Source organism: Cupressus sempervirens, chromosome 10, assembly GCF_028749045.1.
Source record: "Cupressus sempervirens isolate cs-2001-9-10 chromosome 10, ASM2874904v1, whole genome shotgun sequence".
NCBI lineage: Eukaryota > Viridiplantae > Streptophyta > Pinopsida > Cupressales > Cupressaceae > Cupressus > Cupressus sempervirens.
In genome coordinates, this window is record NC_143127.1 from 564977824 (window position 1) to 565122002 (window position 144179).

The window sequence follows — 144179 nt, forward strand, 5'->3', positions numbered from 1 at the left end:
TTATTATATGTCTATGTTAGAGATGGTGATGGTGATATTTTGATCATGGGAGCACTATCCAATAACTATGGTGTTGGGAGAGAGACTGACATAGGCTGAGTGGGATCACATGCAATTATGTGGACTTAAGCATGTCCATGAGTGGCCCACCTGAGGGCACATTCAAGATAGTTGTCAGCACTAATAGAGTGGTGGCATACATTGACTTCTAGCTTCCATCTACCTACAAGAGAGGTGACAGTTACCTTATTAGATGTATGGAAGATTCTATGAGTGCCGATTTGTGGGTGATATCTTGAGTATGTTCTAGAGGGTATAGATCCCTATCTATGGGAGTGCTTTGGGTAGTGGTGAAAAAGGCTACTGATTCAACGATCATGGGTGATATGGAGGGAGGCATTGGACTAGAGGTTTCCATGACTTGTGCTATACTTGGCCTCACTCATATGGAGGATGGTACCAAACCATGATAGGCATGGCTTTCTGATTAGATAGATGTGAGTGTTGAGCACTCTTTTATAGGATGATGGTATAATTTTCTTATGGGGTCACACCATCTTAGCCTAGCTATATTATGATTTCCATATGTGTGCTTGCATGACACTGTAGACCATAGGTCTAGGGCTGACTCTACTGATGATATGGTCATGGCAGCATATAGGCATTACATGACCTATTACAAGATGAGAGACATGATAACCTAGTGATCCATACGCAAGTTGGTATAGGCCACCTATTCAGTACACATCTACTGAGTCAATAGGATTATGGAGGTGATGTCTAGACAAGATCATTATGTTTGATTGGACACCATATGTAGGCGGTGAGCAATGGGGAGCCATACTGCAAGAAGGGGGAGAGGATGAAATTGAGTATCATCTCTATCTATGATACATTTGGATAGATTGTTTGTTGATGGGTTAAACAATGCACATTCTCATGCAGTATATATCCTCTAGGGTGTAGCGATAGTTTAGTTAGATTCAAGATGTTGTGCCAAATAGATACCTATACCTAGTGGTATCCTAGGAGTATGATAGATTCTAGGGATACGTGACCACTTTAAGACTAGTGAGGGCTTCATGGTGTGGCATGCATCTAGTGCCATGGATACAGTGTCAGGAGTGCCTCCACTAGTAGAGTAGCCATGAGGTTGGGGAGATGGGGCTGGAGGTGGAGATGGAGGATAGGCAATAGTAGCACCACCACTAGGGAATGGATTGCAATAGGGTCCTCCAAGACATCAAGTTCATCAATGAAGAGTGTCAGAACCAACATGACCACCACTAGGGCAAGGACCATAGGTACAGGTACCATCGGGGCCACCTTAATGGGGGGGATGCAGATATAGTGAGGACTGAGCAGGATGGCCTCTAGACCAAGGTTTCCCATCTACAAGGGGAGGTAAAATTGAGAGTGCCCAATCCACAAGTGCATAGGTAGAGATTGCTGGGATATAGGCTAAGATACAAGCAGAGTGGGCTAGGATAGATAGTGCACAAGAGGCCCTGGCAGCGCTACAAGAAAGGATAGATGCTGGTGAGTTTAGTGACCTCACAATGCATGTAGATATGGTAGAGCTAGAGGAGTTAGACACTTTATGATGAGATTTGGCCTCCCTCCAAATTGATAGAGAGACTCTTCAACATTAGGTACATGGTGTAGGCTAGGGGTATGGTGACAGTGATGTAGGAGTCCTTGACTACACACCAAATTGAGGCATGAGCCCTACGAGAGGTAGGCTATTACAAGACATTGTATCATGATGTTGTGCTAGTAGATCAGTGACAACCTGAGTTCTAGGAGGCATCTAGCTCATGGGCCATAGGGGGCCATTAGAGGTCAAAGCCATTAGTGGGATAGGGTAGGCCTCCACGAGGAGAGGGGACAGGAGGGTAGAGCCCTCACAGCCAGTCACATGAGCCCTAGAGCGTTCATTTTGACATAGTGATGTAGATGTAATGAGTTTTTTATGATGCATTATGTATGATGTACTACATGATTCTTTTTGTATATGGACTGTACATGAACACTTATTCTTTTGATATAGGAGGGGGGAACAAACAAAACCCTTGTCTCAAGAAGAGTGCAATGAAATCATATACTACATGAATCCTAGCTACATGATACTGAGGGATTCAATTGTGTTTATATGGGAGAGCACACCATAGTTTGATTTTTCAAAAGGAGTTATGCATCTAATGCTATAGAAGTGTAGATGACAAGATTCCTTTGCATGGAATATACTCTAAAAAATAGAGACTTTAGGACAATATATGTAGTTTTCATAGTTATGATGGAACAAATGTCATATACACATTGGAGAGGTCTAGGCATACCCAAATTATTTTTAGGAATCTTGGAGGAAAGTGTGCTAACCCATTGCCCCTAGTGAGCAATGCATAACCACAACTCGGAACTGACATAGATGTACTAAAGAATCATGAAAATAGATTGTACCACAAACAACACGTGTAGTTAGTTGGAACCATTTAGGTGATACCAAGATATGGAAGATTGAGGCACACCATAAAAGGTCACTACTATCACACAAAGATGAAATCAACCAAAAGAAACTTCATGACCAAGTAGTCATTCGGTATACAGTTCCTGCTAGGAATGCTAGTCTAAGAGTGAAGGTTGTAGTGCCATGTGTAGGAAGAATTTATCTTGTAAAAGTTTGTTTGTCTAAGTTGTTATTGCGAGTGTTCATTGGTATTAGCTGTGACAAGAACAATTTTCTTGAATTGTTAAGTCTCAAATGGTGATTTTTTAAAGTTTTTTTGCAGTCACTATTGTGGTAAAAAGCTCTATGTAATGGGAGTAGAACAAACATTCAATGGGAAAGTTCCTTACAGACTAGAGGTCTTTTGAAAGGTGAGAGTGAATGAATGCATTGCAGACAAGAGGTCTTTTATTGGATGCATGAAAAGTGCAAGTCAGATAGGACTTCTGCACAAAGATGGGATGAAATAGAGGGAATGTGGTGAAGTGAGATGAACCTTATAGATAATGGACTTTATTAACAACAAGATTTTTTTAGGAACTCTTTTCTCTTTTTAGTCTTTTCTTTAGGATCATTTTACAAATGTTTTTGAAGTTTTTTGATTTTTGCGTAAGTTTAACAACATTATATAGGAACTGCAGAACTCAAGCATAGAATCGCTTGAGATGCTGGATATTTATAGGCTCAAGGAGTGAATATCCCTCTAAAGTGGCAATCTGATATGCCCCAGAACTACATTTGGCTATAATGATAAATAGACCAAGCCAATTAGCTTCAAATTTTCCTTTCTTTTCATGATTATGGAGATTCCTCATGCTATGCTGCAAAACTAGGTCACCCACCTCAAATTCTTGAGGTCTAACCTTTTTGTGGAACTAGAGTTGAAGGAAATTTTGACACATGTGGAGGTAGTTTAGGGAATTAAGGTGTCTCTCATCGAGGAGTTATAACTCTTGCAAATGAGCAACTCTATATTATTCTTTAGACATTAGATTCTTGAGAGAGATTTTAAGAAAAGGGAGCTCAATTTTGATGGGTAGAACAACTGCATAATCATAAACAAGGGAAAATGCGGTGGCTCCTGTGGGGGTACAAATGGAGGTGTGGTAGGCCCAAAGGGCAGGAGCAATTTGGAGGTGTTAGTCACAACCAGCTACATCAACAGGTTTCTTTAGGATTTTCAAAATAGTTTTATTTGTGGCTTTAGCTTGGCCATTGCCTTGGGGGAAGTATATGGTGGAAAAATGCTAGGTGATTTCAAATTTCTTACATAATGTGGCAACTTCCTTATTTTAAAAAGGAGTTCGATTATCATTTATTATGTCTTAAGGGATACCAAAATGACAGATAATGTAGTTCAAGATGAACTTTGAAACCTATTTTTTAATGGTGTAGGTTAAAGGGACAACCTTGACCCACTTTGTGAAATACTCAGTGGTGACAATAATATACTTGTAATCATTTGTAGAATTTGGATATATTTGACCAAAAAGATTGAATCCCTAGTAGGAAATGGGCCATGGTGTGATGGTGGGTTGAAGGTCTTGGGAGGGAGTGTGTATCAAATCTCCATGTAACTGACAAGGAACACATCATTTCACAAAATGATAGGCATCAACTTTCATAGTGGACCAATAGTAACCCATTAAGAAGATATTTTTCACTAATGTAAGGCCACTAGAATGGGCACCAAAAATTCCTTGGTGAACCTCTTCTAATGTTGTTCAGTCTTCATCTAAATTGAGACATCAGAGGAGGGTTCTATCGAAGTCCTTTTAGAAAAGTGTATCACCTGGATAGTATATCAGGTAGTACAATAGATAAAGGTTTTGCTTTGGTTCATGGAAAGGGATATGGGGCTTGTTTTGTGATGAAGGTAGGTAAAAATTTTGGAGTACCATGGAGACGTAGGACCAAAAATTTCACACACCAACTCTAATTCAAGTTTCTCGTAAGCAAGAAGAAAAAGATTCTCAACAAGATACTCACACTTAAGATTGTATTCAGTCACGGTGATCATGGAGGCAATGGTGGCCATATCATCTATTGCTTTGTTATTAGTCCTCGGTATTTGCTGAAAGAATATCTCAATGAAGCATTGTTTAAGATCTTTTACTATCTGATGATATGGCAACAATTTTCATCCTTTGTTTGGTAGTCATCTATAACTTTTCTAATGACCAATTAGGAGTCACCAAAGACAAGTAGGCTCTTGATATTCCATTAGATAGCTTGATGGAGCCCTATTATGAATCCTTCATACTCAACTATATTATTTGTGCAAGGGAATGAAATTTTATAAGACTTAGGAATAAGGTCTCCTTGCAACGTGACAAACAAAATTCCTACCCCCAATCCTTTTTGTGTGAAAGAACCATCAAAATATGGTTTCCATTGTGTACTAGGGGTAACAGTCATTATTGTGTCATCTATAAAATCTACTATGATAGGATGATCACCTTGAAGAGGAGCTTCTACAAGTTGGTCAGCAATGACATGTCCTTTAATGGCCTTGTAGTCTTTATAGACAATGTAGAATTCACTTAAAATCAAGACCCATTTTCTGGTACGACTAGTGAGAGAATATTTTGATAGAAAATACCCATTCGATAATTGCAATGGAAAAGTTGGTGGGAGGTACTTGTCACTTTATTTTGTTGGATAACTTAATGGAAGTGTCTACATGGCTTGCAACACACTGCATTTGGTGTTCAATTCTAAGATGCACTTGTTGTTAAGTGTATGGAGTTGTATGAAAAGGGTTGACTGAATGACATCAATGACCTGGTCAACATTTTGATCCAATCCTAAAGTGACATGTGGAGGCCAAACTTAGCAAAATAACTTGTCTATAATTGACATGTCAAGCTATGGAGGTGGACTAATGGAGTTGAGACACATGTCTCCTAAGGGAAAATGAATGAATGCAACGTGTTTGATTGTTTGGTTTGTTTGTTTCATAAAGAGTGTAGTATGATTAAGCATGAAATGGTGCAATTTTTGTGTGCAAAAGATTACCGATAAACAAGCTCACTCAATAGTAGTGTAGTATAACTCATATACAACTAATGTTTGACTAAGATAGTAGATAGCTTTCTCATTTCCATTGTCATCTAGGTGTGCTAAAAGAGTACCTAGGGCAATTGAAGTGGCAAAAATGTAGAGAATCAATGGTTGTCCTACGATTGGAGGGACTAGAATTGGTGGATTAGTCAAGTAGACTTTAACTTGCTCAAATGCTTTTTGACATAGGCAATCCCATTGAAACTTGGTGTCTTTTTGAAGCAATTGTTGGAAGGGATGAACTTTATCTACAAACTAAGACACAAACTATCTGATGGAGTGTAATAGCCCTTGAAAATTTTGGAGTTGTTTCAATGTATTATGTAGAGGCATTTCAATGATGGCTTTCACTTTTGAAGGGTCTACCTCAATACCTCTTCTAGACACTATGTACCCTAACAAATTTCCTAATTGGACCCCAAAAATACACTTCTTGGGATCAAGGCAAACTTTGTATTCCTCCAACCTTTCAAAGATGGTGGTAAGAACAACAATGTGGGAATCACGTCTCCCAAATTTTCTTAGAATTTCATCCACATAGTCCTCCATTATCACATGTATAAGATCATGGAAAATTGTGGTCATTGTGCATTGATAGGTGGCGCTAACATTCTTTAAGAAAAAAGGCATGACTTAATAAAAAAGTTTCCCCATGGGATAGTAAATTTCATTTTGTGTTGATCGTCTTCTACAATTTTGATCTAATTGTAACTAGAGAAACCATCAATTAAATATAATGTTTCATGTCCAAAAATCAAGTCCACTATAATGTCTATGTTGGGGAGTGGAAAATTACCCTTAGGACATGTGAGATTTAAATCTCAAAAATATGAATAAATGTGGTTGCCCCAAGAGGCTTTACCTAAAGGAAAAATGTTGGAAACCCACTCAAGATAATCAATAAGTTAGATGAATTTTCCTCTAACATTTTTTATAGTTCTGCTTTAACCAAAAGTGCTACCTTAGGATGCATCTTGTGTAACTTTTTTTTAATAGGTTTAATCTTTCAATCTATGGCTAGGTGATGCACAACTAAATTTTTCTCTAAACCAGGCATGTCTTTGTATGTCCATGCAAAATTGATTTTGCCTCTCTATAGGAATTCAGTCATCACTTTTTGTTCTTTGGGACTTAGGATAGCAATAATGTAGGCAATTTGTGGTTTATCTACCATGCCCAAGTTAACTGGAATTGTGTCTTTGTTCAATATAGATGTCTTTTTTGATAGTAAAGATCTGAATGGCAACTCAATCTCTCCCTCTTCTGGCACCTCTAGGAGGTTGTCACCAGAAGATGCATCCTTTATTTTGTCTTTGTCTTCATTGAATACTGCTCCAAAAGAGTTTTCACTAGAGGATGTTTCTTCTATTTTTTAATTTTTCTTTTCATTTTCATTTTTGCGACTAAGAGAGTTGACTTGGCTACCAAAGTAGGCTTCCTCATTGTATTGAATCTCATGTTCATAATCTTGGAGATTCTTAAGGCCAAAGAGTGTCATCACTGCTTCATCTGAGTTACAAACATCAAGAGCTAGTGTTGTGTCTTGAAAGTCCCAGTTTATCATGTTAGGGTTAGTAAGGGGTAGGTTGGTGGATGAAAGGTCAGATATGGTGATGGAATGGATGTAGTTATCTAGGTCATCTTCAATTTATTGAAAGGGGATTTTGAAGAATTCCTCCTCCTCAGACTCAGAATCAGGTTCAGCCATACAATAGTTGTCAACAAAAGACACCTTGGGTTTAATGAAGCCCAAACCACATCCTTAAGGATAGCTATTAGCCTCAAGGAGTTGTCTAATTTCATATTTTTTAGGTCCAAGGTCAGTGTCATGATAACCCATGTTCTCAATGATGGGAGGAGCCTTGACATACTTATCTTTACATAATTCCATAGGATCATCTTTTTTGTCAAAATATAGCCAATCTATGATATTAGACTCCATGTGTTCATCACTAAGTGAACCCCAATGTTCAAAGGTTTTTTTATTAACATGGATAATATCCTTATTTGTATAAGGTAGTATTTTGGAAGATTTTCCAAAGGATTGGGTGAAGAGTGGTAGTTGTTTGACACACACGACATTTTATACTCTCCCATTCCTTGATCAAAAAAGGTAACCTTATTCACTATAGTATTGACCTTAATATCTTCAACCTTCTCTTTTCCTTTACAGGAACACCAATCAATTTTGGATGACTTTGTAATTATTGTGGAAGGTGTTTCCATTATGGTGAGAGATCTAGGTATAACCTTAGAAAACTCACTGACTAGACAAAAAATTTTTGGGGCACCTTCCAATCTCTTACAAAAGGAAAAAGGTAAAGGATCACCTAGAATTTTGAGCTCTCTTCCCTGGTGGAGAAATTTCAAGCACTAATGATATGTAGAAGGCACCACTTTTAGTGTATGTATCCAGGGTTGACCAAGAAAGATGTTATATGGTAAGCCCAAATCTAGGACATGACATTCAATATTGATTACAACCAGCCCAACCTTTAGTGGTAGCATGATAACTCCTTTTGATTCCCTTTCTCTTTCATCATATGCCTTAGTGGTTATCCTTTTATTTATGTCCAGGAGATCTTCTGGGAGCCCCAAGAAGTAGATCATCTTCATTGTAAAAAGGTTTAAACTAGATTCGTTATCTATAAGGACTCATTTTATTTTGTGTCACTCTATAAGGACTTCAATGTGGAGTGAAAAATTTGGATTGTGATTAGGACTTTGGAAATCTTTGTCTGTGAAGATAAGGTGTTGTTAGGCGGCATGATTTTCATCATGGAAGTTAATTGGGATGTAATAATGTTTTCAAGAACATAAGACTTTAAAAGAGTAGTCTCAAGAATTTCTTTGTGGATAGGTGAGGTAGTGAGAAGCTTGAGAATGGATATTTGTCCTACCCTAACTAAGAGAGGACATCGTGGTGAGAAGTAGGTCTTTGTGAAGTGGATGATGCAATAGGTGCATTTGGAATTGATCGATTACTAGGATTGAGAGTGGCAGCTTGCAAAGTAATTCTTCCCTGCCTAGTGGTTGCACCACAATTAGCTACTTCTAGGATGAGGGTATTTACATGAGTGTCCACTTCTTCAATGTGGCCACACATGGAGTTAAAACCATAGATATCATTTGTTTCTATTTTACCACACAAGGAGTCAAATCCTAATATGTGGTTAGTAGAATAGTCATAAAGTAGCGCATTAGACATGGAAGCTTGGTTGACATTGTTCGTATTGTTGTTTCCATTATTGTTATTTTCATTTTGTGGTCAAGGAATGAATTTTGAAATATCTTTAGTTCAACATTTTTAGAGGGTGGTCCTCCTTCAACCTTAACTTCCTCATCATTCACAAGATTTTGGATGAAGACTTTGATTTTGATACATTTATTAGTGTCATGTCCTTTGATGTGGTGGTACTTGCAATATTCATTTTCCCTATTCCATTTAGATTTGGGTTGATTTTCATTAAAAGGTTGTGCATTGGGAAAAATCATCAAATGGTGGTCCACTAGCTTCTAGAATATGGCATCCAAGGGTTAGGAAAGCTAGTGAACTTTCTATTTTGGTCATAATCATGATTGTAGTTGTTATTGAAAGGAAAGAATTATGTTTGATTGCGAGATTGTTGGTTGTTTTGATTTCTATTTTGATTGTGGCAATTTGAATTATTGTTGTTTTAGTTGTGATAGTTGTTGTTGTTGTTGTTATTATTTCCACCTTGAAGGTTTTGTACACTTTTGACATCGGTGACACCATCGTAGGTAACACCTTTGTTTTTGGACCAAAATTTTGATTTGCTATTGTTGTTTATGTCATTGTTTGAGGATGACGAGCTATAATTTTTAATGGAACCCTTATCTAAGAGTCCATTTTCAATGTTATTGCCTTTCTTGACTAATGTGGGAAAATCTTAAGGACTAGCCATCTTCATTTAGAAAGACATCTCCAAGATCAAATTCTTGATGAATATGTCTACAAGGTGGGAATTGTCAATTTTGTATGGCATGTGATTTGCAAGATGCCACCACCATTGTAGAAAATTAGCAAATGTTTCACCATTTCTTTGTTTTAGGTTGGAAAAATCACTCAAGGAAGTGTGATGTTCAATATTGTAGGAGTATTGTGCTACCAAATTTTCCTATTAAGTCATTGAAGGAGGTGATGAAACCTTTGGGTATGTTTATTAGCCACTCAAGTTGCAGGGCCTCCAAGGTTTCTTGTGAAGAGCCTCTTAAGATAATCCTCACTATAGGCCACTTCTTGACATAAGATGAAAAATTCTTTAAGATGTGTGATGGGACATGTTTCTCCCATGTATTTGTTGAATTTAGGAATCTCAAAGCTTGGCAAAAAGGGTACCATGTTGAAAGATCTGTCAAATGGAAAAGGGAAAATTTCCTCAAAAGAGAAATCTTTCACCCCTTTATTGTTCATATTGTGGAAATTTTTTTGAAGTTCATGCAACTGTTGGGCTAGATCTTGGTTTGGTTGCATTTATGATGGTTGGGGATTGATGAACCCATCTCCAAATTTGTATGGATTTCCAAACATATTATGAGGTGGTGGAGGTGGTAGTGTGCTACATTGGCCAATGTATTAATATGCAATCATTGGAATTGGCACAAATATTTTCATCATACTTGTTGGCATTTGTAAATAAGACAAATACATTGGTTGTGTCTGGAACACCATTTTTTTTATAAGTACTTGCTCAATATTTACGCATCCTACAGCTGGACTTGTCAAGGTTGACTGCAGAATACTAGCATGTGTAGTTGTGTTGGGTATGACATTAATTATTTGTTGAATATGTTCCACACTTAATTGGAACGTGGGTTGTGTGGAAATTGATGTAGGCATGAAACTACTTCTCATTGTAGGTTCTTTTTCCTTACCAAATTTTTGGGCTATTTTTGGAGTTGGCAACATGGGAGCACCATCCTTGGTAATTTTTCTAAACAAAGTGCTCTCATCAAAACTCATAAGGACACTAACACCATCCTTGACAAGGTTTAGGAAGATCTCAGTTTTGTTTTCCCTAATAGATTTTTCCATCATTTCCAAGTTGTATGGATCTACAAGAAATTTTTGGACATCACTAGGGATGTTATTATTGTCAATGGGATCCTCATCTTGGTATACTTCATCCTAATCATGTGCATTGGCTATAGTGGTATTTCAAAAGGGATACTTTAGTTCCTGTGTGGGTGTTGAGCTAGGCATACCTAAGTTCATACTAGGGGAAATGTGTTCCCCAATGAGGTTGATCGAGAAGGAAAGGATTCTCCATCTCTTGTTGTCTTAGTGATTCCAATAAACATGACATATGATTAAATGTGAGTCTACAGGATCATGTTTGTACCATACAATTGTGACCAAATCAATAGATGGAAGATTGTGGAAGAAGGAGATGCAAGAGAGAATTTGAAATTTATATGATAAAAGGGAAAACAACCTAAATGTGAACAAAAGACCTTGTTGATTTGGTAGACCAAGTGTGATATAGGATAAAAGTATATTTCTCCTACCAAAGATGAACAAGTTATCTTTGGGAAAGATAGGACACTGAATAGAATACTCAATATTTGGAGATGGACATGTGATCCCAAATGAGTGAGTCCATAAACATTTTCTTGTGGATAAAGGTCTAGTGTTGTAATCTCAAAAGTCTTGTAACTAAGATGCTCTTAGGCCAAAGGATTAAGGTTCAAACAATCAAGCTCTCTAGAGGAAATTTTGCAAATGGAAGATTGAAAATTTCAAAAATGGATTGATGTGCAAAATTAGGGTGATGTGGTCGCTATATAGAACACTTAATCCTCTCTCACTAGAAATAAAAATCTCAGGTTTTTAAAGGGAAAAAAAACTAATTTCTAAGTTTAGCATTGTATAACTTTCTGTCATAACAATCTTGTTCAACTTCTTCCTTCTTGATGTCTTTGATAGTGAATCAGAATTGTTTATCACTATGTGTTAGGCTTTTTATTTCCTTGTGTAATGCCCCGCCAAGGGATCCAAAGAATTAACCTGGAATTTTCACTAAGTTTGGTAGCATTTTTTTTTTCCATGAAATTAAATACCACATACAACTTATGCACAATAACGGAAGCAATATCAATGTCCATCTGAAATTAAACATAACATACATAACAGATTACATTCTTTAAAATCCCTTAACATTGAATTACATACATGAATCCATCTAGTACAACATCCACATAAAATAATGATAAGTCCAATGTTTATACATTACATTTCAAATGCTCATTCATCCTCTGTACATGTCACAGGGTATGAAAAGCTCAAAGATTATACATATGTAGAATAAGGTACATCATCCTATTCTAATCCATGATACGTCAAAGTAAAGATAATCACATGGTACACATGATACATCATCATAGAAGTCATATACATCCATCATAAAGATCAAACATAATAAACTAAGTGCACGGTTCCTCCCAACCATTAATAGCATCATTAGACCATCGTGGATCCTAGCCATCCCTCCGTGTGTAACATTCCAAATCACCGAAGAGATCATCGGTACTAACATAGTAGGAATGTCACTCCTAACATACATCATATGTAGAAAGTAATCTAACATAAGACAACAACATCTAACATATGCTAATCATCAATGAAAGGATACATATCCACCATCATGAAGGACGCATCAGTCACGATGTCTCAATGAATTCTCAAAATGATAAGAGTGGAAAATACACTACCACCCGACCGTGTGGTACCAAAGTGGTCCACTCCCACCATGCTGAGGGGATAATATCAAGTCCCAAACATGCTATCTATAACACATACACAAATCTCCATAAGTCTAGGAATCCTAAAAGTATACTAACTCAAAGGTTCCTAACACAAAATCTGACATCTAATCCCAGAGGCACATAATGACATGTAGGAACCTACTATGCAAGCAGGAAAGTGTCATCGCAATTATCACATACAAGTTACCCTGGCAGTTAGCTAAACTCCACGGGTCCATACTAATTTCATGCGGCCACTAGTATCCTCTCATACTGATGAGGCATACTACGGAATGTAAGGTCGCAACCATGCATCTCACTACTCCCATCCTAGCCTGTACAAGCACTCAAGGCATGGGTGAGAAGAAAAATCTTATCTTTTTAGGTTCATTCAGTTAGTATTAGGTGTGAATATTATCACTTATTAATCCAACTTACAATGAGTTACCCTGGCAGCCTCTTAGGGCCCCGGCCCCCATTGCAAGCCACTACCCATCACTACATGCAAATATCCTACCCTAATGCTCATGGAATCATAAATCTCAAAATCACAAAAGATAATCCATAATAAAATCATCAAATATGCATAAAAACATGAAATCTCCATGAGCAAACATCCATAGAAAATCATGATCACAACAGCTCTCTATTGGCAACTGAGGTATCACTGATAATCAAAGTATCCAATGGTTCTCAATAACCAAAATATATCTCAATCAAACTGATTGAAGACTCCAAAAATGGTTGAGTCAAACATGTCACATCATGACATCATCAAGAATAAATCCACATTACAGTCCCAACATGGCGACTAGAAAATAACTAAGGATAACTAATCGATGACCAAAAATAATGGTTAAGTCAAGTGTCTCATACATAAGAATCTCAATTATAACAATTAGTAATCACAAAAAATACAAAGAGCATTCCATCACATAACCATGGTTGGGTTTATAAAGATCAAAATTTAAACATCATCATGACATCACAATCACATAACTCCCAAGCCTCTGGTAGACGTCCTATAACTAGTCAACACTAGTCAACCCAAAACCCAAAACAATAGCATAAAGGATACACAATGAAAACATATGTTTTGGTTTTGCTAAGTTTACAAATTTGAATTTAAATGCAAAAGTCTCGGTTTACGTTTTTTCCAATTTAAATATCAAGTGGAGAAATTTCACATTTAACTTAACCCATGTTTTTGTATTGGTAGATAAAAGTTTCTCCAAAAAAACCATTAGACTCAATTTTTCTAAATGTTCTATATTTCCATTTAGACCCCCATCATTTTAAAAATACTATTTGAAATTCTTTCCATATTCATCTTTCCAAATTTAAAAGATTAAATTGAACCTATATTATAAAATAATTTGTTATTTAAAGAATTACTCTTTAAATTCCAATCATCTATTAATTACTTATAATATATATACATATATATACTTATATATATAAATAAATAAATAAATAAATATATATATATATATATATATATATATAAATACATATACATATATATTTATCAATTTATAAAATAAATCATATAAAAGAAATCGAATTATCATATGACAACCGCACATCCCATAACTTAATATATAAAATTAATAACAATTGTAGATTATATACAAAAAATGCGTGGGCCTTAAAGCGACCGCACCGCAGGTACACTGCGGATCGCAGGTACACTGTGGTCTCGCAGGCCTGCGGTGGTGGGGTATGGAATACCCGTCTGCTCAATATCACAATGCATATGCATATTTTTTTAAAAACATTTTTAGCATAACATTTTTTTTTAATAACGTGTCTTAAACGAAATTACAAGTCGCAAATGCGTTTTAATGAATTTTCACTGCGATAATTTTCTCGACTTTCCAATTATATATATATATATATATATATATGCATATGTATGTATATATATATATATGCATATGTATGTATATATATATATGCATATGTATGTATATATATATATGCATATGTATGTATATATATATATGCATATGTATGTATATATATATGTATATATATGTGTGTATATATATATATATATATATATATATATATATATATATATATATATATATATATATATATATATACGCAAAATTTTATATAGTATATATTTATATGCGAAAATGCAGATCTGAATTATATATTTTTTTTTTCACAAAGAATATATATATATATATATATATATATAATTTTATGAGTTTCCTATAAATATTTACTCTCTAAATTTTCTCAATAATTTTCTAATGAATTTGGCTACAATTCAACCCTAGCCTTGTAATCTTTTCAGATCTATGCATATAAAGATTATCAAATAAATTTTAATTACTCATATTGAGCAGGCATACGATTAAAATAGGAAAAATTCTCAGAAGACATATGGAAGACACGAAGAAGACAGGGAATGCAAGATGCGAAAATAGCATAAGTAAAATCACAAGAATCTACCCAGATTCTGATGCTAATTCACTCTTCCTCAGAGAACCCGCAGATCAAGCTCCTCCCTTCTTCAGAGTTCCCGAGTCCTCCAATGCTCCAAAAGCTCTCCACACTGTCCCTAAGCTTCTAGGAATGCCTGAATATAAAGAGCTCTCAGGAAACATCTAGAATGCTTCTAGAAATAGCTGGAAGGTGTCACCAACTAAGCATGGGTCTTTTTCCAACCTTCCAGATGAGCCATTGGGTTGTAGACACCATATGCTTAATTGATGCACTAACCCCCGTGTTGTTGACACATGAGAAATAGAAAAGTGCGTTAACTCCCATGCAAGCTTATAACTCCATTTCACTTTTATATAATTTCCATTTAAATATTTATAACTTCCATTTTAATTTTTAAAATTTTTATTATTATTATTTATTTATTACTTATTATTATTATTTTATTATTATTAATTTTAATTTCTAATTTTCTTTTATTTAATTCTTTTCCTTAATCAATTTTCCATTTAATTAATTATAATCAAAATATCAAATAATATGATATTTTATAGTAATTTTCTCAAATAATTAATTTATTAATCAAATCTATTTATTAAGATTTAATTAATAGAAAATTCACCATAGACCTCCAAGAATAAAATATGAAAACCCATCGTAGAGCAATTCACACAAAATCAGTCTAAAGGGTTAAAAATCACGAATCATGTCATCCGACACATTCGGTGGGTAAAATATCTAGATACTTGTCCTACCTCACTAAGACAATTGGCTTAAGGGTTTGGGATTTGGACTTGATAATTCATCTCCCTTCTCTTATCATTGAGATAGTATAATAGGGTACACTCATCCTGGCAATTCAGGGAAGTCGATACCCGGTACCTGCAACCTACAGAAAACCATGCATGTACATACAATATATATAATGCTAAGCTAAACAGACAATGGCAGGAAGTGGTGCATCGTGTAGATCTCGACTAAGAAGGTGACTACGACTCCCTTCCTTAACCACATCAGAAATGCCATTAAATAAGAAAACACACACACCATACACATGCAAGTATGGGGTAAGTATCCATAATAAAACATATGAGATAATAAACCATCTAAATAATCATCAACAATAACTGAAAGCAATGTAATGATCATCATGTATGCATGAAACATAAAGTCTAAATGATCTCATCACATAACCTCTGAATCCATAACATAATGTTTGATAGTGTCAAAACAATACCACTAATCCATCAACATAAAACTAGTCCATCATAGTCTGATAATAATAGCAACAATATGTCAAGAAAAGATGTGAACGAGGGTAGGCACTACACCTTGTAGGAAAATGGTTTGGATAGTTTTGTCTTCTTAAGTTTGATCTTGTCAAACATGGCAGGAACAAAATAACCCCAATTAGAAGACCAAGCACAAGTTCCTTACAGAAAATATTGTGAATAACAAGACCCAATAAGTTTTAAATGCTAAACCAAGTATAACGACTCATCAAAATAACCGTAGGTCAAGAGGACCCAATTACAACCATTTTTCTCACTGAATGTTTAGTTCACCATTTCACTCATTTTTAGATCTTTTTGATGTTCGGTATTGGTTTTAGATGTTTAAACACTCAAGCACGCTGAACACATCAACAATCCTAATAAGGCTGCAACTAGGATGTTCAAAGGTCAACTAGAGGGCATCATCGATATATGCAAGGTACATGGGGCCCAAATTTGTAGATGAAAGAAAATAGTGCCACATATCTGGGAAGAGATGGTAACCTAAATCTCCACCTTCACTCCCCAAAGGTATAAATTTATTTGGAGCTTAGCCAAGAGTGACAAAATTTTACTTCCAAGAGAGGTGTTTTTCGATTCACCTTCCAATATTTATACTTCACCATAACACTAGAGTTGAGTTCATCCCAAGGGGTGATAAAATCTGCAAGCAAAGCCCCTAAAAATAAAAATAAGACAACTTATTTATCGTGCACTCAAGATCACGTGAAGGTGCAAGAGGAGAGAATATGTAAGTGGCCTTGAGATTTAAAAGACACTTGTTCTTTTCCAATGAAGCTTTAGATTTTCTATCTACTCTTGAAGACACTTGTGCTTAAGAATGCATTGTTCTTTCCAACTTGACAGCATCATAAGCATAATAAAAGGGAGGATTCATCAACAAAAGTAAATTGATTGTCGTCAACATAAGAAAATTGATGAAAGTAAAACAATTTCATTAAGTCATTCAAGATTGAGTGTATTCGTTTTAAGAACCAAATCTAAATGTTTCATAGTAATATTTTTTGTCCCTTAAGCATTCAAGATTGTATGAGCATGTTTTAAACCCAAATCAAAATATTTTAGTGCATTCTTCTTTGATCCTTAAGAATTCAAGAGTGTATTTTATATCTAACCATTCATTTGAATGAAGATCATGTCAGTTTCTTAAGGCACTCAAGATTGTATTTTGTTACTCTACACATCCATTCCAATGAATAGCTTGTTCATTCCTTAAGGCATTCAAGAGTGTGTTTGAACAACATTCATTCCAATGAAATGTGTGTAAATTCCCTTAAAATATTCAAGAGTGTATATGTAATGTTACCTCTAAATGCATTCAATAGTTTGTTTGGATTTTGGTGTTAGTTGCAACATACATTCCAAGGACAAGTGATTAATTCATACAAGTTCATTTTTCATCTAAATCCTAAAAGTGATTAAAATCACTATAAATATTCCACGTGATTAAAATCAATAAAAATACTCCAAGGTTTGTCTCCTATAATAAAAATTAGATTAGCAATCCCTATATGTCAAATAATTAGTGAGTTAGGCATCAAAAACATAACTCAATCTACAAATAATTAGAGATGACAAAACACAAGTAGAGTTGACAAACTCATAGAAGAAAGAACACAAACTAGTAAACTATACTTTTCACTTACACCTTGTAGTCGTAGATGACATAACAATATCAAAGATGCCAAAACTTAGAGATGCCAGAATATCACAGATGAAAAAATACTAAAAATATTGACTTTTCATCACCCCCAACACAGACAACAAAACACGTACAAAAAAGGTGACAATTTAATGAATAATAGGCTTAAGTCTGCCCACAATGAAGACAAAAATTTACTACTAAACTTTGGAGACAACAATTTAAGATTTTGCAGGTATTAGGAAACCCACAATAGAGATGATAGACTAGGTAAAATAGTGCAGATGATAATCAAAACTACAGAGACATCAACATGAAATGGAGATGACATAATGGGTTTAGTTTTTAATATGAAACAATTTTGAAAAGTTGTCGTGGGTAGAGACTCTAAACAATAGAGACATTGATCTGCAAAGATAACAAAGCATCTTCGTAGACAACACTATGTCCTAACAAAGTGTGCAGTTTTTACAGCAAAATCCAAGTTTTTGACCAAATTTTAAAAGTGGAAGGGGGATGTGGGTCCTACTAGGCATGCCAAAATGTATGAAAGAAAACCTAACCTATCAGGAGCATGCATAAACAAGAAAAATTTAGTTGTACATGTACATATCAAAGATCCAAAATAAATCAAAATACAACTAATGTTAGACTTGAGTTTTAAAACTATGCAATTGAAAAAATACAATCCTCATGCAACCTCAAAGTAGCTCAATGAGCATGCCCACAAGAGGCCTTGTTGGTGTGCTCAAGATGAGGGATATGGACGTGCTCTCCTCAAACACAACTATGGAATCTCATGATTTGATAAATGATATGCAATGATAAATATGTAACTGAGCTAAATGATGAAGAATGCTTCAAGAGATGGCTATGGAAGCAACCATTCTTGAAAGAACTCAATGGATAATAGAAATAGATGCAAGAAATAAAACTAAGAGTGCAATTATATCATGAACATGCAAGCACAAATGCGAGAAATCTAGCATCTATCAAAGGGTTAGTAATAATCACTAAAAAGCTCTACACTTAAACTAGCATGATAACAAGCATATGGAGGAGATGAGAAATTATTGAGACAAGGGCTCTATTTATTGGCTTGAGAGAGGCCTTGGGGAGGTGGCCTCTATGTGGTATCCACATAGGTGCCACAAGGGAGACACGTGGGCTAAGGAGACAAGCCATGCAAAAGTCAACATAAGCCTTTTTGGTGAAAGAGATGGCTCAAGGTTTGCTCATACATGTGTGAGAAACCTTGGAGAAGGAAAGAGGGACAAGTCCATAAAAGTTGTAAGAGGATTTGAATAAAATAATAAAATGGAAGCTTTCTTGGATCTTGAGTTTCTCACACATGTGTGAGCAAACACTTGGGGACTAAAAGGTGCTTAAGAAGGTGTTTAGGATTAATTAAGTGTGTTTAATTAATGGGTAGGCTTAGAAGGATGAGAGTGATGGGTGTAGACTAGGTTTTAGGATGGGATTAGGATTAAATTAAATAAGATTTAACTTAATAATAGGATTAAAGAATTTAATAAAGTGGAGGGAATTAAATAAATTGAGATTTATTTAAAAGGGGATTTTATGGAGCACTATGCATTAAATAAATTTAAAACATTAGAGGGGATGCATTTAAATTAAATTTAAATAAATTAGGAAAATGAACATATTTAATTAAATAAATTTAATTAAATAAGTAGAAGAATACGATAAATATAATTAATTAATTATAATGTCAAAGGAAATATTAAATAAATTAATATAGTGTTTGGGATGATTTTAAGCATCTACAAATACAAACCAAAGTACATATACAATAATCAATACACAAGAATAAGTCAGGAAGATAGAATGAATCTCTAAGATGAATCACAATGATACAACTACTACAAGGATCATCCAACACTGGTTAAAGAAGTCGACACATATCTCAATAGTAAAGGTGGCACTACCTCCCAGTCTCATGGAACCCAAAGAAGACCCACTCCCTTCATGTTGAGGAGATAATAACCAACTCTATATGGATATAAAACCATAAAAAAATTCTCAATAACAAAGGATAGAATCCTAAAAATCTATCTAATTTCAAGATCAATACTCAATTGAATAGGTAGTATACACTAAACCAAAGGCAATAAGACATGTAAGAAACCTAGGATGCATATTGGGAAGTGTCATCACATATTTCTAACCCTTGAGTTTCATCCTTGAAGCACTTCTCTAGACCTTTCCACTCAAGTGATCATATGTGACATTAGTAAATCGTTGATATAGATAAGGCTACTAATTATGCAAGACCTCAACCAAGCATCTTATCCCACTTCCATCCTATCCAAGACCACAATCAAGTACTCAAGCATGGATGAGGCCCATATATTATTAATTTATTTTAAAACTCCCCATTTTTGTATCATGTTACCACTTTATTAAGTTACTTACAATAAGTGATCATGGCAGCCACTTGTGAGATCTAGCACTAATTACAAGACACCTCGTACATACATCTAGATAACTTACCTTGAGCTCAACACATAGAAATAATTATCATGAATGGAATGATAATCAAGTATGGTTTTGTAAGAAGGTAAATAGAAACATACACATTGGTCCTCAAAACATAATTCTCATATACTTGGGTCCTCAAGACTACCATTCTTACAAGTTCACACTTGTTGTCAAACCACAATACATCAAATGCACATAGGTGCTCAAACCACAACATGACAAGATTGGTCCTCAACCATCACATAAAACATGAGTTTATAATATTTGGTTGGGAAATAACAATCATGATGTAGACCATTTCACATGTAAAACATCACATAATCAAATAGTTCCCAAGCCTATATGTACAACCCTATGGCGAACCTAAAAATCCCCACAACAACCCACAAACATGAATACAATAAACACAATAAACACACACATACTCTCACATAAATAGCTATTTATGAATTAAAAATCACTTATTTTCAAAGGGTTTATCTTGATTATAAATATTTCATTTTAATGTTTCATAATTGGTCCACTATTTACTAATGTGAAGTTTGAATAAATTTACTTCATATAATAAAGTACATTAATAAAACACACACACACACACACACACACACACACACACACACACACACACACACACACACACACACACACACACACACATATAGATTGGTAAAAGGCCGAAGCCATCGAGTATATATATAACAACAAAAAATAATACAATGTATTTTGCTTTGTTCAAATGGGCACTGGTAGGAAAGAACAGAGAAGAAAACCTCTAGTCTTGCCTGAGACATTAATCCTATACATAATTACATTCTAAAGGGGGCATGCCCCAGTTTGCCTAGATTAACAAGGATACTGAAATGATAAGTTACAACTTGTAGCTATAGAAATGATGATTTAATATTATTATGTCATTGTCAGCCTCTCCTCCTTCTGTTTTATGTCAAAACCTTGAAGCTTGAAAGTGTTAGTAGGGTTAAAGCCAACATTTTATGTCAAAACCTTGAAGCTCATTGAAAGTGTTAGTAGGATTAAAGCCAACATTCTTATCTTTCTCTAAAACAAAAAAAATTATTAAAAGATTTCAATATCTCAAATAATTGATGCTAAGTCTAAAAATTATAATGGTCAAGGATAACATGAGAAAGATGAAAGGATAAAAGACAAACCAATTTTAGTTTCAAAGTTTACAAGGGTGTGATTGCTCATGAGTGCAACATAAAGATAACTCCAAAAGATCAATCCCATATTTTAAATAAGAAATTAATCTATTGATGAAACTATATAGAGGGAAAAGGAGGAACCTAAAATATAATTGAAAATTGAAGCGTAGTGTTATTAACCGAATGATAGAGCTTATGTGTTTCAATATTACTAATTAATCATTTTCTTCAATTGTGTTTATGCTATGATACTATGGTTAGTCCTTAAACCTATCCATTTTGTAGTTCTAGGGTGATAATAGTTATTTATTAAGGTTGTTATTATTACAAATTTTAGAGAGTTTTAATATACATAAATAGTACTACTTGTAATATAGTTGGAACCGACTAATGCAGCGTCCTGTGATAAAAATTGAAGGGGCAAAGGATCAATAGTAAAAGAAAGAGAAGAAAGGGTCCAAACTAATGATCAACATGAAAGCCCAAAAGAAAAAATCTTCCTTGAGAAAAACCAATTTTGAAATGAGAAATGAAGCTAAACTATATTCATAAGAACATATATTAATAAAAAATTATAGTACTACAAGGGAAAATACAAAAACAAACATGAGAATATTAGCCAAGAATCTAAGAAACTATAGAACCTAATGAAAAGCTAAGAAGAAGACGCCCAAGATAGAAAGCCCCAATAGATCCAGCCATAATATATACTTAGCACCAAGAGCAGAGAGACTATGCACCACCTCAAAAGCTCCAAATAGAGGGTGAGCCAGTCCAGCAAAACCCACCCCCAAAATTAAGCAAAAATAGCTCAACAAAGTTAACCTTCCAAAATGTCCTCCATCCTAAAGTACCATTCGAAACCCCTCTAGTCAACATAGATACATGTGTTGGAGGCAGGAAGGAGGAACATCTAGTTGTGGGTAATTTGATCCATACGCTACATGAAGGCACTCTTGTCATGAAAAATCAGAATAGGAAAGACCTCAACTAGCTTGTCCTAGATATTGAACTCACTTCTTTTAGGGATGCAAAGATCATTGTCAATATTCCCTAAGACATCATCCAATTCATAGAGAAAATGAGCTTTAAAAATAGACTTACAAAAATTCTTAAGAACCATAAGGTCTCTATCCATGTGCAAGATGGTAGCTTTAAACATAGCTACAATGTTAGAGTTATGCTTAGGGCTATCAAAAAGAGAAAAAAATTCCTCACCTAGAATGATCTTGATGGCACGATGGACCAGAGGGTCCTTGGAGTTGACTATCTTGCTAATCCTAAGGATAGATATTTCCCCCCAAAATGCCATCTCTCTGAGACTACATTTCATCCTAATTGACATGTCCATCCTCAAGCTTGAGAGTAAAAATGCACAAAGACCACTGACTAATCCTAAAAACATACTAAACTTTCACTAATGAGTTCACAGATCACCCTATATGATATTTAAATAGATAGGGCCTCATCATGAAGTGATATCTACTCTTAGGGAGTTCATGTAGGAAATTCAAAAAATCTTGGAACAAGATTTCCTTAATTAATCATTGCATCGAAGCATCCTTTACCATATGTTTTGTCCATCATCCGAGAGCTAGTACGAGGTGGGGTACAAAAATATAAATAAGAAGTAATCTGGGGAGCATGTGAAAGGATAGTGATAAATTATGAAGAAGAAGTTGCAAGTTTTCATAATTAAGTGCTTCCTAACTTAAATGCCAAAGATAATAATTGAAAAGTGGTTATTCCAACTAGTTGATTAATCTATAATAATGTCTATCTAAAAGATTTTAAGAACTAGGTGAGTTTGCACATTTCTAGTTATGGCACAGGTGGTAACTCTATAAATTATTAACAGTGTAATTTTGACCAACAACACTTGAATTTTCTAGATCATCTACTATTTTATTGCCTTCCCTGTATATATGTTGAAATCTAGTCTTTGCAAATTTTTCTACCATGTTTAATACTATTTTGAATTTTGAGTTTAGACACCAATTTGGAGTGTCTTTTTTTTGGAGAGCATTAATAATGATTTGTAAATCTCCTTCTATTATTAGTTTGGTAATTTCTAATTCCAAGCTAAGTCAAAGCCCTTTTGAGAGTGCTTCAATTTCAGCCAGGTTATTAGTTAATCTCCCTAGTGGTTCAACTCATTTAAAGATCCACTTTTTCGAGAAGGTGATGTAGAAACCTAGGCTAGAAATACCTAGATTGCCCCTCAATGCACCATCAAAATTTACCTTAGCCTAGCCTATTGGTGGGGGTAGCCATTTGCATTTCTCTTAGGCTAGTTTGTTAGTTTTAGTATAAACCCTAGGGGGTTGATTATATTTTTCAAGTTCCTTTTTATTAGTGCATCACATTATTGGAACACTCCTTCCTTGGTGTGATTTCTTAGGTAATTACTCATAGCTTCTGTGATACTAGACTCTACTTTGTTTAGGAAAGAGTAAAGCTACATATCCTCATTATTGAAGATTCTCCTATTTATTTCCTTCTAGATCTCCCATAAGATGATAGATGGTGAAAATTTCCAAAAGTTGTTATAAATTTTAGATTATCCATCTTTTGGCCAGCCTTTAAGGTGTTCCTAGAGGTTGGACTGGAGAGCTGTAGACCAATTTAGTTTCTCACATAGCTAGTTCCAACATGATTTAGCAAAGCTACACTGGTAAAGAAGATGATCTACCATCTTTGAAGCCTTTTTGTAGAGGGGGCATCTCAAGGGACCTTCAAAACCCATTTTGGTGAACCAGTTGCTTGTGAGGATTCTATTTTGGGATGTTGTCCATGAGAATATCCCTATTTTTCGAAGGCATGAAGGGTCCCAACAAAGAGTAAGATGGATTTCTATTTGCTCCCATCTTTGTGAATTTATGATCACCTCGTATCCTAGTTTAACCTTGTATATTCCTTCCTTTGAGGCCCCCTATATTAATTTATCACAATGATCTATGTGTTTGATCAGTCTTTGATCAATGTATTATTCAATCTATATTTTTTTTTGATTTGTAAGTTTAGTATTTTCCACTATCTTCCATTTCCATATTTTTGTTTGAGTAATAATTTCTTTGTATTTATAGTCTTTAACAAAATTTCCCCATTGATTAATCAACTTAAGTTTAATGGTCTTAGGGAGAGAGTCAAAGCTAAGCTTGGGTAGTCCTTCCCAAGAATCTTCCCAGAATAATGTTTCTTCCCCTCTACCCATATCCCATCTTAAGAAATTAGTGATAAGAGGTCTACAGTGTAACATGAAGTTCCAGGGGTTTGATCCTTGCAGGGGATTAATCATGCAAAAAAGAGTCGTGGTGTCATTGGTGTTGAGATATTTATTATATAATATTTTTTCCCATTTATCATCTTTATTTGTATACATTCTCCATACCAATTTGGCTCTGAAGGCTTCATTCTACCAACTAAATTTTATATTTCCTAAGCCTCCTAGATTCTTAGGTTTACAAATATTGTCTCATTTGATTAATGCTTGTTTTTTCTTTTCTTCTATCCCTTTCCAAAAGAAATCCCTAAATTTCTTGTTTATTTGATTCTTGACACCATTGGAAGTGGGAGACAAAAAATGTGGTAAGAAGGAATTGTTGATAATGCAAATTTGATCTTGGTTACCCATCCAACCTTAGTGATTCATCTATTTTTCCAATTATTAGTTTTCATATCAAGTTTTTCTAAAATGGACTCCCAGGTTTTCCCATTCCTAGATCCTTTATATTTCTATATTCCTAAATACTTGCAAGGGGAGTTACCTTTCTTATATCCCATAATATGACAAATGGTATTTTCTATACTTGTTTTGGTGTTTAAGAAGAAATATTCATATTTGTCCTTATGTACCTTTTGTCCTGATGCTCTCATATATGTAGCTATTATTTCTTTATAATTTCTTGCTTCATCTAGGCTACTAACCCTATTGTTATTGTATCATCAACAAATTGTTGTTGTATGACATTGCTGACCTCTTCTGTAATAAATATTGCTTGAATCTCATTTTATGCTTGAGCCTTTTTTACGGCCCTTCAAAAGGATTTTTCCATAATGATGAAGAGAAAAAGTGAAATGGAATCTTCTTGTCTAATTCCTTTGGATGAATTGAAGAATTCCTTTGGGGTTCCATTGATAAAAATAGAAAATTTTGGCATTGATATGCAATTATAAAATAGATTAATCCATTGTCAAGAGAAACCAAAGGCTTCTAATGTTTTGCATAGAAATCTCCAATCTACTTTGTGATAGGCTTTCTGTATGTCTAACTCATGAGCATGCATACCAATTTATGGATTTGAACCAAGTGTATTAATTCTTGGATGATAATAATTCCATCCAAAATGGATCTATTAGGAATAAAGATAGTTTTCTCCTCATTGATTAATTTGGGGAGGACTTGCTTAATCCTTTGTGTTAATGTTTTGGATAAAAATTTGTAGATGGTATTACATAAAGAAAAAGGGTGAAAGTCTCTAGGTGCTAAATATTTAGATTTCTTGGGATGAGTGAAATAAAAGTATAATAGTTTCTGACAATAGAAAACTTGAGTTTCTAGTTGCTTCTATGGTAGCACATAAGTCCTCTGCTAATATATGCCATCATTTTTGAAAAAAGAGGGCTTGAAAGCTGTTGGGTCCTTGGGACTTATCAAGTTTCATACTAAATAAGTCATTTTTAATTTATTCTTTTGTAAATAATTTGTTTAACATCTTGTTTTCCTCTTCAGTAATAAGTTTTGGTATGGATTCTAACAACACCTTTTGTGCTATGAGATTTGAATGTTCATAGTTGTTTAAAATGTTAGTGTAGTAATTTACAAAGTTTTCCACTATTTGTAAAGGTTCTTCAATTATAAAACCTATACTTTACTTGCAATTCGATATTTTGTTGAAAATTCTATTACATATTGTGTTGTTATGGAAGAATTTGGTGTTACAATCTCCTTCTTGAAGCCATGTTTCTCAAGATTTTTGTCTCTAAAATATTTCTTCTTTGTTAAGAATGTCTTCGTGTTTATGTGTAAGAACTTTTTCTTTTTCAAATTTAACTTATCCATTCCTTGTTGGGTGACATCTTTATTTAGATTTTCTAATTCTTCTTTTATTTCTAATTTTTCTTTGAATATATTTTTGAAGTATTTTTTGTTCCATTTTAGGATATATTGTTTAAGAATTTTAAGTTTGGGGACAAAACATAATATTTTAGACCCTTCCACTTCTATTTCCAACCACCATTTGTTAAATGTTTTCCATGAAACTTCCATCTTTAAACCTCATTTTTTTACATTTGAATGGATTTCTATTTGGTTTAAGGGGTTCAAAGATTTCAAGGTTGACAAGGAAGTGATCAAAGTTGACATAGGGTAGAATTGAAGATTGAAAAGTTGAAGGTCTGCATGTTTCCTTTAGATATAAATCTATCCAATCTTTCTGATATCTGACAAAAGTCCTTTCTCCTATTGAACCAAGTGAACCAACCATTTGTAGGGGGGATTTCTATGAGATTATCTTGTTGAATCCATTCTTTGAAATTCAACATAGTTAGCATTATTGATTGTAAACCTCCTCTTTTCTCTTTAAGTCTAGGATGGCATTGAAACTCTTCCTACCCATATATTCTCTTCTTGAATGTGGTTGATGAAGTTGCTGATTTCATTCCATAGAAATTTCTTCTTTTTCATTTGCATCAGATCATATACATTTATGATTATGAACTATATGTTTGCTTTATGACTTTTGACTCTTCCCCCAATCCAATTTTTGTTTATTGACATTTCTTCCACTTCTATCATCCATGGATCCCAAATCAAACCTATTCCCCCTAAGGCTCCCTTTGATTCTTTTAGTGGAGTCTTCCAACAACTAAGTTTTTTGTTTATTTTTTCACCTTCTTGCTTGGTCAGTTTGGTTTCATGTATCATTAGTAGATCTGAATTAAAGAAGGTGAGATTGCACTGTAGTAAGTGCTTCTCGTTAATGATGTTTAGTCCCCTAACATTCCATGTTGTTATCTTCATTTTTTATTGGGAAGGGTCTTCCCCTTCCCACCTTTCAATGTATCCTATATTTTTCTCTGGTTTTTTTGCTTTCCCAATTTCTACCCTTAATGTTGCTAGAGATTTTCTGACTCTTTTTTTTTTTTCTGGTTCCCCACATCTTGGTTCAGAGTCCCATCTATAGTTTGCACTATTGCTAGTTTTCCTTTATTTTTTTATGCTTGTAAACTTGCATTTCCACCTATTTCTTCCTTATTTTTCAACTCTTCCATTTTGACTTCTTCCAGTATTCCCTCCTGAATGATTCTCACCTCCTTTTCCATTATTAACTCTTCCTCAGTCATTTTTCTACTAATGTGAAGTCTCACTAAATTCACCTAGTATAATAAAGTACATTAATAAAACATATTATTTCTCTAATGAAAAATTCATATAAAACCTCATCAAATAGAATTATTATCATTGTTTGTATATGTATTTTTTTCTAGAAATAGAATTACTAAAAATACAAATTTCTAAAAATAGTTTTTCCTAAAAATAGAGATTTCAAAAAATAGAATTTTTGAAATGGTTTTTTTCTAATAATAAAATTTCTCCAAAAAATCTCTTTTCCTAAACATAGGATTTCAAAAGCTAGATTTTTTCTAGAAAATAGATTTTTCTTTAAAATGAAACCTCTAAACATAGATTTTCTATAAATAGAAAACTTTAAAAATATATTTTCAAAAAATAGAAATATTTTAAAGATAGAAATTTCTAAAAATAGAGTTTAATAAAAGTTATATGAAAACTCAAAATATCAAAATCTTAACTTGAATAACTTTTTAAACAATCATATAGAAAATAATACATGAAAATTCATATTAGAATAAAGAAGACAATAATTGGAATTGAAGAAACAAAATCCCTAATAATCAACTTCAAAAATAAAGAGACAAACTCTAATCCAAAAAATTAAAGTTCTTTCTTTTTATTAAATTAAAATACAAAGTTTCAAAACCCTTAATCAAAACAATTAAGCAATTTGAAAAAGAAGAGAGAGCAAAATTTCAACCAAAAATTCCAACTTTGAATTACTTTTTCTTTTCCTCCAAAAATCTCTAAAATTCTCGCACTTAATAATTATGAATCCTTAAGATGACAATATCATCTAATTTATAGAAAAGTCTCATAAGGTTTTCTAAAAATGGAACTCACCCTTCAAGAAGAAAAAATAATATTTTGATAATCTAATTCTTAATTTAGGTCACTTTACTCAACTTTATTTTAAAAGATTGTGTTCTAAATTTATAATAAAGTACTTTTCAATTTGCTTTATTTAAACTTTAGTTAATTTATAATATGTTAGCTCCAACTGATAATATTGATAATGTACATGAAAGAGTCATACCAGTTGTTATGTTGCAATTGATGTCAAGCCTTATCGGTGAGACATCATGCTAATTTAGTAGAGTGTCATGTCATTTGATTGATGAAGAATATTTGAAGAAAGCATGATGATGAAGAAAGTATTGATAAGTGTATGGATTTGAATGGGCACTTGATGAGTTAGACTTTGACAATATAATGTTGATTTTATTAAGTGTTTAGACTATGTATAAGTAAGATACGAAGTCATGAAGTGAGAAGACAAAGAGATAGTAAGATGCACTGAGCTAGTCAGTTTGGTCAGTGAATGAAGAACTCAGTGGTCACCAAGCTATTATAGTTGTAACTAAGCACATGTAAAGTGAATAAAGGATGAACATTTTATTGAGAAAGAATAATGTTAATTGAGCTTAGTATTGATCAAGAGTAGTATAGTGTTAACCAAACAAGGGAAAGAAGAACAATTTGTAGAGAATTGATTTAGAGGTTGACATTTGACAAAAATATGGATTGATCAAGAAGTTCTAAAAATAAGGATGAAATTAGTTATGAGATCTACAACTAGATAAATTCACAGAAGATTTGATACAATATATTTCATGATTTAAAATGAAGCACAAAGTTCAAAGTGAAAGTGTGATACTCAAGAGTCTAGATTCAATGAATATGAGCTAGATGAAGATCAGACATTTGTGATTTAGTAGCAAAATAAAGAAAAATATGGTGAAGCAATAAAAAGACATCTATTTAAGAGATGAACAAGATAAACATTGTTGTTGACCAACTTATGTGTGAAGAAGAAGATAGAAGGTGAAACCGAGCAAAGCAACATTGTGAGATCTAGCAAGTGAAGTGTAAAGTTGATGTGTGTGAGTTGATCAGTAAGAAGGAAGAAGTATGATGAAAAAAGAACAATGGGTGAGTGAAATGGAGATTTGACCAAGTAAAGGTAGTTTCTATTTCAAACATATCAACTTACTATTACTCTCTAATCATTGTAGTAGAAAATCTCTTAACCAAGTGGATTTTGAAGAAATGGCATCTAGCTCTAGAAAACCCTAGGACAAGGAGTCATTTGAGGTCCAATTGGTCAGTAATAAAGTTAAACAGCTAGATTTCAGACCAATTCATGAAGTTGCATACAAAAATGACCCTGTTGGAGCTTTATCTATTATTCCACCTAAAGTTGTGATGGTGCAAGATGCTAGAAGGTATTATAACTATAAAATAGGTGCAATTGGTGATAGGAGATTCGAGAAGCATATAGAAAACTTTGTGAGAATGGGGTATTGAAGGAAGAGTTTCAAATTTTTGAAAGGAAGGGCTTAACCTGCATCCTAGATTTGCCTATTGTATTCAAAACTGAATGGATAAGAACTATGTTAAGTAGAATCTATGATGGATGTCTATGGTTGGAAGATGGACCCATTAAACTATCTAAAAGAATTATACATAGAGTAACCGGGTACCCAACCCTAGAATGACCAAAGACCCTAAGAAGTGATTCTAAAGAAGCCATAGAGAAGAACATTGGGGCAAAGTGGAACAAGAGAGGGATGACAATTGACATAATCAAAGATCCTCTTGTAGAATTTTCTATTAGGGTCATATCTCATAAATTCTACTAGTCAAGCCAACTCAACAGTGTACCTTGTATTGTAGTTGATGTGGGATACAAAACTATTAAGAAGGATCATACTTATGATCTAGCTAAACTACAACTACAACAGATTGTGGAGAATTTGGGAGCAATAAGGAGGTCCAAGGGTGCCCAATGCAAATTTGGATCAATTTTGATATGCTTATATTTCTATGTTTAGAATGAATTCCCCTCTTTTGGAAAGGTAAGCTAGAAAAGAAATAGGTCAATAGCAGTACAAGTTAATAAATATCTGGAGCAGATGGGGGAAATTTTTGAGACTATAATGACCAGCTACTTCAAAGACTTTAAGAAGTTAATGAAATAGAGACTCAGGATACCTGTCTCTCTTGTTGAACAACATATTAATGACGTTTGTTTCTTGGTTGACATTGATTTCACATACATCCAAGCACTAGTACCAAGGGTGAGATGGATGGGGCCACTTGGATATGAAATCAATATTGATGAGGCATCTATAGCAATCAAAACATTGCTAGCAGAAGACCTTGAAAAAAGTTCAAAACCTTTTGGCACTTTTGATGTTGTTAAGTCAAAAGTTGAAATGCAATTGAAAACTGCTTCAACCCTGAAGAAAAAGGATAAACTGGTCAAAAAGCTTAAGGCTAGATTTGGTGAAGGCACAACAAAAGGTGAGGAGGAGGTTGAAGAGGAAGATGAGGATGAAGATGAGTAAAATCAAGCACTACTTGCATTGACCCAAGGCATGGGAGAAGATGCAAAAGAGGTAGAAGGTGTTGAGGAGGAAGAGTAAGCCAAGGAAGCACCTAAGCCAGAGCCAAAGAAGAGAAAAGTCCAAAAATAGCCTATAGCTCAGCCCAAAGGCAAGAAGATAGCCAAGCCAAGCCTAGAAAAGCCTACTAAAAGGGCAAGTACAAGAGCCACAACAAAGGAGGCTAAGGAGTAGGAAAAGAAGAAGACTACTCAGTAGGAAGGTCTAGCCAAGAAGAAGTTAAGAAGAAAGTATCTTGCACCTCTTGAATTAGATGAAGAAAGAATAGAGTCTAATGACATTTGCCAATTCATAGTGGTAAGTCACATCACTAAGTCTGACCTAGAAAATATATGTGATAACGTTAGAGATAATGCAGACTATCAAGCTTAAAAAGCATTGATTTTAATAAGTTGACTAGAGAAGAACAAAACATAGTGGAAGAATCAGTTTACACTATGATGGCTAAGTTCAAGAACACTCTACTTGAACTTGACAATTCAATGCCTAAGGAGTTATATTCTATTGTAGAAAATAAATGGCATTATTGCCTCAATATGGAAAAAGTAAAAAGAGAGTCAACATTGGCTTGAGTAATGCTTGAACTCACTAAAGGGAAAATTAGTAAGGCAAATAAGAAGCATGGGAGAAAATTTGCACCCCAGTATAGAGCCTTTAGTATTCTTTAGAATAAATTGAAGATGTTGTCAAAAATTCCACTCAAATATGCAAATTAATTTATGGCCTCACAATTGTCAAAGAAGGAGAGGTAGATCCCTTTGAAGGGAGAAATAATGGAGAAGAAGAGGACAATGATAAGGAAGAACAAAGAGAAAAAGAAAAGGTAGATGATAGAGTGGAGAAGGGGACACAAAAGGATGATATGGAAGCTATTGAATAGTAGCAAACAAAACCAAGAGTGCAAGACACGCAATTCACAATTCTGGTCAGAACATAAATCCACTAACTGCAGAGGATCTTAAAAAGATTCTTCACCAAACTACATTATAGGCTCAATTGTGTACAAATCCAGTCTTGGTGAGTGTGGAAGAACTACAAAAAGTTGTAGAAGATATCACAATGGATAAGGTGAATCCATAACAACCACCTTCTCATATCCCAACATCTACAAGTGGACAACCAATAGTGCAAATAGCAATAGAAACATCTACAAAGGTTGACTCCATAGTACCAATCACTACAACTACCGATGAGCTAGTAAAGGATCAAAAAGGATAGATGGATACCTCTATCTCTACAGCACAAGAACAAGGTGCACCCCTAAAGATCACAGTAATTGAAAATGAAAGATTTGAAGAAGACAAGGAATGTCCTAACGAGAAGGAGCAAGAGGCAATACAAACATTGATAAATTTTCCTACAACAAGGACTCCAACTGCAACATATCAAAAGTCGAGCACTGAAGCAATACCACTTCAAATTTTAGCACCAGGCTCGAGCTCTACAAAGGTTGCAAAAGTAGTTCATTATGGAGACCCTACTCTAGATGAAGAAATAGTCATTCCTAAGTATGAGTATGAAATTATGAACATTGAACAGATAAATGAAGTGCAAGAGGCATTGGAAAAGAAAAAGAAACATGAGATACTAAAAAATGAGTATAAACAAAGGCAAACATTAATTGAGATTGTCATGCCCAGATTTCGGGGAGTAAAAACACACACACACACACTTTAAAAATAAATAAATAAATAAATATATATATATATATATATAAGAATTAATAATTAAACATGCTCTTAGTTGAAAAGATTTATAATAGCTTTAGTACATGTTCTCTACATTACGTCTTAAGATTATAAACTTGAGAACGATTCCATTATTAAGATTTGAAACTTTCGTTATTAGATTGATATCGACATTGTTATGTTACTACAAAATTATACTAATTTAAATTGCTTTAATTAGAATCTAATTTTAACAATTACTTACCGATTCTCGATTAAAACTAACAAAATTACATTTAAATAATTATTTAGAACACTAAGTAAAACATAACTTATCTTTACAAAACACAAATGAAAATTTAAAACAAATTTAATGAAATACTTGCTAACTAATACTACTTTAAAAGATATCAACTAAATCTTATTAAACTTAAATCCAATTTAATAACAACTAACTATATTTAACTAATCATTAAATTAAAACTTTCTAAAATAATTAAACAACTAAATTAATTTAAAACTAAACTAACTAAATTTAATACCCACTTACTAAATTTAAAAGATCTAATTATATACAAAAAAATAAAGCGACTAAATTTAAATAAAACCTAACTTTAACATATACTAATCTATCTAACTTGTAAACCTTGATAAAGATATAAACTAACCATAAAAGCTCACCAATCAATAATACTGCTAACACACACAACTATACTTTATTACCTGGATTAAATTATGATACTAAACTAAACTTTAATAATATTTACATCTAAAACAAAATCTTTCTACAATCTAATTGATACTACCACAAATTCTAATATTTATCCAATACTAACGCTATATTTATTATACTAACAACTTGATTGTTATCATTAACTTTAAAACCCCTATACTAAACTAAAACTAATCCTAACACTAATACTAATCCAAAATTAAATTTAACTAAAACAAGTAACCAACTAAGTTAATTAAAATTAACTAGCAAGCCAATACCCACTAACTAAAAACTTTCATTAATTTAAAACTAATGTTACAAAAATTTAACATGAAAATATAATCTAACTAAAATTAACTCCTAATACTATAAATCAAAACTAACTTAAACTAATCACAAATAATAACACATATATATAACTAACTAAATCATATGATATGACACAAATTTAAATACATAAAATAAAACAACTAACTAAATTTATCCAAACTAACATCTATCATGCAAAATTTCTTGAGGCTAAATCACGTGCCCAAGACTCCCTCAAGCAATTGGGCAAGGTCTCCATTGACTTTGCTTACGTGGCTGTACCATACCTTCACTTGGGAGGCATTAAATACTCTTCCCTATTTCAAATTCTCACTCCAACTTGTCCCAACGTAAGCTGCTCCTCCACTTGATGTGGGTAGTTAAGACATTAACTATCTTTGTTTTTTTTTTAGCGTCAGTCAATGTAAGAGATGAAATAACTCTTTCCCTCCCACACACATCTATCCACCCCAAGCATTTTCTCCTAGAAGTGGCACGCTGTTTTAAGCTGCCAAGTCCTCTTTCTAGCAGATCTGTCCCCATCCTTACATGCGTGACAAGATCTTCAAGACTAGGCGCTAGCAAAGGAGAAAGTGGAAGTTTTTTTTTCTTTTCTTGTGTTTAAAGCAATGCATGAGTCATACATTTATTGGTTGACTTTGATGCCAAAGATGACATCCTGCCCTCTTCTCATTCGCTAGCACTAAATCATGTTAGGCCTCTCCAACCAAAACAAGTACATATAATATAAAAAAATAGGTCAAAAAGGTCTGCGCCCATCTTTGGGAAAGAGTTAAGTTTTCAAAAGTTAATTAGGTGATTTGATCATGGAATGATAAGTTAGGATATTTTGTTTGTTTTAAGTTAATGAATTTTATATATTTATTTATTCAAAAAGTTAATTTCTTTATCTAATTCAAAAGGGAATAGTTAGGAGAATCTTTTAAATATTCTCTGTTACAAAGGAAAGAATAAAATTGGTTTCCCCATACAAAAACCAGAGAGTTTTTACTCTCTTGGAACATTTTTTTTTTTGCTTTATTTTTCTAAGTATAAAATTTGAAATTGATTTATTAATCAAGAGGGGATTTTTTATTTTTCTTTTCAAAGCAAATTCATAAGGATTTGTTACAACTTAATATACCAAAAGATTTGAATTATTCATTTTGTTCAATCATGCAATAATTATTTGATTTAAATAATCATGAAAACTGAATCTACATGCATGATCATAATTTTCATTTTCAACATACAAGAAACCTTAAGATTTTTTTGCCAAATTTAATCGACATCAATTCCATCCTATTTTGATGTGCATCCATCTAAATTTAAATCACAATTAGATCACATGATAACCAAATATGCTCAAACACCAATTTTATTGGCAAACCTGATTCCAAGGCTCAGCCGGGAAAGAATCAGGAAGAAAACCCGGCTTCGTAGCCAATTACAACAAGGTTTAAAATACAATTTACAATAGGATCTCAATCCCAATTTTCAACAATTTAATAAAATTTTCTTCATGACCCTAATCAAGGGATTTATAATGTTTTCTGCATCTCATTTCTAGAACCATGGAGGAAACAAATATCTGATCGGGTGACAACCAAGCATAACCAAGACACAATCGAACATGCATAATCATACATGGTTTACACAATAGGATTCACAAAGAATAAAAACTAGGGAAAGGTGGATTCTTCCAACCAGGAGAAGTCAAGCACAACACCAACAGATGCCCAATCGGGGCTATATACCAAGAACTTACGTTCTTCCATTTCAACATACCAGAATCATACAAGGTTTGTGCTGACAGGTAGGGGCCCATAACAACCTACCCTTTTCTCCCTCTTCTCATCCTGAGAAGAGACTCTACACTGGATGGAGTCCGACTAAATAGACCTTTCCCAAAATTGGTCACTTCTACCCTCCCCAAGGGTGAGTAATACCAAAACACCCATGCAAGAAAAATCTCAAAATTTCAAACATAAACATGGAAGGAAATCAACCAAAGATACATGGTTTCCAAAGCTTCCCAACATACCCACAAACATACAAACCTTGAAACAACAACAAGGTAACATGAACATGAAACAAACATAAAAACTGAATAAGGGAGATGAGAATTTCCTACCTTCACAAGAGGTAATGGAAATGAACAAGTTTGAGTAGAGTATCCCTTTTCCTTCCCTCAACCTTCAAGAATTCCTCTCTAAATGTAGAGATTGGGTAACCCCCCCAACTAGCCCAACAAAGGCCTCTAAATAAGCCTCCAACTCAACCACCAAAGGGATCAATAACTTCTCCCACCCACTTGTCATTCTAGAAACTCTTAACTCAACCCACACCATGGTTAGACACTAAAAGGAGGTGGGGTAAGACAACTCATGGCAACCACTTGCAATTTTCGCACAAAGGTAAAATGACACTTTTTGAGTGGCATCCAAAGTCAACAAAAGGGGCTTAGGGGTTGGAAAAGACCCCCAACCCATACCCATACCCTTTGGGTATAATAATAACATGTTTTGAAGTCTTAGGAATAGTTTTAGAGTCATCCAAAAGCTAAGAATAAAATTAGGACCAACTAACAACTCTAAAAAGCAGATTAAGCACTAATTCGGATTAGGGATGACTAAACTCGATTAACAACTCAATTAGCAAATTGACACTAACTTAAATTGACTTAGGTCCATGGGTTACACAACTAACCCTAAATAGCATACAGAAGAACATAACCAATTTACGAGTGTCAAGCGACACTAAAAGAACACAGTTATGAATACTAACATTCACTGAACACAGAAAGATACATACATACATCTCACAGCACAATACATGAATTACGAACAACAAAGTTTCCAAAATTAGCACATAGAGATCAGTTATGTTCCTCCGTCGGTTTCCTCGACTAAAATATCTGCACACTCATTGCACACATCAGTAGCCCCAAAAATCACATGTACATATATACGTATCAGTAATTCTCATAAATTGAAACATACATTAATAAGGGTTTCTTCATCCTACTTAATCCTTAACCATTTAAAAACTCTTAAATCAAAGCATCAATCCTACATTTACTGATTTCATCAACGTACATATACCTAACACCTTAAATGACGAACATCAAATATCTAGAAGTAACATCACATAGCATGAAATAATATGATAAGTTCAAGTATCTGATAATGTCTCAACATCTCGAGTCGTGAGTAACAAAAAGATAAAATAACAACTAAGGCTACGAAGGGTCGGGGCGAGGCCTCACAGAGATAAAAAACATCTTTCTAGATGCATTTAGCTTGCAGACACTTGATGAAACTAAGTCCATTATGGAGCAACTATCCAGGATAGTGGACCAGTATAGAATCAAGATCTTGATACAAATGCAAAACTATTAGAATGGTTAGAAAGGAAATTTTAGGTGAAGGTAAATGAGAAAATCTGTACTAAAATTGCACTTTCACAAGTTGAGTTAGCCAAGAAGATTGAAAAGGTAAAGACAGTACTTGAGAACATATTCTCATTGTACTCAAAATTGTGTGACCCATCAATTTTCACACAAGAAAATAGCTAACGAATAATGAGCTTAGAGAGGAATTTAAAGATATCAAGCATGAAACTACCCAATCATCCAGCTCAGAGTGAGAATTCTACGCTTCACACTCAGAAAGAATTAGATGTGTTAACAATAGATGAGGTAAATACAAAGGCCAAATTGAAATAGATTCAATTTTCCATAACCCCACACATGAAAATTTTGTAGAAAGAACTAGCCTATGCTGAAAATGTGTTAAAGAAAGACCCTAATCTTTCTACATTAGAAGGCCTAGTTCACCTTGCAGTAGAGTTAGCCATCCAGATAAAATCACTAGAAATTACACTGGAGAATTGGGATGCTACTCTGAGGATAGTAATGGAGGTAAATAAATCCTTTTTGGTTAAATATTTAGTTAATTTATAGAGCCCTTTGACATAAGTGTCAAAAAGGGGGAGATTAAATTTTGGGGGAGAGAAACTGAAAAGCCAAAAGGAAACAATAATTGCAAGGGAAGATGTGTGAAAGAGGGAGTTATTATAGAGTAGATAGAGAAAGAATGACAAGGCAAGGCAGAGATAAAGAGTATGAAAATCAACATGAGACAAATCCAACATGAGAAGTTGTGGATATAGCAAAGGCACATCAACTCAAGGGGAGTTATAAATTTTGAGGTATAAAGTCCTTCAGAATTTTTTTGAAGTTTTGTATATATGTATTAAATTTGAAAAGATTAGATTCATCATGTATAATTAAGTGTTTTTGACACTCATGTCAAAGGGGGAGATTGTTGATCTCAGATTGATTTTGACAATTGAGTGTCAACACTCTTAAGAAATTTTTTAAGTTGATGCTGAGTATATTATAGATGCCAAGTTATAGTATGTGTTGAGCAGGAAATTCAACAAGTGTCGAGTCATTTAGATGCTGAGCAAGTTTCAATTGTCGAGTGACTAATAGATGCCTAGCCATTATATGTGTCGAGTAAACTATAGGTGTCGAGCAAGATAGAATTTCTATAGGTGCTGAGCAAGACAAAAAAATTATATGTGCTGAGCATCAGTAATCAATAAGTGTCAAGTAACACAGAATCAACATAAGAGTTTGTGCCCACACAAACTAAGATGTAAACCATTTTTGAGATAACATATGATGAATCTCAAAGGATTTAAAGATAAGGTTGAATCTATTTGATTCCCTATAAAATCAACATGCAACCAATCAGAAAAATGGAAAGATTTGAGTAGGAAAGATGGATGAATCTCAATCGTAGATTCATACCTAACCCTAAGTCATGAAACCTTTTTAAGGAGGTTGAAACCCCATAATTCAGTAATGTATGAGAGAGTGTGCAAAAAGAGAATGAATGCAAGGAGAAAATACTAGCAAAGTTTGAAGGAAGTAAAAGGGGTGAAAAGACTTAGAAGAAGGACAACATTGTAGTATCAGTTAGTAGAACAATGAATCACAATCACAAAAGTTTCATACGAGATTAGTGAGGATTAGAATGGACTAAACATTGATCTAAAATCAGCAATTGAAGATTGTAAGTGATTAGAACACATTCTACTATACTTTCTAGCCATTGTATTAGGAGAATGAAAATCCTATGAAGATAGGCTGGTTTAACAACCATTTTGTAAATCCTTTAACAAGGTGACATTCCAAGTGAATGTTTTGTAAATCCTTTAGACATGTACACTTTTAACAGAGTGTTGGAGCCTTTAACATGGCATGAATCTTATAGGGTAGGCCATTGATGATGGTCAAACTTTGTAACCTTGACAAGTTACATATTGTTGCAATGATAAGTTGTGGGTGTCATCCCCACCCCAGTTTTATCTTCTCATTTTGGAGGGTTTCTAGGTGATCAAATATTGTGTTGTCTATTTTCATGCATGCCTTTACTTTCATGTTAATTAGAAATGTTTTATGCATGTATTGATTTTAGTTAAAAGTTTAGTACTTCTGAGTCACCCCCCACCACTCTCAAAAGTATTCTTCCCACTTGTAAATTCTAACATTAACAATCTTATTTGTAAATCCATTTTATTGTGACATTCATTTGAATGTTTGTAATTCCTTTATAGAAGACCACTCATATTAAGGAGTGATAAGGTCTAATGATCTTTGGTGTAAATCTTCTAACTAGGTCGCATTAACAAGGTGTATGTAACCTTTAACAAGGTTAATTCCTAATAGAGCTCACTTTAGAAGAGTAAAACTTTTTGGTTGTTGGTCCTAGGTGATTTTTCCCTTTATAGGGTTTCCATGTTAAATATATGTGCCAAAATGGATGGGTGTCGATTGTGTTTCATGTTTATCATTTCTTATTGCAACTTGGTATATACATGGTATTTACTTGAAGTTTCCTCTAATATTTGGTATATGAAGTTAATAGTTTACTGCAAAGATTAAGTTGAATGTTATAGTGAAGTTTTATCTATATATTGATCTTTTGATTGGGAAGTTTAAAGTGTTAAGTTTATAAAGAAGTGTTTTAAGGACTTGCAAGATAGTTGGTTATAACTAATTCATCCCCCTCTCAGTTATCTAACATAATATGCAACTCAATTTTAACCACCTAACTCAAATCACCATAATTAGAGCTCAACTTAAAATAGAATATGCCAAATTAATATAACTAATAATCCTCATTGACGTAGGAACATTCCTGGGTTGCTAGCAATCTTGCATCACTTGAAGATACACACACACACACACACACACACACACACACACACACACACACACACACACACATTACAACTACCTATCTAAAATTTTGATTTGACAAACACTTGTTTGTCTTTTCTAGATTTTGTGAGCTTCACTTCACACTATAAAGATATTATGGATCATTTTCCTAAGTTCCCAGAATTTCAATGTAACAACTAGAAAAAGTTGTTTTTCGTCTTCTCGGGTGTTGATTCCTCTATTGTTCTTTATATGATGTCTTGTATTTAATTCAGTGAGGTTCCATATTTAAGAGTTAGCTTGTGCACTCTTGGATCTAGATAGTTCGTTAACATGTGGACCTATACCCGAGGTTGCATAATGTTATCTCTTGTAATATGTATTTAGTCATTAATTATTTGATGGTGAGTCCTAGTAGAGTAGTATGGAAATAGTAATCAACGAGATAATTGAAGGAATCTTGAAATATTGAGTCTGGTCAGTAATCTAGAATGTAATTGGCCCTAACTAAGGAGGCCTTATAACCTGAAATATTACTTATCTTTTTGTAATTCGAGCTCTCTTATCAATCAACATTCAATGTTGTATATGAAGATATCTTGTTTATAAGTGTGATATTTGCAATTGTAAATTTTCATATTCCATTGTGTTGTATTTGTTGGGGGCTTGGTCATCTCCTTTGGAGGTACACCTACCTTATACTACATTAGATGGTATCAAAGATGAAGTTTTATAATATGTTTGATCTGGAGGATTGATTTTATTAGAGCTAAAGGTTATTGATTTGTTTGATGTGGAGGATCAATCTTATCAAAGATAAAGGTTGTTGATTTGGTTGATTAAACTAGAGGTTGATCTTGTTGGTGACTTGTCAGAGGTGGTTGGATCTGACTGTTGTTGATCTAGCCTTCTTCTTTTTTAAAATCTTAGAGAGCTTATAAAGACTTGGATCCTTGGTTGTGAGGTGGTAGATTGAAGTTATGACTTACTGTTACAAAGGACTTGCTCAAGTTTTTTTTGGAATCCTATTGCAGACATGTTTATCCTTGTTGGTGCATAAATCACTAAAGTTTGAGGAATTTTCACCTTATTGTAAGTTAGTATGTCACCTAGAAGAATGAACCCTAGGAGATTGGAGAATATGTTTGAAGAATTCAAGGTTGAGATGAGGAATGAGATTTGAAATGTCTTGAATGGCTTGAGAAGGCATCTTGAAACAAAAGACAAATATGTTGAAGCTATTGAAGATCTTGAAGTACCTAAAGTAGAGATCATTGTAGAAGAAGAAATTTTTTTGAAGGCTATGGAAAAAGTTAGTAAGATTCATACAATGGAAGTTTCAAATTATTCTGGTTCTTTAGATCTCAAGGAATTAATAGATTGGATTAATGAACTTGAGGATTAATTTGAGCTTGAAAATATTGTAGATCCATAGAGGGTTAGGTTAGCACAAATTAAGTTGAAATGTCATATTTCCTTGTGGCGGAAAGAATTATAGAAAGATAGAGAAGATAATGATGAGCCTAAGATTAGTAGATGGAAACCCATGATTTATCGATTGAAGGCTAAATTCATCTTCAGAGACTATGAACTTGAATTTTTTAGGAAATTGCATAACTTGAAGAGAAAGGATATGTCTATGAAGACTTATACTAAATAATTTTGCAAAATACAAATTAGATCTAGACATCATGAATCTTCTAAGGAGAGGGTTGCTAGGTATGTTAATGGTTAGAAATTCAATGTTTGGAATGAATATTGGGTATTGAAACTTAGTTTAGTTGAGGATGCTTATTAGTATGCATTGAAGGGTGAAGAAAAGTTAGGAAGAAATCAAGGTAAACATTTGACTAAGGTTGATAAGGGTAAGCAAGTTATTTCTAACGAGAAGTTTAGTGTAATGTCCCCACTCCTTAGGACATGTTTACCTATAGAAATTATTAGAAACATAATCTATTAACTTTAATTCTAATGATTGATATCAAGACTATTACTATTTCTACACATCTTTGAGGATCCCTTAATCTAGCTTCCGAACCATCTAGGAGGATCCCCTATGTTCATGAGGAACAACCTTCATTTATTTGGCCTTCTTCCTTGACACTACCTTTCAAGTCAGGCTTCATAATCCTCTGGGAAGACCCTCTGGGTTACTTAGAATGATCCTTGATTTGTTAGCCATCATCATTGAAAGACCTATTAGACTACATGTACTTCATTTCTCTTCAATAGATTCATATTAAATGTTTATACTCTTCCTACATTTAAAATGATTTACATTTATTATTACATCTATTTATTCATATTATGAATCCTAATTCTCACTCCTATTAAAATTGTATAACAAATTAATAATAATATTTACACTATTACTATGTATTAGTAATAGTTCTAATAAAATAATTTGAATATAACTAACAACCAAATATACTAGTTATTATTATGTAATAGTAATAGTACCATTACACAATATATAAATATAATTTAACATTCCTAATTGTGATCCTAAGAATCCTTAAATATAAATTATATAAACTAGATTAGTAATAATAGTATTACTCTATACTAGTTATATTACTATTATTTGCATTTAAATGTTTTTAGGTCTCACCGAACATATCTAACAGAACCTTTAATCCTAACTACATTATAATATACCTACTTACCTACTTACATTATAACATTCCTTTTAACTATCTCTCTGTACTCTGCGGATTTCCTTACTATGGTCACTACCTTCCATCAATGACTTTCCCATGACCTACACTCTGATTGCATCCGAAGTGAATGATGGTTGTCCACGTGGATACCTTGTCGACAACATTTGCAACCTGTTCCCACTCACTATGGTCTTCGATTACGAACTGATGGTGATGTGGATTATCCTATACTACTCATGACATACTTTGTCCTTGGTCTTATCTCTTGCTTTGCGGTGTGTGTCTATGTGGCAAGTTGATATCATCATTTATATGTAATGAGGGCATGAGTTGTGGCCAATAGGTTTGGGATACTCATTTAAGAATAAATATATTATTTTCCTTAATCATTTATTAGTGACTTATAGTCATTGCTTTATTAGTTAAGTAATAAATTCAATTAAAATTTTCATTTCATTTATTTATAACTAATGTAAATATTATTTGGATACTTAATGGATTTATTAATGGTGATTATTAAATTATATTTCAATGTTAACAACAATAACACATTACTAGATTTATTTGATTTATTAATCCTTAAAAATTTGTGTGTGTGTGTGTGTGTGTTAATTGATTAAATATAGGACTTATGACATTTAATTTTAGAGGTACTTGTTTTAAATGTGGAAAGGATGGACACCGAGCTTTTGAATATCCTAATGTGAAATTTGACAAACAAAACTTGCTAGTATAAGAAGAACAAAACGTGGAATCTTCTGATGTTGATATGACTTCACCAAAAGTTGGAGAGTCTCTTTTAATGAGAAGAATCATGTTGGATAAGCATGATGTGGAACCAATGCAAAGAAGAAACTTATTCTGAACTATTTGTAAGTTTGGAGGTAAATATTGTAAAGTTATTATGGATGGAGGTAGTATTAATAATCTTATTTTTGGAGATATGGTTAGGAAACTTTGTTTACAAAGATTAAAATATCCTACTCCTTATGATATCAATTTGTTTTAATATGATCATTGGATGTAGGTTAGAGAACAATGCTTGGTTAATTTCAATATTGGACCTTTTAAGGATGAAATTTTATGTGATGTAGTAGACATGAGTGCTTGTCATGTTTTACTTGGGAGACTTCGGCAATTTGATAGAGAAGCTATACATGATAATAGAAAGAATATTTCTACAATTGAGAAGGATGGTAAGAAATTTATTTTGATTAATTTGAATGGTGATGAAGTTGTCAAAGAAAAGAACCTAAGTGTTTTCAAGACTTTAAATTTGAAGATAATAGAGCATGTGGTTAAGGTTCCTATTAATGAAACACAGTCTAACATTAAGTTATCTATAGATCTTGTGATTTAGAAAAGAGGTAAAAGAAAGAAATATCCTAATTAGATGAAAAAATATAGATAGTATGATTTATTTAATCTTGGTAGTTGTATCAGAAGTAGTAGATCCGAGGTTTTCGATGATACAATTGGTTGTAGTAGGGAGTTTGGATAGACTTCTATATTAATTGATGAAGAGGATTTGTGGATTAAGAATGAGCATGGGATTTATGTTCTGAGTTTCTTATGTTCATAAGTCCTTGTGCAACATCATTTGTCATCTTGGGTGTCCGATGCATGAGCATCCTTGGGATGTTGGAAATCATGTGTCACCCAAAAAGATATTTTTTGTTTTATGTTTTACACTTACCTATCTAACATTTTGTTTTTGGTGAACACTTATTTGTCTTTCCCAAATTCTATGAGCTTGGCTACATATTTTTGAATATATTATGGATATTTTTCCTATGTGCACAAAATTTAACGTGACAACTGGAAGAAGTTATGCTTCATCTTCTCAGGTGTTGATTCCTCAGGTGTTTTCATATGATGTCTGGAATTTAATTCAACAAACTTCTATATTTAAGAGTTGGCTTGCACGCTCTTAGATCTAGACATCTAGTTAATGTGTGGATCTATATCCAAGGCCCCATAATGTTATCTCTAGTAATATGTATTTAGTCATTTATTATTTGACGGTCAATCCTATATTATAATGCACATTTCATTAAATGGAGATTGTGAACTCAAAGCTGACTTGTGTGTCTTGATGGCTATATATGTAGTGCCATTGAGTCTTAGTAGAGTAGTATGAAAGTGGTAATCAAGTAGATATTTGAAGGAAGCTTGGAATAGTGAGTTTTTTTGTTAATATGGAATGCAATTGGCCCTAATCAGGAAGGCCTTACAACCTAGCATGTTGCTTATCTTTTTGTAATGTGAGTTGTCTTATCAAACAATATTTAGTGGTGTATATGAAGATCTCTTATTTACAAGTGTATTATTTGCAATTGTAACTTGTCATATTTCATTGCGTTGCATTTTTTGGGAGCTTGGTCATCTCCTTTGGAGGTACACTTGCCTTGTACTACATCACTTATTCATGCAAATCAGTAAAATTTTAACTCAAATCATAATTGAATTTACTAAATTGAATACACAATTTTAATTTCATATTAATATTTAATTAATGATTAATATTTTAACACGCTATATTATGAAAATTCATAATTAAATTATAATTAATAAATGTAACACAATATAATATGCAACTTGATATTTAATATCAATTCATATTGTTTATGTAATTAATTTAGGTTTTTGATTTAATAATTAATTATATATTTAATTTTACATATAAACTTTAATTAATTATTTTTTAATTAAAAAAAGGTATTAAATTAATCTTTTACACTTTAATGTTCTAACATTTTATGTTTCAATCATCATAAGATTTAATTATTGCTAAGTCATAATTAATCTTGATGAATTTATTTTACCGTGAAAATATAAGATAAAACTCACATGATTGAACCACGTAACAAAAACTCACAAGACCATCATGCTCAAGGTTAGGTTCACAAATTTACATCATCTTAACTAGTTTGGATAGGAAATACTTGTCCATATTTGTAGACAATAATGGTTTAGGATAGGATTTGAGTCTGTATATTAGCACCCCTCTTACCATTAAGATATTGTGAAAGAGAACACTCATCTTTTAAATTAAGGAAAGTTGATTCCCAATACCTACATAAAAGATAAACATGTACATGTATATATTTAAAAAAATAAGCAATGGTGGGAATTGGTACATCGTTTATATCCCAACTCGAAGGTGACTATGCTCCCTGCCCAACCACATCAAACACATCAAGCAGAAATGTAAAACAAACATGTACATCATACACATGCAAGTATGGAATAAGTAATTAATAATCATAACATAAAACATTATCATCAACATGTATATATAACTATGTAAAAGTAGCTTTGAATGCTTAATCATCAATGCATGATATCTCATACTATCTAATAAGTCATGATATAAATCATATCACAATATAATGTCATACATAAGTAATCTCTAATAACACCAAAATAACCAACACATACATAAAAGTGGCCTAAAAGAGTTTGATAATATGAATCAAAAAAGAAAACTATGGGGTAGGCATTACATCCACCCCTCCTAGAATTAAGATTACTCCTGGAAGCCTAAAAATAGATAGCAGTATAGATGTATGATAAATTATTATAAAGTAATGTTCGAAACACAAGATAGTTTTATGTCTAAGTTTTATTTTCAAGTTTAACCATTTAGACATATAGTAGGCACATAATATTCCTAGATTTCCCAGTATAGAAATTGGTGCTCTGATACCAAGTGTAATGCCTCGCTAAGTAATCTAAGAGAAATTAACCTAAACAATGCAACTAAGTTTATTGACTAATTTTTCTCAAGATTTTACAAACAATAATGTAATAAAAATGTATCAACAAGAAGAAGCAAGTAAACAAGTTGAGATAATACATTCATACTTTACAACTCAAACATAGGTTACAAATCTCAAGGGTTCCATAACGTAGAATTTTACATATATGTTAAAATTCATTAAGTACAAATAATAAATTACAACTCACATAATGTAGATGAAACACTGCCACATATGAAAATTCCAAATCTATTTAATACATAATCCAAATACATAGAATCTCTACATCAATTGCGCATGTCCCAAGGTATGAGATACAAACCAAAGTACATATACAATCATCAATACACAAGAATAAGACAAGAAGATGGAATGAATCTCCAAGATGAATCATAATGGTATAATTGGTACAAGGATCATCCAACACTGGTACAAGAAATCGACACATATCTCAATAGTAAAGGTGACGCTACCTCCTAGCCTCGTGGAACCCAAAGTAGGCCCACTCCCTCCATGCTGAGGAGATAATAAAAAACTCCATACAAATATCAAACCATAAAATAATTTCACATAAAAAAGGAAAAAATCCAAAAAATCAATCAAATATCAAGATCAATACTCAATTGAATAGGTAGTGCACACTAAACTGGAAGCAACAACACATGAAGGAAACCTAGGATGTATATAGGGAAGCATCATCACATATTTCTAACCCTTAAGTTTCATCCCGGTAGCCCCTCTCTAGACCCAAACACTCATGTGACCATATGCATCATTAGTAAAGCTCTCATACATACAAGGCTAGTAACTATGCAAGACCTCAATATATCAAGTGTCTTCTCCCACTCCATCCTAGTCAAGACCTCAATCAAGTACTTAGGTGCAGCCGAGGCTCATATCTTATTAATTCATTTTAAAAATTCTCATTTAATGTATCATGTGACCACTTGATTAATTTACTTTTAATAAGTGATCCTAGCAACCACTTGTGGCCTCTGACGCTTATTGCAAGCTACCCCTATCCATAAATCTAGATAACTTACCCTAAGCTCAACACGTAGAAAGAATTATCATAAATTGAATAGTAATCAAGTATGGTTCTATCAAAAGGTAAATAGGAACATACACATTGGTCCTCAAGCCATAATTTTCATATACATGGGTCCTCAATTCACCATTCTCACAAGTTCACACTAGTCCTCAAACCGTAAATGCACATAGGTCCTCAAATTACAACATAACAAGATTGGTCCTCAAACCATCACTACACATGAGTTTAGCACATTTTTTGGGAAAGAATAATCATGACTATGGATATTATGTAGACCACTTCACACATAAAAATTACAAAATCAAACATTTCCCAAGCTTCGGTGTACAACCCTATGGCCAACCAAAAAAACCCCCATAGTAACCCACAAACATGAATATAATAAACACACACATAAATAGTTCTTGATGAATAAAAGTTCACTTATTTTCTAAGGGTTTAACTTGACTACAAATGTTTCATAACTATTACACTATTTACTATTGTGAAGTCTCACTATATTCACCTTGTATAATAAGGTTCATTAATAAAATGTATTATTTCTCTAATAAATAATTCATATAAAACCTCATCAAATAGAATTATTATCATTATTTGTATATGTATATTTCTAAAAATAGAATTACTAAAAATATAAATATCTAAAAATATTTTTTCCTAAAAATAGAGATTTCTTAATATAGAATTTTTTAAATGGTTTTTTCTTAAAAATAAAATTTCTAGAAATATAATTCCTATAAATATCTTTTTAACTAAACATAGGATTTCTAAAAATATACTTTTTTTCTAAAAAAAATGGAATTTTCTAAAAAATAAAGATTTCTAAAAGTAGAAACTTCTAAACATATATTTTCTATAAATAGATAACTTCAAAAATACTTTTCTAAAAATAGAAACTTTTTTAAAGAGAGAATTTCCAAATAATAGAATTCTATAAAAATTATATGAAAATTCTAAATATCAAAATCTTAATTCTTTCAACAATCACAAGAAAATTACACATAAAAATTCATAATAGTATAAAGGAGACAATAATTGAAATTGAAGAAACAAAACTCTTAATAATCAACTTCCAAAACAAAAAGATCAACTCTAACCCAAAAATTAAAGTTCTATCTTTTGCTTAAATTAAAATTAAAAAGACTCAAAACACAACCTCAAAACTATTGCGCAATTTGAAAAGAAGAAAGAACAAAATTTCAACCAAAAATTTCAGCTTTGAATTACTATTTCTTTTCCTTAAAAAATCTTCAAAAAAATTCCACCTAATAATTATGTTTCCTTAAGATTACAATCTCATCTAAATTATAGAAAAGTTTCATAAGGTTTCCTCATAATGGAACTCACCCTTCAAAAAGAAAATATAATATTTTAATAATCTAATTCTTAATTTAAGTCACCTAAATCAACTTTATTTATAAAGATTAAGTTAAAATTTTATAATAAAGTTCTTTTTTAATTTGCTTTATTTAATTTTAGTTAATTTATAATATACAACTCAATGTTTAACCACATAACTCAAATCACCATAATTAGAACTCAACTTAAATTAGAATACATCAAATTATTACTATAAATAATAATTCACATCATGCAAATCAGTAAACTTTGAACTTAAATAATAATTCTATTACTAATTAAATGTACAACTTTAATTTTATATTAGTATTTATTTGATAATTAATATTTTTAGTAGATTATAATATGGAAAATTATAATTAATAAATGTAGCACAATGTAATATGTAACTTGATATTTAATATCAATTCATATTATTTATGTAATCAATTTAAGTTTTTGATTTAATAATTAATTAAATCTTTGGTTTTACATTTAAAAATTTGATTAAGTGAAGGTAATAAATTAATAGTTTACACTTTAATGATCTAACATTTCATATTTCAACAATCATAAGATTTAATTATTGTTAAGTCATAATTAATCTTAATGAATTAATTTTGCCGAGCAAACATATGAAAAAACTCATATGACTTGAGCCACATAATAACAACTCACAAGACCAGCACGCTTAAGGTTAGGTTCACAAATTTACATCATCTTAAAAAACTAGGATAGGAAGTCAACCATATACTTATCTATTTTTCAGGATAATAATGGTTTAGGATAGGATTTGAGTATGTATATTATCTCCTTGTGATAGGGCATGCTCATCCTGGCAATTTAGGAAAGTTGATGTCTGGTACCTCCAAACCTGCATAAAAGACAAACATGTACAAGTATATATCTAAACTAAACAAGAAATGGTAGGAAGTAGTACATCGTGTAGATCCCAATTCATAGGTGACTATGACTCCCTTCCTCACCCACATCAAACACGTCAAGTAGAAATATAAAACAAGCATGCACATCATACACATGCAAGTATGGGGTAAGTAATTCATAATCATAACATAAATATTTTTTTATCATGAATGTTGAAGATATTCCTATGGGGAAGTGTTCAACTAGCATTGTTGGAGCATTGGAGAGATAGTTAGCATGACTATGTGTTGTATTCATGACTATGTTTTTCATTGGTGTCAACATGCTAAGAAGATTGGCAGAGTAGCAGACATAGATGAGGTCGTATAGTCAAGTACTAAAGATGAGGTCAAGTGCAGTTAGGGAAATTTTCTATAGTCTGTCCTAATTCAATGTTCAAGTACGCATGTAGAAAGTCAATGATTGGTGAGAGTTATTTGTAATTTACATACGACAACTTGTAGATAGAGTTCCTGAGAAGTGTTTTCTAGTAATTATATTATATCCCCTAACAGAGATAGAATCTAGATGAGAGAAGTTAGATAGAGACAAAAGATAGCTTGATTATGATGTCACAAGTACACGAAGTCCAAGGTTGTACATGTGAGAAGTTTTGAAGATTGTGAGCCAACAATATTTTGTAATTATGAAAAAGATGTGATGTATTTTATTATCTTAATGAGGTCCTATTATAATTAAATTTGGAAAGGATCAAGGCCGACTCAATTAATTATTTTGAGGACTTGATATAAAGGGAATTATTTTCCTTATGATGGAGTAAGTGAAAAAGTGCAAGAAGTAAGTGATATGTGAATTTGGTAAATGCGAGTAAGCGATCAAAGGGATCATTGTGATGCAAGTTTGTAGATCTGGTATTGAGATATGAGAAGTGTTTTGGTACGGTAGTGGCATGGTAAGAGGACAAAGAAAGTATTGAGTTGTTTAGATTAGTTGCATTTCTATTATTCTGAAATGAATAATATAAAGTCCAGTTGGGCACTGAGTTTAGTGGTATTTCCCTTGAAGTTGTTTGGACAATGGGTCCTTCTACCTTCTACAACTCCTAACAGGGTTAGAATCTCCTCATAGGGATTCAAACTCTCCTAACAAGGACTAATATGAATTGAATGTATTTCATTGGCTCTTGATAGAGTCCATCCTCTTACAAGGAATATTTATATTAGTACATCATTTTGTGGGTACCATCCCGACTAGGTTTTTCCCTCTAGTCAAGGGTTTCCCTGGTTAACATATTTGGTGTTATTGTGTATGTGTATCTTCTTATGATTTTTTTTTACATTGATCATATGTTTGACATTTAATAAGGTTGATAAAATTAATATTGATCTAATAACTAATTCACCCCCAATCTTGGTTATCTTGGTGGACTTTACTTTCTAACAACATTATAATCAACATGTATAAATAACTATGTACATTGAATGCATAATCATCAATACATGATATTTCATACTATCCAACAAGTCATGATATAAATCAGATCCCAATATAATATCATCCATCGGTAATCTCTAATAACACCAAAATAACCAATGCATACATAAAAGTGGACTAAAAGAGTTTGGCAATATGAACTAAAAGGAAAACTATGGGGTGGGCATTACATTGCAATCTAATTTGTTGGACATTTAGAGGAAGACACATATTGTATCACCCACTCCATACTACTCCAAAATATTGATTGAGTAACACCCCACTAGGGAACCCAAAAGAAATTAACCTAAAGTTTCTCTAAGTTTATCAAATATTTATTTTTTAAAGATAATGACAATAGGAGATAAAATAGTGGAAGCAATAACTCACATACATATAACCATCATAAATATATTACATCTCTCAAGAGTTCCATGACATTGAATCATATAAGTTAATTAATATTAAATCTAACACATAACCAAAAATCCACATCATAGATAGAACATAAGTATGAATCCAATAAATAATATATAATTACAAAGGATGCAATTGGCATAACGAGAATACATAATCATCCATTGTACAAGTCACAAGGTATGAAAAGCTCAAAGAATATACATCATCTCATAGGATCTCTAATAATCAAGTACAGTATAACAAAATATAACCATCCAACGGAAATACAATGTCATGCCTACAATTCAAGGCAAAACACACCAACATTTTTTTTTAAAGGTGGACTATGTACTTAAGCTTTACTAAGTTGTAACTATGTTTACTATCATCATGGATGTTCAAAGTTTACATGTTGAATGTTTAGGGAGTCTAATGTTTGCATATAGTTTACTAGTGTGGAGTCCACACTATAATGTTCACACAATCATCTAGAGGATTATTACAAAAGATATCTGACCCACCCTTCTTATTAATATTTTAATTGAATAAATATCTTGCATGGCTTAAGCATCTATTTGAATGACTAGATTTAAGAAAAAAGAACAACTCTATAGTACTAAATAAATAAATAAAGATTTACTTTAAATTTGATAAAATATAATTCAAGAAATTTATACTAAGTGAGTAACCTTAGTATAATTTAATTTAATGAATTCAACCATAATCACTTTAATATAACATACCTTAAAATTAACAATTAAATTTAATCTAATATACCTTTTTAAATTCAAAAGTAATTAGTTAAGTTTATTTATATTTTTAAATTAGAGATCTTTCAATTTACAACTTTAGTATTGAAATATATTTATCTTCAATTAACTTATAAGTAAGTCTATTTAAAAATAATAATACTATTTATCCTTTTCTACTTTCAACACCCCTTTTAAATATATTTACTCCCTCCACTTATTTGGGGCGAAAAATAGAAAGAATGTTCCCATGGCTGGAATTTTTCTCCATCTTAGTAGGAGGGAAAATAGGCCATATATAAATACTATGACTCACATTAAATATATTTAATAACTTTATAAGAAATTCTATCTAATAATAAAAAAATTATATGAAGTAAAAATATATTCAAATGATGAGGAGCCTATAAAAATATAAGAATACAATTAATGTCATTTAGAGCTACAATAGTTTAATTATAACCAACCAACATAAATAAATTAAACCTATTTACTAATTGAGTGCACTTTCTAACTAATTATAAAAATCAAGATACTTACTAACTAAGCAAATTTACTTTATTAACTAAATTAATTTATTTACTTTGCTTCCTAATTTATTAAAAAAAAAATTATTTAACAATTAAATATATTAAATTTCTCTACTTATTAATTACTAACTCTCTGCCCTACCATCCCATTTACCTACCCCTACCTACATACTAACTCTCCTAACTCCCCTATTTCTTTCCCTTTCCTTATCTACTCTTACATCCCTTAAAGAATTTACTATGAGAAAACATCACTTTTTTTTGCTAAGATGGACGCCTAAGGAGATGGATGCCCAAGGAGAATGGGAAGTGGGGGGACCCACCCAAGCACATGGGTACCCCAGTTTAAATTTGACTTGCCAATTTATTTTTACACTGAAGGTGTTTCCTTATTTGAAAGGAGTGAGGTAAAATTACAGATCGACGATTTAGAGCCATAGAAGTTTGAGGTAAACGGATTGGTGATTTTTTAGTCACTATTTAAAATACTCCTTTTGTGATGCTACGTATTGACATCAACTCCTTTCCCGAAATTGTCCCACTTGACAAGTGTTGATGTATCCAGTTAGAGTCAAAATGTGCTAACTAGAACTTGCAAGGAATGAATTATCTATGGTTGAAGCTTTCAATATGTGTTTGCTTTTGTGAATTTGGGAACAATGAAAAGGGAAGATTGTTGCCCAAAGGCAATCAATACAAATTTCTTATCGAATGCATTTTTATGTGGCTTGGATTGAATTCATCCTACCCGCTTTATGGCTCAAATGCCTGGTCTAACCCATCGATCGAAGCCCAGAATTTTCCATTTTATCATGAACATAGTTATTTGAAGGAGGGACCAATTCAAATGGAGAGCCTCTGACTATGGTTCTTCGATGAAAATTTTGAATACCCATTTTACTGTTGTGATTAACCGACATGGTCTCATGTTCTCGAGTCTTCCCACATGTTGCAGGGAAGGGAGATGCTTAAGTTCTACATAGTCTTCCCTGCAAATACATTTTTTTGTGAGGAAATTGTTTGACTATCTAAAGAGTTAGCACTAGCCTATGGTAAAGGAGAATGTGCCAAGTCAAAAGTTCCTATTGTAGTTGACCCCTGTTCAATGTAACTATTGTTGAGTTCATACAAAGATCGTAGGGGAAGATTTTCCTTTCCAATGTGATGGCATGTATCTTGGGCAACAAGTCTTTGGCTACCAAGTGTAGTCTACTCATGACCCAAAAAAATGCCCTACATATCATCATGCTCAAAACTAGGATCCATGACCCATTGAGCATCACACACACCCTGCTCATCACCATGGCCTTTTGACTAACAAATACTACTTGTGTGGTCACTGTGAGCAAAATCTATAGGAGTGCTTGGAGACAATCCATCTACACCCTCAAACACATCATTACCATTGTGACTAGTCTCTAGTGCATCATTCCTCCTACATGATAGTGTTGATTGGTTTGATTCACTGCCAACTCTTTCACTATTGTGAAGTCCATCAAAATTTGAATTAGGATACCCCAACTCACACTGGTCAATGTGCGTGGAATTTGAGATGGTTACCATCGTTATGGAAGGACAATCACCAAAATAATAATTTGGCACATGATCCATATTAGAAAAATTGTGTTTGTTATGTACTAATGCGGGACCCAAGTCTATATTAATATGTGGTTCGGTTGCTACAGAATGAGATCCTTTTGTTTTCTTAAACTACTCACTTATTTTTGAGTGATTTACATGAGAAATGGGCTCTGTGATATTTTGGTATGAGTCACTGCTCATACTATCTAATGACAGACTAGGATTTGGGGATAAAATAGAGGTAGGAGTAGTGAACATAGACTGGGGCTGGGGATTTGATGACATACCACTTTTATTATTTCAAAAAATGGATAGTGAATGAATTCTTTGGGAAATGTTTCTTCTAATAAAGCTTGGAACTTAGACTCACTAAAGACCACATCTCTACTTCTCACAATCTTCTTTGTAGCTAGACTCCATAAATGAAAACTAAATTGGTCTTCCCCATAGTATTGTTTTTTCACAATGCACGCCCCATTTCTCCTTGAAAGAGGGAGCCCCTAGTAAAAAAAAAGTTCCCAGACCCCTAGTCCAAGGCCTAGGTTATTTTGGGAACTCCAACTAGAGTCTAGGTCAAGCCCTGGTGCTCTAACTGAGAAACCCAAAGATCAAAACTGGAGAATTTGAGTTTTAAAGGGTGATTTTTAGTGGGCAAAAAACTAGCTTATTGGGGTAAAATCATCTATTTTGACTAGTGTTGACCTAATTTTGCTAGGTTGAGTCTTGGGGAGTCCTCGTTTGTGTCTTCTAACATGAGCTAATCAATGTTTTCTTCTTTGTGCAAATAAAAAGGCATCTTTAACTTGTCAGGGTCATAACTTTTGACCTAGAGCTCAGAATTAAAAACCATTTACATCATTGGAAAGAAGAACTAAAAATATAATTTCAGTCCCTAAAATAGTGAACCTTTGATTATCCAATTTTAGGGACTAATGAAAGTTTCAACTTGAAATTTTGAGTAGAACACCTCTAAAAAAGCTAGTTAAAAAGATATGGAAAAGTTTCAAACATTTGATAATTCTAGATAATCTGGATCACTTGGTCTCTAACTTGGAAGGATTGGGTAGTTGGAGAGAAGAAAAAATCAAAGATATAGAGGTCAAACACATGAACTAGAACAGGTTCCTTGTCTTATGCAACTACTAATGACAAGATTCAACATAGGTGCCTTAGAATTTCAGGTAGAAGAAGTAGAATGAGATCAAGTTTATGAAAGTTTTTTGATTTAAAGATGGTATAAATCATCAAAAAGGGGAAAATAAAGTAGACTAGAGTGCTCCCAAACATCATCTTAGAAAAACCCAAAAATCGTTTCAAAACTAAGAACTTTGATTTTTTGGCAAATTGAGCTTTCGAGCTTCTAAGCTTCTGAAGTGCACTTCTTTTGAAAGTGTTTGGCTATAAAGAAGGTATAAATCATCAAAAAGTGGAAAAATAAGTACACTAGAGTGCTCCTAGAGCTCGTCTAAGAAAAATCCAAAAACCATTTTCAAAATTGAGAACTTTGATTTTTTGGTGAATTCAGCTTTTTAGTTTCCGAGGTGTGCAGGTGCGCTAGGTGCACTACTTCTGAGGTGCACTTCTTCAGAGGTGTGTTGATTTTTTTTGAAAAATTTAGAGTTGTGCTGATAGTTAACTACCGATTCCAAATTTAGAGGTTTACATGCACCGAAAATGCATTCTAATGACAGTTTAACTCCTACAAACATCCAGAGAAGGTTGAGCTTCTATTTTTGGCACCTCCAGAGACTCCTACATCATCTAATGGTTTTCTTATTCTTATTTTCTCATGCTTTCTTTTTTTAAGACATGTAAAGGCTCATGCATCCATTAAATGATATAAATAAGGATGGAGTCCTACGCAACACTTGTTAGAGAGTCAATTTATACATAAATAGATTTTTATTATTATTTTAGAAGCATATATTTACATAAAGAGATCTCTCACTCTCAACACAAATTGAGGAGATAATTTCCTATAAATTCAGCAATGTAATATGTATTCTAGGTTGTCATTATTTTGATGCAATAATATATGCTATTGGTGCTCGCATTTAGAGTGTAGTGATTCTTGCCTAAGTGTGTTATATTTTGTGAATGTATGTTGATGGAATGTAATTGAGCCAATAGTTTTATTATGTTATTTTGATTGTGTGATCTTTTAATTTTAGTGTTTGCTATAGTTTTACAAATTCTATTGACATACTTAGTTTGAGAAGAGATCACCCATTTTGTGAAGTCCACCAAAATTTGAATTAGGATATCCCAACTCACACTGGTCAATGTGTTTGGAATTTGAAATGGTTGCCATTGTTGTGGAAGGACAATCACCAAAAAAATAATTTGGCACATGATCCATATTAGAAAAAAATTGTTTGTTATGTGTTGATGTAGGACCCAAGTCTATATTAAGATGTGATTTGGTTGCTACAGAATGAGATCCTTCTGTTTTCTTAAATTACCCACTTGTTGTTGAGTGATTTACGTGAGAAACGGGCTCTATGATATTTTGGTATGAGTCGTTGCTCATACTATCTAATGATAGACTAGGATTTGGGGATAAAATAGAGGTAGGAGTAGTGAACATAGACTGGGGTTTGGGATTTGATGGCATACCACTTTTATTATTTCAAAAAATGGATAGTGAATGAATTTTTTGGGAGATGTTTCTTCTAATAAAGCTTGAAACTTAGACTCGCTAAACACCACATCTCGACTTCTCACAATCTTCTTTGTAGATGGACTCCATAAATGAAAACTAAATTAGTCTTCCCCATAGCCCATAAAAATACATTGAATCCAACTTGCTCCTCTTTTCCTTAGGAACATGAAAAAAAGCTTGACACCCAAAAACTTGAAAATGTGAGTAGGAAATCCTTCTTCAAAGCCATTCTTCTTCTAGAATTCCAAATTCCAAACAAGATGAAGGACCTCAACTAATCAAATATACTATCTTATTACAAGCCTCTACCCATAATTCTTTACCTAAGCTTACATTAGAAAGCATGCATTGAACTTTCTCAAGAATGGTTCAATTGGTCTTTTTGTTGTCCCATTTTCTTGAGGGGTGAATGGCACAACTTTCACCCATCGAATACCATGATCTGCACAAAAGTTATCAAATTCTAATGAACAAAATTCACCTCCATTATCTATTTTTAAACATTTAATTTTGTGCCCACTTTGATTTTCAACAAGAGCTTTAAAAACTTTAAATTTTGAGAAAAAATCAGTCTTCCTAGAGATCATATAAACCCAAACCTTTCTAGTACAATCATCAAGAAACGAAACAAAATAATTTTCTCCTCCATAAGAGATTACCTTTATGGGACTAAAGACGTCTGAGTGTACTAACTCCAATAGTGTTGTCTTCTTGTCATGACCATTCTTCAAAAGGCTGCATGTTTTTGTTTCCCATAAAGGCAATGTTCACAAAATTCTAAATTTGTTGATTGAAGACCCGAAAGTTGATCAAAATTAAGCATAACCTCTAGCCCCTTTTTGCTCATGTGGCCTAATCTTTGATGCCAAAGTGTGATATCATTGTCTGCAACAATCATAGCAGATCACACCTCATCAATAGTTTCTACAATATATATTCTACCAAATTTATCTCCTTTGATAATAACCATGGAACCCTTGGTAATTTTCCATGTGTCCGTGAGAAGTGTAAGAAAGCCTTGGGTATATAACCAACTTATGAAAATCAAATTCCTTTTTAATTTAGGAACATGCCTAACATCCTTAAGCAATAATTTAGCACCTCCTTAGATACTGATAATAGAATATCACCCTTTCCTACAATTTCATAGGCTTTTATGTCACCCAAATAGACATTCCCAACTTACCTTCTTTATAATTTTTGAAGCCTTTGCTACAAGAAGATGCATTCAAAGAAGCCCTAAAATCAATTACCCATGAACTTGAGGTTGTGTCACTTGTTGCAAGAACCAAAATATCATCATATCATGAATGATGTTTTCTCCTCTATCCAAAACCTTTTCTCAAGCCTTTTTACATTTTTGAGAGTCCTTAATGTGACCATTCTTTCCACAAAACCAACAACCATTTTGTCTACCTTAGGACTGCAATTTTCTAGCTGATTGATATCTATGAATGTAATTACTTCTACCTCTATGATGAGTTCTTCCTCTATTTTCTGTGCTCACCATCGTTAGAGCATCACCAGATGAAGAATCTTTATTACTTATTCTCATGTCTTCACTAAGAAAAGTAGCAACTGCTTCATCATAGACAAACTTGTTTTTATCGGTAATGAAAGTGTCAATTTGTGAATGCTTACACATTTTTGTGGAACCTTTCTTGAACCTTTCTTGGAAAATAGCTGATTAAAGTATTTCGCAATATTTAGGAACTAAAAATATTACTTTCCATGTAATCATTCCTATTTAGATTTAAAAAGAATCAAGGTATGTATCTCATTGAAATAGACTAAGGCACTCCTCCACTTCTTGACTATTTTTCATGGCTATACGATCTTGCATCAATGTCAAATCATAAAGAAAACAAAAGTGTGCATATGGTGAGTTAAACAATGATAAAATAATATTCCACAACATCAATAGACTTTAATGTGAAAAGTATTATTTTGCTTCCCAAGATCAAGGAAACGAGTCATGAAAGTAATACTTAAGCATGTGGTGTAAGAAAATTGTATAATATAAATACAAGATGAAGGATACAATCAGGATAGATATGTGAAATGCAACTTTTATATGTAATTATGTTTGTAATTATATGTCTACTCCATGTTATATATCTCCTACTTATCAATCATACCTTTTGTCAATTTTTGTAAAGCTTATATTTGTTTACAACAAAGATGACAATAAGCGTAAGTTTGCATCTACAAGCATGCACTAAAAATAGATGTAGTTATTACAATTTTTTGACAAAAATCTAAAACATGGCATAAATATAAAAGGAAATATATAACTAAAGTAGACAAGGAAAATGTGAACATTTGTATATGAAAGCATATGCCTATTCCATTAAATGTAACACATGTTTATTCTATAGTTTTGATATGTATATATGTTAACAATATTTGTGATAGTTTCTATGAGTTTTCATCTTGTACCATTGTTTTGAAAAAATTGCAAACAAGTAATACTAGTCATTGTAGTTTATGTATTTTTCAACATTATCCTCTTAAAATACAAATTCCAGACTCTTGAGCATTATTTGTTATGTACATGTTCATTATTCCTTTACATTTTCTTAGAATTATGATTCCAAGGGTGCTAATGAGGGATATAAAAATAAGAGGGAGAGAGTGGAGATGGAAGGTATAAATATATAAAGAAGAGAGAATAAGGGAGGGAGAGACATAAAGATAGATAGATAGATAGATAGAGAGAGAGAGAGAGAGAGAGAGAGAGAGAGAGAGAGAGAGAGAGAGAGAGAGAGAGAGAGAGAGAGAGAGAGAGAGAGAGAGAGAGAGAAATGTATAGGGGTAGAGAGATATAGAGAGATAACAAGATAGAGATAGAGATAGAGCAAGATATGGGGAAAAAGTATGGATATGTAGAGATATTGAGAAGAGATGAGGAGATAGAGATATATGAGAAGATAAGTGACAAGAGACGTAAATTTAAAGAGATGGAAAGGAAGAAGTAATCAATAAAAACAAAAAAAAAATAGCAATGAAGAGATTAAAAAAAAAGGACATCTATCTATTGACAAAGAGAGGGGGGGAGAGAAGTGGGGGGCAATATATATGAGAAAGATAGAGTGAAAGGGAGGAGTGAGAGACAGATTTAGGTAGAGAAATATGGAGATGAAGATCAAGATAGATACATGAAAATAAGAGGATATTATTAAAAACATAGAGATATAGAGAGACATGAATTTTTTAAAATTAGTTCAATCAAGCGAGAGATAAAGGAAAGAGAGAGAAAGATACAATGAGAATAAAGATATAGGGAGAAGGAGATTTTTGCAAGAGAGAGATCTATGTTTAATTATGTATTTTTGTCAACAATTAAAAATATCATGTGTCTATGAGAAACAATGACCAATCCAATACATCATTTGCTTAAGGACTCAACCATTAACCTTTAAGACCTCTTAGTTGTATCCATCACATATAATATTGAAAAAAAATTTAGATGATGAAATTCATCTACTCAACAAGAAAAGGAAATAGACTTTTACAAATAATGTAGATGTGTGATTTTCATATGATGATGGGGATTTAGAAAATGGGATTGACAATGGTCAAATATAACCTACCATTTACCACACATTCTTTGAATTTGCAATAAAAAAATTATTGAAATGTAAACCACAATTAACATATGGAAATTCACTTCACATACCTAAAATTTATAACTATGAATTGTAGTTAGATTCAATGAATCCAAGAATATTCCAACTTAGTTGACATATTTAAAGGTTCTTAACATGGAACATCCTTATATAACCCATCATGAATATTGTACAATTTTTTTAAAAGCATTGAGAGAGAAATGGAGATTAAGAAGAAGGGGGATATGGAAAAGAGAGGGGAGGTGTGGGTGGGGGTGGGCAAGGGAGTATATATTGGTAGAGAAAAAAAAAGATATAGAGAGGACAAGAGGGGGATAAGAACAAAATGACAAATGTTTAGTTGACCTTTCATATTTATTTGGTATACCTATTGCACGCTAAGGTGCGATTTCTAGTTATTAAAACAACAAGGATTACAGATTTTATGTAAGAGGTAAGAGAAACTTGGAGCCCATGGATAGAAAGGGAGGGGTGGGGCCCACTGTGAGTCACACCCTCCTCCCATACATTATCAAATATATACATTTTTTTTAAAACATGGTCTAACAAAGGGAAGGGTATGCATTTAATATAAATTATTTGTGTCCACTCTCTATAATAGAAACTTGTTATATATGAATATATATTCCTTTTTTAAGGAGTTATTTTAAGGGAATATTCTCAGTGACTTTTTTGGGATGAATTAAATCTCATCCCATACATTTTCCAAAGAGATAATTTGTTCTCCCAAAAAATGTATGGGATTTACATGTTTTTTTTATCTATTTAGATTATTCCTATTGATTTAGATTATTTTTTAGAGATCTATGTGGTTTACTCAAATGAAGGTTTTTATGTTACAACATAATGTTTTAATAATGACCAAATTCACTCTTGCACCAATGTATTTAACTAGTTAATTTAATCTAATGGTTATAACTATAAGTATATAAATCAACAAGTAGGATATTCACTTCTTCAATTTATAAATGCTATTGAATATGATAACGTAATCAAGCACATTATTGATATGAGAAGATTAACATTTTAAAAAAGGCTTGATGGTGGGATCTCCTTAATAGAGTTATTTTAGCAAAATATAACTTTTACTACAATGTGGAAACTAAATTTTAACATCAATTTTCTTTATCTTATGCCTTCTATTTTACAACCAAAACACAAGAAACTTACTCATTTCATGGACTATAGATTATAGTGGAATGAAATCTTTAGACTCCAACATATGATCAATAACCTTTATAATAGAATCAATTAACCTTTCTTTTATTTCTACTACTGCAAAAGTGAGAGATTCATGCAAGAACCTCAACCAATGATAGTAACAAATGCATTTATATTCCAACTTAATAATACATAAAATGAAAGGATAATTAAATATGGAGTGGAAAAATCATCACTCAACTCATAACATTACATGGAACAAGACAAGAAATGGAGAATTCTTCAACAATAATTTGATTCACAAACAATCATGAAATCCTTTCTTCGCAAGTTTCAATAGGAGGTTCAAGGACTCCTAAGCTATCCAACAAGGATCCATGAAATCTAAAAATAATAATGAGAAAAACCATGGAGATCTCACCTCTCATCCTAGACTTTGAGAGGCTACCCACCGGGCTAGGAGAAACAATAATCGATTGGGTGACATTCAGAAATCAATCACAATGACATAACTCAACATATAATTCCCACCCATTGTATGCACAATAGGTTTCATAATGAAGCTATGACTAGGGAGAAGGTGGATTTTTCTAGGTAGGATATGTCAATGAGTAATAGAAAATCACATGCCTTTTCCAAGGCTACCAAATCACATAAACTTCCATTTCTTTCTCTCCTTATTTCCCCAAAACAAAATTAGTTTTGCATTGACAAGCAAGGGCCCATAATACGTTACTTTCTCCCTCTTCTCAACATGAGAAGAGACTCTACATTGACTTGGAGTCCAACTAAAGACCTTATCCCCTACATGGTCACTTCTGCCCTATCCAAAGGTGAGTAATGCCAACACTTCCTATTGGAAATTTGATTGAAAAGCTCATTGTTGAAGATCAAAGAGGGAGGTTGTTGTTAAAAGAATGTTTTCAATCATTTTTTTGTCATTGATGTCAAACCTATTATTTGTAGGAATGACATTTTCTTATAAGATCTAAGTACTATCACTTAGTTGATTGATGAAGAGGATTTGATCAACAAGATGCAACAAGAGCACCTAAGGGAAAGGTTGAGTTATGATGTTGTAATGAAGTGCAAGGATCACTGAAGATAATGGTTAAGTGATGTTTTGATAACATAGTCAAAGATATAGAGGTTGTTCACACTTAGAAACATTGGAGGAAGAAGTTGTAACAAGGTTGACTACAAAGCTTAAACTAAGTTCATTAGTGGGTGCTGAGAAAGCTAGTTGAAGCCAAGAAAATTCTCAGTTGGTGTCGAGTAAAGTTCAGGTGCCAAGCATCAAAAAATCTTAGTTGGTGTCGAGTGATCTTCAAATGTCAACCATCAGGAAAAACATAGTTGATGCAGAGTAATATAGTATGTGCCGAGTACCAGTATTTCAATAGTGTCGAGTTGCAGTATTATTTTACATGACGAAGATTCACCAAATCTAAGCTGATAAAGTTGTTGCCTTAAATTTTGTGAATCATTTCGAGGATAAGAATGATGAGCTCGTGACACAAAATTCTATGTAAACTATTTTTTGGTGTAGACTAAGCTCAAAAAGAGGGCAAGCTATCAAGAGTTGTAGAGATTGAAGGCTAGGTAATGGTATGAGCTGAGAAGTGATCTAAGATCTGCAAGTTAAGTTCTATTCTACAATCAGGTCAAAAACCCTAATTGTTACTCTCTAGCAATTGTATCATTTAGGACAAAGGGAAAATCCTATGGACTTAGGTTGGCCTAATAGCCATTTGTAAATCCTTTAACAAGGTGGCATTCCAAATGAATGTTCTAAAGTCCTCTAACAAGGCCCACTTCTAACAGGGTGGATAAATCCTTTAACCAAGTCACATTTAATAGTGTGTTGTAAGCCTTTAACAAGGTAGGCCTTTCACAGGCCATCACTTCAGAAGAGTGAGAATTGAGTAGCATGTTACTGGTGGTTTTTCCAAAATTGGGTTTCCATGTAAATTACTGTGTTACGTGTTGATTTCTTATGTGTTATGCTTACATGTTGATTTACAGTAACTTGCTGATTATAAAAGTTAATGCTTGGATGAATGAATGGTTGAATGGGCTCACTACACTAGTGATAAAGTTTGAATAGGACATTTAGACTTTGAATAATTGATTCAACCCCCCCTCCCCTTTTAGTTATTCTAAAGAATTTCTAAAAATTGGTATTAGAGCCATCTACTGATTTAGTTTCAAGGTACTAGAGGTAGGAAGATCAAGATGTCCAAGAGAGAAGTGCCCAAGCTCAACAAAGACAACTTTGTTGCATGGTAGAGTTTGATGAAATTTCACCTTGGATCAATAGGTGACTATGCACAAACCTCAATTGGAATAGAACATATAAATCTAGTTGGACCTCTTGCTGTACATGATTTGAGCAAAAGGAAGGAGCACAATCAAGCAATGTTGGAGATTGCCTATGCACTCAGCTATGTAGAATATGATGACATTAAAGATTGTGATATTGCATTCAAGATGTGTAAAGCCCTAATAGATATCTATGGAGGAGATCAAAATGTCTAGAGAGCAAAGAGAGAAGGCCTCAGAGGGAAGTTTGATGACATGAAAATGGAGGAAGGTGAAAATGTTGCTCAATATGCTACTAGAATAAAAGAAGTGGTAGGTGCAATAAGAAGTCTAGGTGGTCAATTGGGAGAAGAAATTGTCCTCAGCAAATACTTAAGAACTCTACTCCCTATTTATGCTATTAGAGTTTTAGCCATCCAAGAGCTAAGGTGTGTACAAGGAAACACACTAACCTTTGAAGGAATAGTGGGAAGACTTACTGTATTTGAGTTATCCAATTTTGATAACTACAGACCTAAGAACCTTGAATCTTCTTTCAACACCAAGACGACAATAAAAGATACTAAGGAGGAGACATCAAACAAGAAGAGAAGAAAAGGAAAACATGCATCCAGTGATAGTACCACAAATGAGTAAGATGTGTAACAGTTAGAAGCATTACTGGCTAGGAGATTTCATAGACGTAAAGGTAAATTCAAAGGTAGGCTCCCTATCATATGTTTTAATTGCAATGAAATAAGTCATATTGCTGCAAGATGTACGCAAAAGAAGAACTATAAAGAAGGAAGCAAGTAAAAGAAAAAAAGAGAAGATGATAGCAAATACTACAAGGAAAAAGGCAAAATATGCTACATTGTTGAAGAAGAATCTGATGAGAATGATGATGAAGTAGTCTATGTGGCCATGAAGGATGAATCATATAAAGATGAAGATGAAGCAAAAACATTGGTTACCTATGTGAACAAGAATGATAGGTGGATCATAGATAGTGGATGCTCACATCACATGACAGGAGATAAAAGTAAGTTCATTACCTTTACTCAATATGATGGAAATAGTGTTAGATTTGGTAATGATGCTCCATGTCAAATCAAAGGAAAAGGTTCTATTAAACTCATAGAGAAAATTTCATGTGACAATGCATACTATGTTGAAGGATTGAACTACAACTTGTTGAGTGTGTCACAGTTAGGCAATGTAGGCTGCAAAGTTGAATTTGGAAAAAAAACTGCCAAGATCTATGACACTGATGGAAATCTAATAGGAAAAGGTGAACAAACTAGGAGTAATCTGTTTTACCTAGATATGGAAGATGCAACTTGTCTTTTTGTTAGACTTGATGATGTGTGGTTATGGCACAAAAGGTTGTGTCATGTTAATTTTGATAATTTGATTAGTATCAGCAAAAAGAAGAAGGTTAGAGGGTTGCCAAAATTGAAGAAAACTGAAAACACAATATGCAAACAATGTCAACTAGGGAAGATGACTAAGTCTAGTTTCAAAAGAAAAACATACACTTCCAAAGAAGTCCTAGAGTTAGTCCATACAAACTTATGTGGTCCAATAGAAGTGCAAAACTACCTAGGGGACAAATACATAATGCTATTTGTAGATGACTATTCAAGGATGATGACTACTATATTTTTTAAGAAAAAATTTGATGCATTTCAAATGATCAAATGGTATTTGCCCAAAGTTGAGAAGGAAATAGGAAAGAGTCTAAAGTGCCTAAGGTTAGACAAAGGAGGTGAATTTACATCAAAAGAATTTGAGATATTCTACAATGAAAAAGGCATTAAAAGGCAAACATTAGCACCAAGGACTCCACCACAAAATGGTATTGCTGAAAGAAGGAATAGGTCAGTGATTGACTATGCTAGAACCTTGATGATGGAGAAAAATATTGCACTAAAGTACTAGAGAGAAGCTGTAAGTACTATTTTTTGCACCCTAAATAGAGTCCAAGTCAAGAAAGGTACAAATGCAACACATTTTGAATTATGGTATGGTCACTCACCTAATGTTAAACATTTCAAAGTCTTTGTTTGTAAATTTTATATTCTTAAAGATACTAGAAATGGCAAGTTTGATGCAAAAAGTGATGAAGGCATATTCCTTGGATACTCCACTAGAAGTAAGGCATATAAGTGTTTGAACACTAACACTAACACTAACAAGATTGTGGAGAGTGCAAATGTAAATTTTGATGAGCATGCAGAAGTTCAAGTTGATGGAACTAAGCAATTAGAGGATTATAGATCTTTTGTATAGTTCTATGAAGGAATGACTGTTGAAGACAATGTTGCAAATCAAGTTGTCAATTAGCAACAAATTTTAGTATCATCTGAGTCACAGCCAGTAAATGTCAAGCTACATTCAGAACTCAAGTTGTAGAATGTAGAAAATGCACATTCTAACTTTGAAATTAGTATACATGAGAGGAATGATGAAGTACCAGAAGGAGAAGATCAAGATGACTATGAAGCTGAAGGATCAAACATGGAGAGGAGGACAAAACCAAGGTTAGCCAAATATGTAAGAAGACATCACCCTATTGATCAAATCATTGGTGACAAGGATGCCAAACCAATGACAAGGAATAGACTAAGGAATGAGTCATGTTTGCTAAGCAAGGTTGAGCCCAAAATAGTGAAAGATGCACTACAAGATAATGATTGGTATAAAGCTATGGAAGAGGAGATAGATCAAATTGAGAAGAACAAAACCTAGACCCTAGTTCCTAGACCAGCTGATAAGAATGTGATTGGCACCAAATGGGTGTTTAGAAACAAACTTGATGAGAATGGTGAGATAACAAGAAACAAGGCTAGATTAGTTTGCAAAGGCTATGCACAAGAAGAAGGACTATATTATGGAGAAACATTTGCCCTTGTTTCAAGAATGGAAGGAGTAAGAACACTGCTTCCATATGCTACTTACAAAGGTTTCAAAGTCCACCAAATGGATGTCAAGTCTTCTTTTCTGAATGGTATACTGGAAGAGGAAGTCTACATAGAACAACTAGAGGGATTTTTTGATGGCAAGAACAAGGATATGGTCTACAAATTGCACAAAGCACTTTATGGATTGAAGCAAGCACCTAGAGCATGGTATGAGAGACTATACAAATATCTTGTGAAAATAGGATTTCAGAGAACAGATGACAACAACAACTTGTATATCAAAGCTAAAAAATTTAAAGACATTTTGATATTAGAAATCTTTGTTGATGATATAATATTTGGAGGAAAAGATGTTCTATGCAAAGATTTTGTTGATCAAATGAAGCATGAGTTTGAGATGTCAATGTTTGGAGAAATCAAATCCTTTGTTGGATTGTAAGTAGATCAATTGAAGCATGACATATTTGTGACCCAATCCAAATACATCAACGAGATACTTAAGACATTTGGATTAGAAGATTCCAAACTAGTTAGCACACCAATGGCAATAGGACATAAGCTATCCAAGAATGATGAAACAACTGAAGTAAATCAGATTATGTATAGATCAATGATTGGAAAGTTATAGTATGTTGTACATAGTAGACCAGACATTGCATTAGCTATTGGAATAGTGGCAAGATTTTATGCAAATCCAAGAGAAAATCATTTAATGGCAGTGAAGAGAATACTGAGGTATCTAAAAGGAACTAATGACTTTGGTCTGTACTACAAGAGGAGTGAAAAGTTTGAGCTAAGAGCCTACACTGATGGAGATTGGTGAGATAACATTGATGATAGAAAAAGCATCAGTGGAGGAGCACTTTTCTTGGGAAAAAGGTTGATTACATGTACCAGTAAAAAGTGAAGTTGTACCTCACAGTCCACTATAGAAGCTGAAAATGTTGTAGCTGCTATAAATTGCACCAATATTGTATGGATCAAACATTTTTGCTGCAAGGTATGAAGGAAGAAGTAAATGAACCTGTAATACTTTATTGTGATAATACAAGTGCTATCAACATATCAAAGAACCCTATAATGCATGCTAAAACCAAGCACATTGCAATCAAGTATCAGTATGTAAGAGAGTTGGTGGAAGACAAACAAGTGAAGATGGAATATGCTAGCACAAAGGAACCGATAGCTGACATCTTCGCTAAAGCTCTACCTAAAGATGTTTTTGAGTATCTTAGAGGTAAGTTAGGGGTGATACCCCTAGCCAAGGCTACCTAAGAATAATCAAGACTGCCCTACATCAAATAAGTTGATTGTTGAAGATTTTACACATTGATGCAAAGGATGTTTACTTTAGGTTTTATGTATGAAGTAATCAAAGTGTAGAAGTTCCAAATCAGTCATAAGAAAGGTGACAGAGGGAAAAATTGAATGAATTTGTAAAAGCTACACTTGCATATTAAGATGCTATTATGTGTTTGGCATTGTTGTCAAAGAGGGAGAAGTAGTGAGAAACTGATCAACAACATGTGATCAAAAGTATGAGGGAGAAGTGTCAAGAAAATGCAGAAACTAGTCAAATGAAGATAGAAGGAGAAGTAGACAAAGGGATAAGTAGATAGAAATGATCAACAGTTGATAGGAAAAGAAGAAGAAGTTGATCAAAATAGAGTATAGCAGAAGATAAGCAATGCACACAGAGGGAGAGAAGAAAAGAAAGGGTACAACAGCTAAGAGGGAGAAGCAAAAATAAAGCAATTAGGATAGTAAAGGGAGATGTGAAAACTGATGGTAATGGTAACACAATTACTTTTTTGCATTTGACTTAATGTTCTAACCTAGTTAGCATTTGGTTAAATAGTTTAGTCTGATGGTTGATCAGTTTGGTTTGCCATCAATGCCAAAGAGGGAGATTGTTGGGAATCTGATTGAAAAGCTCATTGTTGAAGATCAAAGAGGGAGATTGTTGTTAAAAAAATGTTTTCAATCATTGTTTTGTCATTGATGTCAAACTTGCTATTTGTAGGAATAACATTTGCTTATAAGATCCAAGTACTATCACTTAGTTGATTGATGAAGAGGATTTGATCACCAAGATGCAACAAGAGAACCTAAGGGAAAGGTTGAGTTATGATGTTGTAATGAAGTGCAAGAATCAATTAATACAATGGTTAAATGATTATTTGATAACGTATTCAAAGATATAGAGGTTGGTCACAATTAGAAACATTGGAGGAAGAAGTTGTAACAAGTGTGACTGCAAAGCTTAAACTAAGTTCATTAGTGGGTGTTGAGCAAGCTAGTTGAAGCCAAGAAAATTCTCAGTTGGTGTTGAGTAAAGTTCAGGTGCCAAGCATCAGAAAATCTTAGTTGGTGCCAAGTGATCTTCAAGTGTCGAGCATTAGGAAAAACACAATTGATGCCGAGTAACACAGTATGTGTTGAGTACCAGTATTTCAATAGTGTTGAGCTGTTGCATTATTTTAAATGACAAAGATTCACCAAATCTGAGCCGAAAATGTTGTTACCTTGAATTTTGTGAACCATTTGGAGGATAAGAATGATAAGCTAGTGGCACAAAATTCTATGTAAACCATTTTTGGGCAAATTCAAAAGGATTATTCAAGAAGTTTCTATAGGAAACAACATATGGGTTAGATACAATAAATCCTACCTAATCTATACAAATTGAAATTAAAGAATAGAAGAATTGAGTGGGAAAAGAAACTCCAAGACTTCTATTTAAGGAATCATAGACTAGGAAGCAAATGCTACTGATACTGCTACTACTGAAGTGCCAAATTGTGAAGTGGTTAGAAGGGTGTCAATGAGAAGACATCTAGGAGAAGGAAGAGCACAGAGGCTCTACTTCTACAAGTGGTTAGAAAGCATGATTGCACTGGTACATTAAGCATGGAGACTCAAGGAGACTAAGCTCGAAAGGAGGGCAAGTGGTCAAGAGTTGCAGAGATTGAAGGCCAAGCAATGGTTTGAGCTGAGAAGTGATCTGAGATTTGCAAGTTAAGTTGTATTATGCAATCAGGTCAAAATCCCTAATTGTTACTCTCTAGCAATTGTATCAGTCAAGATAGAGGGAAAATCCTATGGACTTAGGTTGGCCTAACAACCATTTTAAAAACTTTTAATAGGGTGGCATTCCAAGTGAATGTTCTAAAGTCCTCTAACAAGGCCCACTTCTAACATGGTGGATAAATCCTTTAACCAGGTCACATTTAACAATGTGTTGTAAGCCTTTCACAAGGCATCACTTCAGAAGAGTGAGAATTGAGTAGCATGTTACTAGTGGTTTTTCCCAAATTGGGTTTCCACCTAAATCACTATGTTAAGTGTTGATTTCTTATGTGTTATGCTTGCATGTTGATTTATCGTAACTTGTTGATTAGAAAAGTTAATGCTTGGATGAATGAATGGTTGAATGGGCTCACTACACTTAGTGAGAAAGTTTGAATAGGACATTTAGACCTTGAATAACTTATTCAACCCCCTATCAATTATTCTAAAGCCTTGAGTAACTGATTCACACCCCCCCCTCCCCCTCAGTTATTTTGAAGCATTTCTAACACTGCCTTCACAATTTCCTCAATAAAACAAGGATAGAAACATGAAAAGAAAATAACTAAAACCCACAATTCCCATCCCTCACATGATATAAATGCACACATGCTACAATATGCAAGAATTTAACACATACAAGTAATGAACAAAGAACATAACTATGGCAATGAAAAACCTACCTTCACAAAGCTTATGACAATGAACTTTGAGAAGAGCTAAATCCTCTCATTCCTTCCAATTCCAAGCTTGACTTCTCTAAATTTAGAGAATGGGTGAACAACCCTCAATTCTTCAAAGGGACTCTAAATAGCCTCCAAACTTATCTACCCAAAATAGAAATGACTTTAATCTTGAATTTAAGCCTCATATTCCCACTTGCCCCAATCATAAAGACAACCTCTTAGAAAGAGTGAAAACTTGGGTAACCTCATGGTGATGATCCATTTTCGCAACAAAGGGAAATTAGGATATTTTAGGGGTCATAAATGTTGCTAGGAAGTTCTAGAAGGGTGGAAAAGGTTCCTAACCCATACACATACCACTTGGTCATTTGAATTACATTAAATTTGGCTTCTAGGATCAGTTTATGACCTATACAAGTGGCTTGAAATATTTGATCTTCAAAAACCCTAAGGATGTAACCTTTCGACTAACCCTAATTAAGGGAAGTTAATTTAGGTTACTAACCAATCAGTCTTAGATTAACGGGTTACTCTACTAATCCTAAATTGACATGTCGACACACATATGCATATAACGAGTGTCAAGTGACACCATAAGATTTACTTTTACATAACATTTGACACGTCACAAATTACAAGATGATATGCATATATTCAAATTACAATGCAAATTAAACACTAGACAATTAGGTTCTTACTTTATTGGATTCAACCTTAGTTTTATAGTTTACACATAGGGTCAATTACTGATTCTTTGATTAATTCCATGGTTATTTATCCTACACACTCAATTCAAATATTAGTATTTCGATATCATCACATTCATATATTTAAACCAAATTTGTATGATCACATTGATCAAAATATTAAAATTTTCATTTAACTAACCATTCTCATTTATGCACACATATTTAATCATCGCTAATCTCATATTTGAATCATCATAACATATTCATCAATTCAAATTAAAATACTAAAGTAATCATTGTAATACCTACATATACCCAAAACATCATAAACATCATCAACAAAGCATACCGAACTATCTAAATGCATATATCCAAATCATCAAGGTACCATAATTAATATCATCATCATAAGGTGAAACACCTCATATCATTGTTAGTACAAATCAATGTTTAAATAGTTGAACAATATAGTAAGTCTCAAATCAAAGAGTATATGAACGTATCAACTGATCTCTATTTCCATTAGGAGACCTAAACCATAAAACTTTAATCCATAGCCATCATCATAATCATATAAGTCCATAAGTTTCTATCACCTAGTTATGTAGATGTATCCTAGAGAACACACACAATATTTATGATTTAAACCATAATTTTGAGTAACCGAATAACTCATCCCAATATAGAAGTAAAACATCTTGTACACAATACCCTATCAACCTTAACACATCATAATGTACTTATAATATTTAAAATTTAAGCTAATTAAGGGAACTTTTTGAGAGTTGATAATCTATTTCTTCATTTTTAAATGATTCATAAAAAGTTACATATTATGTTATATTATTTTAACAATCATCAAATCATTATACGTATGATAGCCATAATCATCATAATGTCCTCTACATGGTTTCTAGGCAAGAACAACAATATTACCTCGTACCATTGTCTTGTCATACTCAAACATCCATTCAAATCTCTGATAAAGGATTTAACAGAAAAATTCATATTTAAATAAGTACATATGAGGAGGGATCTTACATATGAGATTAGAAAGAAAGGAATAACTGCACAAGTACATCCAACAATGGCATCCAACTGTCAAATCTCAATGGCATAAGAAAAATGCCCTGCCACCCGACCTCATGGAATCCAAATGGCCCACTCCCACCATGCTAAGGAGATAGTCTCAAGTCCCAAATGGATATCAATCCATAAGTCATAACCAACATCTAGGTCAAGTAAATCCTAATGGTAATCTATCTCAAAGGGTACGAAGACACAAGTATCATCTAATCCCAAAGGCAACAAAAATACATAGGAAATCTACTATGCAAGTTGGAAAGTGTCATCGCATGAGCCAACTCTAAGGCACCCTAGCAGCCTCTCTAGACTACAACCTCATATTTTCTTTATGTAGCACCAGTACCCTTTCATATAGACAAGGCATACTAATGAAGCAATGTCATAACCAAGCATCCTCTCTACTCCTATCCTAGCCTGTACTAGCACTGAAGGCATGGGCAAGGAAAAAAAAGACTCTTATTAATTCATTTTACTCTCATTTAATGAAATGTTATCACTTATTAAAACAACTTACAATGGGTTACCCAAGCATCCTCTTTAGGGCTTCGACCTCCATTGTAAGCCATGTCCTAATGTACACATAGATTACTGACCCTAAGCTCATAGAAAGTACAGCTCATAAATTCACAATTTTCACCTCAGTCCTTTACAAGCAACTAGAAAGCACCTAAAGATAAAACACAATATTCACCTCAATCCTTTACAAGCAACTGGAAAGTGCCTAAAGATAAATCATAATATTCACCTCAATCCTATGCGAGAAATTGGAAAGAATCACAAGATAACCAATTGAAACTCAAAGGTTACACAAGGAAAATCACAATAATCACCTCAGTTCTATATAAGCAACTAGAAAGCACTAACAAGCACTAATGAAATATCATCATAGAAAACATGTGACACATCACCATAGTTAAGTATAAAAGATCATATACATAACATCATTATAGAAAAAAACCCCCAAGCCTCTAGTGAACATCCTAATCAATCAAAGTACTAAGTCAAAATTGAAACCCATAATAGTTTACCACACATCACATAAAGTACATACAATAGTAACTTTCATAATTCATTAGGTTTTGAAAAAATAAAAGTTCATTTTTCACTATGGTTTCATGTTTTCATTTTTGTTTTCAAGTATTACAGTTTGATAGGGTTTTCGATTACAACCAGGGTTCACATTTTCATTTATACAAGTCTTAGATTTGCTAAAGTTTACAAAATTTCCCTTATAACTGAATCCATTTTCCTTTTAGACCAACATACACAGTTTGTTGCTACTTATTAAACTAATGCCTTTATTAACTATTATTAAAAAAATTAAATAATAATTATTAAATTAATATAAAGTAATAATTATAAAATTAATAATAAACTTATACTAATTTATTAATAACTATAATTATTAATTAATAATATAATAAAAAATATTTTTAAATTATTAATAACATTTAATATTAATGAAATTAATTAATAAGAATTAAAAACTATATTTAAAATTTTAAATAATAACAAAAACTATATTTAAAAAATTTAATAAAAAATATATTTAAAAAAAGAATCACATGCAGCAATTGTAAAGGCCCAAAGGCCACTACTTTAGCAACCCTTGGTTGTTGAGGCAACCTTGGCTCCCGTAGTAGCTTTATCTGCTCACAATAGCTTTGGTTGCCTTTGCAACCAAGCTACTATCATAACCGGGGATGGGGAAGTGGTGACCCCAATCCCCATTAATATATATATATATATATATATATATATATATATAATAAAATAATAAAACCATAAAACCACCCCTTCTAAAAATGCAATTTCACAATTTGAAACACTATTACAAGTGATAAAAATTATCACAGTAAAATATTTACTGTGGTAATTTTTATTAACATATTTTTTTTATAAATTTCCGAAATTGATCTAGTTGGAAAAACACAAATAACCAATTGAATTTTGCATATCAATTTTTTATTTCTTTTCTAAACCCTACCTACATTGTACTTAATCAAGTTACGAATCTCTAAACTTACAAAATAAGGGTTTCTAATTTTAAATTCATTTATAGATGTTTGCAAAATGAAGAACAATAAAATTCACAAATAAGAATTACAACCCAATTGAATTTTGAAAAACAATTCCATTCAGACTCGAAGAAGACAAATATTTCTAAGAAAGAATCTACTATGAAAAACCCCACAAGATCCTACTTGGATCTAATGCTAAACAAACGGATACACAGAGCTCGTAAGCAATTTCTTTTTCTTTTGAAAAACCTCTTCTCGGAAATTGGCTCCTCCAAATTTGTGTATGAAGAAATGAGAGCTTTGGTTTTGCAATCACTTGAAACCTTTTTCTTAATTATTTTGTTATATTTTAATTTTCATGTGCAACTTTTTTGTAATTTAATTAAAATAACTATATTAAATCAATTCCTTTCTCTTTTTGTTAAATCTCAAGACATTTTTAATGAAATATTTATTAACTTAACTAATAATAATAATTAGATTTTATTATAAAAATGAAACTTCTAAATACATTATTATTAAATTAAATAAATATGATTATGCCAAAATTAGAACTTTAATTACATCTTTTAAATTTAATTCTTTTATTTAATTAATTTATCAATTAATTAAATATAATTAAATATTGAATTTTTCTTTATAAAATTTTCATTGAATTAAGTCATTAAATTGTCTTTTAATTTGATTTTATTATAACAAAAAATCACAACAGACCCACAAAACTAAATACAAAAACCCAATTTAAAGAACAGAGTACTAGATCAAACTAAAGGGTCAAAATCATGAATTCATGTTACTTAATAAATTCAGAAGGGTAAATAACTCAGATACTTATCCTACTTTCTAGGACAATTGGCTTAGGGTTAGGATGTGGATTCAAGAAGTATCTCCCCTCTCTTACCATTGAGATACTACGATAGGGTACACTCATCCTAGAAATTCAAGGAAGTTGATGCCCGATACTTGCAATCTACATAAAATCTGAGTATGTACATATACATGTAATCTAAACTAAATAGGCAATGGTGGGAAGTGGTGCATCATGTTGGATCTGACTAGCAAGTGACTATGACTCCCTCGCTCAACCACATCAGAAATGTCAATCATAGAGTAAAACATACAAGTACACCATACACATACAAGTATGGGGTAAGTAACCATAGAAACTACATATAAATCATCTATATATCTATCATCATGAGATAACTAAAAATCACTAAATGAACATACATGCATCATCATCAAAAGAATAATCATAAACACCTGAAATAACCATGTATCAAATAGCTCATCAAATATATCAACTGAGTCTGAAAAACATCTAATCAAATCTGGTAACCAAGTATTGCTAATCATAAAACATGATCATAAAATTGGTCTAAAATAATTTGGTAATACAACATGAAAAGTAAACTAGGGGTAGGCATTACATATTGAGCACAAAATTAAAATATTCAAGGATTTTACAACCGAATAGGAGCTAATATCAACATGTATACTAGTTGTAAGATCTCCAAAAATGAGAAAGAACCAAATGAGGAGAGAGAGAGAGAGAGAGAGAGAGAGAGAGAGAGAGAGAGAGAGATATTATTTCACATGCTAATAGACTAAGGCACATACTCATGTTTGTGATCAAGATAAGGCAACCCAAGAAATTTAGACCCATAATGGAATGATAATAATTTCACCACTTTTCCCCCACAAGAAAATATAACTATTGGCAATGATACAAATTTAACTATTATCAAATGTATGGGTTGAGTATCCAAAACTCTATGTTGCTGACTTATAGGTTGTAATTGACAAAATTTATATCGAGGATAGTAAAATAATGTTCGGTTCTCAGAATGTTTCCAAAGAATTTTGAAACTTCATATCATGAGAAATTGTGTGAGAAAGATGTCATGACAACAACCTTATCTTTGCACACAAGTCAATCAAGTAGGTATTTTGAGGTGTATGATGAATCATGTGATTCTTGTAGAAGAAACTCACTTATGCATGATTTCAAGGAGAAATGAAAGATGACAATTAAGGATGATGGTAATTTGGATGTCCAAACATAAAATGCATTTTCAATGTGACAATTATGTGAAGCATGCTTTGACAAAGTTGAAATATATAGAATATATGGTTATTGAAGCTCTTGCATGTTGTGATGAAACTCGCATTTTTGTTGAGGATCTCTACATGAAGGCTCAAATGGAAAAGAAGAAGAGGGAAATGGAAGGTAGTTCTTTTGTTGCTAGTTTGTAGGTAGTCAAAGCAACCTTTGAATCTATAAAAATAGATTATTTGTTTTCTTTCAGAAAAGGATTATATACAAAGGTTGCTAAAATATATGTTGGTCAATTAAGGATAAAAGAGATGAGGTTAATAAGTTTAACAATGAGAAAAAAGATGCTCATGAGGTATTGAATATTATACAAGTTGCTCTTTGTGAAGTAGAAAATTAGTTTTTTGTCACCAATTAGTCCAAGAAAAAATAGGATAAATGAAGTCATGATTTTTTTCAAGAAGTGATTAAGGAATTTTATAGAATTCTATAGACTTATGAATTGCAAGAGATCAAATTTAAAAAATTGGATCACATTCAACTGGTACACAATTCGTTGTTTGAGGTGGATGTTGATTAAACATTTGATAATCAACTTTTTGAGATAAATTAGGAAGTCCTTTCTATTTTTTGTGATGAAGAAGGGAATGATTACAAGATTGTAGACCTAGGCACAATTTCTAATGATGAGTTTTGATCACAATATTGGAGTGTGGATCAATTTTAGAAGCTAGTATTGTTACTCATTCTTTGATCAACTTATACATGTTTCTAAATTCTTACTTACATATGGGTGAGATTGGCTCAATGTTTTAGAAATTTAATAGATCTTGGTTGAGTATTGATGCAAATTATAGCTTGATTATAGGGAAGGGGTTTTTTCCCACTTCCTTACTCATGACACATATGTACTCTAGGAGATTTGAGATTGATAATTGTAGTATTTGCCTCTCACACCCTTGATGTTGATAAATGTATCATCTTAAAATGGAAGCACTTCCATGTTAAGAGTGTTTATCCCTCTGAGTAAGTGGTAAAAGTCATGTCAAGTGCCTTGAATGTGTATTTGCATGAATATGGTTGTTTTACCCCTATTTTGCTTCTCTCTCTATTTCCAACCTTGCTCTGTGAAACTGAGGACTTTAACTTTTGCATCAAGGATAACCTTTTAGGTCAGGGTCGACCTTGACCTTGACCTAGATCAAGGATGGCCTTGACCCTAACCTAGGTTAGGGTTGACCTCATCCTTGACCCCAAGTTCATTTTTAATTTCTAGAAGTTTGGGGATCTCGAGCTTTAGAAAGTTTCTTTTCCCACTTCTGGGTCAGTTATTTCGAGTTTCAGAAAGGTAGACTCTTAAATTGCATTTAATCTAGGTCTACTTCAAGGGGTTAAGGTTAAATGAGATTTAATGTTCTCATGTTGGCCTTCTCTAGGAGTCATTGCCCTATATCTCTATATAAGGAAGCCTTCTTCCCTCATTTTGACAATCTTCAATCTACAATCCATCCACTCTCTATGAGTGAAGTTATTATCTACCTTTTATGAATTCCATCCACCTACTATGAACTGAAGATCTACTATCTATTAACCATTCAAGCATTCAAGTGTTCAAGCATCCAATTCATCAAGGAGATCCATTATTAGCCATTGAAGGATTCAATCATTATGAAGCCCTCTTGTTGGAGATTTCTCCATCCATATTCATCCAAGTATTTTCCTATGCAAAGAATCAAAGATACATTCAAGATTTGTGTTAAAGATCTAATGCCATTGATTTAAGGCATCCTACATACATTTTTATATTCATTTGGAGCATCTGTACTTGTGGATTCAAGGATTTGAATCTTCCACAATGATTTCAATATAAGCAAGGTGAATAGTTCCATTTACTTTGTTTATACATATTGCAATTTCAATTCAATTTCAAGATTAATTCCAAACTAGAGTTTTCAGGAAAAAAAAAAAAAAAAACCCCATCCAAACAAACAAACCATTTTTCTTGCAGTTACAAGTGTGGAACAACGAATTAAAGAGAAGATTTGGATACCCTTTTCGTCGAACTTGTGAGATCTATGAACATTAATTTTGTAAAAATAATGCAGGTCAAGGCCAACTTTTCGGGGTACAATTATGCCTTGGGGTAAGATTGTGCCCTGGTATCAAATTCAAGGTTGACCTCCCTTCAAAAAGACAAATTTTTTTTTGGTTTTCTCTATCTCAACATTTCTAATTCAGAACAAGTTGCAAAATTCCCTGAAACTGTACGCAGATACCAAAAAATAACACTTTCCAGATTCAAGGTTAGTAGTTGTCTTTTATCTAGTTCAAGATTAATCATGTCCTCCTCAAAATACAAAGACTATTGAACCTCCTTTCCCCCTATTATCCATCACATGATCCATTTCTACATTGATCACTTTCTTGTGCTTAATCAATTTGGATCATTCCTTTCAAAAATTAGGGTTAAGAAAGGAAACCTTATTTTCTTTTTATTAATTTTGGTGAATCTAACATGCTTAGCCACTTTTCTTTTGTGGAATTAGATGCCCTATTTTGATTTGCGGTGTTATATTTCATTTCAGATTTGTTAGGTCTTTTCTTGCATTAAGATTAGATTTAGTTTATGATCTTGCATTTTAAAATTAAAAAATACAAAAAAAAAATTGTAAAATTTCTTTCAAAATTAAAAAATATGTAGTGCCTGCCCCTAGTTCACATTTTGTTATCGTTGTTGAACTCTTTTAGAACTAGTTTTATGTTGTTGGTTAGCAACATTCTTTTGAGATTATTAGATATTGTGCTATGGATTCAGTTTATTATGTGATGAGATTACTTAGACTCTACATTTCATGTATGTATGATGATTATTTTTAGTGTTCACAATTATTGATGATGATTAGTAAGATGATTTATTATCATATGTGCTTTCTTATGGATACTTACCCCATACTTGCATGTGTATGGTGTGCGAGTTTGCCTTGCGTGTTTTCTTTTGTATGGCGTGTCTAATGTGGTTAAGGAAGGGAGTCGTAGTCACCTACTAGTCGGGATCTACACGATGCACCACTTCCTACCATTGTCTGTTTAGTTTAGTATATATTGTGTTTGTACATGCATGGTTTTTATGCAGGTTGCAAGTATCGGGTATCGACTTTTCTGAATTGCCAGGATGAGTGTACCCTATCATATTATCTAAATGATAAGATAGGGGAGATAAATTCTCAAGTCCAAATCCCAAACCTTTGAGCCATTTGTCCTAATTGGAAAATTAGGACAAGTATCTGAGTTGAATACCCACCGAATGTGTCAGATGACATATTTCGTAATTTTTAACCCTTTAGATTTATTTTGTATGATTTGTTCTATGATGGGTTTTCATATTTTATCTTGGAGGTCTATGGTGAATTTTCCATTAATTAAGTCTTAATAAATAGATTTAATTAATAAATTATTTATTTGAGAAAATTAATAAAATATCATGATCTTTGATATTTTGATTGTAATTAATTAAATGTGAATTATTGGGGAAAAGGAATTAAATAAAAGAAAACAATAGAAAAACCCTAGTTCCAAATGAGAAAGAAATTAGATTTTAATACGGGTTTGTCAAAGAAAAGTTAGTTTTCATTGATAGAATGACGAATGTGGTCATTATAGATTTATTAATAAGATTTCCAATATAGCTTGTTATTAAATATTAATAAGTTATTATTATTGAACTATGAATATGAATTATAGATGACTTTTAACTTACAAAATTATAGTTAGTTATTAGTCAACTAATATTAATTGGAATGTTGCCTTGGATATGTAATTATTAATTAAATTAATTAGAGTTAATTAGATTTAATTAATAATCAAGTTATGTAATAGTGTTTTAATTGATATGCTAATATCGATTCCTCTAGCAAAGTTGTGAAGTATTTACATCAAAGTTGATAAGTCCTACTCTCATGACTTGAATAACGACCTTAGATGTTTTAATGGTGAGACTTAGTATTATTGAATTGGAAACTATTAGATGTTAATAGGTCATGGATGGTGTACCTATGTTAATTGTTTGATTTAATTGATCATTTTAATAAAGTTATAATTCTTCTTAGTTTGATAATTGGTTCTTTTATAAATGAATAATGATCCTTGATTTATGAAGGAGAGTTAATCAATTAGAATATGGATCTTAGTTAAATAAAGAAAGCAATTTAATTAAAGGTTAGTGATGATCAGTTTAATGAGTAAATAATTATCCTTAAGTTATTCTTAGATAATGCTATCGGGGAACAATTGGGTTGACTTATAGGTCAAATGATGAAACTTAAGACACTTGAAAATATACTTGCAAACAGAAAACTGGAAATCCCTACACATTATTCAACTATGTGAACTTAGTAAACCAAAACATGTGTTTGCATCGTGTATTCTATATGCTTCTTGTTTTGGGTTTTGGGTTGACTAGTGTTGACCAGTCCTAGGTTGTTACTAGAGGCTCGAGGGTTATGAGATGTGATGGCATGTTGATCTTATTTGGTCTTGATCTTTATAAGCCCAACCATGGTTATGTGATTGTATGCTCTATGAAATGTTTGTATTTGTTCTTTAGCCTTCATGTGTGAAGTTGAGATGTATATATATCTGAGATGCTTGAGCTAATCATTTTTGAGTCATCGATCAGTTATCCTTAGATTACTTTCTAGTCGCCATGATAGGAATGAAATGTGGATTTATTTCTTGATGATGTCATGTTGTGACATGTTTGACTCAACCATTTTGGAGTCTTCGATCAGTATGATTTTGAGATATTCTTGGTTGCTTGTTGAGAACCATTTATCTTGAGATATATTTTGGTTATTGAGAACCAATTGATACTTATGATTATCAGTGATGCCTTCAGTTGCCAATAGAGAACTGTTGTGGTCATGATTTTCTATGGATGCTTTTTTAGATGCTCATGGAGATTTGATGATTCTTATCTTAGAGATTTGATGATTCTTATTATGGATATTTGATGCGTTTATGCATATTTGATGATTTTATTATAGATTATCTTTTATGATTTTGAGATTTATGATTCCATGAGCTTAGGGTAGGTAATCTACTTGTAGTGTCGAAAAGTGGCTTGCAATGGGGCCGGGGCCCTAAGTGGCTGCCAGGGTAACTCATTGTAAGTTTGGTTAATAAGTGATAACATTTACACACTAAATGGGGATTAAATGAACCTAAAAAGATAATTTTTTTGATGTTCTCGCCCATGCCTTAAGTGCTTGTACAGGCTAGGATGGGAGTAGTGAGAACGCATGGTTGTGACCGTGCATTCTGTAGTATGCCTTGTTAGTATGAGAGGATACTAGTGGCCGCATGAGATCAGTATGGACCCGTGGAGTTTAGCTAACTGCCAGGATAACTTGTACGTGATAAATGCGATGACACTTTCCCACTTGCAAAGTAGGTTTCCTACATGTCTTTGTGTGCCTCTGGGAATTAGATGTCGATTTTGTGTGATGGAACCTTTGAGTTAGTATACTTTTAAGATTCCTGAACTTTTTATGCTATGTGTATTGATATCCTATTTGGGACTTGAGATTATCTCCTCAGCACGGTGGGAGTGGACCACTTAGGTTCCATGCGGTTGGGTGGTAGTGTATTTTTACTCTTATCATTTGAGATCCATCCGAGACACCGTGGCTGGAGTATTCTTGGTTGGTATTTATCTTCATTCTGTTCTTGGATCATTATGATAGATGATATATCTTATGATGGATGTATTTACTGGTATGTTTCTTATATTGATGATTTTCTTTACTTTACATATGTTAGTTGATGATTTATTATGCTTTACTTTGCATGTTAGTAGGATGTTTTAGGAGTGACATTCCTACTATGTTAATACCGATGATCTCTTCGGTGCTTTGGAATGTTACGCATAGAGGGACGGCTAGGGTCCACGATGGTCTAATGATGTTGTTTACGGTTGGGAGGAACCATGCACTTAGTTATTTATGTTTGTGATATATGGTTATCTTTTGTGATGGATGTTTATATCTTTTGTGATGATTTATCATGTATGATATGTGGTTTCATTTATGTTATTGCATCATGGATTAATATTAGATGATGATGATGTACTTTATTTACTTGGATGTTTATTCTTTTAAGCTTTTCATACCCTGTGATATGTACAGTGGATGATTGAGCTAAACTAAAACATAATTACAAAAGGACACTTGTATATTGTTTAAGTACATTGGATGTATCATTGTTATTTCATAAGGATGAGATGTTAGATGAATAGTTAATTTAGATGTGATACAACGTTAAGGGATATTTAAAGAATGTAGCCTGTTATGTATATATGTTATGTTTATTTTCATTTGAATTGTTGCTATTGCTTCCGCAAATGTTATGAATGGTTTTATCTTTCATGTTTTAAAAAAAATTGTTTGGAAAACTTAGTAAAATTCTTTGGATCCCTTGGTGAGGCATTACAAAATATTTATACTTGTAAGAATTTGCCTTAGGGAAAAATTCACCCGAGAACTAAGAACTAAAACACAAGAACAACTGTAGACCAAAAATGAGTATGATCAGAATAACAATGTATTCAATTCAATATGCATTAAAGTACACTAGGAGTTCCTATATATAAAGGCCTCTGAGATGCATCTAGAATACTTAAGAATCAGCTACATGATAAGTCATACAACTAGGCACATGTCCACCAAATATGGGTTATCCTCCATTATGCATGGGAGTAAGTGTGATGATGAGACGATAAGCCAACAATGGTGTAGCACACAAATTAATGTTGTAGCCAATATGTGCTAAAAAGAGAGCGTGAATAACTATGTTGTCTACATGACAACTCAGTGAATGATGCAAACTCTAGTGTTGTAGAAACCATGTGCTGAAATAGAGTTGTGTACTTCTATGTTTTCAACATGATAACTCATAAAGGTGCACAAACTCCTAAGTGTCTCACAAAATAAATAATAAAATAATGCATTAACCTAAGTAAACTTAAGTAAGTGTTAATAGTAAAAACATATTTACACCAATACCCCCCCTTAAGTGCAACTTAGGAGAATGCCCTTAAGCTTATGAAAACTAGGATGAAATGCAAGATGGGTCCTAGCTACTAGGCCATGTTAGGTACTCATGTACATAATGAAATGCAAGCTCTCATAAAGCAGAGAAAGAGGGAAAACCTCATGGGAAAAACCCTCCCCTAAAAAGAGAGATGAATAGGGATGCATGGATGGATGGAGTAATCAAGATTCCCCCCCCCCCCCCATTACAACATACATCCACTATATACAATAGTGAAGAATGAGAAGAACAAGACCTCATAAGAGGAAAAAGTCCCCCCCATAAGAAAGAAGAGGAAGAGAGACAAGGTAGTCCCCCCCCCCCCCCCTCCCAAATAAAGAATGTCGACCAGTGAGTGTTGCTTGAAGGAAGAAGCTAGTCCATGAGTGCAGAATGATGTCCCTCCCCTTCGGAAGAAACAATGGAAAAGATACAATCCTAAAGATGTATGGTGGCCTTGAAACCTACTCAAGTGTCCCTATGTTGATACTGGTGGTCAACCCTTCCAACAGTTCTAAAAAGAACAAATGTAGATCTGGTAAGGATGTTGGTAGAACTTGTTCCAATGAGTCATCTATCTCCTCAACTGATAAAGAGACCTCCTCCAGCTGTTGTACATAAGTATCCACAATCACGCCAACCTGTAAAGATTGATCATGTAGAGAAATGACATGAGGATCAGAGTGAGCCCTTGCAACAACTATAGAAGGATCATCTTCATCAAAGAGAAGATGTAAATTGTCAAGGTTGTCTCCCAAATCTGTGGTGTGTGACTCCATGAACAAACCTACAATGTTTGCCATGTAGTCATCTTTTGTTGCTGGAGCTGGAAGATAACATGTACCCTATTATGATGGACCTTTCACTATGGCAATGTATGCATGTGGACTATACTGATGATTTGACCTCTCACTACAATTGTCGATAGAACCCCACATGTCTGAATCTATTTAAGCACTATCATTGGTGTCACTATCAGTTTTCACTATGTATGAAGTGCGAAGAGGATTAGAGGATGAGTTGGGTGAACTTTCCTCAAAGTTTACATCCTTCTCCACAAAAATCTCATGAGTCTTTGGATACATAAGTCTGTAATCCTTCACATTGTCTTCATAACTGATGAAAGTACAAGGCCTAGGTGCTTGTGCCTTGCAACACTTGTAAGATAGGTATGTCCATGCTAGACAATTGAAGACTCTAAAGTGACTCACAACTAGTTTTTTGCTGCACCATGCCTCAAAAGGAGTCTTCCCGTCTAAGGCATTATAAGGAGACCTGTTAAGTATGTGAGTAGCACTACTAATGGCTTCAACTTCAAGTGTTGGAGCAAGAGACTTGGCTTTAATCATGCAACTTTCCATGGATTTGAGAGTCCTAATTCTCAGTGCTACAACATCTATCTTGTGCAGACTGAATGCTGGTGGATTATGAAGATCAATTTCCTCAAGTCTACAAAAGTCTTTAAGTCTTCTATCCATATATTTGCTTCCATTGTACTTCTATAGAACCATGATGGCTTTCCTTTATTTGTGTTCAACATGACTCTTAAAGGCTTGAAGCTTATCAACCACTTCATTCTTGTGATGAAGGAAGCAGACCCGTGTGAATCATGAAAAGTCATCAACAAAGATAAGGATGTAGCGGCCTTGGTTGACTAATGTCACTACAAAGGGTCCTGATAAAACCATGTGAACTAACTGGAGAACAACTAGTGCTCTTGAAGACTCCCCTTTATCATACTTCTCCTTGAGATGCATATCCACTGAACATGATAAACACTCACCCTTAGAAAAGTTGATGTTTGGTAGACCTTTGACCATGTGTTTGAAGCAAAGTTGTTGAAGGTAGCAAAAGTCAAGATGACCAAACCACTCATGCCATAGTTTTTTTTGCTAATGTGAGTGAGTTAACTAGGCTTGAGAAGGAGACTTAGGCACAAAGTGGGAGAAGGAATAAAGCCTCTTTTCATCAATGACTTTTTCCATTGCAACCAATGAATCATCTCTAAGACTATGCACCATCATTGAATCTGGAAGGTACTCAACTTTCTGACCATCTCCAAGGTGAGTGATTTGGTAAACTGAGAGGAGATTGGAGCTAAGGTTTTGAATGTAGAGAGCATCTTTTAATTCCCCATTTTCCATTTCCACATGTCCTTTCCCTTCAACTTCCATTTTAGTGTCATTTCCCATGAAGATGTGTAGTATCTATGACTGCTTTAATGAAGAAAAGTCTCCTTTTGAAGAACCCATATGATAGGAGGCACCTGAGTCAAGTATCCATTACAAAGAACATGAATTTTCCATAAGTTCTTGACCTTTTCCCTTTGAAGAGGTTGGAGTTGAATCCTTGGAAGTACCTGGCACTTGAATTTTGTTCTTCTTGAGTAGGTTTTCCAACTCATCGATTCTTTTCATCTTGCAATGATGCTCATCATGATTTGGCTTTTTGCAATATTCACAAAAAAGTTTGTCCTTCTTTTTATTACTTCCCTTCTTGTTGGAAGAAGAATTGCCTTGCTTTGAGGAGGATTTTTGTGTCTCAAATTGTGATTTCTGCTTCCACTACTCCTTGTTGTTGCTAGAACTTTTCCCTCCTTGACTTGATTGGTGCTCATCACTAGCCACCAATGCTTTGGTCTTTGATGTCATGAGAAGTCCCAAGTCTATCAAGTGAGATTGTTCAACAATCAACATCTCTGCAAATGCATCAAATGTAGGCTTCTAGTAAGTACTTCCCATGGTTAACCTATGAGTATTATAACTTGAAACAAATGAAGCATACTCTAAAGGTAGCCTCTTCAAGATGTGATGAATCAACTTGTCATCCTTCATAGGATTTCCACAATCTTTAAGTAGTGCCCTATACTCATTGGCTTTGTTGATGTAATCTTGAACTGTGTCAAAGTTCTTTGGATCCAAAAGAAGTAGATCATCCTCAATCTTAAAATGCTTTTCCTCATCCACCTTACCATACAATGATTCAAGTTTTCCCCATGCAAGTTTGGATTCTATGAAACTAGCAATGTGGAAGAAGAGATATCTATGTACACAATTCTTGATAGCTCCTAAAGCCTATTGGTCTTTTTGTTTCCAATTAATGATTTCTTTAGCATCTGTGGGTTTGGGAATAGTTCCATCAACATATAGACTATAACCTTTTTCCATTAATCTACTCCATGCAATATCTTTCCTAGAATAATTGTGTGAAGTTAGAAGTGGACATTTAGGTGAACCCATGATGTAGAAAATGAAAAGAGCATACAAGAGAGACATAAGAACATAGTACACACACCCCATTTTTAGTTAATCAAAAGACCCCCTGCCCCCCAAAAAAGATACTTTTGGTACTTTATATATAGTATGTGTACAATAGGCCACTTGTAAAATGTACAAAGTCAACTTCTGATTTTTCTATTTACAACTACCTTTTGAGGCCCAAATTTGTCACTTAGCACTGTAGCTCAGATATACAAGAATCTTGAAAAGTAATCAAAGCGTTACAATGTAAAAAAAGTCCTAATCCTAAAAGTGACATTTCTATCCACACAACCCTAGAATCTAACTGCAGATCTGGAAAGTAGACAAAAAAATAACGTACTTTCAAAAAAATGGAACCTATTTTCATGTCCAGATGAGCCCGTACGGAGTGTTTGAAGTTGTAAAATGTAGGATTAAACAAATACAGTCACCAAAAAACACAATTTCTAAAAAATCCTTGCAGCAAAACTAGAAAAGAACACTACCATTAAAAATTTTAGAAAATTCTATCCAAAATCAAAAAAAAATCGCACTTGATTTGGAGTCTGGATGACCGAGTTATGGGCTTACAAAGTCAGGATGCCAATTCAAAAAGCAATTTGGAGAGGGGTTTGGAAAGAAAACTACTAACTTAAATTTGACAGTCAAATGATCATCGCAAAAGTTATAAAATCTTGGTTTTGATGATTAAACAACCATCAAATTTAACCTCATAAAATGATGATGTCAGAAAAAAAATTGGGACCCCTACTGATGTTGCAGTACAAATTGATGACATCACTATTGTACGAATGTATGGAAGTAGAGTCAACTGACAATGTGGCTTTGTTGACAACATGCTAATTGTTGATTTGATGATAGACATGTAGACATGGATTGTTCCACATGGCAGACGTTGAGAGGTTAGCATGGAAATCACTGCAAGCGGACTGTGTAATGTGGTAGGTCTATAGACTATCGCTGCATGTGTTGCGTGTCCTATTTGTTGAGCGTTGCATGGCATGGAGCAAAGAGACTGTTGGGCTTGTTTTGCCAGTAAATTATAACCATGGCTGGAATGAGAAAATATGTGCCCACCAATTAGGATTAAATGGAATATTCTGCCCTATAACAAATACAAATATTCCACCTTGTACAGTTGGGGTGTCACTGCCCAGTTCTACAAAAAAAAAATTTCTCTGCTAGCCCAATTGGGTAAAAAAAATTGAAAAAACCCAAAAATCAAAAAATAACTGTAGAGACTAAATAATTTAGATCTGAACATTAAAATTGCAAATCTAAAAAAAAGATCATACCCGAGTTGCAAATCAAGGCCTCCGAGTGCCAATTTGCAAAAAAAAATTTGCCTCATGATCAACTTTAGCCCAACATAAGAAAATTTATAGTCAATCTTCATTGAACTAGCATTTTGAATGCAATGGCAAGGTCAGATTTGGCTCTAGACACTCTCAATTTTTGTAGTACTCTGGATTTAGGCCAAGGTGATGAAGCAACAATGGTCTTGAATGGCTATGTGAAGAGAAAATCTCCAAGATCTGATACCATGTAAGAATTTTCCTTAGGAAAAAATTCACCCAAGAACTAAGAACTAAAACACAAGCACAATTGTAGACTAGAAATGAGTCTGATCAGAATAACAATGTTTTCAATTCAATATGCATTAAAGTACACTAGGAGTGCTTGTATATAAAGGCCTCTAAGATCCATCTAGAATTCCTAGCTAAGAATCAGCTACATGATAAGTCATACAACCAGGCACATGTCCACCAAATATGCGTTATCCTCCATTATGCATGGGAGTAAGATAAGCCTGCAATGGTGTAGCACACAAATTAGTGTTGTAGACAACATGTGCTAAAAAGGGAGTGCAAATAGCTGTGTTGTCTACATGACAACTCAATAAATGATGCAAACTCCAGTGTTGTAGACACCATGTGCTGAAATAGAGTATGTACTTCTATGTTGTCAACATGACAACTCATAAAGGTACACAAACTCCTAAGTGTTTCACAAAATAAATAATAAAATAATGCAATATAATAAAATAATGCATTAACCTAAGTAAACTTAAGTAAGTGTAAATAGTAAATATGTATTTACACCAAAAATCCTTTATGTTTTCTTAGTTTAGTTAATTTACATTGCATTGAGTTATAAGCTTTATGACTTCTAGTCCTACTTCTTATCTTAGGGTTAGATACGATCATAGACTTATGGGTATCATTGAGCCTGAGTCTTCTTCTCCTTTCCTTAGTATTTCAGATGAGATTTTGATTCTTCATGATTCTAATCCTCTTATGGAGAAAAAATCTTCTCACTCATCTCATGATGAGGATAATGCTTTAAGAGGTTCTCCTAAACAAGTCCAAAAACTTTCAAATGAACTCGATAAAATAGGTAATTGGCTTCTTTAAAAGAACCATAATCAAGATTCTATTCAAGCTATAGTGACTCTTAAGAAAGTTCTTCATGATAGTGACCAAGGTGTTAATCTCTTGTGTGGTATTACTCACCTTGTGCATTCTAATGTTAAACATTTAGCTCAAGAAGCTCAAGATTTAGGTTTGTTTCCTCCCGTCACTAGTGTCAAACCTTCTTTTATTCCTCTTCCTAGTGTTCTTATTTATACTCCTTCTTTGGTGACTATGAAGGTTCCCTCTATCCCTATGAGTTTTCCTCCTATGTCCCTTCCTACATCAAAACCTTCTTATCATATTGTTCCTTTTTCATATTCTACTCCTCTACCATCTATAGTTCCTAGTGTTCCTCTAGTTGTGTCTTTCATTACTATAGCTTCTTACACTTTACCTAGCGTATCTAATGTTGTTATTCCTACTATTTCTTCTCATGATTCTACAATTATTATTTTTCCTAAAACTATGTCATCTTTACAACAAAAACTTGCATCTTTAACTCAAAACAATTTTAGTATCCCTACATGTGACATGGGAAGTCCTTTGTCCTAGGATATTATTCATACTCCTGTTCCTCAGCAAGCTAATATGCCTCGTCTTGAGAATTATAATGGTAAGAAAGACCCTATTCATCACATTAAAATATTTCAAATCCTTTGTAGTGATTATGTTCATGATCATAGGATTTTAGCTAAGTTGTTTGCTCAAACTTTTTGTAACAAGGCCTTACAATGGTTTTGTTTTTTGACTCCTTATTCTATTCATTCATTTCCTCAACTTGCCAATGCTTCTATTCAAAAATTTCAAAACAACATTGGCCCACAAGTGTCTTTGATTGATTTGATGCATTGTAAATAAAATTCTAAGGAAAAATTGACTAAATCTATTGGTAGATTTAAGCATTTGCATGCTCAGATTTCCTATCTTGTTTTTGATATTGGTATTCAACATATGTTTATTTCAAATTTGCAAAAGGATATTAGAGATAAGATTATGATTACTAAATTTACTTCTTTTCAAAAAATTTGTGCAGTGCTTTTATTGGTGTTTGAAAATGTTACCTATTTCTAATTACCCTGATGAGAACAAAACATATCTAGGGGCAGCTAACTCCCATTTTCAACATGCCCATTCAGACACTAAGCCAACTATAAGGCATGACCCTTCTTCTTCTTTAGGCTCTACAAAACCTAGGTGGGTAGACCTATGGATTCTTTATATGGTACCAGTTATCAAAGCATACACTGAATCTAATATGAAGCAGATAAAAAACCTTATATCTCCTAGTAGCTCATGAAATAATATCAATCTACAGTAGCTAAATGTAGATCTAGGAATCGCAGAAGCTGAGTGAGGGCATTATATTATAGCTCTTCAACATGAAAGGAAAAAGCGTTGATTATTGATGTTGATGTTCAACAAATCCTCAAACATGCAACAAAACCTAGTGATCCTGTAACTAATCAGTGCCTAATTCGTTGGGCAATTTCATGAATCCAAAACATACATCAGTGACATCAGGACATATTCTGTATACCTAGACATCAGATCTATCTAATCACCTTGTGATTCAGACATCAATTTTCATTCAGATCTCATTCTCACAAAATATCCTTCTCAACATAACCAGTAACCCTGTCAAACACATTAAGCATTTACTTGGCACTTTGTTCTAACAGCAAAATATATCAGACATACAACCTTAAGGGGAAGCAAATTGATCTCAGCTCTTTGTTCTAGGACCACATAAGGCTACAAATTACTGAGATAGGAGACAAGAACTAGAATGAAACTAATGAAATGTTGCTCATATGTATTCATTTTCTTTGAAAATATACATTCAGATACATGAAATCAAAACATGAAACAACCTAACACATCAGAACTATCTGTATTATCTTTACACTTGTTGTTCACATAAGAGAAAAATTCTAAAGAATGAAGGTGGAATCAAAGATCTGGATGAAACAAAGTGGTCTCACAGATTGACTGCAAATTTCCAACCCACAATGGTCTCCCAGTAACAAAAAACTGGAACCCAAAAACTAGAACCCCAAAAATTGGAACCTAAAAAGTGGAACCCCAAGAAAGAATGAAAAATAGAAAGATACAGCAAAGGAAAGAATCTTGGATCTGATCTTCAAGTGACAAGTGTCCATTTGAAATGCAATCCTTTGTAACTAAATAATTTCTTCCTTCCATCTCCCATTCTGATCTGATCTTGTTTCATCATTTCTGTTACTAACTTGCAAAATATCTCTGTTGAAATGATGAAACCTTGCTGAGTCACCAAAATATCTGATTTACCCATTGAAATGCTAGTGACATCTCAATTTTTACTGAATGAACACTATCAGAATTTGACCCAAACTACACTTCAACTATCTTTTAACCACATTCAAGTCATTTTTTGCTAGAATTCAATTCTGAACATTCATACCTAAATACGGTTACAATCTGGGAACCTAGGAGAAAACTCGGTATAGCTTGAACACATTGCTACCTATGCAAAATTTGACTCCAGAAATGGATAGCTCGTCTTTTCTCAATTTTGGTGGTATATAACATCGCCTATTTCGGCTTCCAGAAACCCACTGAAAGTCCGTTTGAAAATAGTCTCCTCTATTATAACTATTAGGTTTGCAACTCATTTAGTTTTAAATTTTTGAAAAAATCAAAATTTTCTAAAGTTAAAACTTTAGAAAAATTCCCTTTTGAAAATTAAAAATTTTGACATGCATTTTTGCCTAAGAAAGAAATAAAAATATTATTTATGACTTTCATATTTTCCCTTGGCTTTTAAATCCGAGATCAAACCTCTATTGACCAAGCACCATGTGGCACTTTGTGATTGGCTCGCCATCTATACAGTGACCATCCTACTCTGGGCCCAATGCCACTTGGCATGATTTCACATTCTCGCATTACTTATCAAACGTGCATCTTATTTTTGCGAGGAAGCACCATCCGTTGGATCGTGACACGTGTCATGATCTGGTCGCTTCTTGCTTGAACTTGCCACTATTCAACTACGACCTGGGCCCACTGCCACGTGGTGCCCAGGTGCATTCCTGCATTATTTAATGAGCAAGCAACTTAATATTGTTGTTTGGCACATTTCGTTGATTTGGCCACGTGTCGACATCTCATGCCTTGCCACCAGAACTCGCCATGACATCATTATTGATATTTCATTTAAAATTTTCTCTTGGGCGACCCACCCTGGCTGATGTCACATCTTATGTTATTGCCACCTGGCCACAATGGGCCCTACACACATGAGCATTGGCTTTGCCTTTGAAAAGGCGTGTCTTTGAAGACAACAACCAAAGTGTATGTTAGAATATTTAAAGAGTTGAAAAATGTCTCACAGCCTCAATGTGGGATTAAAGGTTTTGAAAAACCTTTACTCTGCATTTTTATCTAGCATCTGCGGGTTCCTCCATTTTTCTCTATTTCCCTAATAGCTTTTGATGTGAGTTCATCAAGCCATTTGATGCATTCAATCTGGCTCTTTCCAGCATGAGGTTCCACTTCATTTCTGCTCCTCTTCAAATTTGTGGTGGGGTTTTTTTTAGATCCTCCTATTGTGCTGCATATGTGGAGTGCTTTGATTAGCATGGGAGTTCTTAGAAAGTTGTGGATGATTGCTCTTACCTCACTTTGCATGTTTCATGCTACTCTAAAAATGTCTGCTATCCTCTGTGGTGTCGTGGGAGTTCCATTTTCTTATCCGGCATGAGACGGCTTTGCCTGACGCTATTTTCCTCAAAACATGGACAACTTAATAATGATACTTCTGTCACTTGTTTTTTAATGTGTTCTTTGCCTCTTGCATTTAGCACGTGCCTGCTCACGGATTTACTTGTGGTCTGTGCCTTTTTTTTTAATGATGCCCTCTCCTTTGTGATAGCATGATTTCCTTCCATGGCATTTTGTAATCATTCATCTTGCCTGTAGCTCACGTTCTAAGTGTAGATCCTCTATTTTAGCATGCTCTACCTCTTCTCTAGGTGTGAATCTCCCTCTTTACCACTAGATGTGTTCTTTCTATTATGCATATGTTGAATTCATGGTGCTACTTTTGGGAAATCCTTTGGCATGAGTTTTCTATTTTAAACTACGAACTCCTCCTTTAAAATTCAATCCATTGCTTTAAACAACCATGAGCTTCCTTTTCTTTACATTTTGAAAACTTTACCTTTAGCTTCTAATTTTTCCATAGGTCTTCATGCTTACTACCCGGGCTTGCTATTGCTGAGGCTGCGGCTTTCTAAATGTTGTGGTTTGTTACGAGCATTCTTTGTTTACTTTGGCATTTTCTTCTAGTCTTGTATGGATTATAATCTCAACTTATTCATGCTACTTCCTACACTTTTATTACCTTTTGCCAAATCCAAATTTGTTGCTTTTAACAATGTACTCTGCCTCCTTATTAATGCAGGGTCTCTCTTTTCACTGGCATGGATTTAACTGTGCTAGCTGTCCTTTTACGCCTTTGACTACTTTTCTTGTGTTGTGCCTTCCCCTACAGACTTGGGTTGTGGCTTCAACCTCTGGTATTGGATGCTTCTTGTTTTTATGTTGGCTTTTCCTTTGCTTTGAAATTATGGAGCTTTCACTTTGACCTGCAGGGACTGGCTTTGACTGTATTTTATGGAGACCCCTACCCCTCCAACGGTTTTTACTGCTTCATTGATTTTCAGCTTTAGAGAACCAGGGTACCTACGGCCCCCAAACCCAAACAGTGCTTATATATGCTCGACTCTTAACTTATCAATCGATTTTCAACTAAGAAAATGTATGGCTCTTGACATTTATAAGTTCTTTTTAGCAAAGGAAGCATCTCAAATATACAACGTTGTGATCAATTTTTCAATATTATTTTTTAAATCACTCATCACATTATTGAAAGACTAGAATTCTTAATGTGCTTCTTCCTCCATTTTTTGGTGTATTTTCATTTGTTCTTGCATCATCCTTGAGTTGTACAACCTTGCTAACACTCAACACCACTATTATTTCTTGCCTTTGCACTATGACATTTTAATATAACAAATTCATTATAAACCAATTTAGCCACTTAGAAAATTCTATGATGCTTTATTAATTAGATGGAATTTAGCTGGGCCCCAAGGTAGGTCCGGTTTTTAAAAAAATCATTTTTGGACAACTGATACTGCCAACTGACCAACTAAACATCTTGAACTAATTGAAAACAAAATCCATCACTGAAACAACATTTAAAGCTCATTTTACCAGCATTCTGCAAACTGTCACTTTTGATGTCAAGAGGCCTGTTGACTGCCTTTGAAAATTTACCTAGAGAATTGACCAAGCTCTGAAATCTATAGTACTGAATCTTTGTTCCTCATATTCCTACCCTGTCAAATTTTGTCTCATGAAAAATTCAAGATCAAAATATATTGACCGTCAAAGTTTCTTACACAGAATTATCTGCAAGAAAACATGTCAAAAAATGATAAACTGGGTTTGGATTTGGCTCAAAAAACTAGGCAAATGAGCACGCATGGGGAAATGAAAACTAAGACACTGGTTCTCTATCATGAGGATAGTATGATTCTACAGTTTCAACTCATGACAAATTAAGGGCTAAATTTGGAAAGGACGCAAAGTTGACTACTTGGATTTGCAGGATAGAGGACATCAGTAAAATATCATTTTTTGTGAATGGAATGACCCTGGTAAAGTGTGAAAATGGATTTTTCAAGTTCTAAAAACTAGCACACTTGTAGCATTTTCAGTGGACAATATAGGGGAACAAACCATTTAGTCATACCAAACACAAATACAAAGATCATTAGGTATTGCTGCATGTTTGAGGATTTGTTGAAAATCAACATCATTAATCAAACACTTTTCCCCTTTCATGTTGAAGAGCTATAATCGAATGCCCTCACTCAGCTTCTGAGATTCCTAGATCTGCATTTAGCTACTCTAGATTGATATTATTTCATGAGCTACTAGGAGATATAAGGTTTTTTATCTACTTCATATTAGATTCAGTGTATGCTTTGATAACTGGTACCATATAAAGAATCTATAGGTCTACCTGCCTAGGTTTTGCATAGCCTGAAGAAGAAGAAGGGTCATGCCTTATAGTTGGCTTGGTGTCTGAATGGACATGTTGAGAATGGGAGTTAGTTGCCCCTAGATATGTTTTGTTCTCATCAGGGTAATTGGAAATGGGTAACGTTTTCAAACACCAACAGCTTCATAATTATCAATTACAAGTGAGTCAATTTGAGAACACAACTCCAATGGCTCTTGTTCCTATTGATAAAAGTGATGCTGCTCCTAATCCAATAAAGTTCAAAAATTCAACAACTATGTCAAGATAAGGAAACAAACAAATGCAGTTGCTAATCAAGTTATTTTTGCATCTCACAATGTCACTTCTGCATCCACTACTTTTCAATTGAATCATATGTTTACTCCTATCTGTGCATCTTTACATTCTATTATGAATAGGTTTTTAACTACTAATATGATTACTTTACCTCCTATTCGACCTCTTTTACCTACTATAATGTTAGCTAAATCTTTTGATCCAAAATCTTTTTGTCAATATCATCACTAGAATGGTCATGATACTAGGAAATATTATTCTTTAAAACATAAGGTTCGGGAATTAATTTATTCTAATACTTTGTATATTGATAATTTTGATGGTAGTGGGAATAAATATGTTTCTCCTCCTAATCAAAATCTACAGATCTATACAAATCCTTTACCTACACATGATACTAATATTATTGTTCAGCCATCTTCTATGGATATTGTATATGATTCAAAGATGGATAATATTAATCATGTTGTTAATCAAGTGGAGCATGTGGTTCAACCTCCACCTCAGTCTCAATCTCCACTTCAATCTCAAGTTTTAGTTTCACCTCAACTAAAACCTAAGCCTAAATTGAAGCCTCAACCTAAACCTTGACAACAACCTAAGAAAAAACAACCTTGGAAACTTTTGATTACCTTTGATGATTCTAAGACTATTAAAGATCTTGATGGTCCCCTTTATATTTATGCTAAAATTGCTAAGATAGCCACGTGTGGTTCTCTTGTTGATTTTACCTCCTTAATCAATGTGATTATAGAAGAAAATATTTTTACGAAAGGTTTGCAAATTGATTTTTATGATACATCACATGTATGCATTCAAACTTGTAATGGTTTTCTTTATCCATCATTTGATTTTGTTGATTTACCAGTTGAACTTTGTGGAAATATTGTGAACACCACCTTTGTTGTTGTTCCTACTTCTTATCAGTTTCAAGTTAAGCTTGCTTTACCATGGTTAAATGCCATGCATATTGTTGCTTCACCTATTCATAATTTTCTTAACCTTTTTTATGATAATGAAGTGAAGATAGTTAATCATAGTTTATATCATACTTCTAGGCCTAAGGATTCTGCTACCATTGACTTCTTTTGGCCTTCATTACCTAATTCATGTCCTTTTTAACCTAATCATCTTTTCCATTCATATCAAGCCTATAAGCATCATAAGATTCTTGAGTTAATTTTACCTCCTATGGATCTTAACCATGGTCTTTTGCCTACACCTTACATACCTCCTTTATCTATGGCTTCTACATATGTTAATCAAGTTCCTCCTGTTGCTTGTCAGTCTGTTGATAATTTTATTAATCCTCCTATAGAACCTGTGAAGGATCCTATAATTTTTCCTCCTAGTTCTTAACAAATTTCAAGGAAAAACATAATTGATCTGCTAATGAACATCCTAAGAAGCTTCATGCTCAAGCTAAAGCTTGTAATTCAGTTATTAAAAAATCTTTACCTTTTTTGGATACAACTATGCATGATGTGGTAGAAGAAGTTGTTACTAATAATGATCTTAAGCTAGATGATTCTGATGATTCTATTCATATCTTAGATCCTATGTTGATTAATTAAGAAGATACTCTTGATGATTTTGATGATGTTAATGATGTTAATGATGAATATGAAACTATTGACATTGACATTGATTTACCTAATATGGTTTCCTCACAATTAACACCTACACCTAGTATTAAACATTGTGATCCTCAAAAGGATCCTTGTTTGGAACTATCTATCATTGTTGTAATCTAATTGAAAAAGATCATTGTATGAAAGATATTGTTGCTATAGAATATGTTCAATCATTATTTTGTCACTGATGTCAAACCTGCTATTTGTTGGAATGGAAATTACTTATAAGATCCAAGCAATATCACTTAGTTGATTGATGAAGAATCAATAAGATGTAACAAAAGCACCTAAGGGAAAGGTTGAGTTATGGTTTTGGAATGAAGTGCTGAGTAAAGATCAAGTGCTGAGTAAAGATCACGTGCCGAGTGAAGATCAAGAGCTGAGTGAAGATCAAGTGCTGAATAAAGATCAAGTGCTGAGTAAAGATCAAGTGCCGAGGAAAGATCAAGTGCCAAGTTGTGTTCATGTGTCAAGCATCAGAAAGTCAAAAGTGTCGAGCTATTGCATTATTTCAAAAGTTGAAGATTCACAAGATCTTAGCCAACATTATTGTTATCTAGAATTTTGTAAACCAGATAGAAGATAAGAATGATGAGCTGGTGGCACAGAACACTATGTAAAATATTTTTTGGTGAATACAACTGGATTCTAGATGAAGTTTCTAGATAAAAACAAGATATGGGATAGATACATTGTATCCTACCTAATCTTTTGAAACCCTAAATTTGGAGAGAGAGAGAGAGTCGAGAAGGAAAATTATTCTAGATTTCTATTTAAGGATTCATAAGGTCACAAAGCTAAGAGGTTGGTTAAGTATGAAAGCATGAAGTGCTAAAGAAGGAGCTAAGGAGGAAGAGAGCATAGAAACTCTATTTTGATAGGTGACCACAGAGATGATTGCATTGGTATTATGAGAAAGAAGACTCAAGGAGACAAAGCTTGAGAGGAAGTCAAGCTGTTAGAGCTGCAGTGATTGAAGCCAAGCAAAGGATTAAACTGAAGTATGATCTAAAATCTGCAAGATATGTTGTGAGTTGTATCAGATCAAAAGCCCTTATTGTTACTCTCTAGCAATTGTAACAGTTAGTATAAATCCTATGGACTTAGGTTGGTTTAATAGCCATGTTGTAAATCCCTTAATACGGTAACATTTCAAGTGAATGTTCCAAAGTCCTTTGAGCAGGCCCATTTCTAACAGTGTGGTGAAATCCTCTAACAAGGTCACATTTAACAAGGTGTTGTAAGCCTTTAATAGGGCAGGCCTTTAACAAGGCATCACTTCAGAAGAGTGAGAATTGAGTAGCATGTTACTAGTGGTTTTTCCCAAATTGGGTTTCCACATAAATCACTGTGTCATGTGTTGATCTTGCACGTTTTATTCCTGCATGTTGATTTGTTGTAACTTGCTAAGATGGTTGTTTTAAGCTTGGATGCATGAATAGTTTAATGGGCACATTATAATTGGTGAAAAAGTATTATTAGGGCATTTAGACCTTGGATAATTGATTCAACCCCCCCCCCCCCCTCCTCTCAATTATTCCCCCCCCCCCCCCCCCCCCTCCTCTCAATTATTCCCCCCCCCCCCTCCTCTCAATTATTCCAAAACAATCCCAACAATCATTCCTACTGTGTTGGATATAGTCCCTCTTGAGAGTTACCCACCTTCCCTAAATGATATACAATGAGATAGGGAGAGTAGGTAGTGCACTTGATTGACTAGTCCTTCATGGTAGCCCTTTTTTGTGTTTCTTTGTTGTATTGTGCTTCTCCCGTGATATGTTTGCTAAATGTTGTTAGATTCTTTTATACGATCTTTGTTGCTTTGTTGGTACAAGGTGATAAAAGAATTGAACTTTTTGTATTCTTCCTCTATATGTATTTCTACTCTTCCATATATTGTTTCATGTTATGTTGCACCTATGCTATTTTTTGTACATGTTTCCTTGTGTAATCTACTTGGATTAGCGACTTGGTAGCACTAATTAGTCTTGGACCAACAAGATTCTTCTTCATATCTCTTATGTTAGTTTTCCTCCTTTGTGATTGTAGTTCTACTTTCTTTGGGGAATGATGTCAATTCATTTGCAATATATATATATATCTATATATATATATAATCTTATGATCATACTAACCTCACAATAGGTAGATCCTTTTGTGTTCTTTGTATGTTTCTGTACTATTTCCCTTGATTCATCTTCATCTGGGGCCATCTCATTGTGGAAATTTAATCGGTAGAGTTGTTTATGTTTTTGTCAAAGCCATTTCTCCTATTAAAGTGTTAGCAATGACTTTAACATGGGGGCATATGTTCTACTCATTTTTTGCACACATAAACTTTTCAATACATAAATATTATTTTTCAATATACTTTTTTCTCCCTTTTTGGATTAGTGACTAATTCTTAAAGCATGGATTTATATTTTAGGATCTCTTGATCCCTCCAGTTTCAAATATATTTTTTATCCCTTAAGGTCAAAGGTGTCCTTAAGATTGGATCTCTTTTGCATTTTGATTTTACTCTTATAGTATAGAATATTCTTAAGAGTGAATCCTTGATGGATTGACTAGTGAATAGCCACATTCACTAGGTGGTTCAATTTAATCTTTCCAATTGTGCAATTTCCTTGTGTGGTTCACAATGAGACATAAGTTTTCATTGGGCGAGATAATCACACTCTTTTTTTCTTTTTCTCTTTTTCTATAGATGTCTCTCTTATTGTGATTTTAGAGTTGATGAAGACTTATGTCTCTAGGGGCTTAAGGATCTCTTTCTCCCTTTGATTTTAATAATATTATCTCCTCATTATAATCTACTTTACCAAGAATTTGCATTGAGTCCATACTCTTGCTAAAGTGAAGGCTAAATGTATTGTCTAAAAATGGAAGTAGTTACGTGTTAAGAGTTTTTATCTCTCTGAGTAAGTTGTTTGGGGTCATTTAAAGAACCTTGAATGGGTCTTTGCATGGATTTGGCTATTTTCTCTTTTTCCTGCTTCTCTCTCTCTATTTCTAGCCTATTTCTGACATCTTGTTTTGTGAAACTAAGGACTTTGACTTGAGTCGAGGATGACCTTTTAGGTCAAGGTAAACCTCAACCCTAACCTAGGTCAAGGATGACCTCAATCCTAACCTAGGGCAGGTTCAACCTCATCCCTGACCCCAAGTTCATTTTTTAATTTTTGGAAGTTTGGGGATCTCAAATTTTGGAAAGTTTCTTTTCCCACTTTTGAGTCGAATGTTTCAGGTTTCAGAATGGTAGACTCTTAAATTATATTTAATCTAGGTCCATTTCTAAGGGTTAAGGTTAAATGAGATTTAATGCTCCCATGTCAGCCTTCTCTAGGAAATAGTGCCTTAGATCTCCATATAAGGAAGCCTTCTTCCATCATTTTGACAATCCACACATATCTACAATCTACAATCTACAATCCATCCACTTTATATGAGCAAAGTTATTATCTACCTTTTATGAAGTGCATCTACCTACTATGAAGTCAAGATATACTATCTATCAAGCATTCAAGAATTCAAGTGTTCAAGCATCCAATTCATCAAGGAGATCCATTGTTAGCCATTGAAGGATTCAATCTCTATGGAGCCCTCTTGTTGAAGATTTATCCATCCATATTCATCCAAGTCTTTTCCTATGCAAAGATAAATTCAAGATTAGTGTTGAAGATCTAATTCCATTTATTTGAGACATCCTACATACATTTCTACATTCATTTGGAGCATTTGTACTTGTGGATTCAAGGATTTCAATATAAGCAAGGTGAATAGTTCCATTTACTTTGTTTATACATATTGCAATTTCAATTCAATCCCAAGGTTAATTCCAAACTAGATTTTGACTAAGGAAAACCCCCCATCCAAAAAAACAAACTATTTTTCTTGCAATTACAGGTGTGGAACAACGAATAAAAGAGCATATTTGGATACACTTTTCATCGAACTTGCAAGATTTGTGAATAGAAATTTCATTGAAATAGTGCAGGTCAAGGTCAAATTTTTGGAGTACAATTGTGCCTCAAGGTATAATTGTGCCCTACTATCAAGGTCAAGGTCAACCTCCCTTCAAAAAGACAAAAGATTTGTGGGTTTTCTTTGTCTCAACATTTCTACTTTGGAACATGGTGCAGAATTCCCCAAAACTGTACACAGACACCAAAAAATAGCACTTTCTAGATTCAAGGTTAGTATTTTTCTTTTATCTATTTCATTATTTAAACACATACTACTCAAAATAGAAATACCATTGGACCTCCTTTCTCCCTATTCTTCATCGCATGATCCATTTCTGCATTGATCACTTTCTTGTGCTTAATCAATTTGGATCATTCCTTTTGAAAATTAGGGTTAAGAAAGGAAACATTATTTTATTTCTATTCAATTTAAAATTTTGAGTAGTTTGATTCCTTCATTAGTAGTTTATTCAATGGAAAATTATGATAGATGGTATGTAAATCTATAGGAGATTAACATATAGAAATTTTTCCATTAGTGATAGCTCCTTGAGATATTTATATCTCCTCATACTATAAGATAAATGTGATAGTTTGATTTAGTGGGATCTTGGTATTGACATGGTTGTTGAATTATTTTATTGGGTATCAATAAATGACTTTATAATTATGGACACCATTTTGGTATTAGAGTAGCACAGAGTATTTATGGAGTAGTTTTTTAATGTCGTGGGGCCTGAATCCTCAAAATTTTGGCTTTTGAATCATTCAATTTAATTGAGTATTGAGAAAGATATTGGAATTTTGGTGAAATTAGTTCAAACCCTTAGAAGAGTAAATCAAGAGATAACAAAATGTGAAATCTCCACATTGCATGTGTGTCCTAGCCTCATATTAGGTTGGATGATGGGGGGTAATGTACAATACCCTCATAAAGTCATCTAAAATCAACAAAAAGGTAATAATTCACTAATGAAAATAATGTAGAATTTACTTTCCAAATGTCATTGAAAAAACACCCAAACAAAAATCTACCAGAGAAATTAGAAGATGATTCCAATTGGATCTTGGGGAAAGTGCAGTGCCTAGCAAAATGATGGGCTCATCTATGGTAGCAATAATTTCTATTAAATTTTGAGCATCTTTGAGCAATCTTGTAATAATATATTACTCAACAAGAGTAAATATTTAGTAAAAGAAGTAGAAGAGTACAAGGAATGGATGGTGTACATGCAACACATAGATATTACATTGCAATTGTCCTACTAGACATGTATCTAAAATGTGGAAGTAAAGGGAAGGTATGTGAAGTGTATGGAGAATGTCACATTTCAAAAACCTAATGCAAACCTTATAAAGTAAATTTCCAACTCCCCATTCTTGCATATCTCTTAACAAATTCCCAACATATAGAGCTTGAATTAGAAAGCTATTCATAAATCTGAACTCATCATAGAAATGTTTTCCCTATTTCACATCAAGTTATGGAGATTTTCATATCTTCCAATTGATTCTTAAGTTTCTTAAAACTCTCCCTAAAAGAATAAAACCTATAGTAGATTCACCTAACAAGGTAAATAGTCCTACCAAAAGATTTCCAAATCCCTCCATCACTCCTTGTGTTGTTCTAAAAGATTCCAATTCTAGTCCAAATGCAAATGAAAGATGCCAACAAATTTGAAACTCATTTTAATAAATAGTTTGGCTCTCCCTCTCATTTCCATTACCAAGCATTTGAGTTCCCTCCTAAGACTTCTGCATATTTCAAATTGTGTCTCCCTCTTATTCTTTGTTACTTATATGTTTAAAGCTTGTTGATTGTTCAAAGTGTTTTATATCTATATCAAACATATGATAGCATCATATAGTGCAAAAATAAAACATGTTAAAGATATTAATTAATTACCTTAAACCTACATTAAAGATCCAAATCAAGGAGGATACTAGTCTTGAGAGTTTGAAATGAATGAACAACATTAATGTTTTTAACCAAAATATCCATTATCACTCATTAATAAGGGAGTGAAATTGTTTGACCAAAAAAAATCACATAACCAATCCAAAGAAAAAATAAATAAGAACCAAATCAAATAATATAAGGTTTTTAATATCAAAACATAGCTTCTATTTCACAAAAAAACATTATGATAAATAATTTAAACTCTTTTAATAGCTAAATCTTTAAAATTATTTTGACAAAAATTGATTTTCTCAACATATATTTATGAAACTATTGTACTGAATTAACTCATAAATTGGAGGAACAAAAATACATCTTATTCTCCACTTTCATGTAGCAAACATTATACACACCATTCATAGAGAGAAGGAAACTAGTGGTAAAGATCATTAATTTCAAAGTCCCAACACTTTAATTACAAACCAGCAATATCTATGTGTCATCATCACATATAGACAACACATACAACCATGATAAGGAAAGGAAAATAGAAAATGAAGAAAGCATGTTCTTGACATTTGTCTTCTAAAAGACCTATCATGTGTCAAGCTTCATAAAGCATCCCACATTTCTAGCACCATCTTATTTTTCTACTCACAAGAAATAAATCTCACAAGAAAATAGAAATGAAAAAATCATTTCAATGGAAAACTTTCCTTAGCCCATAGATTAAGAAAAGAATGCACAATATCTAAATAACAAACCAATATAAAGAATGTAACTAAAACTTGGATAATATTCTAAGTAGCTCAAGTGTGAATGTTCATTCACCTTTGAGAGAGAAGTAACACTTATTTCCCTATGATTTAATGAAATCCTGGCTCATTTTTGGAGGTGGTTTTGAATTAAGGAATGATTGAAATTTTTATTAGCTTAGTTGTTTTTGATTAAGTAAAACAAGTTTTACAAGGATCCTGAAACCCAAAAGTTTTACAGCATATAAATATAAAGATTAAAAAAGTCCAACAAACATGAAACTGCTACAAAAAGCCAAAAATAACAAAAGGCCAAAGGCCAAGAGGCAAAAGCTAGCTATCTACCCTATAGGAAAAACCAAAAGAGAAACAACCTAATGGTTCTTCTTATCCAAGTCCTACAAAGTTTCTTCAGCTTTGTTAGCCTTCTAATTTTTTGCTCCTTCCTGGTTCTTGTTCTGGGCATCCTCCTAGTCCACCTGGTCCCTGGTAGCTTTGAAAGCAACCTCTTCCTAGCCAATGTCCAAATTGGTCATCTTCATTGTGTTCCCACTGAGGCCAACTCTCACTAGAGTATCCCCCAGGTTGACTATGTTCTTGTTTAAAGTGTACAGAGTATCCACAATTTGTTTTATCAGAATCTGGTGGATGTAGTCAAACCTCTAAAATTTCTATTCAACCTAGGAAAGTATGTCCTCCTATTCATCTCTGGAGTCCTAGCCACTACAGTACTTCTAGCGGCCATCCTGATCAGTCTTCTTTTTTATGTTCTCCTGGACACTACAAATTTTCGAGTTGCTATCCTAGTTTTTCTTTTCCTTTAGAGACTCGATTTCCCAAAACAACCATTTGATAGATTGGAAGTTATCTATCAAGCTATTCTTTGCATTGTTCAAGAGGTTGAAGCCAGTTTCATACACTTTGTCAAAAATGACCAATAGAGCAATGTCAATTAGCTCATCATAATGGGTTCTGCCATCAAGGTCCTCCATCACCTAGATGTTCATCAGCTCTCTAACAATACCCAACCTAGTAGTATCCATGTTAAAATTCCTCCATGCCCTCCTCATGTCCTTCTTTATCACCTCTCCACTTTTTTCCACCATAATTTCAATCATCTCCTTAGGCGAGGAAATGGGTGGGTCAAGGCTAGAGGTCTTGGGGGTCAGGGCAATGGGGTCTTCTTGAAGCAAGGCCTAGTCAGCTTTTCTTTTCTTGGGGTTTCCTGGGGAAACATCAAGAGCAACCTCCTCCTTATCTCTTTCCCTCCCCTTCTCCTCATCCTTCACTATGTCCTTCCCCTTCTCCTTGTCCTCATCCTCAGATTCAGTGTCAGTCTCCTCTTCTTCCTCACTATCCTCTTTCTCCTCCTGAGGCTCTGGCTTAGGGGCAATGGGGGAAGACATCTAGGGCTCTTTTTGCTGGGAAAGTGGGGATCGTGGGTGACAGAGATGGCTTTGGTGGAGTTTTCCTCTTCCTCAGTTTTAACAACTTGAACATCCCCAGAGTCTGAACTAGCAGTATCTTCTGAAGCATTATCTGCATCACTAACGGATTTTCCCCTGGTTTGAGTTTTCAAAAACTCATAAACTAGGAAGAGAAGGCCTTCATGGAGGGTAGGATTAGTGACAAGTTTTCTCTTCAAACCCTCAATACCCTTAGACAAGGAAGTGTAAAGATAGAAAGAAAAATAAATTTTAACAACATGCCTAAAGTGGTTTAGCAACACAAAATGGTGCGTTCTTATCCCGTCAAACTTGGAGTCAAGAGTGATATACTCAATGAGAATCCTAATAACATACCTCCATAATTTTTTGATGGATTCCATCTCGTAGTAGGTATTAGCTTTGATAAGTTTGTTCCTCTCAGCATCATCCTTGACAAAATCACTAACAGCATTGGCCAACATCTTTTTGTCCTTGTAGAATTTTATGCCTTCCTGAGGGATTTATGTCACCTCCACAATCAAGCCCTCAATGATGTGGTGGGTGACTCCATCTATTTTGACTTTCCTGTTATTCCATGTTTCAACCATCACCTTGCTAACCCTAGCATTGAAACTGTGAAGCTTCTCCATGAACCTGGTGATACCACCTTTTTTGAGCTTGTGCCTGATCTGGTGGATAATTTTAGTGAAAATTGAAGTGTCTTCAAATCTCCAAATTTTTGCACCATCAAAAAGATCTCAGCGTCCTGATTCCAACGCAACTTGAAAGGAGCAAAAAGGAGTCCGTTCGTGCAAGTTATGCTCGGTCAAAGTTTTGGTCAGTAGGTAGACCAGAGGGCTAGATAAGGGGAAAAATAAAACCATCTCAAAAGTGGTCAAAAATGGATTTCAAAATGAAGAGACTGATGAGAGCTTTCCAACGGTGTTCATTTCATCAAAAACTGACTTCATATGTGAAAGTTATGGCAGTTTGAATTTTGGAGGCAAAATGTAACAGTGATGACATCATCATGATATCAGTAGCTCAAGTGATGACACATGTCAAAAATATGAGAAAATAAAATAGTGCCACATGGCACCTCAAGCACAAATTTCTATTTAAACTATGAATGCTACCAAAGCCATTTGAAAAGATGCATAGTTGGGAGTTGAACCCTCAACCTGGCTGCCCCTAAAATAGCTACGTGCCAATACGCTACTGATGTGGCTTGTTAAATGCATGGTAGATGTGTTATTTAACCTATATCAAACAATGAAGCCCCCTTAAAATAGATTTATTTGTTATTTTTAATAACATTAACCCCTAAAATTGTATAAATGCCAAAATGTAAAAATGGCAAAGGAGATTTTTGAGGGGGGTTGTTTTGTTTTATTCCCTATTATTAAATTAATTGGTTTTGAGCCAATTTAAGAAAATTATTTTGTATAAAAAGGGGGGTTAGGATGTCATTTGGGGGTAATGGAAATTAAGGGAGACTTGAGAGAAATTACTCTTGATAAAGTTTTTAAAGGAATAGGGAGATTTTTTTTGGAGCCATTTTTGTACTTCAGAGTATTGTTATGCTATTGAAGTGTTAGAAGAAATGGTCTTCTTTGGTGCATATTTGTAATTCATTTTTGGAGATTAATCAGATCAGTCGTACTCTATTGGAGCCAACTCGGAGACGTAGTCACGTTTGTGGTGAATTCCAAAACCAAACTTTGTTTGCACTTGCTATCTTCTTCTCTCTCGATTCTATCTATTTCACCTCAAGCTTTTGAGTTTGTGATGCTTAATTTCATTTATGTTAAATGTATTAAGACTTTTGCTAATTTGATTTTATTTAAGCATTCAATACTGTAATTAGTCTAGATTCGTCCATCAGATCAGTGCCAAACCTTCTCCTTCTCCTTCTAATTCTTTTTTTCCCCCCAAGGCTCTCTTCTAATCCTTTCCCCGACCATGGCAGCCTTCAACTCTATAAACCCTATTTCGCTAGCACAATTGTTGAACTCAATTTTCCTTGGGATACTGAAAATGAAAATGTTATTACTTTTTTTAGTGGTTCTGTTCATGCCATCCCTCAAAGTGTACCTTTTTTACACGTGATTATGAATTGAAAAGAGCTCCACATGACTTCTAATTACTCCCCTTCTGATGTGCAATTTGGCGTATCCTTCCATTATTAAAATGGGATTATATTTGTACCCTAGATTCAGTCCTGCCAAAGTAACTGAATCATCGCTACTCGGATTTTTTCACTATTCTTCCACATCATCACTGAGTTTCTAGTAACGACATCATTGGTGAAGCAGTCAGCAACCAAGTTGGCTTCTTGATAAGCATGGCTAACAAAAGTCTTTTTGAACTTACCCAAGTCAAATTTGAGGTCCTCGATGACATTAGCAATTGTCTAGGAGGAAGTGGCATGTCCTTTGATGCAGTTGATAATGTTTAGGGAGTCACCCTCAAGCCATTGGCACTCAATCCCAGAAGTTAGGGTGAGCTTAACAATCTGTCTGGTTGCACTAGCTTCAACAAAGTGATTAGTCCGGTGACCAAGAGGGAAAGAAATAGCTACAATTCCTCCACTTGAACTATTTCTAATGATGTCTCCACTACTGACTGGGTAGGGTTCCCCTTTTTCACCCCATCAAAGGTAGCTTTATGCTAGTCCTCAAGGGGGAAGGACCATCTAGCTTCCTGTCTTCTCTTGTCCCTATCTTTTTGCCTAACTTTACTATTCCCACCTTCCTTGATATTTCCTCCCTTTGTAATGGAAAAGTTCTCCATAACGAGTCCTTCAATTTTCTCTGCATTTATTAACTCTGGAGCCTCTCTATCTCTAAATATTCTACTGTTGCACTCTTTCCAAATTCCCCAACAAAAGTGTGGGAGAGTCTAGGAGCTAAATAACTGAGTATTCAATCCAAAGTGGTGGCTTCTCCACTGGCAAAATAAGTCCTGGATATTAACCAAGGGGCAGCAACTAAAACCAAGATCCCTGGTTAGAAGGTTCCACACCTTAGATGAATAGGGGCAATGGATGAATAAGTGATTCACCATTTCAAGGTTATGCTTGCAAAGGTTTCACTTATTGGGGATTATTTGGCCTCTCTTGGCTAAATTATCCAATGTAAGAATTTTGTCTCGCAGAAGGAGCCAGAAAAAATAATTTAATTTTGGGAGTGAGACCAAAAATCTAAGCTTTGGCCCAAATTGGCTTCTCCATCCTATCCCATATAGAGAAATAGCTAGAGGAAATAGAGTATAGCCCATTCAAGTTATCTCCTCAAATGATAGTGTCTTTTTTGTTGTTGATGGGGGTGGCGTTCAGTAAGATCATCCAAGGGATAAGGTCCAGGGATAGCTTAGATAGGTCATGCCAGCCTTGACCAGTTTTTAAATCACTAACTTGCATGCCAAATCTTCCTATGCATTATTTTTCTGATCTTCTATAACTAGGGTGATTGATAAGAGGTCCTTGACTTGTCCAGCTATCCTTCTAAAATAAGATATTATCCCCTTTTCCAACCTTCCATTTGGCCTTTGACTTGGCCAGGGGTCTAGCCTTCAAGATCCCATTCCAAATATAGGACCCCTGGGGAATCTTGGTCTCAATTATCAAGAAGTTGAGATACTGTCTTCTCAGGTATTTCTCAATCAGGATATCCCTCCAAATGTTTGTGCTTTGAAATATACACCATAATTGTTTGGCTAAAAGGGCATTATTAAGATGTTTAATCTTTCTAATACCTAGACCTCCATGGCATTTTGGGAGGCAAACGAGGTCCCAGGCAACAAGATGGTATCTCTTGTGGTCATCAGCCCCTATCCAGAGGAAGTCTCTCTGAATCTTCTCCATTCTATCTGCATGTTTGCCAGGGATACCAAAGAGGCTTAATGCATAAATGGGGAGGTTCTAAAGAATGGATTTCACCAGGGTACACTCACCTACCTGGCTAGGGGTGACCCCTTTCCATTCAACAAGTTTCTTGCTGAATCTATCTATGATGCTATTTCAAAAGGAATCCAGGGGTCTAGAACCCAAGGGCAGGCCAACATAGTTGGTAGGCAGGGATCCAATGCCGCTTCTCAAGATACGAGCAATTTTCTTGTGTCTCTCCAAAGGGGTGTTGATGAAGAAAACCAAACTCTTCTCCTAATTAATAGTCTGGCCTAAACCCCTAGTATAGGTGTTCAAGATGTCCTTGAAAACTCTGGCCTCACGGATTGAAGCTTCTCCCCCCAAGATAGTGTCATCCACAAATTACTAGTGAGTGAAGAGGGACCCGAAGAGGGCTTGATACCTTGTAGACTCCTGTCCTGACATTTGCTTTGGATGTGTCTTCCTAGGCATTCAGCTAGAATGATAAAGAGAATAGGGGAAATGGGGTCACCCTACCTCAGTCCTCTCGTGTGGAAGAAAAAATTAGAGGGGGATCCATTAACCAAAATAGATATAGAAGGTAAGGAGACAAGTTGAGAGATAATCTTACAAACTTAAGCATCAAAATTGAACGCCTGAAGGACTGCCATAAGAAAATTCCAATCCACCCTGTCATAGGCTTTAGACATATCCAATTTGAGCAGAAAGCCTTCCTCCTACTAGCCTCCAAAGAATGGATCACCTCATGAACTGTGACAATAGAGTCAAGAATCTGCCTCCTAGGGACAAAACCAGTCTGCTAAGGGGAGATGATCAGGGGGATAATGTTGAGGAGTCTTATGGTGAGAACCTTAGAGATGATTTTGTAAAAAGAATTGCAAAGACTAATTAGCTGAGTTGTTGATTCTAATATGTTATGATTTAAAAGCATGGTATGCATGTGTGTGTTCTTTCTTTTCTAATTCATTTTCCATAGCTTAAGTTATGCATTTTAAAACCGTATCATGGTTCATTCGAAACAAAAATATTGTAACATAATTTTCTTGGCTTACCTTTATAGTTCTAATTCTTTTGGCCAATGTCAAATTCAAACTTCAAAACTTCATGTAATTATTCACGTAGCTTGCTTTGATTTTCTATGCTTCATTATCATAAACCCTTTTATTTCTTGGTAGCATATTATGTATCGGTGGCTTAGCTTACACATGTGATCTTATATTCATTTTAAACTTGTATTAAGATTTTAATTCACATAGTTTATGTATTGTATCTTGCAAAGTATAACAAATAACTTAAGGCATCATTCAAAAGTCTGTGTAGCTATGTTGGCTAAGCATCTATATTCTCAATGAGATCACTCTCTACTACAAGTATGTGCTTTTATACGATGGGAAAATATACATGGTATCAAAATGCAAGTCATTATTTTGAGTCCCTCAAGCCCTTTGACACTTCACCCTACAAGCATTATCTATTCAGATTAGGCATGTGTCATGGCATGATTATAGCTTGGCTAGGCATGTTCTTCAGTCATTTTCCATTTCCTAATGCATATATATAAGCATGCCTTAAGTAATCTCTGCTTGGGCATGTCATTATCTTGGTGTGAGAATTCAAGTCATTATCATTCTCTATAAATATGTTTTCAATTACTATAATAGTGTCTTATGGCTTGGCTTAACAAACACACTTGAGGCTTTGACTACTTCAAGTGTCTTAGGTAGGATCCAGTCAAAATCTATTTGTTTCTTGCTTCTATTAGTTGCAAGTTTGATGAATGCATCATGCATCTCCTTCGCATTCATCAATACAATAGCAAGTGATGAGAGGCATGTCATTATCTTGGTGTGAGAATTCAAGTCATTATCATTCTCTATAAATATGTTTTCAATTACTATAATAGTGTCTTATGGCTTGGCTTAACAAACACACTTGAGGCTTTGACTGCTTCAAGTGTCTTAGGTAGGATCCAGTCGAAATCTATTTATTTCTTGCTTCTGTTAGCTGCAAGTTTGATGAATGCATCATGCATCTCCTTCGCATTCATCAATACAATAGCAAGTGATGAGAGCCAATTATAACCTATTTAATGTCATATTTTAATCCATTTCATGCACCTTCCTACTCACTTCCCTATTCCATTTCTATCTCATTTCATTCCATTTTACCATTTTAACGTTGCATATAGTTGAATATAAATAAGTAATATTTAATATTTTTTTGGGGTTAAATTTTGGAGAATCCATTATTGATTGCATAATACTAATCTTTAGTATCATAATATCTTCATGTGTGGAGTAGATCTTCCTATCACCTACATATCTTCCTACTACCTACCATGCATTTTCCTATAATAATTGGTGGTGATTAGAATGTTTTTGAAGCAAGTTAAGTGCTAACAAATTTGTTGTCATGAAAGTGCTATATTATTCTTAAGTTATTAATCTAAATCATGCAACACCATTGCTTGTGATATGCCCATCTTCAAGGAAATCATTGGTTATAAAGGAACTATATATTTTCAATTACCTAGCTCATGCAAAAACATGGTTGGTCCAGCATGCTAATCATTTTGTATGAAATAGAATCTATTATGACTAAACCATTTCAAACTCATGAAGCAAAAACTATGGAAGAAGACAACACTAATTAGCTGGAATGATAATAGCAAATTGGCTATTCTTTGCAAGTCATAATTTCTGCTATGGATTTGTTATGTAACAACCATTATTCATAGGGAGTGCATATCACGATAGTTACAAATTTGTTAATATTTTGTATATATAAGTAGTGTGAGATAGTTTTGAAGGGATATATATGAATTTCTACATAAGAGATTGTTGTACATAGGTCTAAACAACATATTTTGAAATAAATAAAAATATTAGTTTGTGCATGGTCACAGCAGTGTCAACCTAATCATTCTCTACTCATTGTGGAGTAAGGGCCCACTCTACTAGTAAAACACGATGATATTTCATTTAATATTCTTATTTAATGTATTTTTTAAGAGTCTTTTCAATAATTTTATTAGCTGGTAAAGTAGATGTTCATGTTTTTATTTATTTACTAATTTCTAGATTAGTTGATTTATATTCTAGATTAGTTAATACATTAAATCATTGTTACTATTATCTTATTTCAAATTGGTGTTTCTAAGTTTGTTTTAAATATGATGTTCCTATCGCCAAGAAGTGACATTTCTTGTCACCGGGATTTACTTGGTTTTTCATAGATTTGCTTTCATGTGTAGTAGTCACATTCATATTCTCTCATCTCACAACTATCATCCCTTGATGGCATATTGTTTGGACACCTTTCGCAAGCTTACGCTCTCAGATTGACATGTATATACCAAGTTGAATTTTACCATTTAAAGTATTAAATATTTCTTATTATCTATCCCAGTCTTGGCCTATCATTTTGGCATCGTTGTCATAGAAAGGTGTCAAAGGCATGTTATCTTGATGAGCTTAGTTAGGAATAATGCGTTAGGATGAAAGCTTTTGCAAATGCTAGCCTTGCTTAAGAAATTAATCTTAAATTTCATTGTGTAAATCATTTAGATGCATTGTTTTAGAGTTTACAAGTAGGTCTTAGAAATTACATTCAATTTTACATCATCACTAGTTGTTGTGAGTTATTGTTATAGAAAATAATATTTTGAACAAAAAATGTAAAAAATGATGCATTTTCAAGGTTGTTCAACTACATCAATTTTGGGTGAAAATTGTTTTTAAAATGAAAAATTTGAAGGGAACACAAGAGGGAAAATGTGATTGGCATTGGGGGCAATGCCCCTCAACCTCACCCTGTACTGTGATAGGGAGTGCACCTTGGGTGCTACCACAAGACCCCACAAGGGGTATTGCCCCTTGACCCAACTAGTGGTTGCCACCTCTAGAACCCTGCTTTAAAATTTAAAAACAAATGAAGAAATTGGTGGGGAAATCATGCTAACCAAAGGTGATATTTTAATACCCTCTCTACCTAAGAATGTATCCTAAAAGATATTGATCTTCCATCATCACAAGTATGTACGAATGGTATCTTTATGTTTGATCAAGAAAATATCATTGATGAACTCTTAGAACAATGTAATTTTTATGATGAAAATCTTACCACTTCTTGTCCTAATTGCTATAGGAAAGATGACCAATGTATATGCCTGAACAACCATGAGCACATGGTGAATGAGGTGCAAGCTATTTCTAATCCTTACCATGATAAGGGTGAAAGTTGACCAAGTATTCCTTATAATGGATGAACAGTCTCAAGCACCAACTCAAGAAGATCATGGTATGCATTATGTTGGTAACATGTATTGTCACTCTATTTCATTACAAATCCAGCATGTTTCTTCAAAACACTTACTTTACATAATATGCATGATAAATGGAATCAAGAATACTCACTAAAACCATTATACCCATCTACCTCAGGTAATCATTGGGTACTACAATTTTAGCTATTCAAAATGATCCTAAGGGTTACCATGCCTATCATGAGGTTTTAATGTTGTTAGTTATGAACCACCTTAAACCAAAAAAAGTGGATAGACCCTATTTCTTTCAATAAGAAAACATGGAATGTGAGACGAAGGGGAGTGAACAAGGTGAGGGCTTTAATGAAGATACAGAGGATGAGATTGAGGAGATTGATGTTAAGAAGAGGAAAAAACTAGAGCCAGGTAGCTCATTGGGGAAGAAAAAGAAGATTAAGGAGATTGATTCTGATGTGGAAATGGATTCTAAAGAGAAGCTGGAAGAGGGGAATAGGAAAAGTGGTAATGTTGGTAAGGTCTCTAAAAATAAGGAGAGGAATATACATAGGGCCCCAAGCATACCTTCTAATGATGAACTTTTGATTAAGAGGATGGAGCAAAAAGGAAGCTATGCACTTCGTCATGGGAAGATGGATGCTATAGGACATGAGGAGACTGAATATGAAAGAGACAATGTTGTTAGGGATGAGGATGACATTACCCATAAAAAGGGCAATGATGATCAAGGGTATTTGAAAGGGATTTTTGGTGATCCAGGGTTGATAAAGAAGGAAATTAGTAGTTTGCAGTAGCAGATGCAGGACATTGTTAGAGAATTTGACCAGCTCAGCAAAACTACTAAAGGGGAGAAAACTCTGGGACAACATATTGATAAACTCTTTGAGGTGATTGGTAATGCTGAAGGGGTTAAAAATTTATAAAATGTGTTCCACCCCTTGAAGCCAAAAATAGAACTTTGGATCAGTTGATAAAAGATTTCTAGAAAATGTTGGATGGTCTACATAATAGAGTTGTTGATATGGAGAAAATGGTTAAGAAATTGGTGAATCATAATTGCTCTATTCTAAAGACAGTGGCTGACAACATTAGCACTCTTCTAAAAAAATTTGAACAAGGGAAAGTTCAAGGTTTTAAGGAAGTGAAAGATGATCAAGGACCTAGCAAGCACACCAGGGCCAACTCAAAGAAGACAAAGGGTGTAGAAGCCAAAGAAATGGATGATCTAAAGGCCTCTTTAGAAAATATGAATATCCTTGTTGACCAGGCAGTGAATTTATTGAAGACTATGTAGCTAGTTTTGTGTTGTCTTTTTGATGTCTTTTTAAGCTTATTGTATTTAGCTACTTGTTTTAGCTTGTTCTACTCTTGGTGTTGATGCATAGTTCTTTGAGTTTCTCAATTTTTTTCTTTCTACTTCTTTGTAAAAGGTTTTGGGTCCCTTAAAACCTATTTTTCCTTAATCAAAACTACTACACCCTATCTTTACCATCCTCTTTCTACCCATCCTACTTATTCCCATCTACTTTATCTCCATCACTTCTTACCATATTCATTATTCCATTCACATTGCACTCCACCCTATACACCAAAGGCAATTATATTGCCTCATACAATGCTTCATAATAAGTTGGCTAATAGTATATATAAACTATCATGAATCCCTTTACCATCTAATGATGTGCTTGAAATTGATAAATCAACATTGGAATGTATTGGTGCATATAAGTAATGTTATTTTGGTTTAATTAAATTAGAAGAAAAATATCCTTTATTGAATTATAATCACCTTTGTTCTTCTTTTCCACTTAGTGAATTCCAAATACCCATACTTCAAATTCATCAATTTTAATTATTAAACTCATAAGAATGTGTATTTATATTAATCATTCACTAAGTAATATTATAAGCATATACATTACTCATTCCATGCATGTGTTGCTAGATCCTCCAAGATCTATCTTTTATTAGTTTTATACATATGCATATTGATATTTGGAGGCCTAAGGTTAAAATGTGCATCCCTTGCATACTTGTTGATTTGGGACCAATAATTGATTAAGCACAATTATAAGGGATTATATGCATTAATGAACAATATGTTAAAACTAGATGATTCCTCATTGTTGATTTTTTCCATTGTCTAGAGATGACAAAATAAACTATGGATGATTCATTTATTTAACAAGGATCAAAGTATTTATATCCATATGTTCTTCATTCTGTGTTCTATATCTTACGATGACCATTCATTGATAACAACTACTAAATCCACTTCTAGGCTCCTTGATAATTCAAATTCCCTATGCTTTTATAACCTACAGTTAATTTGGAAGTACATCCATTGAATTATTATATATCAAAAAGGCTCACAAAATTCTAATGATGTGTTACTCTTTCTTGGGTTGCCTAATTTATTTGGTTATCCTAATAATTTTGCGACCTTGTTACATGAAGTTAAGTAGGGGGGAAATACCACCAATTTTGTGTTGCTCTGATGATTTCCAATCAAGATTCATTGATTGTCTCATTTGTCCTTTTTAGAAAACTTCACCATGTGACATCTAAACAATTCAAGGCATGTATTCTTATGTTGATTGATAGTAGTATAATCATTGTAATCACATTATTTTGTTTTTATCAAGTGTTTATTTATATTAATGACTATACTTACCATTTCTATAAATGTATTACTCACTTAATGGTAGGGTTATTAATTGGATAAAATTGCTTTTCTACACTTGATATGATTGGTTTCAAGAATACAATTACAAGTCTATTGTTCTGGTGAGGTCCAATACTAGTTGATGTTGTTTTTCTACACAATCATTACATAACACATTGTGTTGGATTTGTTAACATTGCGTGGGATTGCTAGCTATGTGGTGCATGTATGTTATACTTGTACTTCACTATTCCAGATTACATGCAAATTTTGGCATAAAGTTTTCACCACCTTTGAGATGAGATTTCTTTTCTTTGGTCATTTATCACATGGAGGACCATATGCAACTTGTTCTATAAGATTCATAATTAGTTTTGAGCTACACATCCAGAAAAACTTTGAAGACATTGTAGATCATCACACTCCTTCCTCGAGTTGTATATCCTCCTTTCTAAAGTTCTATGGACACATTAGAGACTATCATTAGTATTTCACTCTATGACCTTTCCCTTGATAATGAAGGTGTTTTTATTTCATGAAATGAATATCTCTTACTTATCAAAAGGATTGGATAACACAACTTCATGTTGGACGATCATAGTTTGTCATTCTTGGAGAACTATGTCTTGTGAGGATCATCATTATTCTGGATAATTCTCTTATCCAAGTGGGCTAGTGTGTTCTAAATTTCTCCAACAAGCTTTAAAATTCCATGGCATGAGATACGTAAGTCAAGGTTGATATGTGAAGTGTTTTAGTATTTCCAAGTTTGTGGAGATTATTCATCAGCATCATTCTAAGTTCATATGAAATGAAGTTTCAATAGTGACCTCTGTGAGCTCATGGACAACACTCAAGTTGGATGGTATCATTTTTCATCATCCATGTAAGAATTTCTTGGTATTTAGTCATTCTATACAGTTATTGAAAAAGAAAGATCCAAAAATGAAAACCTTCAAGCATTGTTGGCCAATTAATATTTGAAAACCAATTTCTAGTGGATATTAATTGCAAAATAAATTCTTAGTGGTGAAAACTATTTTTATAGTACCATTAAGTGGTAAGTGATTAAAAATTGGCTTGCCAATAGTCACTTTTGGTTATCAAAAATTGAAAAGAGAGAGAAAGAGAGAGAGAGAGAGAGAGAGAGAGAGAGAGAGAGAGAGAGAGAGAGAGAGAGAGAGAGAGAGAGAGAGAGAAGGAGAAATTTATAAAAATGCAATAATTGGTGTTCTTGGTTTTGTTGCTAATCATTATTTTCAGGAACACTCATTGGCTACTATGGTTCTTCCATTCTTGGCACCTCTTATCACTCACTCCTAACACTCCTATTGCACATGATCATCCAAACTTTGACCACCCATAGTATGTGTTACATGTTCATTTGAGGTGTTTCAGTGGAATGTTCTACCTACTTTTTGTTATACAATCCTTTAGTTTTCTGTTGGTGGCTCCTATAATTGTAGTCTCTGTAACAATTTTTGGTTCCTTTCTGTGGTATTCTCTCTAGTGATTTTAGTTTGATGGATTTCTTTTGTGGTGTTTTCATTCTGGATGCCTTTCTTCATTCCTTGTTTCTAAGTTTCTCTATGTTCTAGCCTTGGTCTCTCTGCACATGCATGTTGGTAAAACAATCAATTTTTTTTCATTATGTTACCTCTTGACTTTATTTATATTGCTTATTATGTTGATCACTATAAAACACCCCTCCCTATTCTCTCCTTGTTTCCCATGGACAGTCAACCTTTCAATTGGGGGGAGGAATGGCATCCTATTATCCTCCATCCATCGCTCTTAATAATTCCATCATACTATCCATTATATCCATCATACAATAGCCTTTGTTTTTTCTCTCATCTCTCTTATTTCACCCATTTAGAACCCCTCTTGTGCAAATTGAGATAAAATTTCTCCTATATGTAACCTTTTGAACCATGATGCTATAAAAAATGAAAAGAAAAGCAAAAGAAAAGAGAAAAGAGAAATAACTTATGAAAAGTTGAAAGAGATATCCCTATTGAAGAAGAAAAAAATAACAAAGCTTGTCATGTGAAGCAAAGAAAGGAATTTGTGTTTATATGGGTTATCATGGTTCAAGGTGGAGACAAAGCCAAAACCATAAATTAAAAATGCTTCTAGTTCACACCAACAACCTTCGGATCATAATGATCACACGAGGACATGCAATATACTAAGTTGGGGGGAGTGATGAGAGCCAATTATAACCTATTTAATGCCATATTTTAATACATTTCATGCATTTCCCTACTCACTTCCCTATTCCATTTATATCCCATTTCAATCCATTTTACCATTTTAACATTGCATATAGTTTAATATAAATAAGTAATATTTAATATTATTTTGGGATTAAATTTTAGAGAATCCATTATTGATTGCTTAATACTAATCTTTATTATCATAGTATGTTCATGTGTGGAGTAGATCTTCTTGTTGCCTATAGATGTTCCTATCACCTACTATGCATTTTCCTATAATAATTGGTGGTGATTAGAATGTTATTGAAGCAAGTTAAGTGCTAACAAATTTTTTGTCACGAAAGGTGCTATATTATTCTTAAGTTATTAATCTAAATCATGCCATGACATTGCTTGCGATATGTCCATCTTCAAGGAAATCATTGTTTATAAAGGGATTACATATTATCAATTACCCTGCCTGTGTGGAAACATGGTTGGTCCAACATTAAGCATTGTTGATCATTTTGTATGAAATAGAATCTGTTATGACTGAACCATTTCAAACTCATGAAGCAGTAACTATGGAAGAAGACAACTCTAATCAACTAGAATGATAGTAGCAAATTGGCTATTCTTTCTGAGTCATAATTTTTGTTATGGATATGTTATGTAACAACCATTATTCATAAGGAGTGCATATCACGATAGTTACAAATTTGTTAATATTTTTTATATATAAGTAGCATGAGATAGTGTTGAAGGGATATATACAAATTTTTGCAGAAGAGATTGTTGTATGCAGGTCTGAACAACATATTTTGAAATAAATAAAAATATTAGTTTGTACATGGTCACAATAGTGTAAACCTGATCATTCTCTACTCATTGGGCAAATCAGGGATCAAGGGCCCACTCTATTGGTAAAGCATGATGATATTTCATTTAATGTATTATTTAAGAGTCTTTTTCGTAATTTGATTAGTTGGTAAAGTAGATGTTCATGTTTTATCTATTTATTGATTTCCAAATTGGTTTATTTATATTCTAGATTAGTTAATACATTAAATCATTGTTATTATTATCTTATTTCATATTGATGTTTATGATTTTGTTTTAAAAATGATGTTCCTATTGCTAGGAAGTGATAGTCCATGTCGCTAGGATTTACTTGGTTTTTCATAGATTTTCTTTTGTGTGTGGTAGTCACATTCATATTCTCTCATCTCACAACTATCATCCCTTGATGGCATATTTCTTGGACACCTTGTGCAAGCTTACTCTCTCAGATTGACATGTATAGACCAAGTTGAATTTCACCACTTAAAGTATTAAATATTTCTAATTATCTACCCCAGTGTTGGCCTATCAGTAGGTATTGTCAGTCACCGCATTATGATATTTCTAAAATAGTCTTCACATGCCAATCAATGAAATGACCATCCAAATAAGAATTATTATCATGTGCAATTTGAAATTTATCTCTATTTTTTCATTGAAAATTAAAATATAATGTATGTTAGAGTATATTCTTTTTGTTTTCAAAAATTATGGAGTGTAGTTCTATTTTTAACCTTTTTTTAAAGTGAATTTGAATTTATTTTTGTAATGAGTTAGAATGTTTACTTTCTTATTACTTCCTAAATATAAATTTTAATAGTTAATGTTTTTATCAATTTCAAGTCATATTATTTAAAAGTCAAGATCAATAATTATTCTTATTAAATTTATATTATATAAATTATTAGTCCATGTCATTAGGCAGGAAACTAAAGTTTTTGGATGTTTATTTTACAATAGTGCAAGCCTTGATAATGGTGAAAATTAGCTAATATGTTTGATATCCTATAGTCTCATAACCTCTTCCTATTAAAATGAATTTCCTCCTCCAAAATTCTTAATATTTGATTGGCTAAGTTGGTTTTTTCGAGTGATCTTTTCTTTTTCCTACTAAAAAAATTACCCAAAAAATTGAGCTTCTAGAGTTATGGCAACCATCGACAACAAATAGTGACATGTGCATTCTTACATGCATGCATAATAGGTGGGAAAACCCTAATTTAATACAGAATAGTTTTTGGACTCTTTGATTGGGTCAGAGCTCAAACTAGTAATGGAGCAGGATTAGATATGGCTTTAATCCCACCATGCATGCATAGAAACAACTTCTTTAGTAGGTAGACTGTAAAGTATTAGAAATAGCTTGAATTTTGAATTGATTCACTTTTGACACAACAACTCGTTGAAAATAAGTAATTCAATTTTCATCTACTTAGCTATTGTAGTTGCAGGAACCTCATGTGTACAATTGGGGCTAGTGTTCCTAATATTAGATTAATAGTAGTTGTTCACTTATCTACAGAATTCAGAGTACTTCAATAGTTTCTTCTTCTTTTTGCATACTTTACAGATTTGAAAGCTTTAGCACTGTAAGTTTTTTTTTCTAATTTATTGACCTCATATTATACATTTATATTTCAATTTCAAGTCATTTTTCTTCCATTTGCATGGAGGTTTAGGTTTTCTCATTCCTTCCCCTATTGAATATTTTTGAGTTTTGACTATTTTTCAAGCAAAGCATTGAAACTTATAGAACTCCTAGTGTGTATAGAACTTATAGAGCTCCTAGTGCATATAGATTTTTAAGCTCCATTGTCCATGACATTGACCCTAGGATAAAAGGAGGAACAATATCACATTCTTGAAATGAAACTAAAGTTACAAAATTGTTGTTGCTTAAGTGGAATTTGAATTTCCTTGGTAAGTCAATGATTTATCTACTTTCCAAAACATATATAAATGATATCACAAGCTTGTTTCTTTATAATAGGTCCAAGTTTCACTAATGGTTGTTTATATTTTACAAAATTATTCCTTGCTTCCAATTAGTGATGTGCTCTTAGCTATATTCTTGATTTTTCTTGTGGAAAAATGGATGTCAAAGAGTTTATCTGTAAAGATTTTTCTATTGATTTTTTAATATAGGCCCCTACATTTTTATTTTATTACTTTAGATGTCAAAGCACACTTGAACATCCCACAAAAGGGAACATCCTTTCTCTACAAGTGTGTCCCAAAGGATGGTTTCATGTTAGGGCCTCAATGTTGGTACTTGTACAAATTATTCTATCCCCATCCTATAGCCCCTAGGATATTCTCATTTATTATGCTATGTTAAAAAAGACAAAACTGTAGGGATTGCAAGGTATGCTTATATGCAACGAATTAGAAAGCTTATAATTTGAATGCATTCAGAGAAAAGAAACTGGTGTTGAATAAAAGTGTATTAAGAGTATTATTGTCTACTTGTGTTTGTATTTAAATGCAGTGGATATTTGAGACTATAATGCTTAAAAAACATTTTCTCGCTTTTCTAGTCATCAATCCTCAAATTATCAGTACAAGCCATTTGTATTATTATCATGGTAGGATACATAATTTATATCTTATGGGACAAGTCTTTACAATTATACACTTCTAACTTGCATAATGAAAATTGTATACAAGAAAAATAAAATAGAAAAGGCTTAGATATAAAGAAATGTACATATGCCTTGATTTTGATTCGATTATGGTCATTAATGTCAAAATAAGAAACAATACTTGTCTATTATGTTGAATTGTTGGGGATTAGCGAGGTCCACTACACTCATTAATGTCATTATAACATAATTTATTTTTAATCTTTTATTTCTATCCATGTATTACCTAGATTTCATACCCGCAATGAGAAGCAACACTAATGTTTGATATAGTTTTGATCTAATTCTTTTTCTTATGGGTTGATCCAACAGATGTTCACAACTTAGGAATTTACACTGCACTTTATGTAGTATTTGTGTGCTACAACATTTTCTCACCTTTTTCCTTCTTTAGTTTTTTAAGTATTCATATCAAATTTATACATGTTTAAGTGATGTTTTGTTCATTTGTATTGATTCAAAAGGAAGGACCTTGAAAGATGTTGCTTGCTAGCCCAAATGAGTGGTTCAATTCATTCTCTAAATAATAACTAATAATATTTTAGAATTGGGGACTTTCAAGGCATGGGCATAGAATTATAATTCTAACTTAGCAATCATGCTTTATAAAAAAACCTGATTACTTTTAATTATATATCTAATGTATTATTTTTCCTTTCCTCTACTATAAGCAAGTATGTTGGTCTCTATTGCAAACTTTTTAATCTGAGAAATATTTCAAATGGCTTGTACAGGAGAGTTTTATATTTCTACATAAGTTTTTTCTAGGTTTGCTCAACAATCCTTTACTAAGAATCAGTGAAGCTAGACAAGAATTCAGTATTTGAATAGGCCAATTTTAGCATAACTCAATTTCCCATGTGTTTTGCAAGAAGTATTAATTACATAACCTTTTAAGATATTTTCAGTGTGGTAACAAAATTTTGGATACTAACATTAAGTTTGATGTGGTTGCAAGGCTTCTTGATGTGGTTACAAGGCATGTGATGCCTAGATTAGTTATAAATAATGTGAGTGTTACTTTCTAGCATGTTATTCTATATGAATTTTTTTAATTGATTATATACCTTGTATTTAATCCAATGGGATTTGTGTTTTATATAGTCTATTATAGTTGTCTTATGCTTTCTATGTGGTTACTTATGTTGTTTGTATTTATAATGGCTGATGGAGGCAAGCACCTTGTACTAGATCTCATTTGGTTCAAATAGTACTGGTCTATTGAAGGGTAGAAAAACTTATTTGTCTGTAAAAGATAGTAGGGATATCTTGTAATGAATAATTATAGTTTTTTTAATATATTTTAAAATCTAGTTGAACTTATTATTGCTCTTTTCCTGCTATAAGTTGTTTATGCAATATGATATATACTATTGGAGTATGTTCTTTTATATTTCTATTATTTTAGTAAATACAATTTGAATTCTAATATATGTTGTTAATGTTTCATTCCTTTAATTGATTGTTTGTGTAATGTGATCCATGATAGTTGGATATTTTATTGCATTAAATTTGTCATGCCCAAAATACGGGGCAAAAACACATGAAATTATTTTAAAAAAATTAAATCCACTAAGTTTCATAAGTTTGTTTCACAAGTTAAAGTATAGATATAATGTAAGACAAATATGGGTTCTCCTAACAATACCCTAACATTCCACTTAAGTTTATAACCATCGTGTAGGAACAAAGTGTTAAATTAAACTTTCATTATTAAATCAATTATTTAAATTAAAAACTCCAAATTCAATTAATTAAAAGATCTAACACATTATTACTTTTATTTACTTTTAAAATATTACACCTGCAAAACAATAGTATACCAAACCTACTAGTAAACATAATTTACAACTAATTTAAAGTAATATTAACATGAACCATTATAGCATTAATTAATCAAAATATTAATAAGACATATAATTAACTTATTCTAATAATAATTTAAATAATTGTAAATCTCACTATTCAAAACATTGAACTCAAAGAAAACTAAGTAACTAATAACATCACATCTAACATATAAATAATTAAACTTTATTTAAACTTAACGCAACAAAACATCTTTTAATTTACTATATTCATAATAATTACAAATAAATTATAATCCTAAAATACTAATTACTAAAAGTATCTCCATAAATTAAAATAACATAAAAATTTAAAACATCTAACTCTAAGCTTTAATATAATCTAATAAATTAAATAAACTAATTTAAACATACTAAACAATAAAATAACACTAACTTGAATAAAAAAATATAAAATAAAAATAAACTAAAACTAACTAATCTCTAACTAAAAATATAGAAAGCAAGAAAAGAATAAATAAACATATTAATTTCTAACATTAAACTTCCTACTAACAAAATATACTAACAAAAAAAAAGATTTTTTTAAAAACAACATTAATCATTACCAACTAACTTTAATTTAACTAATTTTCTATTACTTTTAATTTACTAATATTTAAAAACATATTAATTACTTAAAAATAAAACTAACTAATTTCTAAAACTTTAATCAAAACACTTACTAACCTGACTACTAACCTAACCATCCTAACCCCTAGGCCACTTGGCCACATGTCTTTCCCCCTTTCCAAAAGACATGTATGTTTCCCAAGCCTCCTCACACTTACCAAGGCTAAAAAAAATGTAGCAAAAGAAGCCTCAAAAAGGTTGATCAACCAAGACAACGTGGAGACAAGAATGATTAAGGAAACTATGGGTCAAACTTTATTACAAATCTACTCAAATATTTCCTCAATTCCTTTTTTTCTAGCCCATTTTTCATGTTAGACTGACATAGGGGCATGTGATGGTACCTCAATCCAGCCCATGGAGGCCTTGTCAACACCTAGAATGGGGAAGGAGGATAAGGAGTTTAAGTTTTAAAGTTTTCTAGGTGAGGGTAAATGTAGGAACAAAGAAATTTATGATTTAAAGTTTAGTTAGGATATTTTAGAAATAGATTTTATGTATTTTCTTTCTTTTCTTTAATTTAAAATATTTGTTATGTTTAATAAGATATTTAAAGAATCTTTAAGATGCTCTGTTCAAAGAAAAGCAATTAACTTTTTTTCCCATACAATTTCCAAACAGCATAATTGCTCTAAGGGGGTAAATTATTTTGCAAGTCCATTTTTTCCTAAGTGTTGAAAAATGTGTATGCAAGTAATAATTTCAATGGTAAGGGAAATTACATATCTATATATTTATTTTTCTAAGTATTGGATTGACCAATTTACTTAATTAACCAAGGGGGTTATATTATTATTATTATTAGGTGCTAATAGGATTAAATGTAATACTTGAATATTTGAGTTTAAAATTTTTACTAACACTTATGAAAATTACGAAATGAAGTACCAATCAAACAATGAATTTTCTTTTAACATATTATGAACTTAAATTTCATAATTATATATCATCATTTTATTTAATTAACCTTAATCAAATGAATATGATTTCAAAACATAAGAATGTCGCAGGAAGGATGAAACATCATTGTATCCTTTTTTTATAAACACATGCATATAACTGAATTACAAGAAAACCCATATGAAAGAATACTACTCAATTTTTATCAACATACATGGACCAACCACTTCTCATTTATTTTATTGAACCACTTGATTAAAAGGCTCTGCTAGGAAAGAACTAGGAAAAAAACCCGACATCGTGGCCATTTCAACAATAAGTTTTAAAATAACATTTTTACACAAGATTACTATCCTGAGGAGAAAACTTCCAACATATTTGAATTTAAATAACAACTTCAAATTTTGTACTTGGCTCCACAATAGGGAAACCATTACGAAGTCTACAACACATCAAGGTAATCATGGAGAGGATGAAACTAACTAGGAGACAAACAATTTTAATATGAAGACAAATTCAAACATTTACTCCCATCCAAGTTTGCACAATAGGTTCTTCATTGAACCAAACTAGGGAGAAGGAGGATTTTTCCAATAGGAGATGTTGGTCACAACACCATAACAGGTGTCCTTGTAGACCTATAATCACAAGAACTTTCGTCTTCCATTTATTAAATTCCAAAACTTGAAACATGGTTTGTGCTGATGAGTAGGGGCCCATAACACCCTATTCTCTCCCTCTCCTCATCTTAAGGAGAGACTCTGCACTGTCAAAGTTCAACTAAAGACCTCCTCCTGTACATAGCCACTTCTTCCCTATCTGAGGGTGAGCAATGCCAATACAACCCATACAATCCCTTTGAGAATCAAAAGTGAAAAAAAAAAAGGAAAACATTTAAGGAAAACCCATTTCAATCCCTCCCAAACATGTTCCTCAAACACACGAACATACATATGCAAAGAAAACTACTTAAGCATGAAACACAACATGAGCAAAATGAGCTCGAAAGATTCCTAACTTCATAATAAGGTTATGGCAACTAAAATTTGAGATGAGCTTCCCTTCCTTCTCCTTCAATCCTAAATTTCTCTCTAAAAAAAGAGGTTGGGTGAACACTCTTCCTCTCTCAAATATGCCTTTAAATAGGATCCTAACTCAACCACTTCCAAAAAGCAATAACTCCCCCACTTGCCTAAAGGCTTTTAGAGTCTTTTAACTCAATATGTATAACTCAATATGTATATATATATACATATATATATATATATATATGTATATATATATACATATATATATACATATATATATATATGTATATATATATACATATATATATACATATATACATATATACATATATATATACATATATATATATGTATATGTATATATATGTATATGTATATGTATATATATATATGTATATGTATATATGTATATATGTATATATATATATATATGTATATATATACACATATATGTATATATATACATGTGTATATGTGTGTGTGTGTGTATAACTCATCAGGATAATCACATAACTCAAAATATAAATCTTTCAATTAATTAACTATTTATCTCGTTTCTACTCATATACTTAACCACTAAAATTGCATAATCAAAGTGCAAATTTTGCATTCACTTTCTATACTACATCATCAGTATACATGTTCATGAAACATTAAATAACATAATTAAACATCTCAAAATAAAACATCATACAACATAAAATAACATAAAAATGTTCAATGTATCAGATAGTGTCTTGACATATCGAGTCGTGAGTATCAAAATAATAATGTATCAACTATGCTATGATGGGTCGAGGCGAGGCCTCAAAAAATTACCCACATTTTTTCTTCAAACACGGAAAAAAATCACAACATCACAAAAACTATCTATGAGCCTTAGACAGAAGACCACAATACAATTTTGACTAAGACTATTTGCAACTAAAACATTTGACAATTTTTTGTCTAACATGAAGGGCAGAAAGCTTGGAATTCCTAGCACCTCCTTTCCATTTATTTGGTGCAACAATTTGATCTGCATTGGAATAACTATTTACAACCCCATGAAGTACTGTGGAATGACATAATGGAAATCGTTTAGGCATAGGGGTGCTTAGCGGTTCGGGTCACATGGCGGTAAAAATTGGCAAAGCTCTTGGCCTTGGCTCTACATGAGATCACTAATTTTAACTAGCTTGTCTTGATTAAATTATGCTTTGTCACTTTGCCTAAAATTTGTTGTATGTTTATTTTAGGGTGGGGTAAGAAGTTGTATTGGTTGAATTCGGTAAACAAAATAGATGATGGACTTTTGTACAAAAAACAACATTGCATGTAATAAAGAAAAACATAATATTGGTTATGTCAACATGGCCATGAACACATTAGAGAAGGGATTATTTTTTGTCCCACCTAGCATAGATAGAGACTATAGTTTTCAATCAACTTTTTCCTATTTATTCACTCCTTGAAATTTGTGAACACCTCTTTTATCCTATGCTCAATGAAAAAATTTCTATTAAACTTTATTTTTTCACATTTATATATTTTCCCTAATTGGTTGTTTGGGATTTTTTTGATAGTTTTATTAATTTCCACTTTCAAATATTATGGTAATTATGTAAGCGATCTTTCTAGTAGCATCTGTCATTTTGCATGCAAGACACTTGTAGTACATGCAAATTGACACATCAATGTTGTTGTCTAAAGAGAGATCGCAATGGGATGTTACTAGACACATAAATATTATAGGGTTGACCATTTTTTATCTGAAGCTTATGCTATTCAGATTTTTGACAAAATCTAGTAGGCTCTCCACTTCCATTTGTCTAATTTTCAGCTTCAAATCAACAGGTATGGCCTATTGACTTATTATCTTTTAGCACAACTTGATTTCATTTTATTTTCTCTCTACAATAGCTAGAAGTCATTATCTACTCTAACCCCTCTCTCAGGAAAATGTGTTCTGTATTTTAACTACATACTTATCCTGGTTCTAGTATTTAGTCAACATTCTCCTCCTCTCATGATTTCCCCACTTTTTGCTAACAGAATTATGTAAGATCAAATGGTTTCATTATTGCGGTTGAGTTTTGTAATTTTTACTTGCAAACTAGACCCTCTTTCCTCTTCATCATCATCTTATTTCATGATGGAATTTGTGCAAAGGGTTGGCATCATTTGGAGTTACTATTTAACTTACCTTGTGCAAAAATGTTTAACTTACCTTGTATAAGAATGTTTAACTTAACTCATATCCATGCTTTGATATTTAGGTTTTTCCCGGTATTTGGTAGGTTTAGATGTTTATATAGTTTCTCTCTATTGCTAACATTTATTTTCTTTCCATCAAAATGTGCCCCTTCAAATCTTCTTTCTGTACATTACCTCTACTAGCTCTCAATTATGGAAAACACTTCTTTTATTTGTATAGTTTTCTATTAACAACATCAATTAAAGCCTTAATGAATTTTCTTATTTTCTTGATATCATTTCTTTCTAATTATATATCATTTCTTATAAGACAAAAAATGTTTTAGGGATGAATAATGAATGTGCAAATGGTTAACGAATAATTGATTAGTTTTCAGAGTAAGTTTATTTGGAACTGACAAGAGATCTGAAGTGGCTTTTAACTTTTAGATTATCAATGACCATTCTCAATTTGTAGCTAGTACTATTGCTAATGATAAGGTTTGTGTCTTGCAACTTGCCTTCGCATTGATATTCAAGTCGATTCTCTATTGTACATTTGTAAAGATTTCATAATCTAATTTATTTTTTGGGTGTCGTCTATCATAAATTTAGCATATTCATCCTTAATTGAATATTTATCAAAACATTTTTTTTCGTTTTCCCCATCTCAGGTTCCCTAGGACTTATGTAATGAATAAGTAAATAAGAAGGGATTTAATTTTTTTACATGACAAAAAAGAATGCATTTGGGTGCTTTCTGTGGATTTTGTTTGCTACTCTAATACTAAGACTAGTGTTATAGGGGTTACCCTTTGTCATTGATGATAAACATCTAATTTACAAATTTTTTTATAAATTTATTGTTGCATTTTACATTTCACATTATTTTGATATTTCTCAAAAATAATGTCATAAAATCTACCTCCTTTTCGAAATGTTTGTTATAAATTTGAGGATAGAATTGTTTTTTTTTTTAACAAATTCTTAGACTCTTTCTTAAAGACTGTAGAGTGATATTTTTTATTTTTCTTTATTTCAATTTTCACTTTTAGTATATTATTTTTCATGTGCCATATGACAAGAGTTGTGAAAGACTAGGAGACGTGGCTACCTAGAACATTGGCCAATATGGAACTCCATGTATCCATATTTTCAAAATGGGATAGCATCAATGTGGAATAATATATTATGTTGCTAATGCCACCAACTTGTTCCCTTCTCACTATGTCCTCCCTAACAATAATGGTGGCTGGTGCAACTGCTTCAGCATTTTGACAGTTCCAAGCCCATTTTCAAGAACATTCCGAAGTAGACAATAGGGATAGTGCATGTAATGTATAGAGGACATATTCTTTTCAAACCATTCTTTTTTCTATTTCTCATAGAGTAAACATATTCTTAGATTTATATTATCTATAATGACCATTTCACTATTATTTCTCCAATCTACTATCATAAATCAACCAAACCCTTCATTTATCTGGCCTTCACAAATAGAACTGTGTGTTTTAAGTCTGCTACTATATTTCCCTTAAAGATCCTTGAATTGTCTGGAAGACACTATTCTTGTCTTATATTTATTGTTCTTCTCTTTATAACTTGCTTTGTTTTTAGTAGAGATTGAACTCTAAGATTATACCAAGTCAAATAGCATTAAAAGTTGTAAGATATATTTTCGTTTATGATAAAGCTAAAAAGAAATCATCATCTATACATTAAAAAAATTACACTCACAAATAACATTAAGAAATTATGATATCAAGACAAATCGATCAAAATGTAAAAATGATCTAGCATCTAAATCTGCATAGGTACATGGAGAATGTAGAGTAAAACAAAGAATGAAACATGCATAGAGAGAAAATGATGTAGTAGGAACCAAGGCCCTAGATGTATTGACACAGCATAGTCATTATACTTATCAACACCATTGTCAATGTTGGTGTTTTTGGAACTTTATGTAATCTCTTCCTCTTTGCATGAGAATTAAAATTTTATTGCTAAGAATAAAATAGATTGGACGGAATTAAAAGTTTATTGCCAAGTATAAAAATAGATTGTTCGATATCCATCCATTTTCATGAATGTGCATGAGATCCTTTCCCTCTTTTTATCTTCTATCTTTCTATGCCAAAGGTTTCTATTTATTAATTTGATTACATTGAATTCTCATCTCCACTTTTCAGATCAGTTGGTTATTAGTGTCATATCAGAAATGTTTATAATTTAATTGAAGACTAAAGTCCCATGTTTTCTAAAATAATATAGCTAATCAATGTTGCTACTATAACAAGAGATACAATTTATTTACAAAGATATGATACACAATGAATGGGAGAATCCACTCTAATCGAAAGAAGCACAATGTTATGAACATGGAAGAAGAAGTACCATACATGAATCACAATTTTCAATCAGCTTTGAATGTCAATTTATGCCTAGGAAACTCACATTTCTAACTCAAACCATGGTCTCTAAAATACATAAATAAGAGAGATCTAAAGCCTCATTTATTACGATAATGAACAGCCCAAAGAAGATTGAGGCTAAAACCCAATCCCAAACACATGAACTCTTGATTGTACTAGCAAGATGTGATGCTAAATGAGAGACATAATATATAGGATGCCTATTGTAGATTAAGGTAACAATATGAATGTAAAAATTAACTCTTCCAATGTTCAATCAGAAAAATTAGCAAATGCACCCTTTAATGTGAAGGAAGAAGAACCCTTTAAAGAGATGATTAGAGAAGATATTCCTTTGAAAGGTATTTTCAATTACTATGATTATAATCTTGAAGAGAAAATATGACTAGAATAGGATTGAGCAGTGTTGTCACTTAGGTTTGCACCCTTGTCCAAAGCCTATGTGTGAGGACAACCTAGTGAAACATGGAAACAACCTCCAAGCTGTAGGACTTGAACTGTGAGGTTGAGTCTCCAAAGAAGGTTGGCTTCCTCTTACTATCAGGATGCACCTAACTACTCTTGGAGAGGAAAAGGGAGAAGGAGAGCATAAAGCAAAACTACCTCACCTAATCTAAAGAGGTGATGCACCAAAATAGAGTGTTTAGACCAATCTCTACCCATATATGCACTATTGAACCAGAATGAAACAAAGGACATACACATTCAGACTTGCTTTAATCTAATAATAACATGTAGATCAAAAAACTAGAATGAATGACACAAGGAAAGAGAAGATTCACTTATATATCATTCATAGGCCAAGGAGATACAGTCATGCAGATTATAGATCTCTACAAAACACCAGTAAGAGGAAAAGAATTCTTGCGCTTTCATACCAATGGCTAAAGGAGATAAGGCAAAAATCATACAGTTCAGAGGCACAGGGGATTTTTAAACTGAAATTGCAGAGCAACAGTAGAGAAAATAAAGAAAGATCAACTTTACAAAATTCACAAGAATTTCCTTTATAGTTTAGGTATAACTGAAATTTTCTCTCCAAAACTATCCTACAACCACTGCATTGAAATCCTATAGAGAACAATCATGGGGATCTAAAAAAAAATCTGATCTTTTTGTCAAATAATGCCTTGAGGGGACAGAAACGACACCATAACTGTGCTCTGACCAAGTAGATAGATCAACTAGGGCGGTGGAGTGCTCTTCCTTTTCTTGCATTCATTTTGGGGTGGTTGGAATCGATCATGAAGATCACACTCTTGCAAAACCCTAGATTTTCCCCATTTTTGTCTCATGAATCAGCAAGGTCAGCAAATTAACCTATCTCGGCACCAGGATGAGCCACGTGGACCCATTTGACCTAATGATCCATCACGTACATACATAGCATGTCCTCCAAAACTTGATTCACTCACTCAATCTAGCCATCGGTCTGAGGATGGTACGCTGTACTAAAATTGAGCCTAGTGCCCAAAGCTAACTGCAACTCTCTCCAAAATGAAGAAGTGAACAAAAAGTCTCTATCAGAGATGATCTTACGGGGAACACCATGAAGTCTAACAATGTCCTGCAAGAACACCTGAGCTATGTCTCGTGCTGTGAATGTAGTACGCACGAGTGAGAAATGGGCAACCTTGGTCAATGTGTCAACTATCACCAAAATGGCATCATGGTGAGGAGATGACATAGGAAGACCAACAATAAAATCCATAGATATAGTGTCCCATTTTCACATTGCAATCTCATGTGGCTGGAGAAGCCTGCCAGGATGACGGTGCTCCACCTTCACCCTCCAGCACTCAAGGCATCTCGCAACTAAGCTAGCAATCTGCACTCTCATGCCTGGCCAATGATACAACTGCCTCAAATTTGCATGTAACTTCTTAACGCCAGGGTGTGCTGCATAAGGTGCTCTGTGAGCCTCAAGTACAATGAGCTCATGCAAACCCCTAATGGAAGGTACATAAATACTTCTTCTATGATTCAAAAGTCCATCAGACTCCAAAGAATACTCTGCAAACTTCCCTTCCAAGAGTCTCTAAGAATGTACTAACTAACTAACTTCTGCATAAAGCTCGTCGGCTGGTAAGTGCTGTAAGATTTTCTCTCTCAAGTCAGTGCAAGTAGTCACAGATGAAAGCTCATGGTGCCTTCTGCTTAAGGCATTTGCAACCACATTCTCCTTTCCCTTGATGTAATGTACATCAAAATCATACTCACACAGGAACTCCATCCACCTTCTTTGCCTAGTATTAAGGTTTGGCTGAGAAAATATGTACTGCAAGCTCTGGTGATCAGAATGAAGCTCAAATCTATGACCTGGAAGGAAATGTCGCCATCTCACCAAGGCATGAACCACTATCTCTAGTTCTAGGTCATGAGTAGGATAATTGAGTTCATGAGTCTTCAACTTCCTAGACTCAAAGGAAATAGGTTGTCCTTTCTGCATAAGGACTACCCCTAAACCATCTAAAGATGCATTGGTGCACACCACAAAATTTGCAACAGGATCTGGTACTGCAAAAATTGGTGCACTCGTGAGGGCTCTCTTGAGCTCTTCAAAAGCTCTACCACACTTCTCTATCCACTCGTACTTCTTCCCCTTTTTCTAAAGAGAAGTGATGGGGTGTGCCAATCTAGAGAATCCTGAAATGAAGCATCGGTAATATCCTGCTAGCCCCATAAAGCTCCTCACTTCAGTAACACTGGTGGGTGCTGGCCAATCCATGATAGCCTTAATCTTTGATGGGTCTACAGAGACACCATCACCTGATATGACATGACCCAAATAATGTATCTCAGGTTTGAAGAATGCACACTTCGACAAGCTGCCAAACAACTGATTATCTCTCAGCTTCTGCAATACCTATCACAAGTGCTCTTTATGGTCTCTCTCATCATGAGAATAAATCAGAATGTCATCAAGAAACACAACCACAAAATTATCCAAAAATGTATGAAATACTCCATTCATGAGGCTCATGAATACAGTTGGAGCATTCGTAAGGCCAAAAGGTACCACGGTGAACTCGTAGTGACCATACCTAGTACGAAAAGTTGTCTTGGGGATATCACTATCCACAATCCTCAACTGATGGTATCCTGACTTTAGGTCAATCTTTGAAAATACTCGGGCAATCTGCAACTGATCAAAGAGGTCATTGATTCTGGGAAGAGGATATTGGTTCTTGATGGTCACTTTGTTCAATTGCTGATAATCGATACACAACCTAAGTGTCCATCCTTCTTCTTGATGAAGATCACTGGTGCACCCCAAGGTGACACACTAGGTCGAATATGCCCCTTCTCTAAGAGTTCCTCCAACTGAGCCTTTAGCTCACTGAGCTCATGAGTAGTCATCCTGTATGGTGCTCTCAAAACTGGCTCGGCTCTTGGCACTAGGTCTATGTGAAAATCCACTGCTCTAGGTGGAGGCATACTAGGAAGCTCTAAAGGAAACACATCTACAAACTCCTAAAGGATTGGAAAATCATCAAGGGATGGCTCCCTCTCAGAATCTTCCTCTCTGTCACTAATAGTAATAGCAAGCAACTGACAACCCTTTCACATGCACCGTCTAAGCTGCATAGCAGAAATCATATGAAGGGACACTAGCCTCTTCACTCCGAAGATCTCCCTAGAGATACCATCACCATCAACACATTCCACCCTCTTCTGTCAACAATCCATATTGGCACTGTGGGCATAAAGGCAATCCATGCCAAGAACAACATCATAAGAACCTAGAGGGGTAATGCATAGATTAGTCCTAGTGGACATGTCTCCAATCTGCATCTGACAACTCCACACCAAGGAACTAACTGACACTCTGGCTCCTGAGACTAACTCTACCTCCCAACTAACATCCTGTCTAACTGCCACTAGCCCGCAATGCTCCACCACAAATGAAGATATAAAAGAGTCAGTAGCCTCAAAATCAAATAAAACTGCAACCATATGGCCCTGTATAATACATGTAGCCTCGATAACTATGGCCTGATGCTCAGCCTGGCAGTTGTCAACCGCTACAAAAACTCTATGGGATCTACCCATGTCACCAACTGTCAGCTCTGAAAAAGCCTTGCTCTGACCACTGGATGCCTATCCTTATGGGCACTCCCTAGCTATATGACCCATGCCACCACAAGTGTAGCATGGTTCGAAAGTATAAGATCGTACAACCTGTGACCCAGACTGCTGTGGGCCTCCTAACCTACTAGATCCACTGAATCCACCCCTAGAAGACTGCTAAGTCTTCATTAACTGTGACTATGGGGCCTGTACTTTTTGATCCTTCCTAGGACCCTATGACTGCCACTGCTTGGGCCTAGAGCCCTGATAACCCTGAGAAGGTCTCTGCTGTTGTTGCTGGGGTTTTAGCTGTTCAGACTGTTGGCCCTTAGAGGACCCTACTATATAGTTATAATTCCCTTTCCAAGGGGGTTTCTGTTGGGAGGAGTTTCAGTTCTGAGACCAATCTCGTGACTCCTGCCTACCTCGAGTATCCTCAGCAACTAGTGCTATCTCCACTGCCTGTCTAAAGGTGGTAGGGAAGGCCATCCGAACTGGTCCTTGAAAAGAGAAATTTAGCCGCATGATAAAGCGATGCACCCGTATTTTCTCATCCTTCATATATTCCACATAAGGAAGGAGCTTGAGAAACCTACTCTCATAATGAGCCATTGAAAGGCCTCTCTAATAAAGAGAATGGAACTCCTCTATCTGTTTCTACCAGAAATGCTTTGACAAGTACCTCTCCCAGATTCTTTCTAGGAAATATTCCCATGTGAGGGTTTCCATCCTCACTCCACCTATGATCTCCTCTTGATGCCACTAGTTGGAGGCATCCCCTCTCAATTGATGAACTGCTAGGCATGCTTTTAGATTACTCCCATAAGGGCATAACCCAAAGCACCATTGTAGGCTCTGAAACCATGCCTTTGCTACTAAACCCTTAGTGGTATCGGTAAACAATAGTGGTTCGAGTCGAATCAATTCCTTGATGTCATCTCTTACATGTCAAGGAGGTCTGTCAAATGGGGGTCCTCTCTAGTGTATGGACTCTTCCTCGTGTTCACCCTGACCCTCTAACTGCCTCGGTGGGGGACTCCTAGTCCTCTCTCTGACTCTGGGCCCGCCTCCTCTAGGTCCCTCTGCTTCCACTACTGGAATCTGTTGAACTGGTTGAACTATAGGTACTACTCTCTGCTGAACTACACAGATCAAAGTCTGAAGTGCATCTATAATGTCCTGGTTCGAGTTCGGTGGTGGTGGAGGTGGAGGTGGTGGTGGTGGAGGTGGTCCATCCTCCTATCCCGCTCTACCATCCCTAGCCCTATGACCTCTGCCTCGCCGGCTACGAGTAATAGGCTTCATCTACACAATTAAAAGTTTGAGTTAAGTTTTAGGAAGCACAATGGTTTAAGGTTCCTAGTGGTGAAACACAGGCTCTAATACCAAAATGTCATGCCCAAACTACGAGGGCAAAAACACAATTTTTTTTTAATAATAATTAAATTGCTCTAAGATTTGAAATGATTGAGATAACATTTTACGTACAGGTTCTCTACATTATGTCTCAGGATTAAAACATGAGGATGATTACAATGTTAAGATATTAAAACTTTGTTATAAGATTGATATCGATCATTAATTAAACAAATTATTAATTAGTCTTCTAAAATATGATACATGGGACTAACCATCTTTAATTAAACCCATTAATATTTACATCTAATACTAACTATCTTTAACAAAGTTAATTTAATAAATCAATTTATTAAAACCAAATTAACAAGATTCTATTTAATACTAACATCTCTAAAATCTAAAATTTAACTTAAATTAAATACTAAATTCAATTTTACATATATCTAAGTCGAAACTAAAAATATTACAAAACTAAATAAATTAACATTAATATATAAACAACTAAATTAATCTAAAAAATAAAGCTAACCAAATCTAATATAATCGACTAGACATAATTCTAAACTTAATTACATTTGAAACTAACTTTAACGACTACTTCTAAAACATGCTAACAAATTAATACTACTAAAATTTTATATATATATATAAATTCAAACAAACATAATTAAACACTAAATAATTAAATCTAAAACTAATACTAATATTAACAAACAAAACACAAATTACATTTAACAATAATCTACTAACATACTAAACAACTAAGCTTAATAAATAACTAACCTGACAAAAAACTAACCCCTAACTCTACCCCTTTCCCCCTACACCCCCTACTCCCCTTGCATTTCCCAATGCTTAGAACATTCTCACATGTCACTGGCGTTGCGTCAGTCACCAAGGAAGAAGCGCAGGTCTCATTAATAGGAAAGACAAGCACAAGGTTCAAGCCCTTCACAAGGTAAAAGAAAAGTGAGCGCTGACAAAGGAACTAAAGGGAATGGGTGATGGGATAGGGGGGGGACAGGTGACGTCACCCTCCCATCAGCAACCCTCTTACCACAAACAATTTCAACCATGCATTTTTCAATACATGCGTTCGAAAAAGGATAAAAGGGTGGAACAAAAGCAAGGTTTGCTATTTTGTTTAACAAGAACTTAAATGCTTTTCACCACAAGTTGAGCGCCCATTTTCAAAAGAAGATGGGGATGGGACAACGGTGACATCATCACATGATGACTAAAGACTTTGCAAGGGTTAAAACCTTTTTTTTTTTTTAAACAAAACTTATTTAAAGAGCATCTTAGGATCTGACACCCAAGGAGGGATGGTAAGCATTTATCATTAAAATTTTTATAGGTGAAAGGGAGATATTTAAGATAATATGTTATATGGATTATTTTATATTGATTTTACTATTGTTTTCTTTATTTATTTTAAATATTCAATAAGGCAAAAAGAATAATTAAGGAATCTTTTTTTATTCTCTATTACTTAAAACATTTAAAGGCTTCTCTCATACAAAAGGCAGAGAGTTTTTACTCTCTTAAAAACTCCTCCTTTTTTTTTTCGTAAATTTATCTAAGTATAGAATTACAAGCAATGCATGTATTTTGTTTTTTTTCTATATTTTTGAATAGAATTAAAACATGGATACAATAGTTTGAAGCATATTAACACCATAATTAATATGAACTCCTATGCAAATTGCATTGCAATAAAACAACCATAGGCATTAATTCCTTTCCTAAACATAGTTATTATTTGAACATATAAGGAACATATAAAGAACTTGAAAGTTTGCTCAATCCAACTAAAGCTACATCCATGATATAATTTTTGTTTCCAACATAGAAGTAAACTTGAAATTTGCCTAATTAAATCAACACCATTTCCATCTTATTTTGATGTGCATCCATCCAAAATAAAGTTTACAAAATTAAATCACATGACAAGAAATTATGCTCAAAACACCAATTTTATTGGCAAACCTGATTCAAGGCTCAGCTGGGAAAGAATCAGGAAGAAAACCTGGCTTCGTTGCCAATTACAACAAGGTTTAAAATACAATTTACAATAGGATCTCAATCCCAAATTTCAACAATTTAATCAAATTTTCTTCATGACCCTAATCAAGGGATTTATAATGTTTTCTGCAACTCATTTCTAGAACCATGGAGGAAACAAAATCTGATCAGGTGACCAAAAGCATGAACAAGAACAATTCAAAACATGCATATTTATACAAGGTTTTCACAACAAGATCTACAATAAATCAACACTAGGGAAAGGTGGATTCTTCCAACTAGGAGAAGTTGAGCACAACACCAAATCAGATGCCCAATCGGGGCTATTAACCAAGAACTTCCGTTCTTCCATTTAAAAATGCCATACTCATACGAGGTTTGTGCTGACAGGTAGGGGCCCATAACACCCTACCCTTTCTCCCTCTTCTCATCCTGAGAAGAGACTCTACACTGGTTGGAGTCCAACTAAATAGACCTTTCCCAAAATTGGTCACTTCTGCCCTCTCCAAGGGTGAGTAATACCAAAACACCCATGCAAGAAAAATCTCAAAATTGCAAACATAAACATGAAAGGAAAACAACCAAAATAACATGGTTTTCAAATCTTCCCAACATACCCACAACCATACAAACATTGAAACAACAACAAAGTAGCATGAGCATGAAACGAAACATAAAAACTGAATAAGGGAGATGAGAATTTCCTACCTTCACAAAGCAGTAATGGAAAAGAACAAGTTTGAGTAGAGTTTCCACTTCCTTCCTTCAATCTTCAAAACTCCTCTCTAAATGTAGAGATTGGGTAACAACCTCCACAAGTCCAAGAAGGGCCTCTAAATAGGCCTCCAACTCAACCACCCAAGGGCTCAATAACTACCCCACCCACTTGCAATTCTAGAAACTCCTAACTCAAAATACACTATGATTAAACCCTAAGTGGAGATGAGGTGAAGTAACTCAAGATAACCATGGTCAATTTTCGCACAAAGGAAAAAAGAGACTTTTTGAGTGACCTCAAAAGTCAATAAAAGGGGCTTAGGGGTTGGAAAAGACCCCTAACCCATACCCATACCCTTTGGGTATAATAATATCAAGTTTTAAGCCTTAGGAAAGAGGTTTAGAGCCAAATAAAATCTAGGAATAAAATAGGACCATCTAACTACTCTAACTTGCAGATTAAACATTAATTTGGATTAAGGGATGACTAACCTCGATTAAGAACCTAATTAGCAAACTGACACCAACTAAACCAACTTGGGTACAAAGGTTAAACAACTAACCCTAAACAGCACACTAAAGCACATAAACATTTTACAAGTGTCAAGCGACACTGAAAGAACATAATATGAACATTAACATTCACTAAACAAAGAAGATACATACATATATCTCACAAGACAATACATGAATTACGAACAAAAAGGTCTCCAAAATTAGCACAAGGAGATCAGTTCTATTCCTCCGTAGGGTTTCTCGGCTAAATATCTGCACACTCATTGCACACATCAGTAGTCCTGTAAAATCGCATGTACATAAATGTATACGTATCAAAAATTCACATAAATTAAAGCATACATCAATAAGGGTTTCTTCATCTTGCTTAATTCTTAATCATTTAAAATCTCTTAAATCAAAGTCTCAATCCTACATTTACTGATTTCATCAACATACATATACATGAAACATTAAATGACAATCATCAAATATATCTGAAAGTAACATCACACAACATGAAATAATAAAGTATGTTCTAAGCATCAGATAATGTCTTGACATCTCGAGTCGTGAATATCAAAATAATAGTAATGTATCACTATGCTATGATGGGTCGGGGCGAGGCCTCACAAAAATTCACCACTAGGTTAGATAATATTCATCATACATTCAAAAATGAATAAAAATGAATAATTTATTGTATAACGGTATTTGACTTACACCATATAACTAGATAAGGCTAAGAGATTATATTACTTAACATATTCAATAAAGAATAATAATTTCATACCTTATAATCGCTTTCTTGTATTTTGAGCACTATAACAAAATTATATCAATAAACTATTATATATGTTTTTTTGTGGGATTATTTTGTTGTATGACTAAAGTCATTTCATAGTAAGAAAACTATTCATAAATGTTTCTAAACAACTTTCTTTCATATTATGAACTCTACAATCTCACTAATTATTGATTTGTTTCAACCGGATCAAATAGAATATGGTACTATAACCTCAATATTTAGTGCCAAGACAAACTACTACAATTCCATATTGTATTATGGTTGGTTGTCAACATATAATATTTCCCCATTAGTAATGTGGATATCGAGACACTATATAATTACTGCATACTCAAATAAATTTCAGCGCCAAATGGACTTTATACCAGCCTTCAATTAAATCAATATCTCATCAGCAACATTGTGGAGAGCAGTGGCAAAATTAAATCCATAGAATAAATATTTTTTAGAGATCTCAGAAAAACGTACAATTTAAGGAATTGAAGAATAATTGTAAGGGCATACTATTTTACAATTTTGTAGTACGGTATGATTTTACAGATGTATCTTAGCCTCATAATATAAGTTTCCTTATTGTCTTATCCTTCACTTTAAAATATCACTACCAACCTTAGAAAATAATTGCATCAATGCTTAATGGTTTGGTAATGCATTTTTTGTTTTTTATAAGTGACCCTTTGTTAATTTAATCATGTCTTTCATTTTATATTCATTCTTTCTTACCATATTAGAATAAGAATTATAGCAATGAAACACATGGCTGCAAATTTGTTTGAATAAAAGTAATAGATATAAATTAGCATTCCAGAATTTACTTTACCATACTCTGAAGTTTAAATCTCAAGAAACTATATGTCATTACATGGATAATGATTCCTTTAGGCCACGATAGATTATCCTTACCAAAATTTTACTTCTTTTTCTTTTAAAACAAGAGCTCCAACTCAACTTCATCTCTGCCTCCTTTCTATGTCATAAAACTTTGTTTTGTCCCATAGTAGGCAAGGATTAGTGATAGTAATTGTAAAAAGAAGTGGATCACTGGATCAATAATCACCCTATGAGAAATTGCCTCTAAGGCCTATATTTAATATTACATTTTCTTTTTTATTCATTTCACTTGTATGTCCAGTATTTGTATATCTTTGTCCAGTTCTTTGTCCAATTCTTTTTTGGGTCTTTACATATACATTTTTTTTTTTTGCATGCTTTAAAGTAACTTAAGCATTGGACAACCTTCTCTTTCTAGTAGGCAATATACTATTGTAATCACTTGAACTTAATTGGTGATTAATCTTTTCTATACCAATCAATTAGATTTATTTATTTTTGTTTCTAGTTTTAGTTTTTAATTTTTGTAATGTTTATTTGTGAGATTTTTAATTTTAAAGTTGATTAAAAGTATTTTACTCTAACTTGATTGGTTGGTATATTTTGAGTCTTATAGGAACATAATTTCCTCTGAAAGCACTGCTATATTTACAGATGACATTGTATAAAATTATATATGTAACATATAGAGCTTATTTAACAATGTTTAAAAATATAATATTAGAACTAACTTAAATACTAACTTTATATTTATATCATAATTTAAAAATTATTTTTAATTTTCAATTTTTTCTATTAAAAAACATTATTTTTCTAAATGTTATTTTCCCTTAACTTTCTAAATTGAAAATTATTTTTTTATCTAAACATTTTATTTAATAATATTAAAATTAATACAATGACTCAATCATTTTCTTAGAACTATTAAAAAAATTAATATTTACACTATATATTATAAAATACTATAACATAAGGTAAATGCATGCCACTATGTGGCACTTGTTTCAATATAAGATTGTGGAGACCTATATATTTCTTACTTAATTCATATATATATATATATATATATATATATATATATATATATATATATATATATATATATATATATGTATGTATGTATGTATGTATGTATGTATGTATGTATGTATGTATGTATGTATGTATGTATGTATGTATGTATGTATGTATGTATGTATGTATGTATGTATGTATGTATGTATGTATGTATGTATGTGTATATATATATGTATATATATGTGTATATATATGTGTGTGTGTGTGTGTGTGTGTGTGTGTGTGTGTAAAATTTATGTACTATAAATAAAACATGTAAAAAGGTGTCTTACATGCCTTTGGAATTATATTATGTTTAAAATGAAAGCCTATAAAAATAAATAAATATATTAAAATTGTGTCATTTAGATTTTTTTTATATACAATATATTGATGTTTAAACTTAAAATTCATGATTGTTCTTTTGCTTAATTGATCCATAAGATTGTTTAGTAACTTACAATATATTTGAATCATATCCCATAAGATTGTTTAGTAACTAACAATATATTTGAATTATAGCCCTTAGAGAGTTGTTGTGCCATTTGATCCTAAAACTTCAAATAATAGTAGTGGGTGGACTTGGAATTTTTATCTAGAGTCTTTTGTGTTTATAATGGCATCATATGCTAATCATGTGTTACTAATGGTTTTCCAAATGTTCTCATCTAGCATAGTGAACTTACAAGTGTCTTGGTAAACAGATTTGTCACTTAGAAAATATACAATTTAGCCCAATGGAGTGTGTGGCAAATAAATTTCTCCAACAATTGGATAGGCCCTTTATATCCAATTTTCCTCTACGTTTAGAGGGGCAACTCCTTCGTAAGATAATTTTTATTTTATTAAAGATGATTAGAACTTAAAATGTAAAAAGGAAACCATTGATAGTGAATGCACCACTTGACTTCAATGTTTCCATAAAATCAATGTAAACTATTAATGAAAACAATCAAGAACTACACTTGAGAGCTATCATAGACACAATGTTGTTTCAATCATTCATGAACATTTGCACAATACTGTAAAAACACCCATTACTAAGAAAGAATCAATATTTTAACATTCTAGATATGTACAAAGAGAGAATGCAAAGTGTACTTTCTTTATTTCTTAGCACCAAGAACATAAGAAATGCCTAATTACAAGAACAACAATTGTACACACTTTCCAAAAATTGTCTTGTTATCAAAATATAAGTGTTTCATGTCTCCCTGTCCAAAAAGTCCCTTATCACATTGAGGTTCATAAATTTATAGCTATTCTAGAATAACTAACCTTTCGGGTTCATAACTACTCAAAAAGTTAGAGTTTGGACTACTCCTAATATAGTTCATAACCAACTCTAACTTTCAATGCTTAACTACAATTAGAAAAAGTTAAGACATTGACTAAAACCAAAATTGATTCTAAAGTTGACCTCTTTACAAAATGTATAAACAAAAATCTAACACAACTTTAAACATATCTACTTCTAACTTTCTCTTTGATCTGTAGGTGTTGTGAGTAGCTGAGTCAAGTTTGTGATGTATGCTCTAAATGATTGATGACCTAAGCCAAAGCCTTATTTTTTATGATGATTAAACTTTACATTTTCAGCTTGCATAGGTCATGTTTCTTTCTAACTTCATCTAACTCTAGGATGTAACCTAGTAAGTTTTGAATACAGGAGTCTGATGCCAC